This window comes from Anas acuta, chromosome 2 (assembly GCF_963932015.1).
Source record: "Anas acuta chromosome 2, bAnaAcu1.1, whole genome shotgun sequence".
NCBI lineage: Eukaryota > Metazoa > Chordata > Aves > Anseriformes > Anatidae > Anas > Anas acuta.
In genome coordinates this window covers 122386254-122525554 of record NC_088980.1, presented here as the reverse complement: position 1 = coordinate 122525554, position 139301 = coordinate 122386254, and the positions used below count along the sequence as shown (strand labels likewise).

Sequence of the window (139301 nt, the reverse complement as noted above, 5' to 3'; positions counted from 1 at the left end):
TTAATATTTAGTCCCAGATTCTCTGGCAAAAAAGAGAAATCCATTTTACATTTTACATCACATTTTGATAAATCTTTGACCAGATTTGCTCAAAAGTTTGAACGTTTGTTATTGCTTGAGTCTAGGCCTTCCCTATTGCATGATGCAGATTGTTTTCTGTAAGTAGTAATGAATGATTTATAATTTCTGAAAAAACAACAACATTGCATCTCATTTTTTTCTCTCAGTTTTGTTGCATTGGTGCATTTTTTTTCCTCTTTACTTGCACTAAAGCAAAGAAAATTGTGTACTGTGTCCATGCCATAAGTCTGTCACATAATAGAACTATATTGGACTATGGTCTTTATATTTAAAAGTTTCAGTCAAGATTTCTAAATATTCCTGAACACGACACTGTTAATGGGAATATCTGCCAGATGAAAATGATTATCTCTAAGTTTTGTACTTCTTCTATACATTTAGCAACCTCTTTGGGGTAGTTAATTGTCCTTTCCTATTGAAAAACTTCATTATTTGGTAAAAGTGCCAGTTTTTTTGAAGTACGGGACCAAAATTCATTTGATGTCTTTGCCTAAAAAAAAATCTTTAATTTCCTGGCTCTTCTGTGAGAACAAATGTAGTTAAAAACGGCTGATTGCTCTTTTCTAGTATTGCCATTGGAGTTACGTTTGGGGAGATGCAAGTCATCATTTCTTCTTCTCCTAAACTCTTCTAAAATGTCACTCTTCACTCATACTGTATGTACACTGCAAAGTGTGCCCAGATCCAAGATCCAGGCTCGGATCCAAACCTCTGGTCTGGCCAGGCTTTTGGTTTTTACCGCACACAATCCATGCACGTGTCTTTGCTTCCATTCTGTTGCATCAGTTCAAAGAGAGTTCAGTGCTAAGGAGTTACAGGACTGTGTCCCAGAGTCCTTAACACCTCCTTAAATAGAGCCACTTGAAGGACTAGGTCATGGGAGAACCTGTCTGCAAATCAGCCACCCCAGCCTGAGCCTGTGTCTGGTGTCCCCAGGGATGAACATGGGCAGAAACATTTCCCAGGGGAAGTGAGATGGGCTTTCCTTCACCTCAAGTTGCCTCCTGCTTGCTCAGGTGAGAAGGAGGCATCCTAGCTCTGTGTCACTGCAATGCCACCCAGCTTTGGTCCAGCCACGTGAGGGCAAAATGAACCATCTTGGCTTGTTACTGTACCAGGAAAGTGTTGCTCACAGGGCTGGTGCTGGTGGCACCCCTCTGCTGGGACCAAAGCCGGGCAGGCTGTACCCCAGTTTGCAGTGCAGGCACATCTGGGCAGGAAGCAGGGAGCTCCTGGGCTACAGACTGAGTCAAGAACAAATTCCTGGCTGACCAGCCTGGCTACCACAGGCTTTACAATTTTACAGAGGCAATATATTGAGACAAGAACAGTTAAATACCAAGCACAATGCATTCACTCATCTTCAGGGGCACATCGGCCTCCAAGAATAACACCCAAACCCTTGTTTCAGTTTATTCCCCAAGCCCTTGTTTCAGTTTATTCCCTTCTCCTATCTATATTCAGAAAAAAATGGAAGCTTTTTCCTTAAAATATTCATAATCCTCTTTGTGTAACTAGTCTAAATTCTAAATTTAACTTTCCTCCTAAAGCCACAAAACACTATTGGTAACAAATTCTCTCTCTCTCTTTTTCTTATTTGGGAAGGAAAATAAATTGTTTATTTTTAACAATTCAGTTTAGAGGAAAAAATTATAGCATAGTGAATAGCAAGTAAATTAGCAATTCCATCTATTATCCAAACCAGCAGGTCTTCTATTAGCAAGAGCAGTTTGTGGCCCCTAGATTATGAAATCAATCAGGCAGTTTATTTTTCTTTTATTTCAGGGAATAAAGTAATTGTAAATCGGTCAAAAGCCACATGTAGGACTTGTATTTACCTGTGTTGCATTGATTTAACTGATTTAATATCACTTTCTTACTCCTTTTGATTTATTTTCTGAAGCTGGGGCTGCTGATTGTGTGTAATTTATCCCAGATTGGGGGCAATTATTAGATACCCACTCCAGCACTTCTGATACAGACAACACCTTCACTCCTCTTTAAGAAATGTGCTTAAAAACCTGACATTCAGCCAAAGGGCTCGTAACTACGCATAGGCTGGGCAAGGGGAGCTATTCCACCTACTCTGTTTTGTTTGCAAATTTAATGGAAGATTATTATTATTATTTTTTAATCAGGCAGGTATGTTGGCACAGAGAGCAGCTCAGTTAGCTGTCTGAGGCAGCTCAAATAAAACTTAAATACACAGATTGTTTCATGTCCCTGCTCTGAGGCTGGGTTTTATTGAATTGTAGTAGATAACAGAAAGCTCTGAGTGATCTGCAGCAGAGACTACCACTGTGCACAAACTGGGGTTAGGGAGGAAATATCCATCTTCATATTCTGCCCTTCTTAAAAGGACAAGTGAGACCTAATTGAGTTCTTCTTTGCCTGTTGGTCTTCACTGTCTGCTTGCTATACCTAGGAAGCAGGAAACTTTGCATTTGGCTTATTTTAAATCTCTTGACTGTCCATAGACATTTGCCACTTGGCAGCCTCCAACTTTATGGTTCAAAGGCCATACACAACTTCACGTGCACATGCACCTCAAGTTCTTTTTCTGAGGTGTTGAGTTAGTGCCACGAAATGGAGCCAGAGCCATAGCTGTCGATGCTGGGAAGCATGCAGTCTAAGCCAGGGTGAAGAGGAGCATGGATAGATGATGCCACAGCCACTGGCCTCATCAGCTTCTGCAGCCCTGGAGGGACATTGAGCCCAGAAGAACTCAGAGCAGCTTCAAGACTGGCCTGAAATATGCCATGGTGTCAGTCAGTCCTTTGGAACCCGAAGCCCGCTGAAGCCATTCAGGTAAGCTCCAATGTAACTGGCAGTCTGTTTTATAACTTAGGTCCAGAACCAGAGATCTTCCTTGGAAATTCAAGCAGCAGTCAACTGCATTACTGGATTGCATCGTTTTGCCTTTGAAGATTAAAAGAATTCAATGGTTAAGATTAAAGTATACTTTCACTGTGTGAAGGCATACAATCCACCTACTCGGAGAATTAGATGAGTCATTCAAAAATTCAGTGCATCAATACATTATTTTTTAAACACAAACAAAATCTGAATTAACAATGGTTGCAGGTTTGAAAAGGATGTGAATGGGCACATACTTAGTTATGAGCCTTCATGAGAAAACATTTAAGGTAAAGAGTGTATCATTAAAAAAAAAAAAAAGAAGAAAAAATAAACTTTTTCTAGAAAGAAGAGTAGTAGTAGATGTATTTTGCAAGGTTGGTCTCTGCTTCTGGTTCTACATTATCAAGGACAAAGTAGGTATGAAGATGGATAGTATTTCAGGCCAGAGAGCATCTAGCCTTAAATCCTTTCTGCATCACATATATGCAGTTCAGCATCACCTCTAAGCTGAATTCAGTAACATCAGGGGCAGGCGTTGAACTCTGCTCTCTGGGGACAGTGACAGGACCTGAGGGAATGGCATGGAGCTGGGACAGGGGAGGGCCAGGCTGGGGGTTAGGCTAAGGTTCTGCACCCAGAGAGTGGTTGGGCACTGGGACAGGCTCCCCAGGGCAGTGGTCACAGCACCGAGCTGCCAGAGTTCAAAAAACATTTGGACAATGCTCTCAGGCATATGGTCTGGTTTTTGTGTGGTCCTGTGTGGAGCCAGGACTTGGACTCAATTATCTTTGTGGGTCCCTTCCAACTCAGGATATCCTGTGCTTCTATGATTCTATGTTTAATGAAAGATCTCCCAGAAAAGTACCTGGTCCTGTTCTGAAAACACTAAGAACTGGAGAGCCTATGCAGACTAGGCAGACCTTTATCCAGTTTCATGATAAAAATGGTCTGTCTTTTCTGTTTTGGATCTGTGCGGCACATTTCCCTCCAGCACTCACATCTTCTTATGCCTTTCCCCACCAGAACAGAGAGCTCAATGGAGCAGAGCAGCAGTCAGCCACTTTTCAGTCAGTCAGATGTCTTAATTACAATGTCAGCGATGCGAATGATCCAGGAAGGGAGCTTTGCAATTCCTCAGCCTCTCTGGAGCACCGAGAGTACTGCCTTGCGTGCAAGGGCTGCACTGTAGCCTAAGCTTAGTCTTCTGTTCCTGGAAGCCTGTATTAATTATCCTCCACAGCTGTAAAACCGAAGTTGTGCAAAGGTGATTCAGCTTTTTAGCATCCAGTACCTCAGGGAGAATAGTGTGCTCTCCACCCTGTCCATGGACTTCTACTGACTACTGACTGCTTCCCCACCCTCTGCCCTGCAACTAAGGGCAGGATTCAGCCACAGCTTAATGACAAGTGTAAAACGTGGCTAGGTCTGGGTTGTACAGTCAAAACACTTCTCTTCAGCAACATAAAGATTTTTCAGTGCTGCTGTGGCAAGGTAGAGGTGCCTTACAATATGTAATAGTTTTGTTTTACATTCACAGAATCAGAGAATCACAGAACTGTAGGGGTTGGAAGGCACCTCGAAAGATCATCGGGTCCAACCCCCCTGCCAAAGCAGGTTCCTCAGAGCAGGCTGCCCAGGTAGGCGTCCAGACAGGCCTTGAATATCTCCAGAGAAGGAAACTCCACAACCTCCCTAGGCAGCCTGTTCCAGTGCTCTGTCACCCTCACCGTGAAGAAATTCAATTGAAGGGATTATTTTATTGCCAAAGTAGCAAAAGGAGACCATATTAAGGTGCAAACTGAAATTTTTGGAGGCTACATCTACGCTATGAAAAGGAACAAAATGCAGAAATTCATGGCTCAAGTTTCCTGAAACAATTGTGTAGTAACCTCAACCATGTACAGGACAGTCCTATGAGGAGGTGCTATCCTGGGTCCCCTATAGGAGCCATGAAGTCCCATTTCTTAGCAAGGTTAGAAGTTGTGATGCATAACCCATGCAGCCAGATTGCTACTGGTTCCTAAATGAGCTCAGTAAACACTAACTCAGGGGTCTACATACCTTCAGCAAAGCATTTGAGTCAGTATGTCCAAGACCCAGTGCTCGCACTTTAGGACTTGTAAATATTAGCAGTCCGTAGTTTCTGTGCTGAGATCTGGATGTGTCAGTCTAGAGGCCATTACTACCTTGTTCTCTTTAAGTTGGTTTATACATGGACTGTGCTGACCAGGCTTCATCTGGAAGAGAAGAAATCCAGCTGCACATGTTCCACTGAGCCTTCAGCTCCACTGCCTCATCCTTGGGATGACACATGTCACAGGTGATATAATGTTTTCTTCCACAGCTCAGGAGCAGACTTGTTAGTCACTGAAGAACTCAGCACAACTCAATTAAATTTCTTCCACTACCTAATTGACATTTAGTCAGCCAGGAAGAAAACAACACCAACCAAAAACAGTCCTTGCTTTCAGTGAAGATGTTATGAAACTTCATGATCCCAACTGGCCAAATGTGAGGAAGAAATGAAGAAAATTTAATTAGACATTGCATGGCCTCTCCTCCAAGATTAAATGTAATATATTTCTGGTTACAACTTCCCTTGAGGATCCTCCTACTCATGTCAGGCACACAAAAGTGCTATAACATCTGTGACAGCATGATGCATAACATAATATGTAATCTGTGGTCACAACATCAGGATTAACTTCCAGCCAAAGAAGGTGATCAGGCTGCAGACATATATGTTAAAGGTCTGAGGCTCTGAGCATTTGTGATAAACTTAATCTCTGAAAGTGAGATGGACTCATACAGCCAGTACCATTGTAATGCAGAGCATGCTTGAGCTTTAAATGCTACAGGAGATTACTCTTCAGAGTGATACAAGACAGTGTTCCCATCTTTGGGAACAACGCCCTACAGTTTCCAGCATTTAACAATTTTTAACACCACTCCTTGAGCTATTTTGCTTTTTCCTAACAACTCCTGAAATCATACAAACATAAGAAAGCATACAGATGTCATGATCCCACTGCCTCTTAGCCGAAGTACTGTGATGCTGTGAAATAAAATGCATGAACTCTCTCTTTTCTCCAGAACCTGGGAGGGGGAGTTAATCACGAAGAAACAGATGAAACTTGACTCAGTACAATTCTGACACTATCTCGAGGGTATTCATCTTAAGCAGTCTAGGGGAACTTAGTCTAGATCAAGTTTCTTTCTGGTAGTCTGTGGACTTCCCTCTAGTTTTTCATAAGATACAAGAGGTGAGTTTCAAAGTAGTTACTAACAACAGTTAAATAGAAATGCATGCACACTTCTTTACAAGTTGGGAAGGCAAAACAAGGAGGGAGGGGAATTAAACTTTCATCTACTTTTCACCACACCTAGTTCTCATATGGTAACATTGCAAAAGGTGGTCTGTGGATTTTTTTTTCTCTCTCTCTCTCAATCTTTCTCTCTCTCTTTTTTTTTTTTTTTTTTTTTCAAAAGGATTTGAGTAGTTCTTGTTGAAGAAGAATGTTCTAGATGAAAATACAACAGAACTATTGTAAATCTGATTTAAAATAATTGTTCAGAGAGTAGTTATGATTATCTTTCCAGCTGAGAAGATGTGTCCAAGGAGTTATAATGTGGATTTAATATTCAGCATTTGATTAATGGTTTGGATGATAGAGTAGAGACTATACCTGTTAGACAGGCACATAACACTCAGCTGGGAGGGGCAGCATGAATGGAAAAGGAAAAGGAATGTTCTTGACAAACTGGGAAAAAAAATACAGCAAAACATCTGGCTGGGTTAAAAAGCTGCAGCTCAACAAGCAAAATTCTATTCTTAGGAAGGAAAATGCACAAACTTAAAATGGGGAGTTTCAGTAGACATATTTTCTGAAAAGTTTCTAGGGATTATAGCAGATCACAGCCTGAAATTACATCAACCATGTCACATTGTTTGGATGAAACAATGCAATGAGGTGTGTGAAGAGGAACACTAATTTACTCACTACTGATGAGGCTTCACTTTAACACTGTCCAGCTTCCGGCATTATCCTGCAAGAAGTGTGTTGCGTCCAGAGGAGACTACATGTAGGTGTGGGTGCTGCAGTCCTAGGAAACAAAGTGTGTGTGGGTTGAGGAAAGCAACTGGGAAGGGTTATTACAGAGAAGATTGAGTGAGACAGTTGCTGTCTTCAAACAATGTTGGGTTTCCTAGGATGAGAACTCATGGTCAATGCGGATATTGAGGTTAGATGTTAGGAAAACTTGCTAATGGTCAGGAAAGATTGATAGGAGAGGATGTGGAGTCTCTGTGATCCTACCTCGAGGCAAGACAATGGTTTGGTGCGTCTCAGACAGGACCATCAGACGAGTGAGGTTGTCTGGATGCACAGCTGCCAGCAGCATATGTGTCCTATCTGCCTTCTGCTCTGTCACAGCCAACCAGAAATAATTTGTGGTGTATTTCATATACTCTACCTCCTATTTTTACTTGTGTTGAGCTTCCCATATCCAAGGTGCTGGGTTTTCCATCTCACACTTTCACTGGTTGTCTCTATTTTAACTACTGATCATCTGGAAGAGAATGCTTTTCTGTACTAGTTCCTTCTGGCTTCACACCAAATGAGTTACTCAGTAGGAAACAAAATAATCCATATTTCTCTACATGTTTCAGCAGCCGCAGAAGCACTATTAGGGCACATAGTAAGAATTACTGTCAAAACCGAGTTTCACAATGTCTGCAAAGCAGGTAGGGGTCCTGAGTATGTAGGAAACAATAATGGAACTGAGTTGCACTATGTAGAAAGTAGAAGCTAAGAGTAATCCCTTAAAGTAAGTACAGTTGTGGTGGTGCAAACCAGGTCTAGCTGAGAGGAAAAACAGGCTCAAAGAAACTTGACTCATGTTACATTATCATAAGATCAGCTTCATCCTCAACAGACAAGCTTCCCACACTGATTTTGATTAAACTCTTGTCACATGTAATATTGATTTCTACTAAATTATTTCTATTCACACAATGTGAAGGAGGCGGACTGTCCCTAAGAGCATGGAAGGTCTGTGCGTCCTTCAGAAAATATATAGAATGTAGTCTGCCCTTCCAGCATTGATTATTGTTTCAATACATGCAGGAGCAGGAAAGCATTATGCATGTGCATTTCCCAATGGCTAGTTTCAGCACTGAAGGGAGAAGTAACATTTGCATTCCTTAAAGAACTGATTGAGATTCTAAAAACAGATTGGAAACTTAATGGTAAGAAAGGCACAGCTTGAAAGTCTTTACTTTTTGGCATGAAAGTGTGGACCAGATTGACACAATCTGTGACGTAGTTTCTAATGAAGCATTTGTAATGAGACATTTAAAGCAACTCAAGAGGCCTCTCTATCCTGTTGGGAAAGGAACACAAGGAGCACATATTTGAAATTCATTCAGCAATGAATACATAAGCTGATCTTGACATGAATTTAGAGTAGGATTCAATTGTAGATAGGTGCTTGGGGAAGAAGTTGCTTGTAGCAAAAAAAAGAAAGAGAGAGAGAGAGAGAGAGAAATTAAGAGCTAAAATAGTTGGAGGAAGCTCTTGGGAAAACTGCCAAGAGAGAGAGGTATCTGCTTATTGAACTGTTGAATCATGGAACTGATTTCAGTTGAAAAACTTTTTGCTGAGATTTCGTGCAGAGACAAATTTGGCTTTCTCAGTAGGCAGGTGGGAAGGGTGGGACTCTCAATTTACGTTTCTCTTTCACATCTTGCTTACACCAGGTGGGGGGGGGCGGGGGGTGCCTTTGGTGCTCATTAATACCCTTTAACAAGCCCATTTTAAAGCTCTGCTGTAGGTGAGGTCAGTGTAATTGAAACATTTTTTTTATCTTGTTTACATGTTTATTAGTTAGGCAACTCAAAGCTTCCCACTGGGCTTGATCTGGTCCCACTAACATCTGTCAAAATCATAGTTTACCTTATTTACTTATTAAAAAACACCTGTTTGCCTGCTGAAAGCCACAACAAATGAATGACTGTGCTCTAACTATCTGACCTCGCTTCTGTAGCTCCATTTTCTCATGTTAAAATTTTGTTTTTCTTGCTTCCTTTGCTAATTATTTAGGGATTAATTTTCTACCTAAGCTGCTTGTGAAGCTCTTTGAATATAAAGTGTTTTTAAGTGCCAAATATTGCTATTACTGCTGATTAGGTTATTAGGTAATAATCAGTAGCTGAAATCGGACTTCCCAGAATAAGAAAGAAGTCTGGCACTCTTCCATCCTCCTTCCCATCTGAGGAATGACTGACTGGCTCTGAGGTACGTGCATGGCATGCTTGTAAACACCCCTCTGAGGTGCATACCTCATGTTGTCATATACACAGGTGCGTTTCAACACTTGATCATGAAATTAACTTTTGGATGCCACGACAGCTGTCGCTTTTAGTGATATGAGCACTATATGCCACACTGCAGCCATCCTTTGGGACTATAATATAGGGATAGGAGAGCCCCAAAAGACTAATGCCTTGATTCACGTGGTCTGATTTTTACCCCAGTTTCTGTGTCTAATATTTCCTCTTGGCTAGATTCTGGCCTTCAGAAGCACGGATTGAAAACAATAGGCATAAAGAACCAGGTGGAAGTAAGGCTGAGTGAACCCAGGCAGAAGCTTCCTTCTGTCTCATGTGAACATCAGAGAAGTGGCAGATTACAAAAGCTGTCATCACCCTCAGTAGTCACGAGCTGAGGCCTATCTCAGGCACAAGGGAAATTCTTGTCCTTGAGACACTGTGATTGATTTCACCATTGGGATATAGGTCAGGAAGGCACACCAAGGCCTCCAAGGTTAGGTCTGCAGCATCTTCTAGGCCTGGGCGCGGATGGCACCCTGCTGAACCACATCACTGAAGGAGCTGGCTTTATGTTGTCAAGTGTAATAAACCCAAATGTTAGCATGAATTTGCTAACAAATGAAGGTAATTGGGTTCTTTAGAAGGGAATGAGATGACAGCTTTTACTGTACTTCAAATATCAGTCCCAATTACTGTAAATACGATCATGATGCAAAACATTAATTAGGAAAATCTGAACTGTTTGAAATGTAGAGTCCCATATGAATGATTAACTACATGCAAAATATTGTGCCTGATTAGAGGCATTCTACTGAGACATCCATCTGTGAGCTCTGAAATAAACCTGGTGGGAGCAGAGGAAAGATTGCAGCACAGAGGGGCTGGTTTGCTTGAGATGACCTAGGAAGCTGTTGGGCCATGCATATCTCCTGTAGGGTGATAGGGCTTTTGGGACTGTAACGTCTGTGTACCCTATATTCTCTGCCATAACAATCTCCAGAAAGACTATTTCAGGGGTAAGGAAGTCAGGCACTAAAACAGTATGGGACTTATTCAAAACCACCTAGGATGACAGAAGCAGAGAAAGGAACTGAGCATTGGTTGTCCACGTCTTAGCCTAACCCTAGCTCTCATGCAAGGGTGAAACTGGCTGTCCACAGCCAGGTGGGAAATAAAACTTCTCAGAAAAGATGATGATGAGCACACACTTCGGGAAAGATCAGGAACAACAGCCTTGTCTATAGATCACCCCAAGTGCTCTCTCTTTCTGGTGTAAATTCTTGTGATGCTGCTTTAGCATGCGTTCTTCAACTACTAACAGAATAACACACCTGGAAATACTGGCTTTAGGTATTTCCTATGGGACAAAGACATTTGCTGGTTACCTCCACATAGTCATGGGCAAACACTAAATGGAAAAAGACATTCTACTGAAGTAAATAATACCTGCCTCTAGGACATGGCTCAGTGACAGAACTGATGTAGGGAAAAAAATGGCAAAGAAATAATCTCTGATGTTGTGACTTTTATTGATTCACCTGTTCTTTCTCATGGAGATCGACCATGAGAAATCAAAACACTTTATCTGCTGGCTTGTGTCTTGTTTGAAATGCATTGGTCTTCTCAGTTCATTAAAAATACTAAATAACTACACTATTGCTGTTTTATTAGGAAACTTGGATATATGCTGCCAAATGGGCTATTTTAAGCAAAATATTCTGTTGTAGTCTAAATGTACTATTGTTCCCTATTTGGACATGTGTCTGTAGCCACTGAAACATAAAAGCTCACAAAATGGTGTTTCTTTGTCAAAACCTTGGTGAAAGAATCAAGCAACAAAGGATAATTGTTGCTAGTTTGGACTCCCTTTTTCAGTCAGTTCTTAGCCCAAGAGTCCCCTCTTTTTTTGTTGGTGGTGCCACATTCATTGCTGGTAGAGCAGCTCACCACCAGATCACCCACTGATCCAGCTGGAGCATGAATATACACTCCCATTCCTGTCAAATTACTCAGATCACGTGCTGTGGTATTTTTGCTGCCTCCATCTTCTGTGCCAGCTCTAGGGGGAACAGATGATATACCCAGAGCAGCACAAACCCCGCTGGTACAAAATTAACTTGCTTTTGAAGAATTCCTATCCAGCAGCTCTTTGCACCAGGTGGCTGCAGTACTTTTGATCCAATACTGGCAGGCGCCTGGTCAGATTTGCAGTGCTGAGTACTCAGAGCTGTGTGCCCAGAGCTTGCTCTGATCATGTCATGAGCTTTTCTGCTTTCCTTTCTCAGCAGCTTTAGTCTTCTCAGCCTCGTTCAGATGTATAGCCTTCCAAAAACAATGTCCAATAAACTTCCCCTGCTATTTATGCTGATGTGTGGCTTTATTGGTGACGTGTGTGCACTCTGGGGACAAAGAAGAGTATCAGTTATTGTCTGATTCCCTGGAGTACTATAATTGATACTTGCATCTATCCCAAAATGGAAGGTGACCGTTGCATTGACATGTTCCAAGGAAAATTGGTCTAGTCCATAACAATAAAATGTTATACAAATTATGTAAGAATATAATAATGATGAATTTAAAATAGGTAATATCCTAGCATTTGGATTTCTTATCTCAGTATGCTCATTTATATGATGAAGTAAAAATAGGTTCATTCCTGAGCAGCTTATGAAATTTCCCTTAAAGTGCTATATCAGCTAATTGTTTAGGAGCTCTTCAAGAAATTTCCTAACCGTTGGTCAAAATGCTACAATTTATTAGCTTTCTCTTGTTGATTATAAAGTTAAATCTTTAGTGGTCTTTTTTCATAGAATAAATGAAGTTAATGAAGAAGGCTTAAGTGTCCAAATTTTAAAGACAATAAACATAGAAAACACATTGGAAGCTGTAAGTGGAGGGTTCTTTTGGACGACTTTGAAATCAGTTGCTAAAGGATGGTGCAGGTAACAAGTGATAAATGCTGTTAGGTGATAAGAAAACTGGTTGTTCACTGCTCTCCTTGAGAGGCCACACGGAGGGCACAGTTGCCATGGGACTCATTTCCCAGTTCGGCCACACACCAGTAGGACAAGAAAAACCTCAGACACTGCAGATGCTCCTGCCAATGGTGCTGTAAGTGAGCATCTCCGGTGCTCTTCCTGCTTTCTTACCCAAGGCCCCTGGTCAATCAGAAATGTGATGTGAGTTCGCATCTGAAGTGTTTCGCTGCTGCTGAAAGAGCTTCTGGTAATTCATCCACAGTGCAGGGCGCTTGTCACTGACGAAAGGCCCGGTGTTAGTTTTAAGCATGATTTGACTCATGCGTATTTTGTAGTGTGTTGCTCTAGTGCTCAATTTAGGGACAATGAGACAAGATTAACTCATGAATATTTCCATCTGAGGTAGTTGTTCTCATTATATTGATAATGAGTGCTTCTGGCTGTAGCCGGGAGTGAACAGTTTCAAGAACTCTAGGAAGTGAGCAGTAAGAATTGAGGATGATTGCTTTTCCAGAACAGTTAATCCCCAAAACTAAAACCCAGGTTACAGTCCTTCTAACAGCACAGACAGCTGAGAGACTAAACGATGCGGATCAGAAACATTTTATACAAAGCACAGTGAGCGCAGCCATCTTTTGCATCTTTCCACCTCAAACCCAGCTGGAGCAGACTTTGCTAGGTGTGAGATAGCTGAGTTCTAGCACCACCTCTTGGCTCCCACCTGTAGGTATGGGACAATTCAAGCTAAATAAATGAATGCTGGGGACTCAGGAATCTTCACCTTTTTTGATAAAGATCACTCAATGCTTCTCTTCATGGAGAGATGTTATTTTCTCAGCTAGAGGCCCACAGCAAGCAACACACCAGTCTCACAGAGCACTGATATTTTCACGGGAAATCTGAGCTGTAATTGATCATCTGCCTTGTTTATATTGTGGAAGAATTGTATTTCTACAACAGTTTGAAAATAATTTCCTTCCTTTTCCAATGTAAGGGTAGTGATGTCAGACGCAAAGACATCTTTCTGGGGAAAAGAAGGATCTTGTCAGTTTTACACATGGGTTGTATGACTGAAGTTCTCTTTTTCTTATCACAGTCACATTATATCTTAGGATCTGTTATAAGGCTTGTTTATTTTTTTATTGCAGATGTCGTTTCCAGATAAAGCACTTCTCAAACAATCCTTGCTCAGACAGATTCCTGAAAGAAAATTCTATACTATTCTATTAAAATTCTATTCTGTCAAATATAAACCCTGTCACTGGATCACAACGTCCCTGAGCCGCAGATCACTTCCCACCAGAGCCCATGCAGACAGAGCTGCATGGTTGGGCCCCAGCACACAGCACAGGGGTAGGGAGCACCGTTTGACTGGATGCTCAGTCGAATGAATGACAGACACGCACCATATTCATGCAGTACAGTAAGCACCATAATTTTTGTTACTTCTTCAACCTTGAGCAGGATAGCACAGTTGAAGACACAGCTAGTTTTATGGCTCGTAAATGAGGCACCCATGAGTTTCTACATGAACTCAGGATGAGCGCAGGTGGGAGATGCAGCCTGGGACTAGTGTCTGGGTGGAGGTGTGATGCTGATGCTGTGCTTGGCAAATGGAGGAAAGACAGGTTATTTAGAATATACAACCTGCGTGTGGCCTAACCAAACTCTTGCTATCAAAATTAAAAAAAAAAAAACGTTTTCTTTCTCCAAAAGCACCAGGAGTTATACATGCCTTGAGTTCACCACAGCTCAGTTCAGTCACCCCCTGAAGAGGCAAGCCACTGGAAGATTTACTTCAGTTTACGTCCTTAAAAACAACTTAGTCTGTCTCAAGCTACATCCCAGCCATAACTGAAGGCTGAAGGAGAAGCATACTATTTGTACTTTGGTGATGAACAGGGCTTAGTTATCAGTAGGTGTCAATGAGCATGAAGAGATTCACCAGTGTTTTCTGTGACTTCTCTGCGATTGGCATGTTTCATGTCTGATTCTTAGAAGACAAAAATCAAACTGAATAAGACCTTTGTGATGCTGTGGTGGAGTTATACGTGGAAAACTCGTTCCTTGTGGCTCCAGTCGTGTTGACAGGTAGCATGTAGAGTTATTTAAGCTAAGGCAATCATTCTTTGGAGCATGAGGTGGCTCTGCCTCAAGCTCCATGTGGCAGCTCAAGCAGAACCATGCAGAGAGACACAGTTACACTTCAGGACAGTGCTCAAGATTTGAAATCTGGCCTTGATCCAAAACAGGGATTTTGTTTTAATTCTCTGCAAAGAAAGAGTCAAATAACATCTTCTGTCAGCAGATTTTGACTCTGCTTTGTGTTGACTTCTATGGATTTTATAAAGGGGTCATTGTGGAGCTCATTTTTGAAATGAAGAACTGTTCTGAGGGGCCCAAACTAGGATCTTTATCCCCCAGATAGTTATCTAGGGTGTGGAGTTTATTAGAAGTTTGTCCTCAGATGTAGGTAAGCAGATGAAGGAGTGAGGATAGCCCTGTGCCTTAGGCAGGAGACACAGTTCCCTACTACCACAAAAAATGTGTGCTGCAATTTATTTGCTCTCAGGATGGATTAATACCTCATTCCCTTGCTCCCTGCAGGGGCTACTCGAGCATTTCCTTGCTCTAAGCAGAGCTGTGCTGGAAGTGTTGGTTGGTTGTGAAATGTACAACATTGCTTCTTGCTCATCTCTTTAATTTGGGGTTTATTTCTTACCAGGAATAGTAAATAGACCCAGAGAACAAATCCACCTCGTGGGCACAATCCCCGTAGTAGTGAAATTGGACGGCATCTTGAGTCACCTTTATTTATCTGTTGTCATAGTTCTTGCTGACATAATAGAGACATTATTATGCCGTTCAATCACCTGTTGCCACGTGGAAGCCAATTCACTTACCACTGCCCTTCTTTTGCAGTTCACCAGTTGCCTGCTACTGACATCTCCTTTCCATTCCTGTTTTGCAACAGTCAGCCAGCCTCCATCACACAGCTCTGCCAAAAGCTGTGCCAAGACAAATAGGAGGAAAGTGTGCGTGCGCTTCAGTTTGGGGCCAAAACAAGTTTAATTGCAGTCAGTGTCAGAACCCTAGACTTCAGGATGCACATTTTTTAATTCCCACTGAGCTGAAAACCCTACATTCTCCTCCTCAGGAACATTAATACAGATAGGATAAGTGAGGGACTGGGGTGTACTTCCCACACTACACCCAGAGGCCTTTCTCCTTCTCCTACTTGCGGAGGAAGAGACAGTTTCAAAGCTCAGTTTCAAACTCAAGAGCAATTCTGACTAAGCTGTAAGTGCTTTTGTGTCAAAGCTTTTACTGGGTGTGTTTCCAGGTTCCTCTGAATCATTCTCTCATAGTAGAGGTCTTACTGAGCAGTCTGCCTGGGGTGGCATCCCTTGGATGTTCTGGGGAGCTGCCTGTTGAGCCAAGGATTTTTAAAATCTTCTCTGAGCCCAAGAGACTCAGAGAAAACCGAAGAGAGACAACCTCAGTGAGTGTGTTTGCCAGCACTTCACACTGTTGTCTTACAGCAACACCCAAAGGTCAGTGACACTCACTGTTAACACCTTAAATTTGGCTGCTCTAAAATTATTTTTCACACAGACTTCACTAAGGGAACTGGAAAAGCTTTATCAGGACATTCCCAACCTTTGTATGCCCAAAAATGTAGCTGCCTCGAAAGAGATGCTATCAACTCAAGTATTACTTGAGATTAGACTTATTAAAAAAGAGGCACTGAATACTTTTCTGACATTTTTTTTATATACTTTTTTTAAAAAAACAACAACTCTGGCCACTCTAGTAGCATCTGTCTTCTCCCATTTGAAAGCATCCTACGAGCTGTGAACACGGGGCTCCTAATGCCTGTGATGCCACCCTATGGCTTTTAGCTTTAGTTCTTGTCTCCTAAATTCTCAGCCTCTCCTTGTCATTTAGTAAAAACTTCATCCATACAAGCCAGGTTATGTCAGAGATGGGTGCTGACGAGCTCTTGGCATTTACCTAGATGTCTACAGCCAAGGTTTGGTTTAATTGTTGATCCAAGGGCACGGAAAGCAGAGCAAAGTGAGAGCATGCTGCGCTGCTGCTGCTCCAAACCCACGTGCCTGCTCTTGCACAGAAAAACAAGGAGCTGCGAGCTCTCAACAAGACTTTTATATGAGATGCAGCACTGCATTACCAGAGCATCACGCAATACAGGCGGGGGTAGTCCAAGCACCTCCATGCCCGTTACATGAGGTAGGCCTACATGTAACAGCCCCATCCTGCAGCCTTGCCTGGGTGCTGTATCCATGCATATTTCCTGGCATTAGCTCTAGCCCAGTTCGTGGGCCTTAATTGCGGGTGGAATTGGACCACCTCAGCCTTCTGGGGAATGGAGGAGGCTTGACAGTAGGCTGGGGAGTTGCAAAGCTGCTGTATTTCACTCAGTACAGAATGCACTTCACTGGTAAAGGACATTAATTCTCTACAGCTACTCATTAACCTCATTAATTTCAGAGGTAATATTTGCAAAGCAATTCAAGATCTGCTTTTTGCAGATCTGTTTGAGACCTCCAAGTGGCCTGATGTCAGGCCACTGACAGTGCTGCTTCCTGGTGAAGGAGAAATCAGAAATGTAGCGGCTAGAAATGCACACCATCCATCTTACTTGATGTGCATATCCACTAGCCTGAAACAGAGGGGTTTGTAATGATATCCCACCATTCAGGGACCCCATGCTGAAGACATATCTGCTTCTTAATTACCTGGAAGCTCCTAGTCATAGAGAAGCAGCTACAACACTTGATGCTTTCCTTTGCCCTCCCAGCGCCAGGAGTTAAGAATAAAGCCAGTATTTTCTTCCAGGCTAAAACCTTCCTCATTTGTTAAAATAGTAGTATATGGCAACATGTGCGGCTGTGCCATCAGTGGCCTCTTTGTTTACATCTGCAAGATGACAAAGCAGAAGAGGGATGAAAGAAGCCATCCAGTAAGTAAATTCGTTAAGTGTATACCTTGCAGTATCAGTAAACCATAGTGAGAATGAAATGGTTGAGGAATCTGGAGATTTTGTCCTGTGGAGACCGACCATTTCCTCCATTTATTAACTGGCATGATTTGTGGTTTTGTTCTGTACTTTGATTCCATCACCCGGTCTTTCATCTTGTCCATATCAAAACTCACTCCAGTGTTCTCAGACACTGCAGCTCTGAATTAGAAGAACCAGACAAAAAGTCCTGCCAAATTCCCAAGAGTAGACTGTGTTTTGGAATTAGCATTGTCTTCTCCTCATAAAAATAACGTGATGTCAAATAAAACTCCATTAACCACTGGCTTAGAGAAATGTTGTTTGATCCTGAGATGCTGATGAAAACTACCTTCATGTTCCCAGCTAATTTAATACTACTATTTACTATGATGTACCGCTTGAATTGCAGTAGCACTTAGGATTCCTAGTCACAGACTAGGGCGCCGCTGTGCTAGACACCAGGCAGGCATGGAACAAAAAAGAAAGTCCCTTCCCTTAAGAATTTGCAGTCTTTGGCATGGGCATGGTCATTATAAAGATAACAATCTTTTTTTCCAAGAAACGCCTCATCTTGTTCATTATCCTTCGCAATTAGTCTCATGGGGCTCCTCTTCCAGCAACACACACCTGTTGGTAAGTGCAGCCTAGTCGGAGCTAAGAGAGACTTTGATTCTTCCATTTTTTAATGAATAACAAATGGTGCATTAGAGATGTTTGCTCCTTCAAATATGCAGACATCTGAATTTCTAATTGTTTAGCATTAGTCATAACTTAAGTAGGACAGAGCAGATTCTATATATAGTCTGTTGCCCAGCCATTCAAGACAGATAGCGTTTGTATTTCTTCCCATACCTCCTCACTTGAAGGAAGTGAGAAGGCAGTTGCTGCATCTCTAGCCTCAAGTATTCCAAAAACTGTGCTGCTCCCATCTCTTCCTCCCCCAAATATTGAGATTGTGCTCAGAATCGTGAGATTTTTAAAGAAGATGACGTTTTGAGCTCTTCCTGTGCTTATTTGGGGTTTCTCAGCCTTGATGGTGTAGTTGGGTTGTGTTTTTAAGCTAGAAGGCTAAAATTTCCTTTTTTTTTCTTTTTTTTTTTTTTTTTTTTTTTTAGCAACAGTTGAGGGGTTGTAACAGGATTTGAGGAGCAGGAGTTGCTCTTAGTATCACAAACCTTCTCCAAATCACACTGATTATTTTCCCTCTGTACTCAGTTTCATTTCTCTGTCTTCTTCTCATGTAGTGTATGCTTTTAAATATAGAAGTATCATGTGTGCTTACATTATGAAGAAAACTCCAGTTCACAACAAATAAACACGGTGGAAGTGAGTGAGGGTTTCACTTTCTGCAAAGCCAAACTCTAACTTTTCTCCTGTTCTCTTCTCCTCTGGTGGGACAGCAGCAGGTTGGCCACTGAAAAATCAGAGGCAGCAGTTTGCTCAAATTCCTGCTGCCTGGGTGCTGGAAAATGTGACATCAGCACAGCCATGTTCAAATGTTTCTTTATTTTCAGAGTGACCCCCGGATCCATCACCCCAGCAGCATGGTTTCCCCATGGTTGTAGGACAGCTACAACCTCAGGGCTGAATGAACTGCGTGTTGCTGGTGACACTCATGGCTAATGGAGGCCTGGTGCTGCATGGGGCAGCAACAAGGCAAGGTCCCTGGTGTAGCTGATGGATGAAGCTGTCAGTGGCTCAGTGCCCCTTTCTGTTAGAGCATCTGAGCTGGACAGGCTCTCCTCTTCTCCTGGCCTTCAGTATGTGATTCCTCATAGACTCCCTGGAGAGAAACCACTGGTAACATGGTCTGAGCTGTGTGGGCTCCCCTCCGTGCCCCTCACCCAGTGTCAAGTAAGGGGACAGCTCTGTGCTCGAACCTCTCTGTGGCAGGGATGTGTCTGAGGAGAGGCAATGTAAGAATCCATGCCTGCCCTCCAGGTTGACACCAGCCCTGGCTCCTGCCCTCCTCTGCCCCAGCCTCTGCCCTCCCTTGCCCACCCCAGTCCATACGCTGCTCCCAGAGGGTCTGGGGGTGTCCTCGCCCGCCTCCCTGCCCACCAGGCTGAACCCAGAGTCAGTGGGTTGCTGGAGACATGTATGAGGTTCCCCTCAGCCTTGCCCCAGGCCCAGCAGCTGTGTTTGCCAAACAGGGGCAGACAGGCCAGGTGAGTGCACAGCAAAGTTTCTCTTACGGTGAAATGCACCCAGACACTGAGGCAACCGGGAATACAAATTGCTCGGCGCTTTCACAGGGTGATCGTTTGATGGATTTCCTTGTTGCTACCAATAATTGTGAGATTAGTTCCTGCAGAATTATCATTAACAGCATAGAGAGCTCGCATGCATAGCCGCCCAGCCTTCTCCATCCGTTATTTGAGTGCAAGAATAGCAACTGACAAGTCTTGTGAGGTAAATATAAAGGTCAGCTGTTGCCTCCCTAGATGAAGGCTGTCAGGAGGAGAAAGGCACAGCTCTTAGCATGCACACTCCTCCCAGCCTGTTTCTACAAGTCCCTTCACCAACTGCAATGAGAGAGCGTGGCTAAGAGCCATAAGTACTTTTTGGTGGCGCCCAAGGGGGTACATGCAGAGCTCCTGCCTGTGCCACTTGTATAAATTCTCCTGGGGGCACAAGGCATTAAGCACATTTTAGGAATAAATTCTTCTCTGAGGGCAGTGAGGCACTGGCACAGCTTTCCCAAAGGAGCTGTGGATGCCCCATCCCTGGAGGTGTTCAAGGCCAGGTTGGATGGGGCTTTGGGCAACCTGGTCTGGTGGGAGGTGTCCCTGCCCATGGCAGGGGGTTGGAACTAGGGGGTATTTAAGGGCCCTTCCAACCCAAGCTGCTCTATGATCCTATGAATCTGTGTTGGTGAGCCATACCACATAAAATCGCAGAATCATAGAATGGGTCAGGTTGGAAAATCCCCATGACATGAGCACATAACCCCCTTCCTGGAGTGAAATCATTTAAAAACTGTCTGAAAGAGAAATTAAAACTGAATGAGAAAGTTTTGAAGACTTTTGGGTTCAGAAGAAATGACAAATAGCTGAAGTCCTTATTAGTGTATTTTTTCTTATCCTGACCTAGAACATAGTTTTAAAAATTATTATTTTGTTGATTTATTTTTATTGAATTTCATAATTCACTTTAATTGTGGTTCTCTATGATTGGTCTAACAAATTCAGTCTGATGAGGAATAATAGGCATAATAGACGTAATAGGAATAATATTTTGTCCTTAAGATGACTTATTACCTTCAAGATACCTTGATTTTTTCTTTCTTTTCTCTAGATTGCCTTGGAATCCATAATATTTATGACCAGAGGATTTAGATTTCTTAGTGTCAGGAGTAGCAAAAGGTCAAATGAAAATGTAATGTATACAGGAGTCACTGTGTGACTGCTGGCACTGCAGAGTGGGCAAGATGTGCTGAAATAGTCACAGAATAAAAGATCATGTGTTGGAGACCTGGTCAGAGGCACCAAGTAATGATGGTGATCACATGAAGTGGTTAAGCGAGAGGATATGGAAATATTTGCTGAATGCAGCAAGACCAGAACACCTTACTGTCTTCTGACAAAATCTAGAATTATAATGAAATATTACACTATTGTAGAAAGCTGATCTACATCTGGTGTGTGTTCTTCCATGTTTGTAGATGGGCATCTTCAAAAATACCTGGGGTAAGAGCCATACCCTCCGTTTAACATCATCACTTCTATATTGTTATATTTAGAATCGCGTGAGCTCTCTGCTATGGTCAGTCAATGAGGATGGGATTCTTCTCTCCTAACATTAGCTATTTAAAAATTCAGTGACTAGACTAAGGTAGCTCTCTGTACTCCCTTTATAGACAAGGGAACGAGGTGAGCTTCTCCAGAAGCCTCAAGATATTATTTTGCGATGGGTTGTATCATGCACTGGGCACGCTCTTGCTTTCCATTAGCTACAGCAGAGTGGCTATAAATTGCCTTTCAGCAGGTGCCTGAGTTTGAGATTGCTAATGCTAAAGTGCAGGTGCTACCCAACCCATGTTAGTATAGAGGAGATGAACCTTGCTAACACTTTGTGTTTCGAGACATTGTTATTGTGCAAAAATTATGTTTGCACCTGATGTTTGCAGAATGAGTCAAATATGAGCACTTTTCTTATGAAGAGCCTGCCAATATCAAACTGTGTCACTAAATGTAAAACTCTACTCCAGATTTACCTGATATCCGCCTTGTTTCTCTTCATCACCACAGTGAGAATCGCTCTCCCGTGAGAACTCAGGATTTCTTCTGTTGTAATCTTCTTCAGGAGTAACAGCAGAAATTTTGCCTTGAAACTGGTTCCTAGTTGGAGAAATGAGTTCTGTGTTCACAGGAAGTCAGTTCTGCATTTGAAGTACTGAGGGAAGCACTTTTAGTTCAGGTATCTGTCTTGTTCTATATCCCTTGTTATTAAGACATACAAGTATCTCATAGTCTCCCTGCACTGAAATTGTTGTGAGCCCTCTAACATGTCATTCAGGGTCTATGGAGAAACCATGAGCTAATGTGCCCATGTTGGATTAGAAGTAAGTGTGCATGAGAAATACAGAGCCTGCTCAGGGCCAGGGGTTGGGAGAAAGGTAAGAAGAACCTGGCAGGTTACACAGCCCTTGTGAAAATTACAGGAGCTATCCTAGCCCACTCCTTTGCTGTATTTGCTGTCACTGTAATTCTTCAAGGGATGAAACTGTCTGCCTAAAGGGACCTAAATAATATTGAAAACGATGAAAAACATAAAATAATCTGAGCCAATTCTAACTGGCATCAATCTTTTGGAGAGACGCAGCTCTGTAACTTATTCAGATTTCACCCACAATACTAAGAAAAATGTGTTTGGATCAGAATGTTTCCTTCTTTGTGTTTATGATCTCATTATTTTAAGAGGTTTTCTGGTCTTTAAGGGTGTACTAAACCTATAAAGGGAGGCACTGTGATAAAACCCACCCTGGAGCACATCTGGAGGGTTTGAGTTTAATAAGTGCCTCTTACATTCAACTGATTGAACTTAGTTCCTGCTTCTTTGAACCCCTTGTTCTCACGGAAAGCTGTGCTGACATGCTTTAAAAGCATACAAATAGCGTCTGCTGTGACTATCTCCACGATATATTCTGCTCTGTTTTTGTTGAAATATGCTTTTCAGTTCATGAATGCCTGAGCTAACAGAGATAATGCAGAGACAAATCTCTGGTATTACTACTTGTTTTTCCATTTGTGTGTTTATGATGCACACGATCGGATTCTTTGGCACGACGTCTGAGGCTGGAGGTAGGTATAACAAAAATTAAAGTGTATAGCGTCCCTAAGGAGATGCTCAGAACTGGGCTGTGGCCAACCTCATATATTAAGTGGTTTGAACTTTGTTATTTTGTTAAGGAAATGGATTTCGGATTCGTCACTGATGTAGCGTCGATAACACAAGACCACCTTCTGCGGTCTGTTCAATCTCCTCGCCGTGGTGGGACACGCACAAGTGCATGGCCCCAGGCATTTGCAGTCTGTGCAGGGTGAAACCGGTAGGGTTTTCAGTGCAATTTTCCGATGTAAAGGGAAGGACATGACGAATGTTGCAAGTGAGGCGGTGGCGGAGCGGGACCGAGCTGCAGTGGCATAGCTGGTGGGATGCAAAGGCTGAAGAAGGCACGTTGGGCGTGGAACGGGCGCTGGGCAGAAGTTCTTGCCACAAGCAGTGCCACCTCCTGAAGAGAGGACCTTACGGTGAGCAACCTGGCTGGAGATACTGGTGGAATGGAGACCGAATGGTGACGGGGGAGCACTGCAAAGGGACCTCAAGGCGTGCAGTCACCCACGGAGGGGGGCAAGCAGGGAGACTGATGACCAGGAGGTCGATGAGGTGGGGAAGATCGGTGAGAGGGAAAACCCAAGGGTTTTCTCGCTCTCCACCTCAGCAAGAGGGGACGATGGAGGGGAAGAAGGGCCAGAAGCCAGGCGGGGAGGAGGCCGGGGGGGCACCTGCCCTGCCCGCCCCCTGGCAGCATCACGGCGGGCGCAGGGAAGTGCTTGGCACCGCCGGCTTCCTCGGCAGCCCCGCGGAGCCCCCGGCCGGGATGAAAAGGACCGGGGAGGGGGTGGTGGTCGTAAGGGGGAGGGGGGGGTCGTCGGAGGCTGCCCGGGGTGGCAGTCCCGGTGCGGGTGGGATCGGGCCGGCTTCCTCCCCGCAGCCGGCCGGCGAGTGGAAAGTTTTCCCGGAGTGACCTCGCATAGTAGGCGCCCGCTAGGAAATCTCATTCAAGTATTTTTGTCAATGGGGTTGGGGAGGGGGGGGGGGGAAAGAAAAGAGGGAGGGGGGCACCCCGCTCCCCGTCCCCCGGCCCGGCTGACGTCACCGCAGAGGCGATAAATATCTGTTGATATAATTGGCCGTGAGATTTGGGGTTGCGATAGCGAAACTCGGCCCATCGGCGCTCCGACGGGCCCCCATGATTTATTCAGCAGTGGATCGGGGCACGCAATCGGGCTGTCAGGAGAGCGTCAGCTTATTAGGCAAGTTCTGCGTGATTCCAGGAGAGGGTCTAAGCTATAAAAATCCCGCGCCCCGGCTCTGATTAGGACCAAATCTGATCCCAAGTTCGCCACGAGCCGGCTTCCGAGGGAGAGAGAGCGAGAGGAGAGGGACGCCGGGCACCGCCGAGCCCCGCCGCCTCCTGCCCTGCCGCCGCCGCCCCGGGTAGGTGCGGAGCGGTGCGGAGCGGTGCGGAGCGGTGCGGAGCCGCCTGCGCTGCGCTGCGAGGGGGCTGGGGCTGGGGCTGGGGCTGGGGCTGGGGCTGGGGTTGGGGCTGGGGCTGGGGCGGGCGCAGCCCCGGCCGCGCATCCCCGGGGCAGATGAGAGGATGCGCGGGGGAAGCGGGCGCAATTTTGAGCCCCCCGCGCATCCTCCGCGCCCCGACGGCAGCGGCCGGGACGGGCCGGGGTTGAGTGCGGGAGGGCTGCGGGGCTCGGAGGGGCTCGGAGGGGCTCGGGGAGGGCTCAAGGGGGATCAGAGGGGCTCGGAGGGGATCAGAGGGGTCGGGGGGGCGCGCAGGGGCGCGCATCAGCACCGGGACAGCGGCCGCGCTGCGCGCCCCCCGCCGGCCGCGTAACCCCTCGCCCCCATCCCGTCCCCGCTGCAGGTCCCCGACCATGAAGCTCCAGGTGCTGGTGTGCACGGGACTGCTGCTGCTGCTGGTCGCCCTCCTGCCCTGCCAGGAGTGCAGGGCGCTCAGCAAGAGCCCCGGAGCCGCCCACGGGGCTCTGCACCAGCCGGATTTCTTCCCGCAGCAGCAGCAGCAGCAGCAGCAGCAAACTCTGCCCGTCCTGCTCCGCATGGGAGAAGAGTATTTCCTGCGCCTGGGCAACCTCAACAAGAGACCCGCCGGCTCTTTCTCCGCCTCTTCCAGCAGCAGCAGCAGCAGCAGCAGCCACCCACAGCCCCAAGCCTCCGCCACCAACTTTTTCCGGGCGGCGGTGCAACAGCTGCAGCAGCTGCCCGAGCGCTCGCTGGGGAGCCCCGAGGAGGGCGAAGGCGAGGGGGAGGCCGTGGAGAGGGAGAAGCGGTCCGAGGAGCCCCCCATTTCTCTGGATCTGACTTTCCACCTCCTCCGAGAGGTCTTGGAGATGGCCCGAGCCGAGCAGTTGGCGCAGCAAGCCCACAGCAACAGGAAACTGATGGAGATCATCGGGAAGTGAAGCGGCCCCTCCCCGCCTTGCCAAAGAGATTCCGCGGTTAGCACAAGAATAATTCCACACTCCGATGTACCATAGTGCTGCTCTGATGTCATCTCTTTATTTTTATATAGCTTTAAACCTAGAAGGGTGTACTCCGAACAGCCTCTGTCCCTTGACTAGCATGCACGGCCGCCTACCAAGTGCAGAAACACGAGTGTCGTCCGTAACCTCCCCTACCTTTATTTATTTCTCCATTTCCCAGTCTTTCTAGTGGCATCGCTGCGTAGGGATGTGTGAGCATTGGAAGAAATGTCGCCGAGAAGCCAGATAACTTTCCTGGCGGGGGCAGGGAGGTGGGAGGGGGAATCTCTGTAAGCTACTTTAAATCCACTTTTTTTCCTGTAAACATTTTCACAATAAAACATCTTTTCAGCGCTCGGTCAATTTTGTTGTGTAAGAGAATGTTTAATATTTATATTTTTAATAAAAGCTGCAAATAACGATGGCTGGCTAGACTTTCTTGCCTAGGCACCCCGGGGCGAGCCCCAAAGCCGCCCCCGCCGTGCGGGGTGCGAGGGGAGCAGAGCGGAGCGTGGTCCCGCACGGGCTCTGCTTTAGCCCTAATTACGATTAATTGCAATTAGCACCCCCCAGCCGCTGCAAACGGCCCCCGACCTCGGCCCTCACGGGGCATTTTGGGGAGAAACGGCCACAAAGCAGGGCTGCGGTCCCAAAGAGGCAGGGACCGGGGGTGGCACCGCCAGGCTCCCCCCTGCCCCCCGGGGCCGCGCAGCCCCGTCCCCGACGGTTGCCTCCGTGCGGGGCGCTGCGTGCCCAGGGCTGTGCTCGGCTCCTTCAGCCCCTGCCCGGAGCCCGACGCCAGGTCCCTGCGGCACTCGGCCCCCCCGGCAGCCACCCGGTGTCCCTTAAGGGCTGCCGAGAGCTGGGGCCCCGTCCGAGGTGACAAAAGGCGCGGTGTCACCTTCAGCAGGTCTCCCGTGCGCGAAGCTGCTTTGCACGGCTCCTCTCCTGCCCTGCAGACCGGCATTCACCCTTCCCACGGTGTGCCGTGGGGCCTGCAGGTGAAAACCTGGTGGCACAGCTCTGTGCCACCTCACCGCACCTGAGGTGCTCCCTAACATCAGCCCCACACGCTCAGAGCTGTCCCGCATGGGTGCCTGGCACACGCATCCTCCTCATCCCTCCCCGCCCGAAATCTGTGCAGGTGAGCGTCACCCGCTGTGGCTCAGCAGGAAAAGTGAGTGCAGGGGGAGAAGGAAGGAGCAGCGGCTTCCCTCAGCCCTCCTGCGCTCAGCCTCTGCGGCACGGGATGTGCTGGTGGATCCTGGGGACCACAGGTGGTGCCCAAATGTAACCCAAATGTGACTTTGGGGTGCCGAGGGGGTGGCAGTGGCACCGAGGTCACCCCGCAGGCTGGACATGGGAGGGTACTGAGGGGAAATGCTGTGCAGGCACAGGATGCTCCTGGTGAATATCTCAGCAGCGTTTTAGCTAACATCAGTGAAGCACTTACACCTACACGGGGACGTGCCAAAAAGTGAGTGAATAACAAAACAGTAGCAGTGCTCATCCTGCAGCTGTAGCGATGCTGCTTTTCCCTTGGAAACCAGAAACTGGAAAACACTCTGATACACTGAAGTACAGCAATTTGTCCCCATGCTCCCACCCCTGTCGCGACTCTGTCGTCTCAAGGGCCGGGCACGACGTGGAGGTCAACTGAGTTCCCGGGAACGAAACCTGCTCGGATGTCCCTTTCCAGGCCAGCTTCTTTGTCGATTCCAGCCAGGCTGCCTGCGCTTGCCGTCCCTCGGAGGAGCACACCAGAAGCCAGCCGGAGTGAGTCATCATTCATTCAGTGAGTTCAACCAGGAGAAGGAGAAGACATGACGAGCCGGCTCGCCACCCCTCTCATTGCTCACGGGAGTTTCCTCCGCTTGTCCTTGAGGGGATGGTTCAGAGCCGGTCTGTAAAGGAAGGAGAGGTTGGCAAAGGGAAGATGAAAAGATGGGCTGCATTAAAATACATCTGATTTCACAACACGCAGAAAAAACGGAGTGAGGTGGGAAAGGGGGGAAAGGCAGGGAGCATGGAAATTTGGGGAGGCCAGCCAGACTTTGAACGCCAGAGAAGGCAGAGGGACTTTTGCCACAGACAGCGGTAGAGGAAGGATTGCACTGTGTGAGCGTCGCACTCGTGCAAAGGGCTGAGCCCTGGTTTGGACCTCTGGAATATTATCGCAATGAAGGTGATAACTGCCTGCTTAGAAGGGATCCCGAGCCAGCTTGGCTTGTGGAGCTGGGTCTCCAGATTGATGTGGACCTGAGCCAAAAGTTATTGTCAGTGCACTGCCACTCAAAGTGATCCTTGTTCTGCTGTCATGAAATCTGCCTTGGATGTGCTTTATTTTATTTTGTTTCTTTAAAGTCTTTTAATAATAATTTCACTTCAGTTTCACTCAGACCAAGAACAGAAAATAAATAAGAGAGTAATATAAGCTGCTGATTCTACTCCCCAGTGTAGAATAAAGAAAATCCGGGGGAAAAATCTGCCTTTTATTTGCACAGGTATCCTACACTTGCAGTAAAAAAAAAGAAATCTGGACTGGATGTGCTGTCTAGCTAAAATATAACAATAACTAATAATTGTTGTTATATTTTAAAACTAGATGGGCATCTAATAGGCCAATATAACATATTGAAATATTTTTACTAGTTCCAACGTTTTCAGATTCCTTTGGCAGAGAACGAACACCAGCTTGGTGAGGGTAACCTGATTTGGTAGCTAAGGGATGCCTTCTGTCTTCATCGTTGTAACCACAATTAAACAAGAAATACAGAGGATTTTTCCTCTATATTCCTATATATGTACATACATTATTGTACATTCTTAAAACTCAATTATTTTTATGAGCTTCAGGCCAATGCTGCCAGCCTTCTCTATGCAGGATTTCACCTTACTCCGGGAAGTTCAGCATGATCTCAGGAGAACCATTTGGTGTCAGGATATTACTCAGGAGAGGCAAAATGCCAGAGTAGCGCTCTCTGAATTTTAACTCATTGCAGACTTTTATACTACTCCCCTAAAACAGAAAGTTACCGAAGCGGTGATGCTAACATACATATCCAGGAACGAACAAGGAAGCAGGGATGCTTATGAGGAATGGAAGCACAGGATGATGTTTTTTCTTAGCATTTTTGTAAGTACTCAGTGTTAAAATGTACCATAGGAATTAGTGCGAAGTGGTGGCATGTTACGTATAGATATATAATATATCTATACGTATCTGTAGTATATATAGATATATACTGGGCTTCATTCCAGTTACTACCTGTTTGGGCATTGTGACACCAACAGACGAGACACAATGGGGGTATGAAAAAGTAGCTCCCTATTTCTTTACTCGTATCTGATTAGATTTCATGGCTCCTTTTTTAGACCTAGATCCTCAGGTGCTCTAAACTGGAATAGCCTTATTTGTTCCAGCGAAATAATATCTGAGAATCTACTTTAATGTTGGAAACATGCACTTAGCTTTGATTTAGACTCATATTTGCCAAGCAAGGCACCTCTGCTACTCACTGCAAAATAGAAAGGATTTTTATGGACAGGTATCCTTCAAAAGAGCAGTACTTTCCATGCTAACTTTTTAATGCACCCTAATGAGCACACAAGTGGGATGAAAGATCTGGGAGGAACAGCTGCCTACTCGAACACAAAAATCCCTTTTCAGCAGCGCTGGTGAGGAGGGTTGTTTCCCAGGCTTATGCGAAAGTATTGCGAAGAATCGGGCCCATGGGGCCAGATCCTCAGCTGGAAAAGCATGTAGCTGATTGAGCCCCGATTATAGAGATGTGACTCTCAGACCTGGAAAGTGCTGAATGCAAACCTTTCAGCTGAAATGTTCCAACACAGATTACAAAAGTCAGGTATCAGCAGTAAATACATGGCTAGACTTTCAGAGTCATAAGGGGTTGTGTGCTCTCCAGATCTCAGTAAATGTGGGAGCGTAGGTGGGTTATTAGTCCTCCGTGGTGTTGAAAATTTTGCCCTTTATTTTTGGAAGGACACCTGGAGTAGCTAAAAGTAGTTTTGAAATTGGTTGTGCAATTTTGTACACCAAGCCCTCAGCAGTGTGTGTGACCAGGCATGGGGCTGACCTGCAAAGGAATAGGATTGGCAGGAGGTTTAGAACATCATTTCCTGCAATTTCATACTTTTTTACTTAGAACCACAATTGTAGCTTGCCATTTGTCTTCTTATGCAAGATGGGCTTTCTATACCACCTCCACTTGCTATTCCAATAAGCCAATAGCCAGAAATATATATTAAACTAAGCTCAGCTCTGAAGGAAAGAACGATCTATGGGCTTAAATTTAAGCAGCTTTTTTCATAGACTTTGGACCTAGCACGTTACAAGAAAGAAAGCCTTGGTTGGGAAAGGTGACTGCATTCCCTTGTTAACCAGCATTGCTGGTGCTGCATTTCAAACAAAACAATCTTTGTCTACATCACTGACAAAACCGTGTTTCATAACGTGTTAACTCCTTCATACGCTGCTGAGATGGCATCTTCCTGTGTCAGCAAAACAGCGCCGGAGCTCCGGCACGTTCCCACTGGGTTTGGCTGGGTGAAGCATTCTCTCCCTGCACCTCGCTGGACTCAGCAGGCTGCCAGGCTGCAATACCTCGATGCGCCTTTCCAAGAGCAATAACCCACCATCACGCCCAGCCGGGAGTGAGGCAAGTGCAGAACTGACAACGGGGCTATTCCTTGGCTTTTAGGCTTGTGTTTTCACACCTGTGACACTTCAGGATTTGTGCTCTGAGTCACACATGCTATCCTCATGTGAAGCAAGAAACCATCAAAGGGTGCCAGGAGAGACTCTTTCCACGTTACTAAATCCATTTTCCCCTTCCAGTGGCAGCTCACACAACACAGAGTAATACAGTGTGTTGGATTTTTTTTTTTTCCCCAAAGGTTTTACAAATCTTTTACAAAGATTTCACCTTTGTAAATATTATTTATTTATTTTTTTAACTAGGAGGTGATTCTGCAAGGCAGAAAGCAGAAGCAGGTCCCCTCAGCATCAACAGGGTTTGGGCATCCGATCTTCCCATGAGTTCTTGCATCTCGTCCCGGATCAGCTCCCTTGCCCTGTTCCTGCAGTCCCTCTCCACTGCCAGGGAAGAGCTTTCTGCTGAGCGTGGCTCAAGCCCTTGCCACATGCCTTTCAGAGGTTTCAGATTCAACACTTCATCGTGTTTGTCCATTGCTGTTAGGTAACTGCTGCTAAGCTGCTACCTGAGCTTTATCTTAGTCTTGGAGATCTCATGGGTAGGGCTTGTTTTTCACTTTACCTAGAATAACAAGCCCCAGCCCTCTATTTGGGTCCCTAACAGCAATAAAGAATAACTGAAGTGTTTACCTCAGATTACATTAATCACATTAGGCCAATGCTGAGAGAGTGCTGAATACTTACACTTTGATTTATATTTTCCCTTGTGGTGTCGAGTGACATCAGATGATGCTTTTAATAAGCACCAGGAATTTTCACCAGGCCAGCTCATGAAGCGGGGAGGGAAGCACACCCTGCATGACTGATGGTTGGATTTGTTTTCCGCCTAAGCGAAGCCCAGGCTGGAGTTTACATGCCAGCTCTGTGGAGGTGCTGAGCAACCACAACTCCCACTGAAAAATCCATTTAGCACCCCTCAGCAGCTGGCACGCTGGAATTTGCGTGGATAAACAGTATAAGGATCTCGGGGTTTAGCAGATGAGTCGTAGCAAAGTTATAGGTGTTCAGCACTTTCAGCATTTGCTTCCTGAGGCACAAGCACTACTTAAATCTGTAAAGGGTTTGAGCAAAGGGTGTGGAGGGAGGAGAAGAGTGAGTAGACTGATTTTATCACAGACTTTTTATTGATTAGGGCCCAGCAGTTACCCTATTTATGGTGTAGGAATAACAGGCAGTCCAGGCCTTGTAGGCATTTGAAACATAATGACGTCCACACGCTGTTTTCTGTTCTGCCACTGCTAATCTCCATAGCCTTTAGGTACAAAGACTGGGACCCATATTACCAAGCTTTAGTCATCCAGAAGTGAGATATCTGGTCAGGCAAACTGCATTCATTCCCTCTAGTGGGAGTGATGAGAGAAAGGCACCACCAGAGGGTGATTTGTGCCCTCCTACAAGAAGTGTCTGTAGTGTGGGTTGCCTTCTGAAGGCGCCCGGTTCTCCCTGCTGACTCCAGAGTCACTGTTGGTGACCAGGTTAGACTAGGTCTGGCTTTTAAATAATTACACAAGAAAGGTTCCACCCAAACACCTCAGAATATCACAAAACTAATAGAAACGATGAACTTTGATGGCACCATTTCTCTTACAAGATCAGTGCCTCTTTAATTTATGAGGTAAGGATGAAAGGTGCAGGGTCTTTGTAGTCTTCTTCATATTTTCTTTTTTCTTTCTTTTTTCTTTCTTTCTTTCTTTCTTTCTTTCTTTCTTTCTTTCTTTCTTTCTTTCTTTCTTTCTTTCTTTCTTTCTTTCTTTCTTTCTTTCTTTCTTTCTTTTTTAACTTATTTTTGATGATTTCTGATAAAGCAGGATCTGGAGAAACCAATTTTTTAATGGACCTCTCAGAGGTTGTGTCACATCAGCTTGCAAGGAGATGTGAGAGCAATGATAGCTGAAATAGTTGTTTCCTATGGTGCTGTAGATCACCCAGCAGTATGTTTCATCTGGCTTGAACATGACTAAATGATCAGAATTTTGTCTAATTAGTCCAAAACTAAAAATGGTCACTGGCTTTATGCTGGTCATAGGAGAATATATTGTCCCTTTGCCAGCAAAGCAAAAAATTATACACATTTTCAAAAGTTCTCACGTTTTTTGAACAAATATGGTCCTTCACAGTGATTTTGAAGTTGAAGACTACTACTAGTCAAAGACTTTGTGCCACCTGAGTATGGTATTTCTGACTTAGTGCTGAATTCTCCCAAACTGTATTTGCCACCTTGTGGAACCCTGGTCTCAGTGTTGATGGTCACAATGCGAAAGGTCTACATTTACACTGAAATTCATGAGGAGAGAATGCATGCGGCTTATTATAATTCAATATGCCCTAGAAAAGGGGTTTATTTCTTAGAGCTATGTACATGGATACACTAATTGGTTACAAGCAGCCCTCTCGTACAGCTATATCAAAGCTTGCTGGAGCAACAGCTCCCCAAACCAAAAGAAGGTTCTGCCCTTTGGCTCCCCTCCACCCCCTCCTGCTTTCCCTCCATGTCCCACTGGCCATTTGCACTGCTGCAGCTGTTCGCAGGGCAGCACTAAGAATGGGAATGCCACTGGAATGACATCAATTTTTTGTTGTTGTTGTTTTTGAGTTGAAGAGTGATATTTTTAACCTGGACCATTTGAATGATTTGATTCCAACACAGCCCAACAAGCAGCTGCATCAGCACAACTGCCATGCCAGTGGTGGCATCTAGGCAGGAATAAGAAGCAGGGTCATTTGGCAAAATACTCCCATACTCCTAAACTACCTTTGAAGCCAAAAAAGAAAAAAGAAAAAAGAAAAAAAAAAAAAGGATCTATACCCTTAAAGGTATGTGAGCTATGCAATGCCTTCACTGCCTCCTTTTGATACAGCACAATTGCAAGAGTGAATTTGTAAGAAAATATGGGTCTTGGAAGGAGAAGCAGTGAAAATACAAACTTCTTAATTCTATGGTTTCTCTAGCCTCAAAAAAGGAGTAAGAAATTAAAGTTAATTCCCATATTTTTTTCTAGCTTGTTTAGAAACAACCCCTAGTGTTGACAAGAATAGGCAAGATTAAAAAATGCTAGCTGGTCGCAAAGCCATCACAGAATCTGTAGGCTATGTTTGTCTGCCTCAAATGTCAAGTGTTACACTTCTGGCACTCAACACTTCCAGGCAGCGGAAACAAAGGGAGCACAACAGGTTATTTTTAAATGGTTTAAACTTTAGTTCAAGCATTTTGTTTTCATATTTTTAATGCAGTCTAGCTCCTTCAGCAAAACACCTGGCAGCTGTCACATATATCACAACAATACTCTTTCAGGCTAAGAGGCTGCTTATTTTGCATGGATCTTTTCTTTTTATTAGTAGGAACCAACAGAATGTTCTCTAAATAATTGCTACGATTACCTGCTACAAAAACACATATGGTGGCAGACAAAATAATATGCAAAGACATATTGCATATTATCGATGGAGACAAACTCCATCAATCACAGTACTAGCTATGTCACTTTCTTAACAGTGGTTGACAATGAATTTTAAAAGTCTATTGGGAGAAAATGTTTTATTTCAGTAGATTTTCCTTATATTACAATTAACAGGATGTGGCTAATGTCTCTATTGCAATGACTCTTGCATAATGACCTGGTGATTTGGTGTCATTAAAGACACCAAATGTAGTTCAGAGGAAAATAGGCCAAATAACTTATTTGGTGTAGGATTTGCACATCTCCCATAGGATGCCAAGGTCCAGGCACTTGAACCAGTAGTGAAAACAGTTTTAGAGAATAGTGTAAGGGGGTGGCTTTCTTCTAGCTGGCAGTTGGGAAATATGAATTCCCTTCTCCATGTAACCAATCTTTCATGACTCAAAAAAAAAGCCAGAAATAAGACACATTTTCAATGTTTCACTCATTGCTGCACCTTTCTGGAATTACTTTTTCTTGAGAGTAATTAACAACTGACCTGCATAAAAAGTAGTCCCACTAGTGACCAGAAAAATGAAGGAACCTCAAGAGGGGAGTTTTACAGATGTGGATGTTAAGGCTCAGTCTTTCCTGGATTTATCCACACATCATTCTTTGTTGTTCTGATGGAGAAGTTTTTGAGGACCTCTTGATCAATGAGTCACCTATTCTAAACATAGCAATGAGCCACCTATTCTAAACACATAATTTCTGCTGTTTCCAGTCCTGCTGGGCAACTGTCTAGCAAAGGAAGAATCATCTTGAGAGGCTGCAGGAGTAAGTGGCAAGCACTGGCCACCAGTGCCAGAAAGCTACTCATGGCTACCAGCTCTCTCCTCTTCCTCCTACTCCTGCTTCATCAGATAAGTAGATATTACTTCACACCAACAAATTAAACATGAAGTAAAGACCTTCCAAGAATGTCTCTGTGGTACTAACCCATCTAAGCCATGTTAGAGAAACTTTGCTATTAACTTTCAGAGAAAAGGAGCAGGTCTAGTAATGGTTTAACGTCACGTTTGTCTCTTTCATATATTCTTTCCTTTGAGTAATGTGGATTGCTGTAAATTAAAGCTTTTTCTTCTTCTGCAAATGGTATTTTTGTAGAGCCAATGAATGAGACACAGTGCCAGTTCAGACTCTGACTCACACCAGAGCTCCATTCACTGGATCAGATAACACAGCCAGCATAGCGGCGAGGTGTGTAGACACATAGCATGCTTTAGAAGTTGGAGCACTGCTTATTCTCACATCACAAGTGACTGACTTAGTTGGGTTGGTGTGAATGAGTGTGGGGTGAGCTGTCCACAGCTCACATTCTCTGGGAGACAAAAATTACACTGATGTAGATGCAGGAAGAAAAGCTGCAACATCAGCTCAAGCAACTGGTGGCCATTCCATAAAGTCACTGTGTAGTAGAAACAGAAAGTCTTTGCCACAGATAAAACACGTCTCCTTCCTTGCCTGTTGCATCTGCCCCTTTTCCTATGTGTGCTTGCTTTTCCATGTGTTTGGTTGCCCAAATCTCCTTAATTCAACCACAGCAACTGTATCTGGTAGCCAAGAACTGTACTCCAGTCATGGTGCATTGCTCAGCTAGCAGCACAGTGACTGCCTGGGCAGATGTCTGCGGCATCACATCGCAGTCTGTGCTCACCCATTATTAGCAATGCTGGCCTGCTCGCACAGTGCTTGGCCAACTTGTGTGCGAGATATTAAATCAAGCTTCCTTCTGCTCATCTTGCACTGTTCCCAGGTGAAGTCTGCAGAAGCTGTGATAAATACTGCTCTTAAGGCCTCGGATTCAGTCACAGTTATTGACCTGGTTATTATTGGTGCAGGGCACACACCACAGGCAGCTGTCACCAGAGCCAAGCTTGGAACTGACCTGCACCTGGGTGGACACAAAGTCCATTAAAAGAAATCTGTTTATTTTATAAAATGAAATTACAAAATTGCACATAAATATAAAGATGAATGCATTTGGAAAAGTAAATCTGCTGCCGGTCATTGAAAAGCTCACCCTTACTGAGGGAGGAAACAACAGCCACCTTTCCTCAGTAAGGCATTTTGTAATAGAGCAAATCAAACAGCAAGTGTGTTTCATCATGAAAAATAGCCACTTCTTCTGTGAGCAGAAATGCTGAGCCAGGAGTGCTCTGAGAGACCAGGTCTGTTTATCAATCACCACCTCTGGTGGTTGAGATAGGCTCAGGCAGATTTTATAGGGTGCTCTCTAAATGAAAGAGAACAATAGGAAATTCAGATCACTTATTCTCCAGCACTGTGAGATCCTCGTTCTCTGTTCAGTGAAAGGAGAAGTAGGCGTGACATCTATGTGGGACATCTAAAGCCTGGTTTGGATATCATGGCACCAATCTATCTCCATTGGACAGAAATCCGGGATAACAGGCTGTCTGAATTAGTCATTAGTCTCTTACTTAATGACCTGAAGATTATCCTAAAGATGTCAGGAATAAAAACCACCTGAGAAGGGATCTAAGACAAAATCGGCTCTGTGTTTGATATGGCCCTCTCCTTTCTGTTTCTTTTTGGATGCACACCAGCCATCCACCCTGCCCCTCCATATCACTGTTGGGTGGGTGCCAGGAGGACTTTCATGACAGCTAGTCGGATAGGCTGGTGTTTAAATATTGATCCATCTGGGAGGGTTCAGAGACAGCAGGCACTGCTTTACGTGGCTGAGCTCACAGCTACACCGAAAGCCTGAGCTGTCTCCAGGTAGCGGGATGACAACCGACCAAATCTTTTACAAACAGGCGGCTTGTGTTGTTGTGACACAAATCGACCACAACATGATGTAAACCAGCAACTGCTCATCCATGATTAAGAAATACTTTTTGTTTACACTCCATTTTCCTTTCAAAATGCCCTAACAATGAACAGAGTGAGCAATGCTTTGAGGAAGAGGCTTAATGGAGGTTGAATTCGGTATTTAAATGAGCTAGTTGCTGAAAGACAGCATCTAGGTGAGCCCGGCTTTGTATTAATTTAAACAGCAGAAATAATTTTGCCCATGCTGTCATTGTTGAGCCCTATTGCTTGTAATGGACTGAAAAATGAAATATACATAAATCAGATGGTACCTATGACTCACCAGACAAATCGCAGACCAGACTATTCAAGGTAAAACTTCAGGTGAAATATTTGCCACTCATATTAATTATGAGAAACTGTTGTCTGAAAGCTGGCCCTAATACATTGCCCTTACGACTCATCACTGAATCACTCAGATAATTCTCAGAAGCCAGGGAAAGTGAGGTGTTAAAAGAGGAGCAATCAAGACTTTCCTGATTTTCTCTGCATGTGTTCACTAAATTAAGGAAAAAAAAAATCTCACCTTAAGCACAAAGTCAAGATGCAAAATGGAAATTTACAAGCAGAATCTGCTTCCAACTAAATACCAGCCTGAGTGGCCTCAGACCTGAACATTACACCCGAGTCCCAGCTCAGTTAGCCAACTTACGAAGAAGCAAAAGCAGAATTTTCAAAATGTTAACTGAGGGTTTTGCATACAAGGTCTGCCCTATATTTTAGCTACAGGTTGAACACTTTTTTTTTTTTTTTTTTTTTTTTTTTTTTTTTTTTTTCTCCACACAGTGAAATTTAAGAGATATTTAGGAAGAAGCTTCAAAGAGAATTCAGCTGGGGCTTGTAGGCTAGCTGGTTCATGGGTCTTCTGCAAAAGGTTCAGCTTTACTGACAGTAGATGACCCATTTTTCATTCAGTCAAACTGGGCAGATTTTTTTAAAGTGTACAAGCATAAACTCATCCAGTTTTTTACCTAAGATACAGTCCGAGTGTATCCAGAGGTAGATGTTAAACACCAAGCTGCATTTTGGTCTCTGAACACCCAGGCCTTCCACTAAGTACAGTTGTTCAAGGGAGCAGAGAGCTTTTGGAGCAGCAGCTGGCTTCCTGGGCTACCTCTGCTGCTGACACTCACTTCTTGTCCTGCTCTGGGGGCAAGCTGTGGGGAGGCTGTGTTGGGTGGGCCAGAGGGGAGAGAGAACCTTGCTTAGCATTGTTCCCCCAAAATCCAGCCTTGCAAGGCTGTTCTCTCAAGCAAGCCCCCCCTCTGTGGGAAATGTTGGATTTATGAGGGTGACTTAGCTTGCTTACCTGAGCAGAGTGGCAAGACTGAAAGAAAGGAAATGGATATTTGCACAGCCAGGCACTCATACCAGAGCAGCACTGCTCTAAAATGTAGACCCACACCTCTTAAAGAGTGATGGAGGAGCAGAGGCACACGAGCAGTGAACACAGCCTGATCTTAGGCTTATTTTCATTTTAAATTGTCTTATTTTGTCCATGTTGTCTGCATATTGACATGACAACCAATTGGCTAAAGCTTAGCTAAATACTGACCCCACTGGCATGTGATTTAAAGCTGTCTCGTGGAAAAAAAGTATGAAGGATCACCAGCTGAAACTGAAGTGTTCAGCAGCAGGGCAAAGACAGCTACGGTACATGAATACAGAGAGGACCGTCCCTATGGTAATTTTGGCAGATGGCATAAGGTTGCAGGCAAGTAATAGAAAATTTTAAAACTAATGAAACAAGATTAACATAGGCCACTCTATTAGTATTTCTCCTCCCAAACAGCTCAGTCCTGATTATATTTTATATCCTCATGGAATTAAAGCACTGTACTTACTGGCAGCAATGGGGAATTAGATCAGAATATTGTTTGTGTATGATTAACTTGCATTTCCTTTCAAACTGTGTGTGTGCGCCTGAGTCCTCCAGAACCACAAACAGACCCTTCTTGATGGGAGATCTGAGCAACAGCCTATGGGGTCCAGCACTTTCTCTGGGGTGAGATAAACTGGATAACCAGAGACCTAGGCGAATACAACACTCTTGCAAATGTACATGGTGTCACTGCGTGAGAGATGTTGTCTACAAAATTTGGAGTAGGAAAAAATGAACAGACTTTTCCTGATTTATGTATCCACTGCCTTCTATTTAATCAGACTTAAAAAATTTGAGCAGATATAAAGTCTTTGGGGATCTGCCCTCTGCCCCTAATAACAGAAGAAGGTTTTGCTATACAATGCCCATCTATTGATTTTGGAATTCCTCTATTACAAGCTGAGGGTCAGAGTGGTTCCAAATGTGAAGGTATATTTAATCATTACACATTCCTGGAAGGCTTTCTCCAGCTATCAGAGGTCTGCACAGGTGAACTAAAAGACAGAACTGAGAGTCGGCTTTTCAAGTTTGGTTTCCTGAAGCTGGGCAGCAATATGGGCTTGACAGCTGGGAGTATTGAGCATTTGTAGAAGAGACAGATATTCAGCAGTCCTGAAATCCTGTCTTACTGCTAAGGGTGACTCAATGTATATCTAAAAGTCAGATTTATGTGAGACTGAAGGTCCATGTCCCCTCCAGGTGCACAAGTCCAAGGGTTGGATGTCATGAGCATTTATAAAGCATACACACTATTCTTCACGTGTCTAACGCTTCACAACTATATGCCACTGGAAGCATCCTCCAGGTTAAACGAGCACAAGGACACATGCCTGAGTCCTGAAATGCCAAGCACTTGAGTGAGTTTCTTAAGCCTAATGCACAAAAGGTGCACTTTTCTTCCTATCCCATTTAGCCTGTCTTCTGAGACTGAACACACGAAGACAATTTCAGACTGGATAAAGGTTTGCTTCACCTCCCTCTGTAACTTGTCACACACACCACCTCTAATATTTCTTGTTGTTGTTTTGGACTCCAAGATCTGTTTCTCCTGTGCGCTGGGATGGGCTGCTTGTTAATGCCAGTGCCATCCTCTGCTAACACATGGCTCCCCACGGGGGCGAGGCAGCGCATGGATCTATTCCTGCTCCCGGTGTCCCAATCATTCACCCCTGGCTGTCAGCCGCAGAGGCTCAGATTCACTGCACAACATCTCCCTAACTTCAGATGCTGAGCAGAGGCACCTGGGTTTAGAGCGATGTCACCTCAAACTCAGCAGGTGGATGTGAAGAGGGTGCCAAGAGTGCAGCAGCTGCCGTTAGAGAGACGTCTCTCTTCTTCCATCAGCCACAGAAGCTGCTTGCAGTGACCATGCCACTGAATTCCTCACTCCCTGGAGTGGGATGTGTCTGTAGTGTGGAGGTCCCTTTGTGTGAATCACCTCACGCTGCCCCTTCTTAGACCAAGCAGGCTGTAAACCTGTGGGCTGCACCTCCTGCTGCCCGTCCTGACTGATAGACCCTTCTGTATGCCGGAGGGAATGACGCCGATACCATGGCTCACAGCGAAGTGAAGTGACCCTTCAGTAAAGTAATTTGGGGTATTAAGAGGGAGAACTGACTTTGTGCTGCTCAAACGCAAGGAATTCCCTATCAGTACATTCCACTGAAATAGCCTGAAAATAAATCATATGCTGCTTTTATGACAGTCATACAGATATATATTATTATTATTATTATTATTATTATCATTATTATTCTAAATTATTATCATCATTTTTATTTCCAGTAGTTTTGTTATTTGGCTTTCAAACAGAAAGAGAAAAGGGCAGTGACCTGATATTTCACATGACAGATAAAGACACATAAAGTGTCTAAACAGCCACCTCACCACACATGGGGAAGCAAATCATTTTTATGCAAATAGAGTCTGCGACCAAAATGTCTTTCTTCCTCACCTCCCTTCTATTTCATGATTAAATAAATCATAAAGCTGTCACTAGAGACCACACAAAAAGAGGTCTCAAATGGCTGAAATGAGAGCCTTCTGCATTGGTCTATTTTTAATTTCAAAAGGTATTTTGAATTAAAAAAGAAAGAGAGGGGAAAAAAAAGAGCATGATGCTATTCGCATGCCTGATTTCCCAGGAGTACAAGCAAGCTCTATGTCCTCTTGTAATAACATAACAAATTTTCAAAACCAAACACAAATAAATGAAAATTAAACGGTGCTCCGTAAATTTAATTGAGATTCACAGTGTCCGATGCTTTTCAAATTCAAATTACCACCAGACAGTGCAGCCTTTTGCATAACTTATGTAGATAAAGCACAGATGATAGCTTCTTTTTCCCTGTTTTTTTTTTTTTTTTATTATTTATTTTTTTTTTTTTAAGGAGAGACTTCAGTCCTAGTGCTGGAATTTTTGCACATAAAAGCTGAATAGTAATTAACCATTTTTCACAGAGGCACCATATCGTGTTGTGCAATGCTTGGTGTGCAGTACATAAAATAAGCAGGAAGAAACAAGCATTTTTGTGTTGAATAATAGACCAAAACTGTTTTTTTTTCCCCCTGTCATTAGAGTGAATGCTCAAAGGTAACTACTGTTACTCTCTGTCAGAGGTCTTTGGTCTTCAGTAAACAAGATTAAATGCTCCAGTGATAACATAATTCTCTGCAGATCAGCCATATCGCTTTGGAAATTGAATATAAATATATAGCTTACCTACAGAGGGTGTGAATTTGGACCTGGAGGAAATAAATCATGGACCTTGTCTACAAAAAAGGAGATACTCCAGAATAGAAGTTATGGAACAGATAAGGTCTAACTTACAGTTGTTCTGTTGTTTTCAGGACAACTTCACTGTGCAGTGAAGTTCCTAGTCCTTGATCTTGTAGATATTTCAGCTCTAATTAGTGTGATGTAAGGAAAAAAAGCCTTTGCCTACAGAAAAAACATGTACTAATCATGCTTTTTGCTGTGCCTCAGTATAGAATGGACCTTCCTAGTTTGGATCTACCTGGGGACAAAAAAAGGGAAGAAAAAAAGAAAAAGTATTCACAGCCTGCCCTGGGATCCACATTTTGGAAGCAGCCCCTCAATTTATGACGTGCCCGCTAAAAACCCGGGGGTGCAAAATCCAGCCCTAGCTTGCTCAGCTTTATTGCTATGAAAAGCCCATTTTCAAGACACTTTTTTTTTTAAGCGCAGATACTTAAAAGCACACGCACAGCCTTGGGTGGTATCTGTGCGATGGCAGTCCCATCTAGTGTGTCTGGTGAGATTTAGCAGTGCTGTCATCTTCCACCCCATGTCACCGCAGGCTTGGGGCACCTCCTTCCTTCTAGTGAGCCCTGCTGTGGGCACCACTAAGCTCATTTTTGGTGTTTTTTTTTTTTTTTTTTTTTTTTTTTCTGGGGGAGGGAGCTGCTATGTTGTGATTCACTGATGAAAGCACTGCTCATAAGCAGTGCCCTCGAGCCCATAACTATGTCGCTGCATCCTTTAGGGGTAGTTATAGGGAGTGTTTGTAACCAAACAACCCTGGATGCTTCGAGAGAGTTGGGCTCATCCCTCATAGCGTGGGGATGTGTTTCAGGGCCACGTTGCATGGCTTGGGCTCTGCTCCCCGGAGGGGACAGGCTGCCTCCCGGTGCAGGGTTATTTGGTGGAATTTTCTTCCTGATGTTTACCCCTCTGATGAAAACCATCACCCTCCAGATTTTACTCCACGATTTGTTGGATTTAACAAGCTCAGCTTGTCACACCTCACATCAAACCTCAGGGTCTCTATCCTGCTGGCCAACTGAACAGCAACTGAAATAAAAGCCCATGGACCTGCGGAAGTAAATTTCCCTGTCCATTTTGAACCAGGGGGATGCAATATTTAACCATGCAGGAGTAAGCCGAAGGGTGGAGTTCTGAAGGTGAGAGGAAGGAATGTTTTAGGCAGCTTGACTTGTGAACCAGCATGATGTTTTTGGATGGGGGGAAACAAAAAAGGGAAAACTTCCTTTAAGACCATATAGGAACATCACCAGAGACACTATTTGAACTGTTAGTTAATGGTAAAATGAAATATTTCCTACCCATGAAAGAACAAATGTATTGAATCAGATTCCAAAGATGATGTAGTATGATTAGAAATGCCAAAAGTGATATGCAGAATGCTAACTCCTGTGAGAAAATAAGAAGAATGCTTCACCAGCATTGTCATAACACGAACTCGTCACTACCACTACGCTCGGTGAAAAGCTCTGTTTCCACAACACTTTTCCACGACATTCTTTAAATGGAGCAAGGGAGTAAAAACAGTGTTGTAAGGAACATCAGCCAGGATTTTTGAAAAATCAGCCTGCTTGCCATTGGAGAGTGGGTTGTGTCAAAGTCACATGCAGGAAGGAAACAAAGTTCACATACTGAAAAATGACCAGTGGCACGCGGCAAGGCCATTTTGCTCACGATGCAGACTCATTTCAGCTCAGATCCATAGCTCTGGTGTGGCATCATTCCTCCACCCCGCCTACCTTGGTCTCTCCAGCTTTCCTGTTCTTCAGCACACTCTGCACCCTTCAGCTCCCCTTGCTTTCCCATTCCTCCCCTTGCCTCCAGCCCAGGGACAATCCCATTCCCAATTCTTTCTTCCCCCATCCCCAGAACCATGCACTACTCTTTTCAACCTCCTCCTCCTCCCAAAACGTCAGTGTCACTCCTGAGCCTATAAAATATCAAGACACAGCAACTACAGGTCCACACAACCCCAGGCACTGGCAACCTTCCCACTTGCCTGTTTTCGCTCCCTGTACCCAGCCATGAAGAGCTGGGTACAACAGAGCAGCTATGATGTGACTGGAAACCACATTTCAGAAATTTGGCCACACCAAACATTAATTTTGCTCCTCTATTTGTTGCTGGAAGGAAGCAGTCTGGAATCAGGTAAACCCAGTAAGGATTTTACCTGCCCATGGTGAGGCTTGGATGCCCATTCATTAGTGGAACTGATATACATGTAAAGAAACAGCAGCAAAAGATTTCGTTATGAATTTACCTGTTTTTGCCAGCTCATTTGGAATATCCTTAAGAAGACAAGGTCATAGAGGATTCTATAATTTTAATATATATATGTATATATATATATTCCATATTCATATCAAACCCTGACTTGAAAAATAACTGCTGGAGTGTGTGGGTCAAATTTTTCTCTTGTTATGACTGAAGTCATTGAGAATCCTCCCACCAAATTCAAGTGTCACTGCATGAAGCCTGCAGCCAACAGTTAAGTGTCCCTTTTATCACACCTGTATGAAGCCCTTCTTCTAAGTTTTTGCCCACCACGTGATGATTTATTATCGCAGAGCTGCTCATGTATGCTGAATGGTCAACTTATCTTTTGAGGAAACAGCACTGAAATATTTACTACCCACTTGTGCTTTTCCACATGCACGCACGTACTCTCCTCCTGTCACATATGTACAGGTAATATCTTTGTTAAATCAGACAGCTTGAGCCTGATGTCTGCAAATCAGGACAGTCTGATTTGGAGTGCTGCTAATGGGCTGGTTGTCACCCACTAGAGCAGGAGCAGGTGTGATGTGCAAATGCTTCACACACAGTCTCCTCAGCTCTGCTTCTTTAGTCTTTGACCCATGCAAAGTTCACACACATATGCAGAAGAAAGAATATTCAAATTCAGGTTATCCCAACTCTAACATTGTCATTTTAAGGGAAACAGCCTCTCATACCTTATGACATTAATCTCTGTAATCTCATCATGCTGCTGGTAGTCCAGCACAGAACTGGAATATGTTACCATCATGCTCTCCTTTAATCAAGTCACAAGGAGGAAACCCTCTGCAACACATCTGAACCCAGTAAATTGCACTGCTTACTGCTTGGCCACCAAGCACACTAGGAAGCACCAGGTATTTGCATGGTTTTGTGTACACAGGAAAAAGCTGTACACTCCAGTTGCAGCCACCAAGCTGCAAAAGGCAAAGCCAAGCTGCAGCTGCTTGGTGTACAAGTGATGTGCACAGGCTTTCAACAGGTGATGAGAATAATCTCATGCATGGGATCTGTCTGCTGCTAACACATGCAAACTTCTGATGGGCAGAGGCATCACAGCCTTTCTGACAGCTCCTGAGCGTGTGTGCAAGCAACTCAGGTTAGGTGCACTGGCAGCTAAGCACAAACAACTGCTGGCATGCTCCTCTGAAGCTGACAATCAGCCTGTCACATATTCCAATCATCCGTAAACCCAGGGGACCGGCCAAGACGACGATTTAGGCTGCTTCCATATTTCTCAGATTATTCTTTAGCATGCAGAGGAAAATTAAGTCAGGTTTTCCTCAACAACTGCTGCACGCCACAACCCTCTGGGGTGAGCGTGGTGGCACTGACCTTGGACGTCGCTGCAGTGGCATTACTTTCCTTACCGCTCCCCGGCGCGCTTTCCTCCACTGCTGCTGCTTCCGGGGCGTCTGCCTTCTTTGCACTTGTTTCCAGAGAAACGGGAGCCCCTACTTTCCCCAGCCCGCTCCCGGGGGTTGAGCTCGGGCTGCTTGCTTGCCGCGGCTGAGCCTTATACCAGCTAGGGTAAAACAAGGGGTCGACGGTTTCTGCCGCGGGTGGCACTGGACTGTCAGACTCTGCAGTCTGTTGAGAGCCACTTGGTGTCACAACCTCATCCTTAATCAGGACAGATAAAGAGAAGAAGAAGAAGCAGAGTGCACCGCGTTACCTTCCTGCCGTAGCCAACGTTTCTCTGCATGCCGTGTTTGTTATATCTCACTGCAAGGAATGTATTTGCCCTAATATGAGGTCCAAAAGAATCACAGTCAAAATGCACAGCAAAAGCAACTAACATTTGAATAACACAAAGAATATAAGTTACCAGAAGAATAAAACAGGAGGGCAGGATTAGCAGGGAAGGGGACCCTGACTGAGAAAGGAGTGGGCAAGCTGTTCCTTAGTCCATATTGTTGTATTTTTGGGGCCCATTTTAAAACCATTTCTAAGTCAGAAATAACTCTCTGGAAGTCATCTGAGGCACACAGTGTTAATAATGGGCATTGGAGGAGAAGGAGGCCCCGTGTTTCAAATATACTGTCCAGTGAAACTCCAGTAAAGGGACAGAGCTGCCTGCCAAATTACAGGTGTTTGATTAGTTACTGTATTTCATTCCATACACAGATAAAGACACAACCAGATCCCAAAACTATAAGAAATCCTGCATAAGAGCCTCATGAACTGTCACCAGCCATGAAGAACAGGTAAGATACCTTTGAATGGTGTTTTGGGTTGAGAGCAATGCATTTGCCAACAAAACTGTTGACATGAACAGTCAGATAAGGAGAATACAAAGACAGTGGACAGAAACGTTTGCCCACTAGCCTTGCTATCAATACACTGACCAATTTCAGTCACATTTTGCTGGGAAGAGGAGCAGTCGGATGAACTGCACCTCTCTACTTGCACCAAGCTCTCGGGCTCACTCGCATAATACCTGCTATCACAGCTGCATTTCTGCTTTGCCTTCCTCACACCAGAAGGCAAAAGGTGAGATACAGGTATCCCACACACTGCAACGCACATGCCACGGCGTAATGCACATCTGACCAAGTCATGATGGCATTTCACAGTTGCTGCAGCAGCATGCCATACCTTTTCCATTTTAGCCTTAGAAGTGAGGGACTTGACATTAGTGGTCAGGCTTTCTTAAGTCTAATTCTTGTTTGATTGTAAAAGTACATCTGTTATGCTACAGAAGTTTAGTTGAATCAGTGCAAATCTTCAGAAGACAAACTTTGGTTAAATCGATAAAACCTGACTTAAGAGCATCTTCACACAACTGGTGCAAACCCATGTATGCTCTTAAATCAAACCAAGAATCAATCTATAGTATTTATTTTCCCTCGTTTTATGTGGAAAGCTTGCAGTAGTCAACAATTCACCAGTTGCTCTCTTGTTTTCACACTGGCCTCTCCAAATACTACCAGAGCTGGTTTTAGCCACTCAGCAACTTCACTGGGCAAATTGCATAAGAGCAGAATCTGCTAAATTAGTTGTATCTATGGGCAGCTAAAGTAGCATATGATGTATATTTTTTTATATAGTCTTTTAGAATATAGCCTCATTCTAATCACATTCCTTAAAAAAAATGCTGGCCTAAATTATTCACACTCTGAATCTGCTTGCTGCCAGGTTGTAACGTTGATAGGCTAAAAGCAGTTCCCTTTTCTGCTTGGTGTGTGATATCCCTTCATCCACTTAGACGATAGCCCTAGGATGACCAGAGCAGAAGAAGGTAAGTGCCATTCCCGGTAAACAAGATTAGAGGTATGATCTAAAAACTGCTGGTGGAAAGCTCACTGAATCCACTGGGAATGCCAAATTCTCTTAGTATAAATATTTTAGCAACCATTTCATTTATAACAGTTAGTCTGAGTTAAAACACAGGACACAGCAAGCAGAACATCCATTATTATATGCTTAACTCCCAAATTGAATCTCTTTTATTTATATCTTATGTATCCCATATATATTCTGGTTTATAAAGCAAGGCAATTCTTTGCCCATCAAGCAATCTTTACGCAGGACCGGGTACAGTCATGTGCATCTGTGAAAGGGCAAGAAGCAGCTTTGCTCTCCAGTGCCTGGACTCTCTTAGCCTTGCTCCTGAGACACAGTGCCCACGGGCTGCAGGTGAGGGTTTTCTGGCTCTGCCAGACTGCTCAGCAGAGCTGGCAGTGCAGCGGGGCAGCGGGGGCAGTTACCTGGCCAGCTGGGGGGGCAGGCTGTGGTGCTGGGGCAGGTTCGGCTGGGGGCTCGCCTGCTGCACTCTGTGGTTCAGGGTCCTGCTGAGGTGGCTGTGATGCTCTCTCAGCCCCTTCCTCCTCTTCCTTCTCTTCTTCCTCCTCTTCCTCTCCCGATGACTCTGTGTGGACTTCGTCCAAATCTTCCCCATCCACCGTCTCCTCCTCTTCCTCTTCCACCTCCTCCTCTAAGGGGACAAGTATAAAAGGAGCACCAGGTGAAGATTACTACAGTCTTTGTGTAATGGAAAGGCCATTTACAGTTGCACAGCAAAGCTATTGATGATCCACCTCCCTGGCAGACGTGAGGAGCCTGCATGGGGCACAAGCAGGAGTATCAAAACAGGGAGGACACCAAACGCACATGCTTTAAAGTCTTAAGTTAGCCCTTCCCATGGGAGGGAGGGCAGAAAGGCCTGTTCTCCTCAGTTATCCTCATGAGGGATTTGCAGTACGGACCTGCATTCTTTCATGAGAGGATAACTGGTCTGGCACAATCTACCAGGCAAAAAGTATCTCTTGCAATTTTATTTGTTTTAAACACCACATAGGCCATACGGAATTTTACCAGGTCAGTGTTTTACCAGTTTACCAGTCCCTAAAACCAGACTGTCAGACTTGATCAAACCATAGGCTGTACATCCTACAACACATCCTGTTGTCAGTATTCGTGGTTGCTCCCTCATTTCCAGAAGGAACTCTCTAACAATGTGTTTTGTTTTGCATAATCATGGTATTCATCCAGACAAACATCGGATACTATTCAGAGCCATCCTGGTAGTTCAGAGAAATAAACCTAGATGGATGCATTAACCTACAAATTGACTGCACTTTTTGCACAGGCTGTGGTTCTGCCTGAGACTGTAGAAGGAATGCAGATCTGCAAATCAAATAACACTCTTGTAATGGAGAAATATGCCTGCAGGCAAACACTCTCCTACAAGCAGAGTGTTAAATCTCTGCTTCCACACCCCCTGCATGCAGAGGACCTCACTGACTGTAGCAGGACTGAAGTCCTGATTGCCAAGGCTTTACTAATGCCTTGTCCCCAGGAGGTGGGTGTCACATTCCCAGTCTCGTGGTAGGGTGCACGAGGTCATGGTCTTGGCAAGTGCATGCAGGTGGCAAGTGCACACAGCTGTGGCTGATCACAGGGACAAATCGGGCATGAGGCTGCGAGCAGGGACTGCCCCTCACAGCACAAATCCCTGCAAGTTCACGGCCCTGTGAGACAGCATCTGATCCTCTGCTGCTGACTGGTGCCATGGCTGGTGTCCCGCTATATGGACCCAAGTCCCAAGTAGAGCTAGTCCACGGGTCCCATCTTACAGACCAAGACCTGCAGCAGGCATGTAGGGTCTCTTGTAGGGACCAGCCACATGCTCTGAAGTTAGTGTGAGTTGTGGTGTGAGAGTAAGTGATAGGTGCCAGCAGAATGAGTCTCAGGCGTATGCATGAGACTTAACTGGGCTGACAGAGGTAAATGTGGATGTATTAGCAGAACCCTGAGCCAGCAAGAAAATCAGAGATATCCAGATGACCATTAGTAGAAGAGATGAGAACTCTCCTCTTTTAATAGGAGAGGCCTGCTTATTTGAAACATTCGCGTCCATTAATTTCTTGTGGCTTACCCTGTAAGGTAAAGCATAGATGAGCCTGGGTTTCAGGCTGCCTTGTCAAATGTAGGATTGCAACTTTGCTTAAGCACATAGACGTATTAAGCGTGTCATGATGTCACAACAAGTGACATCACAAAATGTTAAATATATGAAAGATGATGACAATTTTTGCTTACTTCTATAACTCTGTGATTTTGAATTTTGATCACATTTCTGATACATTTCTCTGTTAGTACAAAATAAAAGTGTATGTATTTTCTAAAGAAAGGAGTATTTTTAGTAGTAAATTTTCTGTTTCTTTAATGACTTCCTATAGCAGACAGGCCATACAATAACAGCATCTTTTAGGGGGAAAAAAGTACTTTATAGACTGAAATAAAAGCTTACTGTAGTGGTCCCTTCACATGAGGAAGCAGTAAAGATCATGCTCTTAGGAAAATCTTGAGGCAACATAATAGATAACATTAAGGATGTTGACAGGTTATGTGATTTTTAACTGATGGATATTTGGTTTTGATTATAATTGAAACAAAACGGTGTAATTAACCTTGGGATGGACAGAAATATCTGACTCAAGTTTTCCTGCTCTGTATCATCATGTAAATTACACACAATTGCTATGTAAGAAAGCAATTAAGGTGAAATAAATGACTTACCTCTGTCAAAATCAATTTCTCTTATTATCTTTTCTTCTCTACTGAGGTTCACAGTGAACTGGTTCATATTTTCATACCCATCCTCTATTTTTTCCATTTGAAATCCTTTAGATGCTTCAGTAATTCTAAAACAGAGAGATTGGTTGTTTGCATTTGCAGATAAATTTCCAATTTGTAATTCATTATAAAGATCAAATGTCATAAGTTTAAATACTTACTTTTGTAGCAATGTTTTGGCATTCTGTGAAAACAAAAAGGAAATAATGGACTTCTTAAATGGTTCCATTTTCTGAGAGACTTTATGCATTGAGATTTAGTTCTTACACTGGCTGCTTCTAAGTGCACTACTATGGATCTCATAAATGATAACCACAACATCTACAACTGAGATCAGATTTGAATAGTGATTAGTATACAGCTGAGTAATCCTCTTAGTTCACTGAAGATTTTTTAAATTAAAATCTGAATATGACAGCAAATACCAACAATTTATACAAAAATGAAACAGAGATATTTATACTCCTTTTCTTTTTGTATGTGTTTTTGGTGAAAAGCAATTGTTCTGTTACCACCTCTAGTCACAATAACTATATCCATGACAGTCCATGACAACATACTTCTGGAGTCACAAAATTTTATTTGTCTGGAAAGAACTCTTCAACAGCAATTCTTTGATGACTTTTTTTGTTTTGTTTTTGTTTTTGCTTTCTGTTTAAGAAAGATCTTTTCAATCTGTAATACAGAGAAACTGTAACATTGCAGGACAGAAATTCTACACCAGTAAGTTTAGTGAACAGGCTGCTAACGGTTTCTAATCAGCTATTCTAAGTTTATAGTATGAAAACAAAAAAAAGTTTTGAGGTAAAGGCATAAAAATGTGACTTAGAACATCCATATTTAATCCTGGAAAGTTAATCACCCTGTCAATATGCAAACGAAAATGCTGTAAATCACAGAAGTACACATATATGTATGTTTTAGTGGTGGGACAATAAGAATATGTAGGAAAATAATAACATTTATGCTTTCTCTTGGGGAAACTCAAAATCGTTCTCAGTTTTAATATTATTCACAATACGCCTAGTCATTTGCCTGTGTTGATGCAAGTTTTCAAAGAATGAGTTTGTCTGAATTCTGAATGCTCCTAAAATTGAAAAATGCTTAAATTGTATTTCAGCAAACCCACTGCTCTACTTCTGCTTCTACTTATAGACTTTGTACCTGCAAAAACACAGCCATTTCTGGTTCTTCCATGAACTGGATTCCTGATTCCACCAGCTTTGACACGGCTTCCAAATGATCCGCATACTTCTTCATCAAGGAGCGGACATGTTCCAGTTTCTCCTCTTGGGTTCTAGTGATTATTTGTGTCATCTCATTTTTTCTTTCTTCCAGTACAGAATAGAGATAATCAAATTTTTCACACAGCTGTTCTTTCTGTCGTCTGCAGCATTCCTGTGAATCATTTGGTTTATGTTAAACATGTTATGTTCTTAAAAGAGTTTCTATTTTTACAGTTACTTGGAAGCATTTTCATCAAAGAAATTCCTCTTTCTGAGCAGTGCAAAGGATTCTGAATGACCCCAGAGACTTTTATAATTTTCAAAGTTCAAGCTATTGGAACAAAAGTTTTAAAACTGTTCTCAAACTCTGGATTTCAAACCACTGAAAGCCCCCAAACAGGTTATTGTATAACTTGTCAGCCTTCTAAAAAAACTGTAAAAGGTATTTATGATGTCTGTAGTGATACTTCAAAGCCTGCAGAAAAAGTAAAAAACATCACCATAGTAGCAGCTGGGTTCATTTGCACGAACAGAACGTTTTTGAAAGGAGAGATCATCTCAAAGCAGTTCTGGAGAATTTTCTTTTTCTACCTGGAACTTTCTTGCTTAGGCTTGATTTTTACATAAGCCCTTTTAGACTCTGTTTTGACAGCAGGTGTCCATTATATTCCATTTACTGTGCACTGAATGAGGTAGAGGTACCACGGAGAAAATGGTGTGCGACAAAAGCACAAAGACAAGGAGGAGGAGCCAGGTCCCAACCCTACCTTCAAGCATTGATTTTCACATCATTTTCCAAGACACTTTTACTGTCCTTCTACCCAGACAACACAGCGTATTTCACCAAGTAAGGAAGGTGGGTTTGATGACTGCTTCATTGTACACTCTCTAAGAAGAACACACTGCACTTGCAAGGGAGGATTTACGGGGAGGAAAGTGGAGACAGGTTATCAGTAATGTCTGAGGCCTACCAAGAAGAAGCACTTGACTCATCTCAGTGCCCTGGGGCATGTAGATGGGCATATCCTTATTGTGGTTATATCTGGTTGTGGATGGGGGTGGTTGTTTTAATCTCTTTCTCGGGAACTGAGGCTGAATCAATTCCTCTTCTTCATCCCTCGAGGCATAAAGCTGAGGTCCTGGCAGCACAGGGTTATTAACAACCCCACAGTACTTTTGGAAGTGGTATTATTCACATATTTGACCACTTTTTTTTCTTGAGTTTCAGCCAGAGCTCTTTCCTAAGAGCTGGAGATGGTCTGCTCTGTATTGTTCAAAGGAGAAGGCCTTTCAAAGATGGATATATGGCCAAATATCACAGCCTGGGTTGCACGATGAGGAGCACATACAGATCTTGTATTGGCTCAAGTATCTACCTCTGCTTCCCAATGAGGAAGAGTAGGCAAAACAGGAACTCCTAATTTAAAACTCATGGTGGGTTCAGTCATGACCTGTCCTCCTAGCGGTCCTTGGCATTTTAGAGAAATTCCTCTCATGAGTGAATTATAGGGTGGGGATAAGGAATTTTTGAACCACGTGAGACACAATTTCTGGGTGTCATTCTATTGTTCAGACCTCAGATAACCTTCCTCTCCTCTTTCACTCCTTTCCTCACTTTATCCCTCTGTATCCTGCACTTTCTCTTGCTGCACACTCCATTTTAGTCTACAATGACCTCCTCTGAAATGTCACTCAGATCACTTTTTAAACAGCCTAAATTTCAGGACAGGTGTGTGCTATTTGCAACATTTGATATCGGACAAGTATTAGGGGAAGAAGAGACACAGAGTGATATCAGGGTGCCCTGAGAAGTTCTTCCCAATCTCTAACCTCTAATACATAATATCTCCTGCCAGCAGATATTACAGAGTTGTGAACTTCAAGTGGGAGAGTACAAAGCTGGTTCTTAACTGCAAATGCTGAAATATTTCTGAGTACTATCTTTTCTGTATAAAATGTACCCTTACTAAGCCTCTGTGTGATAGAATTATCCTAATCAGATTCTGAGTAATAAAAAAGGTTAATAAATACATGACTTTCCGTTCTAAAAAAAAACTTAGCTTTTTTTTTTTTTTTTTTTTTAAGCACAACTACAAGAGAAAGAAAGAACATGAGTTTCACTGCTTGTTCTGAAGTATCTGTGTTGCCTGTCTATGCTATTAGCATTTGAAAAAGACACTGTATTTTTTCCTTCATTATCTGACTCTTGTTTTTACAGAACTAAACTTTTTCAATATTTACTATTTTATGTTCTTCTGTTTTATCTTGTTTGTGTTCAGCATAATATGTGGACTTGGTAAAGCTTTCAAACAGCTAAAAAGCTATATTAGTATTAATCAGGTGTTTTTGTTTGTTTGTTTCTTCTCTTTTTTTAGTCTTGGATAGGAGCAATAGCTAAATATAGAACTGTAGGCTATTGCATACTCCAGCTAAAAGAAAAATGATCATGTATTTTCTGCTGGAGCAGACACTTATTGTTCTCCTCAAAGCATTAAGTAAAGAGAGAAGAGACAATCCTGGATTATGAGCATTACTTCCACGTGTGCACATTTCTCAGCTCCAGATGTAGCTTTTCATCTTCAAGGACAAACTGATGTCAATTCAGACAAAGCTGTTGTATGGTAGGAAATGTGATTTGCTTGAAACGTAACATGGAAGTGCCAAGGTAAGCTCTAAGATCTATTTTCTGCAATCTCTGACTTTAAAGGTGAAAAGCCTGTTAAACATCTGAAGGTAAAATGGCTGTACTTTCTCTGGGCTTCGAGTTTAAAGGTTAGGCTTTAAACTGAGTGGATGACTCTGAGGAAGCTAGTTTCAGAAGCTGTTGTATTTTTTAAGTATTTTTAGCACAGTGTTTTCTCCATACTTCAGATGATGTTTGAAGTTTTGTTTCTATATCAGCTAGTTCAACTTAAATGAGCATAAGCTCTTACTTTTGTATCATTTAAATTTCTGCAGTTAACCTACTTGAAAGGCTTGTTTCTGTCTGCAAAGTCCTGATAGCAGCCAATTTCATCCTTGCAATATGAAGGCTTCCTGACTACAAAGTTCTGACTCTGCTGCTAACACTCTCTCATTTATTTGGGCTAATGGTTTTATGTTCTTTGAACCAAACTCGGACATTTTCTGCTCTTTCTTGCTCTGAGGAAATAGGAACCTTCATTAATTGTGTACGTAGATAGTGGAATCAATTTTTGCTCCCATTTAGAATCTATACATCTTGGATTATCTTCTTTTTCACTGCAGTTTCCCTTTTCTGCTCCAGCTCTGAAGGGTCAATAGAATTCTAATTGGGCTGAGAGGGATGCGACTTCTTCACTAGATGCTTCATCAAACTCTGATCATAAAATCAATTCATATGAGCTGCTTTCAGCCTATTACTCTGTGATGCTCAAATTGGTCAGAACTGAAATTTATATTTGCTTTGTTGGTGCAAACCTCTTGGAGGAAATGAAAGCCACTTCTGCTATTGAATGACACAAAACCAATTCCAGCTTTGTCAGAGAAAGACCTTTACCTGAAAATCCAAACTCACAGTAAGAACCCAAACTTGACCCACACATGAGCAACACAACAGGATTCCTTAAAGGACAATATGAGTATATTAAAAAACTACTGCACAGGAGGCAAAGTAAACAATGAAAGAGTTAATTGACATACTTGGGAGCTAAGCTGAGGCTACCCTGTGTCTGAGACTGAGGTTCTCCTCAGAATCAGTCAAGACTAATACTGGTCTTCTACAGTTCTAGCACTTGAGCTGAGATGTTAAATGAACTAAGAGTTGATGGCATTTCTGCTTTTATCTTCAGTTACAACCTATGCAACTAAGAATGCTGAACAAGACATGTTGACATGGATTATTTTACTCTTTGTCATCAGTCAAAGTGGTCAGTAGTCAGTGGTCAGTGCCAGAGGCAGGGTGCTGAGCAGGATATACCCTTTGGATGAGGTACTACAGCTAGTCCTACAAAAACACACAGATTTGGCAGAACAATGTGGGAATCCATTTGGGTAAGGTGAGATGTAGTGTAGAATGATCATTACCACCAAAAGTTTAAAAGATGCAACTCCACTCTGACATAACTGCACAGGAAAGCGTGCTACTTACCTCAACCGTCTTGCAGGTCTCCTCCAGCTGTGTGACTATCCCTTGCACTCTGTCATTGCTCCCCACCAGCACTGCGATGCCGTCACTCAGCTCGGACTGGTCAGGAAAGGGAGAGGACGTGAGAGGGTGTCAGACACTTGGGGGGCACTGGCAGCCAGCCACCCACCATCCCACCTCTGAGTGGCCCATCTAACAGTGGGGAGCAGGGGGATGAATAAGCCATACCAGGGTATTAGCTGCTCTTTTCACCAGAACCATGGAAGATTGAAGCATTACCTGCTCACAAGTTGCCTGCTAGTATTTTGACATTTGTTTCCTCTCCCAAAACACTAAAAAGGGGGAGAAAAGGGTGGAGACAGAGTCATTGGCACACAGGAAACAGGTGAACACTCTCTCAGGGACCAGACCAGTGGGAACATGGAGGGCCCTTCTCTGTGATAGAAGGGAAAAAACATACAGGGAGGAAGGAGCTGGAGATGTTGAGGCAGGGACCTCTACATGGAGGAAAAATGAAACACCCTGACATGAATGGGAGATGTCCTTAGAAGAGGAAAGTCAGAGAAGATACTCCACAGGGAACTTGGTGAGGGTGCAGAGGAGGGCAAGGAGCCCTTAGCATACTGATGGAGTCATCTGTCCACAGAGACATCCGTGTCTGTGGCCTCTACAGCTTTGTAGAGGATCCTTTGAAGCATGCATCCCACAGGCTATGGGTTAGACATCCATTCTTGGGCATGAAAGCCCCTTTCCACAGGCACACTGGGGAGGAAACCACTGCTTGCAAGTCTACATGAAAAGGGAGTGATTGAGGGCATGGATTTAGTCCAAGAAACTTCTCCCTATTCTCTCTCCTTTTTTGATCAAAAAGGATGCTTGTAACTACTTTTATAAACTGACTTCTCATTTGTAGTTTTCACACACAAGCATCTGTGTGACAAAGTTGGAGGCTGGGATTGCAAACTTGTCCTGTCTGATTGCTAGGCCCACCGGGGCCCTCCAGAAAAATGAGCTGTTTATCTCATGAGGATAACCCAGTGAGTCAGGTTTTAAATTAATACTGTATTAAAAATAAACAAGTCTTTTACTGGTGACAGCAAGGGCAGAGGATGTTAGGTACATCCTGTGCTGCCAACTATTGAATATTCCTGCATTTACTTGCAGGAGGTTTTTCACTTAAAATTTCTTAAAAATGGGATGCTTAAAGGCAAAAGTGCCTGATAGATAACTTTTTGATTTGTAACGGCCTGTTCTCTTTTTATCATGTTCTGTTCTGTAAATCCTGCTTATTTTTGTGATCTAAAAGCACTGAAAAAATAGATTAGGAACCTCAAAAGGGAGATCCTCACCTTCACATCAAATCTTGGTCTAAAGTGTTTACTTATTATCCTAACAAAAACTGAGACACTGTAATATCTTTCTGTGTGATTTCTCATAAATTTATATCTCTGTGTTCCAAAACAGTTTCAACAGATTTGTGTGAGCCCTTCATTCCCATACAGAAATGGAGAATGTACTCCAAGAGCCCTTTGGAAACTCACAGGAAGCTCATGGGAATACTTTCCTGTTAATGGTCCTTCCAGTTGCTGGGAGGACTATGAGATACAAAAAAATATTTACCTTCTGTCTCTGGTAAACGTTTGTGAGAGGAGCAACCTGACAGTCTTTGTGGGCACCAAAGACTTTGCACAAGGAGCAGGTGGGCATTTCACAGTTCAAACAGTAGATATTAATTCTCTCATCTTCATGCTCTTCACACATTGGCTGGTCACATTTCCTTTCAGGCCTGCAAAAGAAAATAAGTTTAAAATAATCTTGGTCTCATAAATTTCTGATGACAGTACTCAGAGTATCAACATGAAACGGTACAATCATACGGCAGTGTCCGAGGTTGAGCTGAATACTCACTGTAGATTTAAACCTGTCACACAGGCTGACTAAATAGACAGAAGTACCATTTAATATTCTGACACGAAAGGATGTGATGAGAATATAGAAACATGATTTCATTCTGTGATTCCAACTGGGAGTGTGACTGAACCCTCACTCATGTTTAAAAATGTAAATAACCTCACCAAGATTGGTCTGAGACTACCTGTGTACTGTAATTAGCATGTTGTCCATCATCGGCCTGAAATAGGAGACATATGCAATTCCTTTAGGGTTCATCATGCAAAATGTTGGGTGATTGGCCTTGATGCAGCAAAGCTTCTATGTAAATTTGAAGTAAGAGTTGTAGGTATCAATGGGCCTTCATGCCTCTAACTCTGTGATCTCTGCTGATGTGCCAAGGTCCAGGTCAAGCCTGTTGATATCAAACTGGACCAAGTCCTTGTGGCCTTTACACCATGCCAGCAAACAAAATAAGGTCTCACACAAACTAATTTTAGCTGTGTGGCACGTGTCTAGCTGGTTGGACTTGGTGACCCTGAAGGTCTTTTCCAACCCAGATGATTCTGTGACTCTATAGCTTGTACAGTGTCAAGCTTTTAAAGAGCAGCTCATTTGATTTTACCAGCCGCCAAGGGTATGGCTACACAAGAAGTGTGTAACCTCACCTGTGCTAAGCCAGGATCTATCATTAGCCTCACTAGCCCAGTCCTGATTTCTTTTCACCAAAATGATTCACACATTAGTCAACCCCTGCCATTTGAGGAACCAATTTAGTTGTAAATTCCTTTAATGAGCCATCTAACTGACATGCCCAGTGTAGGTGAAAGCTCTGGTCCTGTCTGTATGGGCAGAATGATGATTTTCTGAGCCTGTGCTCCACGCTTAGCACCCTAAGAACATCTGTGACAAGCACATGAGCATGTGATATGGCACTAGAGCATAGGGGTAGTGGAGTGTGCCTGGGGGTTTCAGCCTCCAAAGGCTGCCACTCCTACTGTGGTGTGTGCAATCTTTCCAGTATAATTCATTATACACTTATGCTACCTTCTGGAGGGAGAACTATGACTTACCTGTAGCAAGTGAAATAACAACAACATAGAAATATGTTGTCGTCATTGGACAGAAAATATTTCCCCAAACTATAGAATTTAATGGCATTAAATGGAAACTTTTTTTTTTTTTTTAAACCATTCTATAGAGCTCCATAGCAAGGAGGCAATGAGTCATTCATTCTATCACAATTGTAAAACATTCTGTAAAGATCATTATTCTATATTGTACTACAGTAGAACTTTCCATACAGTTTGGCAGAGTGGAAATTTTTTAATGACAAAGTACGGGTTTTCTCTTCCGACCTTAAAAAAGAGGAATGGAATGTGATCAATTAAATGCATGTAAAAAAGATTGAGCAACAAAGAAAATGTTTCATGCCTTTTTTTTTTTTTTCCCAAATTCAAGAAGGCACTAGAATTAAAAGTGTTTATAAGGAAAACCTGTGATCTTCAATATAGCATGCTTTACAAAAATAAAACCAGAAGAACATTTCTGGAGGAAGCCTGTATTATTTGGGTCAGATCTCCAGCATACATTTACACAAGGCCCTCGATGTGTCAAACTGAGCACCATTTCAAGGCCAGCCAAAAGAGGTGTGTCCCCACTGTGAAGGATGCTTTATGTTGTTTGCAGCTGACTGCTAACAGCCCCTGCTATGTTATGGTGCACCAGTGGGTGGGCCCACCTGCCGGGGTAATAACAGACAATGAATATCAAAGTGATTAATTAAGCCTGAAATAGCTGCTCTTCCTGAAAATATTTACAAGACCAGAAACTACGAGAATGTTATTTGACACTGGAGCTGTGCCACTAACATGAAAGACACACAGCACAGGGCAAAAAGGCGATGGTGTCGAGCAAGTTCAGCCAGAAGTAGCCAACCTTCAAAGGTGCCGCAAGGAGCTGGAGGAAACCTGGCAGAACTCCCTGAACTAGCAGGGCCCTGAAGACAGTGACAGAAGACCAGAAGTAAACAGATTTACGGTCTCCTTCCTAGGCTTTGCTAAAGGAGAGATATTTTGCAGAACATTCCCCGACTTCAGAGAAGATCCTCTAGGTTTACATTGGTGTAGCAAATGCTGAAACACAGCTCCTACATGTAAAACAGTGGCTGCTCCTAAGTGGAAGATTAGAGAGTAGCCAGTAGGACAACAACAACATGGCTTTACTAGGAGAAAAGATTCATCACAGATGTGGTTGTGACCAAAGGATGGACAGGCAGCTGAAATACCCTAATAGTGATTCTGTGATTCTTTGTTTCTGCTCTTTGAGATACTCAGCCTGAACTTGACTACTACAGGCTTATTATTTTGCATTAAAATTGGATATGGACCTTAATGTGCAGTGTTGTGCATGCTTTATGGAGAGGAGGCCTCCTGGCACTGGTGAGGCCACATCTGGAGTGCTGTGCCAAGTGCTGGGATCCCCAGTACACGAGAGAGTCCAACAAAGGGTCATGAAGACAACCAAGGGACTGTAGCATCTCTCCTGTGAGGAAGGGCTGAGAGAGAGAACAAGGCATAGAGAATGGAGCCAGGCTCTGCTCAGTGGTGCCCAGGGGCAGGACAAGAGGCAGTGGGCACAAACCAGAACAGAGGAAAATCCACAGAAAAACCTTTTTTACTGTGGGGGTAACCAAATACAGGGAAAGGTTTCTTAGAGAGGTTGTGGTGCCTCTGTCCTTGGAGACCTTCAAAAGTCGTCTGGACATGGTCCTGGGCAACTTGCTCAGGGTGGCCCTGCTTGAGCAGGGCTTTGGACCAGATGGCCTCCAGAGGTCCCTTCCAGCCTCAATCATTCCACGATTCTGTAATTCAGTGAAGAATTTCAAAGCTGCTGGGTTCATGAAGGAACACATTTTATTTAAGGAAATAGGAGGACCTTAGCAAAATTGATATTAATATATTGATATGTAGAAGTGGATTTATGTAGATTCATATCAAATGAAATTTAGGACCTCATATTCCCATTGTTCTTTCACAAAAGAGTAAATTTGTCTAAGCTTGACAGGGAACTGCCTACCTTGTATACACCACACTATTATGTGTATTAACATATTGTGCCAGGTCTGACCTAAATGGCACAGATTTTTAACAATTCCACTCCTGTTGCTTACATCCTCTAATGTCCTTGGTTACGTGGGTAAAAGAGTTGCAGGAATGGGTTCTATGACACAAAACAGAGGGGTGAATTGTTCAATTAGCAGTCATGTTGTACACAGTATTTATACAAATACAAAAAGATCTCTGTTGAAATCCTGAACCCAACTTTGATAGTGATTTTACTGAGGAAACCTTTACCTGCATTTGACCCCACTCACAGTAAAAAAGGGTTTTCAGTGTTTTCTGTGGAATTTCCTGTGTTCCTGTTTGTGCCCATTGCCTCTTGTCCTGTCCCTGGGCACCACTGAGCAGAGCCTGGCTCCGTTCTCTTTGCACCCTCCCTTCAGGTACCCATACACATAGATGAGATCCTCCCTGAGCCTTCTCTTCTCCAGGCTGAACAGTCCCAGCTCTCTCAGCCTTTCCTCACAGGAGAGATGCTGCAGACCCTTAGTCATCTTCATGGCCCTTTGCTGGACTTATTCCGGTATCTCTCTTGAACTGGAAAACACTTGTCCCATCATCTGAGTCATTAATGAAGATAGTAAACTGCATTGTGCCCCAGTATCAACTTCTACCTACACCACTAATGACTGGCCACCACCTGACCTTGTGCTGCTCATCACAACCAGTTGAGTCTGGCAGTTCAGCCAGTTTTCAGTCCACCTCTCTGTCTGCCATCCCCTCTCAACATTACTTCATCAGTTTGTCAATGAGGATATTATGAGAGGCAGAGCTGACAGTCTAGTTAAACAACATCCACTGTTCTCCTTTTGTTCACCAAGTTAGTCATCTTGTTGTAAAAGGCCATCAGGGAGGTCAAGCACCATTTCCCCTTCATGCTGACTACTTCCAATCACCACCTTGTTTTTTATGTTTGGATATGAGTTCTAGGAGAGCTTGCTCCAATACTTTTCCAGGGATTGATATAAGGCTGACCAGCCTGTAGTTGTCACAGTGTGACATCTGCTTTCCTACAGTCCTTGGGAACCTATAACTATTACCATGACTTTTCAAAGATTACCGAGAGTGGTTTTGCAATTGTATTGGCCAGCTTGCACACCACTCATGTGTGCATCCCATCGGGATGTCAAATGTAAAAAAATGTTTCCCAACCTCATCCTCCCCCACTGAAGGTAAGTCTTTGTTGTAGACTCTCCCACTGGTCTCAGGGACCTGGGATTCCTGAAGGCCAATCTTACCATTAAGGACAGAGATGGAGAAGGCACTGAGTACCTTGGCCTCTCCTGTGTCCTATTTAGCAGTGGACCCACATTTTCCCCAGGCTTCCTCTTGCTGCTGATGTACTTGTAGAAGCTCTTCTTACCCTTCACATCTCTCACTACATTAAGCGCCAGGTGGGTTTTGGCTTTCCTAACTCCATCTCTACAAGCTTGGAAAATATCTCAAAATATTCCTGGGTCATCCACCTGTCTTTATTATTTTTTTTTTATTATTTTTTTAGTTTTATCAGGAGCTCTTTGTTAATCCATGCAGGTCTCCTGCCACCATTGCTTGAGTGCTTGCACATGGCAATGAACCACTGGAGGCTGGATGAAGATTGAAGGAGACTGTCCTTGAAAATCAACCACAGTGATGGACTCCCCCAAAAGAAGTAAACAGTTCATCAATACTCGAGGCAGAAGTGGGGCTTGAAAAATGAGAAAACCAAAAAAAAAAAGGCTTTGGGATTCCTGCAGTTCCATACATACATACCACCATTGTGAATGCCCGACCCAAGAAAACCTTTGGCATAGGTAAGGCCCATGGGGCCTTGGAGAAGGAGACTTCCTCCTCCATGGGGACTTGGAGAATATCCAGGTGATCTCTCTCCTCATTTCTCGTGCTGTGCAGTCTGTGGGGCTCCTCCTGCCGCACTGGTTTGTGACACAGACCCCTACCAGGGCCCACCACTCTGGTCTCCCTGGTCCAGCCATCTGAGAGCCCAGGCATCCCCGCAGCCCATCCTGGAGAGCCACAACCTCCCTTGGGAGCTCGGGATGCGACCACTGAGGTGTCAGGTCGTGGAGGTGCTGGGTACCCTGCCACCATGGTCGCAGAGCCCGCGCACACTGCTCTCAGCATGGAGCCTGGTCCCTGCTGCACGTGCTGCTCCATCCACGCACAGGGCTGCAGGGCCAGCCCTCACCTAGTAGGTGTAAGGGAGAAGGGGCACTCGACCCTCGCTGAGCAGGATTCAGCTGGAACAAAGCCCAGAAGCACCCTTTGATCAGGAATAGCTGGCTGAACTCGTTAGAGGCTGCCAGAGCGTGTGAGAAGTCCCAGCTTCCTGCAGCTACCCTTTTCTGGCAGCAGCAGGCCCCCTGATGCTCCTCAGAAAGTTTGGGTAATCAGTGGCCCACAGGCTTTCAAACATCGGTGTAATATTTTAGTCAACTCTATTTCTACCCGGTTCGGCACTTTGCCCTCCTTTAAAGCTTTGCAGGAGCCACATCCTGCTTGAATATTTTTTTTCCTTGTGTTGCTAATAGGTTCTAAATTGGGCAACAGGCTCCACTGTCATCGGCTGGAGTTTGATGAGCAATGTGATAGAAGATAAAAAAAATGATGTGATTGTTATTAATAAGAAGGGCTGCATGTGAGGGCTTGGGCAGAGCTTCCCAACCCCATGGCAGCTTCTGCCCCAGCTTTCATTTTTGAAAGAACAATGCCTTAATTCAAATAGAAACTCAAATTAGAAAACCATATTTCTGAAATAAATTATTTTTGTCTAAGCAGGAAACAAAGCTTGCTCCTTATCTGGATTTCCCTCACTCTCCTCAGCTCATGAAAAAAGCATCTGGGGGCTGGCATTGATCTGGCATTCATTTACGGTGAATTATATCCACAGGAAGACCTGAGGGGAAGAGGTTCCCCTCTGGAAGTCACAGGAGCTACTGTCTTGAAGGACTGTCTTGGGAACACTCAAGGATGCAAAGACGACATCTCACCCTTCCTATGTACCTCTGCCAAACCCAGCCCTCCATTTGAAGGAGACTGGTACAAAAAGGAAGGAGGGGAGACTTGATTTTCCTTGACTTTCTTGTTTCAGCAGGACAGCACAGGGTAAGGCAGTGGCAAATCTTGCTCACACACCATAGGAGCCCGAGGAACGTTAGGCAGAGGGAGATAAGCAGCTGAAGCCTACAAAGTGCCAAATAGTTTAGATAATGCTGTTATGCACTGCCGCTGCTACGTAACCCTGATAATTATTTTAAATCTAAGGACATGCATGAAGGTTAAATAAACACCTGAACAGATTAAACAAACGAACATTTTGGATAGATAGCTAAGCAAATATATGTTCATATTTATATTATTTCTATTCTCCCTTTTATTCTCCATGTCGCATAGTACTTTACTAGAATTAAAAAAATATATATACTAAATCTCTTATGTTTCTGTTTAACTGAATTTTGTTCAATTTGCCCATGAACTACATGACAAAAAGCAGCTGCATTTCCATATTTTTAAAGTTAAATACAACTATGAGTAGAAAAAAATAAAGAAAAAATAAAAAAGACATGAGGCCACACATGTCCAGCTAATTTGGTTGAGAGCAAAGTCTACCACCATAGCTCTGCTGATTCATTTCCTCCGAGACTTTCCTGACTCAAATAATATTTAGATATCAATGACACACACGAGGGTAGCTGACCTTCCCTGGACTCGGAGTGCTAAGGGCAGCAGAAAGGACAATTTTAAGCCAACTTCGTGCTCTCCAGTGTTTTGGAGCTCAAAGCTATGCCCAGCTACGACAGTCCCTGAAGGAATTCAAACAGCCAAGAATAGCCAAAGCCACTGCTGGGCTCCAAAATGTCCTGTCTGCTGGTAACTGACCTCCTCTGCTGGAGGAGGGTAGAAGTGTCCTGAGCTGGGGTTCAGTGGTTGTGTCCACCTGCTCCCCCAGTATCGCCTCTGTTACCCGTGCAAAGCCCAGCCTCTTGTGGGAGCAGGATGGGATGACTATCAGGGAGCATGGCTAGGATTACACCTTCCTTCAGGTGTACAAAACACCTTGCCATACAAAACTGCCCCAATGGATGCACGCTGGTGACAACAGGCTGCATCTCTGGGTCACAGCTGCTTGGTTGATGGCCTGGGACCAAGCTTAGCTTCCCTCTTACTACGTTCCCCAGGGTGGTAGCATATGTCCGACCCATCCCAGAGCAAGAGAGAGAGAAGAATGCAATATTGTTCTACTGCTGGATCTGTTACACACCCATTACAGGCAATTAACATTAGGAGCAATCTTACTTTTTAGGATTAACCCGTTCCTCTGCACTGGGATCCTGATTCTTGGACACAACCACATAGCACTCATATATATTGTTTGTTTTTTCCTTCACTTTTACAGAATCCTGAATAAGGCTTGATTTCATCCCAAGTGTTCACATTCCAAGCTGACAGGAGTGGAGATTTTTTACTGAGTTTTGATTTGATCTTATGATGCAGGGCATCCTCTCTGTGCAATTGACCTATCTCCTTGTTTGTTCTGTCTGTCCCTCAGGATTTTCTAACAAGATTTGAAATTCCTTTCCTTTCTTTAGCATGAGAACATACAGGATAAAGAGAAAGATGTTCTTTTGAACAGTTTATAAAATGAGCAACATGAACCTAGCTACTTTTCCCTTATCCATATGAATACCCACTTTGACTTCAAGGTCTTTGCTTGCGCAGGCAAGTGTTGCTCATGTGAATAAGTATGGCACATTCATCTTCTCTAAGTGGTAGTGAGGAAACTCAGCATTTATTTGGATACTGTTTTCTGAGCTCAATAAGTGAGAGCTGACATCACTGTATAGCAAGCAGGCAGGCATGCACAGCAGCACAATCCCTTCTGTATTTCCAAGAGAGAAAATAACTAAATAAACCTCACTTCTGACAAATAGAAAGGCCAGAAGGACACCAGAATCACCTAAGCAGTGTCTGCTTTTGTGACAGATCTTCTATGTAGGGTACAAATTCACTGCTTACCTTGTGGACTCCTGCTTGTATATGTCGATGATGTTCTCCACCAGCAGGTTCCTCTGCAGCCCGTACACCCCGTGCCGGTCGAGGACCACTTCATGCCTGCATGAGGGGCAGCGAAACCGGCCTCCCGAAGCCACAGTCGTGCCTCCCCTGGTAGGCAGGTAGGGGTTCGAGGCCTGTTCTTGCCAAGTAGCACAAGAAAAGGTGAGTAAGGCCATGCACACCTTCACCAAAATGTGTTTGGACAACGAGACATTGTTCTTGGAGCACACGGAGGCTGTTTCATGATGGACCAGAGCCCACTGAAATCAAGGCCATGTCCCTCTCTCCCCTCTTCTTCCCTACTAGCCCAAGGAGCTCTGGGTCAAGCCATTCAATACTTAAAAAATTACTGGGAGAAGCAGCTGAAGTTGTTCAGATCAGGACCATGGTGCTGCAGTGACCTGTGCTAGAGATAGCACAGCTCTTCCAAAAGTGCCAGGCGTAAACCCCGTGTGTAACAAACTATTTGTAAGTATGCCCGAGGTGAGGGCAGCTGCACAGAGGAGCCCGGGACAACACATAAAGACTGCAAGATGTGGGGCTGGCTCCTTGGCTCTTGAGTGCTGCCACCTCCCTGCAGCTCACAGGGAGCAATTCAGGCTGGTGCAAGCTCAGCCCTAGCCCCGAGGAAACTGAGTCCTGGGGACATTTCCCCAGCTCACCTTCTGCTTTAAAACATTCCCCCCCAGTCTTACCAACTACTAAAATCAACCAACTCGACCGTGTGATATTCGGCTTTCCCATTCATTCAGTGAGTGCTGCTTGTTCCTGCAGAAGCCAGAAAGCAGAAGCTTTCCACAGCCGTGAACCTACCTGGAAAATGTCGCTGGCACACTTCCTACACAGGTTGTGCTGGCAGGGCAGGATGACCACCGGCTTGGTGAACATCTCCAAACAGATGGGGCAAATCAGCTGCTTCTCCAGGTTATCCATGGTCTGCTGCTCTTTGGAGAAGGACTTGTAGTTCAGGGAGGTGCTCATCCCTAGCTTTTCCAGGGGCATACGCTCAGGATCAGGGCGTCGCAGCTCGGTTTCCGGGTTAATTTCCCTTGAAATAAATCCAAGGCTCCGCCGCGATCAGAGGCTCGCTGGGCTGTGTTCACTGGAGGACATTGTTTAAACGGGGGGCCGAGGGGAGCCGGGGCTGTTTTTAGCAGCGCGGCGTCACGAGATGCCATTCAGCCGTGCCCATATAAGCGCGTGAGAGGAGGACAGGCTGGGACAGGTGACGGCTCCCGGGGGGCCGGGGGGGCAGCCGCAAGGCCCTGGCTCTCCTCACTCACACATGGCAGCCTTCACCCCCCCCCGGGAGGAGGCCGAGCGATAAGCAAGCGCCATCTGCTCCCCGCTTATCGCAGGCACTCAGTCCAGCGATAGGATGAACACTGAGGAGGCCATGTGGAAGCTGCAGTTTGGGCCTCAGGTTTCGGCAGGCTCCAGGAGCTGGCCTGCCCAAGGTGTGGAGCACATGAAGTCCCCTGAGAAGGCAATAAAAGCAATGGCTGCTCTCGGACTCGGTTAATTCGGGGTGTAAACCTGTCACCACCTTGAAAACCAGCTTAAAAAAATTGCCTGCCTATATCTGCACTTAACGTCCAGCACGATTTTTTTTAGGAGCTCTAACATCAGAATCTAACAGGACTGTTCAACACATTAATTCCACAGCAGCTTTGACATGCCCCAAAAAACATTATTTGAACTTCCCGATGGGAACGAGTCAGAAGAAATACAGTATGAAAAGCGTTAATTTGCACTGCTAGAGAATATGTACTAATTGTACAGTCTCTCTCTCTCTCTCTGCACAGTTTAATTCAAATACATTTTAGTTTTGGGCACTGCTGTGTTTGTGTCTGTTTATTAGACACTGATATCCCTCTCAGCTTGGCACTTGCTCTGGAGTTATTTTTAAAATGACAATTTCCCAGATAATCTGTGGCATGTGATGCCTGATCTTAAGGGAAAGCCATCTGTGCTTCTACTTGCCAATAATTTATCACACAACTGTACAAGTAATAAATATCTTGTCCTCAATTTAAGCCAAAGTCCCCACATGTACTGTATAAAATCACTTTGCAACTGTACTGTATGTGGAATCAGTATATTGTCTGCTCTTTTAATCAATAACTTTAATACTTTGTCCACTGAGTGTCTTGTGGAAAACTCTCATGTTTATGTTGACTCCTAACCCTGTAGTGCTTGGATATGACACATGTTATATACAGCAGCTGAATGAATCTCCTGCATGTCCTGGGGCAGACCCCAACTCCCTTGATCTGTATGCCACACCAGTCTGCAACCTGGGCAGTTCAGGAACACAGAAAAGTGAGGGTTTTCATTGATTTCCACATGAAAATGATTCGTATTCTCTACATGCAATGACAATGAATCACATTAAATTCAGTGTATTACTGATTAGTTTTTATTTTCAAGGCCTTGCATAATTTCTAAGCATTTGGGTGAAACCCTGTACCCATTTGCAGCCCACCAAGCCAGAATTTCACCTACGTAAAAATACAAATTTGCCAGCAGTCACTTAAAAACAAGTAGCTTTTGCTGAAATCTTGGTTCGATGAGAAATGTGTAGCAGTTTAGTTGAACTGGTTTGAAGTCACACCTTTGGTTCAGCTCCCTGATGTAGACAAGCCCTTGGGAGCTGCATGGGGAAAGCTGCGCTGGCAGCTGAGCGGCGGACAGCTGGGGCTTTTGGCAGGGGTGGAGGGGAGTCATTCCTGGCAGCAGCAAGGCGATATTTCTCTTCTCTCCCTCCCCACTGCGGCCAGGTCAGAGGTGACTTTGGTGTCTGGAGGAATCTGAAGGCCTCATGCTGCCCCTGCCTCAGCTGCCCCTTGCACATCAAAACCTGCGTGAATAAGGAGCTTTGTGCTGGGTGAGGAAGGCTTTCCTCGCACGGCGAGGCAGATGCTTCCACCCGCCAGTACAGTGAAATTCTGTGAGGAAAAGCTGAAGGTTAGAAATGCCACTGTGTAGAAACATCTGCATACAGCAATGTGTGTAGCAGGGGGCATTGAAAACACAGAAAAACCCAGGGGCACTTAGGTCAATGAACTAAGGCACCTCTGAAGGTGCAATGTGTACCTGGGACGTAATTCTAGGAAAACTATACTTACCTGTGATGACCCACAAAAGTCTTCATTTAACCGGCTAGAAGTGGCATCTGAAGCATCTGCAGAGGACATCTGATGGCCTCTGCACCCACCAGCCCTGATGGCTCTCTCCCTTGAAGGAGCCACCAAACCAAGCCATCTCTCAACGGAGCAACATGGGGCAAGGGGATCTGCCTTAGCTCTGCACCTGCACAGGCTCTGGATATCCAGAAACTCTGGATACCTGCCAGCCATCACAAAGGTTGCAAGGGTGTTTTTTTTTATTGCATCTTTTTTACAGCATAGCTTGCCTGGGAGTGTCACCTGGCTTTGCTGACACAACCAGAAAACTAGCTCCTAGAGCTATGCTGCTTTCTAGACATCACTTCTAACTCCCCTATTTTTGCAGTGCATCACAGCTTGCGGTCTGTGGACTGAGGGCCAGGAGAGCCTGGAAGGCTGGCTGCAAAGCAGTGGGTTTAGGAAAGGGATTTGAAGGCGGAAGGAGAGGTTGAGTGATGTCCAGGTTCAGGTTTCAATACCATAATGACATCCCTGGGCTTTGCATTCAGAGAATTCCCCTTTGCAACCTCTTATCTTGTACCAGCGGCGTGAAGCTCTCATCTGTCAGTCACAGGAAATCTGCCCTATTGCTCTCTTGCCTGACTGGAAAACAAAGGGAAAAGTGTGTTTTCACTGCAGGGTAACTCCCACGTGCCTTACCTTGCCATAAAACTCTGCAAGCACCAGGCTCCCTGCCTGGGTGAGGATGAGGCTGGTGAGGATGAGGGGTGCTCTCCACCCATCTCACCTCCATCTGTGCCCATTTACCCCACAGTCAGCAACCCCTTAGCAGTGGATGGTGAACACCAGCATTCCCACCTACAGCAGGCACATTGCAGAAACTCAAATTTCACTTATATTTGCAACAAGGTATTAAGCATGTGAGCTAGCTATAAGATGAAGCCCTCCTACCTATGTAAATGCAAACTGAAAACAGTATCTTGTATTTCACGATTTTATTGTCATCACTAAACATCCCTCAATAAATACTAAACCCACCCTTTGATGTACAGGACTCAATGCTGCAATAGAGAGCCTTTGCAACAGGGACAGGAGCTTTCAAAAACAGCTGCCTCTTGAGATGGACATTTTTCAATTCAACATATACATTCATCTTTGTGTACATTATACATAATGATAGGCAATATGCCTATATGCAATATGACCTTCTAGACACAATCTGGGAGATGGTTTCAGGTGTCCAGGGAAAGACGGGCCTGCACAGGAGGTAATGACATCTTCCAAAAGTTCTCTTTGTATATTTGACATCACAGCAGCAGAGGCAAGCTCAAAGCATTTTTACGGGTGATTCACTTGAAGCACATGAAATGTGCAGGGGCACAGGATTTCAGGCACAAGCTAGGAAAAAAAAAAAAAAAAAGTAGCCAGAGTGTTGATTTCTGTCCTTTTCTTTTGATTAGGACATCCAACTGAACGTAATTGTGCCAGAAAGAAGCCTTTTCCTCTGGGTTTATCCATGCTCAAGAAGCTTCCATGGTTTGCAGCAAACAGACAGAAACATGGGATAAAAGGGTAGGTGAAATAAATCATCATTTTCATTCCAGATTCATAAGCAGTACCAACATAAACACCAGCAGGCAATTTTCAGAGACTTGGATTAAGACCCTGAAATGGGGAGAGTCCGTGGATGAGCTCCAAGGGGAAGTCACCTCCACGTGCCATGGCTCTGCTGCCGGCAGGATGCCAAGCCGTGGTGTTGCTGCCCCTGGATGTCTGCAGGCTTCCAGAAAGAAGGTCCCACAGTTTCCTGCTGCCACCCAGCAACACCAGCAGGCCAGCATGAACCCAAACGTCACCTGGCCTTAGGGGACACAAACTCTGCCTCCTGCAGAAAGTCCCAGTTTACTCAAACTCCGTCAGATCAGGATTAGAAAAGGTGGTCAGGCTGTGCTCGACAGTGAGGCAGGGCAAACCTGAACTGTGATCAAGACAAGGCATTAAGCATCTCTGTAATTATCTGTATTCTCAAAAATCTCAAAACGAGTGAGCCCGAAAAGGCAGGCTGCCCAAGCAGTGGAATAACAAACAGAAGATTACAGATTCAGCTTCTCCCTCAGCCACACACAACTTTACAAGCCCAAAGGTTCCCAAGCCCTCATTCCCTTTTGTGTACTTTGGACTCTTGAGACGTTACTGATAGAAAGAGATCTACACTTCACATGCAAGGCATAAAAGTATGTCCAAACTGCTGCATGGGGAAGAAACTGGCCCACATGACTGACCACCTAAAAATAGGTCCTCTCCAGGGCTAAGGACGCGTTTCAGAGATAACAGGCTTGATTTTCCACACACTGAAATATGTGCTGCGGAAATACGCCCTGAGAATGAGACACAAAAGGAAAGGTTATAAATAAAACAAAACCAGGCAGAAAATGGAAGAATACAAGCAGGAATCCTTCATCCTCTCAGAGAGTAAGCGACCAAATGCTTCACTCTTTTAGCACATCTAGCCCTGACCCTTTCCCCTCCACTTTGCTATGCTAAGAGCACAGCATCCCCTGGGAGCCTGTGGATCATGACTAAATGCCTCCCCTGTTACCAGAGGGGAAGGCACGACTGTTTTTTCCCTGAATTGTTCTTGTATTTCATAGAAAACACAGCTACTTAGCGCTGGATTAAGGGAGGATGAGTTGGTGATGTGGGGCTGGATGCAGGTAGCCCAGACGGCAGTGGTAGGGGGACCTCCCAGGCCAACCAAAATTTAATGAAAAAATGATAGCAGAGTTTTGGCAGTAGAAATTTTGACCAGGGAACAGATCTCATTTCTGCCTTGTCCTTGACAACCCATAGTGTTCCCCTCCAACCCCCCAGTTCTATCATCAGGAGACGACAGCGATGTTCAGCGGAGAAGTGATTTGTGTTTGGCAGCACAGATCCAGCTCAGGCGTCCCAGCTGGTGTCAGCTCATCGCTTCGCAGAGATGCAGCCTTGGCCTGGGGTCACGTTTCTCCCCAGCCCTGGTCCGCTCAACGTCAGCCACTCGTGATGCTATTTCAGTCGGTAGCCTCCATGGTTCAGTTGGCAGAGCAGAGGAGTGCGGGGATTTTTTCTCCAGGACAATGCTTAGGTCTGTAATTCAAAGGAGAAGCTGTTTTAAAGTTATACTCAGCACACAACTTTGCAGTCACAGGCCCCTAGACTTGTTTACTCTGTGTTTTCATCCCTCCTCTTACTGAGGGTCATTCCTTCAGGACAGAGTAAAGATTGAGGGCTGGAAGACAAAGGATCGAGCTTTGTGCTATTACAGTTAAACAAAAATTTGGGGTGTAGGGGCAGGGAGGTGTTCAGACAGCAAGGCATCACCAGGCCTGGTAAAGCACTTGTTTGGCATGTGCCCAGTGACAGGGGTGGTGCCTCTGTCTGTTAGCCTTATTTTCCAATGTATTTCAAATTTATCTCTGCTTTCCTTTCATGTCTTCTTTGTCCAGCAAATGCTCTTTAGGTGTATAGCAAAACCAGCATGACTATTCACATCTGAGTGCCTATGCCTTTTTTTCTTTTGAAAGTCAGCTCAGAAGAGCAAGCTCCTCTGTTAGACATTTGCAGGCCAAGTTCTTTCCCCCTCTCCCTCACGTGGGGCTCACACGAGCACAGAGGAGTGCAGCGCATGAGAGAGGGATAGAGGTGTTTGCAAAGACAACAGCAGCTGGAAGAAGTGCATTCAAACCAGTCAGGAACTGAACAAGCACGATTCAAGCTCTGCTCAGGGATGCGATCGATTGTAACATCGTGATCACTGTACCAGGCAGCAGTATATTAGATTAACATTATTTTGAACTATCACTGCAGGAACCACCTCAGGCACATCAGCCTGCATCCACACGTGTGGTGTTGGGTCCCCCTCTGCCACCACCCTGCAGATTTCTGACCTTGTCATGGAAGGGGCAGCTCTGAAGAGCTGTGGTGCTTTCAGAGCAATCCGTCGTCACTGTTTCAATCCCAGCTCCCACGAGAGGGAGTTTTGTGGTGGGAGGAGGCCCCTTGCTCATCACTAGTCTTTTTATCTGGCTCCCTGGACCAACACCTTGAGGAACCTCAGGAATTGAGCCCAGGGGCCGATCTCCTGAAGAGCATCCCCAGTCATCTCTGTCAGCAGAAGATGCCTCTGCCACTTCTGACTCCAGGTACCTGCCAAACTCTTTGGTCTTACAGCCGAAATGGGGCAGGCATGGCTATCGCTGTCCTTTGAATACTCTGGAGAACATTCCAGGAGCCTGACAGGCGTTAGGTGGCCACAGGGTAGCAGTTCACCTTAACCTTCAGCAAGCAATGCCTGTGGGCAACCAGTAACACTGAAATCCCACTCGGATCAGGTCAGAGAAAGCAAAAATGTAAATAAAATCATTTATCCGTGACATTCAGGATAGATGATATTTTGTTGGATACTTAAAGAAAACAACAAACAAACAAAACAATCTCCAACCTTTACCCATCTAATGGATATCTCTGCCTGGTCTCTGTGAGGCCACTTTGTAAAACTGGGGGAAGAAAGCTTACAGAGGCAAATGGAGGGTGTGCAGGGGAAAAGCCAGAAAGTCAGGGTAAGAAAGGAGAGAGCAAGTGGGCACAGCTGTAAGTCCCAGGATGCCCTAGACGCTGAATAAGCACTGTTCCCTTTGAATTGATACCCTAAAGCCCTGCACAACTCCTCTGCCTCCTCTTCTACTTCGCAGCATCTCAGCCACCCACTTTTCATCCTTCCCACAGCACCTGTCAGCTCCCCTTATCCTCCTCCATGAACACAGCAGGCCATCTCACCCTCCCCCTGAAAATGCAAGTCCCATGAAGAAAAGAGCAGTCTCTGCTCAGGCAGAAACAGCTCCCCTCGATCCCAACCCCAGAACTAGCTTGGATCGAGACATCCCCTGCAGAACAAGGCTGATGAGGCACACACACTTTGCCATATGCCCATAGGAGTAGTGATGGCAGGCAGGGCAAAGGAGGGATGTTTATGTTGTTACAGAAAAATGATAATGATAAAAAAAGAACATAGAAAACGGTGGCTTTCAGGCTTCCCTTGCCCCTCCCGTGACAGGCATCCGATGCCTTTCCCGTGACAGCACTCTCACTTGGCATTTGGGCCAAGGGATTGTTTTGCTGGCTGGCCAGGTAATGCTAAAGGAATGAAATCATGTTTATTTTTGCTGAGAAGGGTCAGTGTGCCTTCTGGATAAGGAAGGAGTCAGAGGAGCTCCATGTTAAATCAGGGAACTTCCCTGGATGGGATTTTTTTTTATTTTTTTTTTTTTAAGGAGGAAATTAGAGATGAGAGGCGCTTTGTTCTCCCATGAGGAAATACTTCTTGGTCAACACAGCCTGAGGTATAAGGTGTGGAGGAAGATAGCATGCTACTCACTGTGTCAGGACTGCCCGCGGCAAAATGCCTGGATATGAGGGAATGGCCTTGCTGATCTAATCTTCAAAGCAACTAACTGAATCCTGGTTTTCCCTCATTTCTCCACCTACCTCTTTTATGAGTTTATCTATCTTGGCAGCTGCGAGTAAGTGTTTTTATTTGCATTTTGTCTTAACCTGTCTTGAATTAAGTATGATTTCAGCGTAATTGGATACTAATGACTCGTTCCTTGCCAAAGGATGTGGTAAATCTCCACGTAGAGCTTGGGGCACCTCACAAGCTCTCTAGGTTGCCAGCCTGTTCTCCACAGTACCCAAAGAATTACTGCATGCGCCTTCGTCAGCTGCAGAACCCCTCTGGAGAGGCTAGGAGGGGAGAAGGGTATTTTGGAAACGGGAGCAACAAGGAAGGCCGTCTGGCACGAAGAACTGGTGCAGACCTGAAGGCTTCTGCAGGGTTGTTGGAGGTTTTATGGGTTGATGGAAGAACACGTTCTTGCTTCATGGGCTGAGAAAGAAGAAAGCAGAGAAACTCTCCTTCAGACAGAATTGAACCAGAAGCTTAAAAAGCGTAAAAATTGTGTTTTTACAGTCTGCCTTGCTGCCAGGTGAGCCAACGGAGCACATTAGGAGAAGCCACCAAAATGTAGGCTTGGCAGCATACTGTCAGGCACGTGTCCTTCCCTACCTGCACGCTCTTTTGTAGCACTCCTTCTCATCTCTAGCTCTTGCCTGCACTCATTCCCTCCCCAGGCCACTAGCCTGAGTTCCCAGATCTGAGTCCAGCTTCCTCCAGGCATGAGGATTGTTCTCTGCTTGACCAAGCTTTTGCCTGAAACCATTATTTTTGGCTGTGGCCCTGCCCAAATCCATGGGACCCTGATGTCCTGCCTGTCCTGGGCATGCGGTGGAGGATGTCTGACTGCCAACTGGAGGAGTAAGCACCAGTCCCAGCTGCCCAACTGGGAAAAGGCACTACTCCAACCCCTGCAATCTTCTGTTTGCAATTACAGTTTTCCTGTTATTAAATGCCCACCAGCCATTTGGACATGCTCACACTCTTTCATTCATTTTGTGGTTCTTCACCATTAATCCAGAAGAGAATAATAAAACCCCTTTGCAGAAGAGGAGCTATTTGCAAGTCTCTGCTTATGAAGGGGCTGCTCCCCTCAATGCTCACCTCCCTGCACTGGCCTGAGGCAAATCAAGAGGAATCTGGCCTCATCTTCACCACCCACCTTACAACCCCCGGAAAAAAAATAAGGAGAGATAGAAGGGAATCAAAAAGAGGATGGAAATAACAGATCAAAAGTGAGGTGTCCATGGAAGCAGACAGCAACTCTACCTCTCACCTACTGGATTCCTTCTCCACTTTTTCCACTGATTTGCCAGGCTGTCCCACTGCCTTATTCCTACTCCATATTTTCTGCTTTGTCATCTCAGGATGACTCTCCTCCTTCACAAGGCACTGAAAGTGGCTGAGCTGCTCTAGCAAACAGGATGGGGCAGCCTCTGCCTCTCCTTTCTGCACTGGCAGCAGAGGCAGCAAGGTCTTATCCCGCTGTTTGCACTGACGGCGCTGGTTCACCTCTCTGACCTACAGGAAATGAAACATTTTCCTGGATTACCAAACTGAGTGTCCACAGACTACCAGAGCGGGGACAAGTTGAGTTGTGTGGCTTAGTGCAGGGGAGGTGAAGCAAGATCTCCTTATTTTGAATCAAGGAGCAGCTAGAGTGGCTCATCCTCTTCCAACTTCACTCTCAATGTCCTCTTTGTTATCCAGAACATAATTCCTGTGGTACCCCACAAGATGGTCCATGACTTGAAGGAGCATTGACAACCAAGTCAGGCTGTCTGTGCAGAGGAGCTACAGCTGCTCACCCTCATCCCATCTGCTTGTCCATCCATGAGGAGAGGACCTCTGGCTGAGCAAAGGAGGCTGTGCAGAAGGCCTTCATCTTTGTTCACTCACAGTGGCCAGAGCAATGTTTGTCTGTCAGGCCTCATCAGATTCACAGGAAGCATGAACTGTGAAGGAACGAGGTCTGAGTGATAGGACCTGGCCTCACAGAGCAATAGTTACACGGTGGGTTTAGCTGGATGCATTCCTGATGGCAGATATGCCTCTGTTGTCACACTGTCACACCTCTGGCTTGAGACCAGCCAGCCAGCAGATGTACGGCTGCTTGTGCAGGAAGAGCAGATCACTGCCAGGGTGACAATGCAGCCAGTGCCCCAAAACACCTCCCAGCACTGGAGCCTGTTGAGGAATTACCCAAAGTAAGAACAAAAGATTTAAAAAAAAAGACCTAGAAGATCAACATGTCAGACTGGTTTGGGGAAAAGAACAATAACAAATGAACAAACTTCTTGTGAAGGATGAATCTAAATCAACTTTTCCTTATGAACAGGGACAGGTCCTTGCTTTGTCTAACCTCGATGTGGCACCATGCAAAGCACAGAAATGCAATGCTCAGGGCTCTCTGCCCTGTTAATACCCAGTAGTCAGGCAAAACCATCATTGCCAAGGGAGGTTGTGGTGACTAATGTCTGTCTCCAGCAGCTCCTGACATATTTTCTGGCAGCAAATGTGAATCTCGTCCTGCTCCCATGGAGTGGGATGAAGAGCCATTCCTGTTTTCCCATGTTCCAAAAGGTACAAAGCTTGCTAATTCTTTTGTTGTTTGTCTAATTAAGCCACGGCTAAGTATCATGCAGTTTGTTTTTGGTAGCTGGGCTCTGTTCAGTACAGACCTGTTTATGACAGCGTGATTGGACAACCGTCAAGGCAGAAATCAAAGAACAACCAAAGACTATCACAGGAGGGAAGCCAGCAGCCCAGTGACACCTGGGTTGTTATCAGTACTGGCTTAACACGTGTGGCTGTGATAAGATTAGCAAAGGGCTCATAAAAACAGGCAGCAAGCACTGCCAAGAAGTTCTGAGGCTGAAGTCCAGATATCATTAAACTGTGAGGTTTTCCCCAGCCCTCTCTGGAGAAGCAAAACACACTTTGGATTGACGGACAAGGAAAACAAGTTCTGGGCATGCTGTTGCCTATGTGGAGCATGCCAAGTGACCAAGACCACAGAAGAACATTTTGGGGTATGGACCAAGAGCAACTCAGAGCTTGGGGCAGGAACTAACGTGCAGACGTGACTCCGGCGTGTCGCAACGGGAGAGGTGTCGGTATGATGGTAGAGCTGGGGTTATCTAGAAGACAAGGTGCCCAGGCTGTCCTGTCCCCAGTTGTGGTGCAGGACCAAGCATGGGCTGACCACCCCAAGGCTCCTCTGCTGCCACAGTGCTGGGGACATGGAGCCAGATCCCACATCCCCTGCCCAGCAGGAGGGATCCCTGCCCAGAGCAGGCTGGGGAGCTGAGTTTGTGAGCGAGGAGGCATGACACAACTCCCTGAATTTGCGGACTGAACGACATTTTGCCTCATTTTGGTCATACAGGTGATGTGAGGGGACTTGTTCCCAGCTCACGGCTGCAGAGCTCTTTGTCATGACATGGCAACATTGGACATGGCTCTGGGACACGGCTCCCTGGGGAAACAGGGAGTCCCACTGCTCAGCCAGCACCTGTGTCTGCAAAACTCTGCTTTCTCCTCAGGAACAGGAGCTGGGGGTGATGAGGACTGGCACCATGGGCCTGCAGCCCCCCGGCCCCCCCCCTCTGCCGCCCAACACGGCCCGCGCCACCATCACCACCCAGGGCCAGTGGCGCAATGGATAACGCGTCTGACTACGGATCAGAAGATTGTAGGTTCGACTCCTGCCTGGCTCGCTGGTTATTTTATTATTTTTCCCCCTCCCGAGCCGAGCAGCCCTCTGCTCGGCTGCTGTCCAGCCGCTGGAAGTGCTGGGAAACTTCCTGGGACACTAAAAGTCGTGCCTACCTGCCCAGGGCCTCAGGAGAGGTCACTTACCCAAGTCAAGAAAAAGTAATATTAAAGTTTAATGTAGTAACTCATTCAGCAAGGATACACTCCGGTGGTGATAGATACTTGCAGTGGTGATGCACCAGGTTTCCCAGCTGGTGATCAGCAGGATGTCTTGTCCATGCACATGCCACAAATCTTAAAGTGCAGCCAGCATCTCCCCATGAAGGGATATTTTCACCATCTCTCCTGTGAGCTCCTCCAGGCAGCCTGGGGACTTTTAACCTCATACTCTTTAACTTCCCTGAGATTTGTTCTATTTCCCCTTCCTCCAGCAGGAGAGAGCCTTTGCTTGAAACACAGACAAACCTTTTCATACAGCACTGGAGCTGAAGACCCTTTCTGTTAGAGCAGCTGTTCCCTCTTGTCCCTCAGCAGCACCTCACCCCTCTGCCAGCCCACCTCACACTTTGGAGAACCAACGTATCAGAGTGAAAATGCCTAATCTCTGGCATATTTCTGTCATTGAGAAATCTGACACAAATGATTAAATAGGATACAAGCACACAGCTTTTTATTGGCCCTAACTGGAGTCCAGGTACAGAAATAATTAAGCACTCGCAGACAGCTAGTCACTGACAGTTGGCACCTAAATGAAGTACTCAGCAACCTACTCTACCATCCAAGCACCGCATACACTCTTATTGCAATAAAAAGCACTTAATATATTTATACACCTGAACATGTCCTAGACAAGTGGAAAGCTGAGCCAAACAATTACATTGATGCATTAATGTAATGTAATAAGGACATAGCTCCAGAGGCAAAGTAGTTGCTTAGCACACAGTAAGTCCTGAGATCATTGCCTGCATTTTTTTTCTTTTCACCTTTACTTTCCCATTCTCTTCTCTTCTCTCTCTCACTTTTGTCTTTCCTGTTGTTTTTTTTTTTTTTTTTTTTTTTTTTTTTTTTTTTTCTTCCTCTGACTTCCTTTTCATTACAGGTAACATGCATTTATGCAGAATGGCGCACGTCTCACCTTTTGGGTGAGAGAGGAAAAATGTCTTTTCTCAAGCTGGCCAAGAAGTCAGGTTGCCAGGTGGAGAAGGAAAGAAGATAGTCCCTTCTCCGTAAGAGGGAAGAGGAAAAAGGGGATCCATTAAATAAGTAAAAGGGAATGCATGAGTTTCCATGAACTTCTGCAAAAAGTAGGAACAAAGGCATTTATGCACAAATAAGTGAAACTTGACTAAGAAAAATTAGTCTTCTGGCCCTGGATGGAATTGGTACCCTCTTCTACACCAGAGAGTATTAAAAGGGTGTTTCTGGACTGTGAATTCAGATTTGACTGCTAGTGTGTGAACATTTAAGGTAATGGACACCGAAGGAAATCGATGTCTTTACTCATTCTCTGCTTTCCAGGGTGCCCCTGTTCCCTGGATTTCCTCTTACATACTTCCTAAAAGGGTTTCACTGCATCACGGTTGAAGAAAAACAAGAAAAGGTGGCACAAGTGTACATAAGCATACATTAAAATGTACTAAATAATAGAAAGCTTAGTTGGGGCCAGTGATTCAATGCATAAACTGTGTAACTACACACCAGAAGCCTGTAGGTTTGACTGTACCTGATAAATCTTCTTGCCCAGTGACTGACAATTTTCTTACCTTTCTTATTCACACAGACAGTGGGCCTTCCTTGCACTTATATCTGAAAAGCACACTCTCACACAGAGAACACTCATTCTAGGCTCTTTTGAAGGAGAAAACCTTTCTCCCCCTACAATGCTGACAGACTTTGCTGCCTTGAGACATGTTTACTTTTTCCAAGCCAGGAGTCATCGCCAAGTGTGTTTCTTCCGCACACCATGTAGCACCTGTAATGAAAAAGATGACATGAAGGAAAAAGGAAAGAGGATAGCAATACAATAGAATATACGACAGGAAAAAAAAAAAAAAGCAGAATATGAGTTCTGGCTTCATTATTTACCACATGCCAAGCAAGCCTGTGATCATGTGTGTTAAATCCCTTCTGTGTAAAGGACACCTGTGCCCTCTCCTACTGCTCTACCTTGTTGCAGATCATCCTGTGCCTCCCATTACAACATGACTGGAGGCCAGAGCCGAACCTCAGGTTTGTTACCACCGGTTGGGAGATCGTGGGGCACTTTTATGCCCTGTCACCAGGAAGATGCCCTGAGCAGAGCTGTGTCAGTGGGGATTACCTGGCACCTGTGGGGGGAGCTGAACTGCCTGAAGGCCACTGTGGGGAGGCCCACGGCCCTACCGTGCCACCAGGTGACCTAATAAAATCAGACAAAAGTGAGCTAAACAGACCTATTTGGGGGCTTCACATAGAATAATGTCAAATTTATGCACTATTACTGCTGGAAACAACCACACACTGCCACCAGTGCAGCTGCAGCACAGCGCTCAGTGCGTACCACACAGCTGGCACCTGGACGCGGTGGCTTTATTTTCTTTTTTATTTTCTCTCCCTCGGCTGTCCCTTTGAGAGGGATGTGCTCCCACACGAACTGCGGCAGCTCGCTGAAACCGATTTGCAGGAGAGAAAGAAAAAAATAATAATAATAAAAAAAAAAATTGGCGTCTCCTTCGAGCCGGAATCGAACCAGCGACCTAAGGATTCCCGCGGGCGGCGCCTCTACAGTCCTCCGCTCTACCAGCTGAGCTATCGAAGGGACCTGCCCGCCGCCGCGCCGCGGCCGCCCAAGGTCCCGCCCCACCCCGCGCGTCGCTCTGCGCATGCGCCCTCCGCGGGCAGCCGGCGGCGGCGGGGGCGGCGCATGCGCAGAGCGGGCCCGCCGCCGCCTTCGCATCCCCGCCGCGCGGCCCCGCCCCCCCGCGAGGGGCTCGCTGAGGGGGCGTCGGCCCGCGCGCTGCTTGTGTGCGGGGCCAGTGGCGCAATGGATAACGCGTCTGACTACGGATCAGAAGATTGTAGGTTCGACTCCTGCCTGGCTCGCGTGGCTCTTTTGGCTGCGCCAGGTGGCGGCCGGCCTAACCCAGCTGAGACTTATTGCATGAACTTTTGTGTAAAAAAAAAGACACACTTTTTTATTTTTTTTTTAATTTTTTTCCTGTTAAACACAGATGTCCCACGTTACGTCCTCACCAGCCGTGTTTGGCTGCAACAAAGGAGCACGCACAACATGGCGGCGCGCCGCCTCCACCTGTGGCATCGTGTCCTGCTGGGAGGACAGCAGTCCCACAGGAGCCCCGCTAGCTCCTAATGGCAGTGCTTGCTCCACATCAACCAGTTTCATCCCTACCTTGTGTTACAGAATCACAGAATTTCTAGGTTGGAAGAGACCACAAGATCATCGAGTCCAACCTCTGACCTAACGCTAACAGTCCCCACTAAACCATATCCCTAAGCTCTACATCTAAACGTCTTTTAAAGACCTCCAGGGATGGTGACTCCACCGCCTCCCTGGGCAGCCCGTTCCAGTGCCTAACAATTTGTTGAATCCACGCTGGTGTATGCATGGGCTGCTCCCAGGTCTGGTTACTGGGGAGTACGGGTTTGCCTCTATCGCTAATGCATACTCCCTGTGGTGATACTGCCCATCGCAGCGGTGTTGCTGGTTCCTCTGCTCCTTGTCACAGCGCTGTCTGCCATGCTAACCACACTGTACCAGGCCAGCACTGTCCCTCGGCTGGTGCCTAAGGAGGGGCAGGCGCTGAGCTCTGCTCCCTGGGGACAGCGACAGGACCCGAGGGCACGGCATGGAGCTGGGACAGGGGAGGGTCAGGCTGGGGGTTAGGGAAAGGGTCTGCACACAGAGGGGGGTCGGGCACTGGGACAGGCTCCCCAGGGCAGTGGTCACAGCACTGAGCCTGCTGGAGTTCAAGAAGTGTTTGGACTGTGTGCTTGGAGACATGGTCTGAATTTTTGGGTCGATCTGTGTGGTGCCAGGAGCTGGACTCCATGATCCTAGTGGGTCCCTTCCAACTCGGGATATTATATGCTTCTGTGGTTCTGCCAGTGCAACTTCATTGGCGTGTTAATTGTGTTATTTGTTGCCGCGGGGAATGTGTTTGACTGGATGTGTAAGTGGTCTGAAAAGCTTAAGTGTAGACGGTGGTTTTTATATTTTATGTGTTAAGGTGTGTTTCTTTTGTTGTTTTGGGAGACGTGAGAATCTAATGATGTGCCAGGCGTGCAAGTGGCACGAAATCACGAGTGCAGGCTTAAGAAAACAGAGCTAAACATAAACCAAACAGAGCCGTACAGCTGCATATTTGTGTGTCAAAACGTGCAGGAGATGGAGCGCGGCGAGAATAAAAAGAGCGAGCCAGGCAGGAGTCGAACCTACAATCTTCTGATCCGTAGTCAGACGCGTTATCCATTGCGCCACTGGCCCCACGTAAATCAAGGGTTCCCTCGCCCTCCCTTAGCAGCTACCGCCGCCCCCCGCCGCGCCCCCCCCGCCCCGCGCCCCCCCCCCTCCCCTCAGCTCCCACCCCACAGCGAGCCCCGGGCCCGGCCACTCCCCGCCTGGGAGCCCTGCGCGGTGCGCGCATGCGCCGTGTGGCGCGCGGTGCGCTCTTGAGGCGTGTCGGCGGGCTGTGGGGCAGGTCCCTTCGATAGCTCAGCTGGTAGAGCGGAGGACTGTAGGGGCGCACCTCGCGGGAATCCTTAGGTCGCTGGTTCGATTCCGGCTCGAAGGAGACGACAAACGTTTTTTTCGCCACTGGGTGCTCGCAGCCGCTATCGCCTCACAGATCACCCAGCGAGCTCCCACACCGCTGTTACAGTTCCCCATCTCGATAAAATGTCCTCCCACATCATTTCTCCTCACACATCTTCAGCCACTTTTCTTTCCGTGTTTTCTCCCTGAGGCAGCCCCAGCCTCTGAAGCACCCCAAGGCTTTGCTGCCACTCGCCCACGGTCAGCAGGAGCCGTGCCGCCGTCACGGGAGACACAGAGCCTGCTGCACGAGTGCCAAGACCTGTTTATGTTGTGACAGAAAGCAACACAACACACACCTTCCTCCTGCTCTGGGCCACCACAAGCCCTCACAAAGCAAGTCGCTGCAGGAGCATGCCGGCTGGCATCGTCCTGGCTCATCAGGGGGTTGAAACGCCGAGGGCTTTTTCCAGAACCACCTCTCCTCTCCCCAAATGTTTACACACAATTTTCCGGGCTCCCCGCTAACCACCAGCATCCTTCTGGCCCTGGCACGAAGGTCCGAGCCCTCTGCTGCCACGCTCCCGCACTCACCGCTTCTCCTCCAGCAACACGAACGCGTGGCGTTGGTGGAAGTTTTGTTCTAAAAAAGGGCAAAAAATTTTTTTTTTTTTTTTTTTTTTTTGACTGAAATCATACCCATACTCTGAGTATTAATTCTTAGGGAAGGTAAGCAATGAAACTAAACAGCGTATTACTCCATTTGATGTGTCTTGGAGTAAGTTACGCTGTTTATTGTATAACCTTATTGTGGCAGAAAAGTGCACCAGCCACCTAAGTAGCTAGTAACTACCATACCAATGGTAGTCCTAAATCTTCTAAGATGTTTCTTCCATTCTGTATTTTGAGTGAAGCTGGGTGTGTATTCATACTCAAGCACTCAAAAGGACAGATCTTAGAGATGACATACATCCAGCCAAAACTGGTGCCCCATACCCATTTTTTGAATGCTTGGGCTGCTGAGGTCACAGAGGCTGGATACCATCATAGTGAGAAATACCCCTCTCTTGTAGCAGCCCAGATTATCTGGCACTCTGCACTGGCTCTCGGACAGATGCAAAATCCCTGAGTGAGATCCTGGCCCAAGGGAAGCTCATGTGAGGTCTGCTGATTGTTCCTGTGCTAGGGGAAATTGTTCCATACAGGTATCTAGGCCAGTAAAACTACCGTGTTGCATCACTTCAACCCACTGCTGAATTTTCCTACGTAGACAAGCGTCGTGCTGTATGTAAAGGACGCGTTTGCAATGTGTGGCTGTACCCCTGGCTGCTTTGCATAGACAGGTTCATCTGCCGCAATCCAGGAGTGAGTTCCTCTTCGGGGAAATCCTGAGCTGCTGCTTGCTGCTCGTCAGGATGCAAAGCCATCATCCTGGACAGCTGTTGAGACAGCTTTTGTGGTTGTTACTGCAATGAAGTTGTTGATGGTATGGAAAAATGAAGGGAGTGCTATGATTCGTACATGCAGGCTTTATTAGTCAGAGTGCTTGATGGTAAAGGTAGCTTGGAATGTGTGGTAATTTACATCTTAAACAAATGCAGCAAAATAGAACAGAAGTTTGAGCAACTGTACATTATGAGGAGATTAATGGGTGTGTGACTGAACCTTACATAAAAACAGGTCATATAAGCACAGCTGTGTTCACTTTAGCAACATTTTGGAAAAGCAAAACAAACAGTAAAATCCCATGGAAGAACTAAGTCCTGCAGTCCTTATTCATCCTTTCTCAATTCAGCTGATCCTGATGATGGCGAGAGAGGCAAATGTTCTGGTACCCTGAAAACCAAGGTGCCTCTTTGGAATCAAACCATGGGTTCAGACACACAGATTTTTAAGCAGTAAATCCTGGAGAACCCACTCAAAGGCTTGGTCATTGGTTTGTTTTGGGGTTTTTGGCTGACTGAGATAATACATGGTGGTTTCTCTGTAGAGATCCCCATGTCAGTAAAAGGGCTTTACAAGCATGTGGCAGCTTGTCCTTATTTGCATCACCCCGCAAGATCGAGTCATGAATCTTTCCCAAGAAAAATCTCTCATTTAGAAAGAGTGAATAGGAACCGCATGACTTACGGTACATCTCCGGCCTGTGGAAATCATTTCCTTGATTTCAGTAAACCTTGGATCTGGCTCATACTCTGGGGTCCTGAGGGACATCAAAGGTGAATAAAATTACCAAAATGCTTTTACTGATCTAGGATTTAGCTCTTTCCCTAGTTTCAGGCCTGATCTGCTCATCCCCCTAATGCTGTCTGGACAAGTAGGGCAGTGGTCCGGATTTGTGCACATATGAGTGACCCCTCCAATTTATCTGAAGCATGGGGACCTTATCTGCAGCCCATGGGTAAGAGGGGCTAACAGCCCTGGTTGTGCTGGGACTTCCCCTCCTCTCTGCAGCAAAAACCAGGACTGTTTCTGAGGACAACATGAGTGTTAGCTGTCCCCAGTGCCTGCACTTGGAGAGCAGGTAGATAATCTGAACTAGAATAAATGGCTTTTAAAATATCCATGTGTTGTGGGAACTTTAAAGAAATGTTAAAAGTAGTGTTTCTTGACTTTGGAGTGATAGCTGGTGCTATGAAACACACTCTTTTCCCATATATTTAGCTGCCACTAAATGACATTTGAAGTGAAAGGTGAGAATGGAAGGAAGACAATAATGTTTCACAACCACAGAATCCAATTTTAAAGAAGAGAATAAGACTTTTGACTAGCTATATGTTCACCGGTCTCTGTAATTCAGTGGTACATTACTTCCCCCTTTGGACTGCAGCACTGTGATTAGAGGAACAAAAATAGCAAGTGTACAGAACTGACAGTGATTGATGTAACATGATCAATAAAGTGAAATTCATCTGTCTAAGGCTTAAACTACTCTGTCAAATGAGACAAGTGCTAAGTTTAAGATCCCAGAGTTACTTCTTTGTCTCTTACAAATTCGGGGCCTAATTTCTTTATGCTTGCTTTAGCTGTACCCACACATAATTCCACCAATTTATGTAGCCTTACACCTGGTTCACTTTTCAGAAATACATAAGCACTGTGGTTTTGCTCAAAACTGAACATGTTGTGTGTTTGAGGGTATAACTATCAGCGTGTTTCTCATCCCTACCTCTTTATTTAAAGCCATGCAACGTGCTCTTAAAGCCCAGGGCCGAGGGGAGGACCCAGGCTCACCTGAGGACGAGGACCATGGGGAGGATGCTCACTCCTCTGCTGCCTCCCTGCCCTGCCAAGTCCTTGCTGCCCCGCGAGGCTGTTTGGGAGTGATGGATGCTGTCCCCGTGCCAGCGGGGTGGTGGGGACGGCGGCCAGGGGCACCGGGGAGTAAGAGAGCTGGCAGAAAGCTGTTGGCTGGGGATCAACTCCCAGCACACTGTGGCTGCAGATGGAAAAGTCGGGGCTGCCCAGCATGGACAGAAAACCCGTCCATGGAGAAACGGGGGCCACCACCACAATGACCCCGGAGCACCTTCCCCTGACTGAGATTCACAATTTCTGGGGCTGGGCACCAGCAAGGTGCTAGCTCCTTTCCTCCTTGGGAAGGACAGCCCCAGCTGCCTTGCCACAGACCTTTTTGAGGGAAATCTTCTCTGGGGCATAGAGAAAAGGAGCGGGTGTGTCCAGTGTGTTTAGGACCATATCTGGGAGGTGAAACCCCAGCTGAGGACAGGGGAGAAGAGCAATTGCACCAAAGAGAGTATTGCAGAGGAAAGCCCATGCCAAGCAGGGCAGCTTGAAGCAGCGAGAGCTCCGTACTGGCTGTAGGCATCTCCTTGCAGAGGGCAGATGTGAACCCACTCGAAGTGACCTAAAGGGAGATTCCGCCTCAACAGGAAATTACTCTCAGGTTACTCTTGATTAGCTTAGAGACAGCTACGAATACAGGCTGCAGGGCTTTTCACGTGTTCCTCCTTGCCGTGACACCCCCCGGGAGGCACCCTCATTGCCCGCTTTAGGAGTCCGTGCGGTAGCTCCGGTGGCTGTCCCCGATGAGCTGCGTCTTCTCGGTTGCGTTCGTGGGCTGAAGCACAATAGGAGTCTCTCCATCTAAATCGGGGAGGGAGACAAAAATACTTTTAAGAATCCTTCCCTTGCTGCCAAAGCCAGGCTTCTCGCTGGCACCACCGCGTGTCATCTGCTGCCCTGGCTTGCGCCTTGATCTCGGTTTCGGAGACAGCTGTGTGCCTGCTGAAGAGGCAGCGATGTTCACGCCGAGTCTACAAATGCTCTTACACCTCGTCCGTGCGTAAGGACAGATTTCGGGGTGACTACTGCTATTGTAATTGAACCGGACAATAGCTTTACCTGGTGCCCCGTGGGGATTGCAAGGCAGCGGTCCCTGCCTGCTCCAGTCGCAAGCGCTTGCTCCTGCAAACATGGGTACACAACGAGTGCCGCTGTGACTCAGCAAGCACTGACCTTGGCAGCATTTGAGTGGGCCAGAAATGAGTCTTGGAGAAGGCAAAGTTAGCAGGAAAGAAAGAAGAGAGTTAAAAGGAAAGCAATGTGTGAGCGGTAATGTCTCTGACAGTGAAGAAAGCACAGACATCCTGAAAGCCAGCAAGCGGTATAAAAATGCCAAATTGCATTCCGAAGCCCTATGTAATTTATTTTAAATGGAGTTTTGAGGACCATTGTTTTGACGAGCTTGGAAGTGCCCAAACCCCATACAGTCACTATATAACCGCTCATGACTTCTTACTTTCTCATTCCATTCAGTTGTGCACTTGGTTTCCCAATATATCTGTAAAAAAATACATTTGATGTCGAGCAGAGAAAAGTTGAGTCCTTACGGAGCTCCCCACTGGCTGTTGTGTTCGCTCTGATAATGAACAGGGCTTGGCTGCCCTTCTCCCGGGCCTCCTTCCAACCCACCATTTTTTTGGGGGGAGGAGGGCACTCAAGTCCAAGAAAGTGAATTTTAAAGGTTCAGCAATCTTGGTGAAGGTGCTTTCGTATGAAAATCTTTCAACTATCTGTCTTGAAAATAACAGTTTTCAGAGTAATTGAATACAAATTGCATTTTTTTTTTCCAAATGACAGAATGTTTAGAAAAAAAAAAACACAGCTGACATTTCCTCCTGTTTACATGCCAGTTGATGGGATGAATCACGGGCAAAAGATGTAACGTATAGGAGTAACTTAACCCAGAGCAGGAATCTAACTGCGTGCCATACGGCTTCCCCTCGGTGGGGGCAGAACCGCTTCGACTCTGTCAAGGTGAAAGGCAAGGATGATAAATGCTGAGCAGCTTCTCTGTATGGGCAATTCCTAATTTAGACGCAAGGTCAAAGACAGACATGTTTCATAACTTCTAAAAGTATATGAGTAATTAATGCCTTCAGCTTGGTGTGGTTTCACATTATTTTGGCAGTTTCAATCCATTTTTAAGTTGCTATGTGTTTTCCAGATCTCTGAGCAGCATTCCCTCCCACCCTCTGCTGCCTCCAAGTTGTTCATTTTTTGGAAGCTCGTTTGTGGAGGGCAGAGCCTAGCAGCTAATTTTGCCGTGGTACCCAGATGTGCAACAAGAGGACCCACTGAAAATCTGTCACCTTGCTCCCAGCTGATCTGCGCACAGCGCTGAGCTGACACCTTCCCCTGGTCCTTGTTGCCTGCACCCTTCTGAGGTGTACGATGCTTTTTATCAAAGCAGGGACCTCTGGTATAATAAACTGTACAAATATAGACTGTTAATGGAGAGCTGCAGAATGGAGGTGCGGCAGGATTCACAGCTTAAACTGCTTTCTATAGATAGCTCCTGCTCACTGTTCGCCTACATCGATATCATATGGAGTGTGGAGGAGACAATGAAGTGCTAAAAGCTTACTGCTTCAGAGTTAGGAAAGTACTTTGTTATTCTGGTTCTTTTTTCTTTTACTTTTTTTGTTTGTTTATTTTTCTTTTATCTTATTCTTTCTCTCTCCTTTTTTTTTTTTCTTTCTTTCTTTTTTTTTTTTTTTTTTCTTCTTTTTCTCCCATATTTCATTTTCTGTAAAATGAAAGTTGGTCTAGAAATGTTTTGCTTTGTTCTTGTGAGGATAACCAAACAGGAGAGGAGAGCAAACCAGACAAACTGTTTGAGTGCGTCATCGAGGGCAATCCAAACTCAAACATCATCTCACCTGGGACCACAGAAGTCAATGGAAGGTTTTCCATGGACCTCAATGAAAGTAAAATCTGTCAGCCTGCACTGTGTGCAAGTGAAAACAATGAACGACTGCACGTCTGTGCTGCAGAGAGGTGTGTGATGCTCACCTCTGTTAGGGTATTTTCTCAGGTCATCTGTGGCATTATGGTGTGATATTACAGGTTACTGGACTTTATGCATTTATAATGTCACTTTTTTTTTTTCTTTTTTTCTTTTTCTTTTTTTTCCTGAAATGCTAAAAACTGTCACATTTAAAATGTAATCATCCGAATATAAGATTTATTTTGGAAATTGATCTTCTTTTGTGCATTGTGTGACAGCCAGAGTCCTCTTGTGATTCGAATCAATAATCATGGGAAGAAATCACTGTAACCTAAGCACAGGACAGATCTTATGAATCCCTAATCTTAGTTCTTGTTGGTGATACTACCCATGGAAGTAAAAGCTGTAAAACAAGTCTCCCACAGCAGACACTCAGCTAGCCAAGCACTTGAACTAGTCAAATATTTATTTGAATAAAACTTTTTTTCTAGAGGAATATGATTTTTTTTTTCAGAATTGAGGGTTTTGAAATGATTGTGTTGATTTCAGTGACAACTCGCATTGCTTTTCCATTTTAAAGAATGAATCACAGAATTTTTGGCCTCACGTATCTTTGTTTACTAATAAATGTGTTTTATGGTATGTTAAATTGGGGAATCAAACTATATAGCACCTTGAATTTTGTTAAGGAGAAATGTGAGGGATTTCAAAAATGACTACTGTTGTGCCCTTTCAGGAAAGGAAAGTCCCTGCTCCCACAACAGGCATGCTGCCTTTTCTGCACAGTATGACTGGCTGCAAGCAGCTCCCAGGGAGTGCAGCAAGAACTGGTGGAGACTTGCTCTCAGAGATTTTTAGCGTCAGGGACTGTGATGTTTTATCACCGTTGCATTCCTCAGAAAAGCAAGGGCTGATTATAAAATATTTGGGTAAATAAAAGTATGGCCTTAGTTTGGGAATCTACATTTTGACCTCAGTAAAAGAAATTCTGGCTAGCAACAATATATAAACTTGGGACAGCAGGAAGCAAAGAAATTAATTACCAACTAGAATGCTCAGTCTGTGGGCAGAGGGCATGTAAAGAATTTGGATCCTGATATGATTTTCTCTTCCAAAACGTAGTCTGCTGCAGGACTGATTACAGTGTGTTTCTGAATTACCTACAAGAGCATTTCTATTATTTACACAAAGGAAGGCATGAGTATTCATTTCTCTGGCCCAACATTTGAAAATGTCTGGTGGAAAAGCCCAATCTTTTCTATTCTAGGTCATTTGATTCTTTTTTACCAGTATCCCTAAAATCTGGTGAGGAGAAGAGGGAAAGTAACTGCAGTTTGAGCTGGTTACCATTCATTTCTCTAAATGAAGTGCCTATTTTCCTCTCAGTTGCAGAAAAGATGCTCCCTCCATCTTCTGTCATGAAGTTTTTACTTTTATTTTATTATTATTATCATTATTTTCGTTTGCTTTTAAGATGTAGAGAGTTCTACTCTGCTTAAGCAAGCTGGTTTTGATTGGCAAGGAATTGTAGCAAGATGGAAGAGAAGGCTAGGAAAGGTAGAAATAGCTAGCTTTCTTCAAGACCTACCCGATCACTCAATATTGTCTTCAGAGTATCTAAAACATAGTGGTACTTTGCTGAACATGCAATTTATTTATTTGTTTACTAATTTATAGGATATTTAGGTGAGATTTGGTGGGAGTAAAGGGATGGGAAGATGGCCTAACGTTACTGAACTCATGTCAAGAAGCACCACTAGTGCTGGAAGGAGGGAGAACCTTTTTTTCCTTCCTCTGCAGAAATTTGTCCTGGATTTTGAGAGGCAGCAAAATGCCTGCCAAATTACAAAAAGAGACAGGGAAATGCTAAATTAAACATTTTTCCAAGTTACACCTTTGTATTTCTGACTTTGGTGTCATAGACCCATAAGCATCAAAACCCATTTTATATTTGCACTTTTCGGGTGCTTAATGTCTTACTGTATATTACATTTATTTCAAATAATGCACTGTGGTTACAAAGCTTTCACTAACATTTTTTTTTTTGTTACCTTTGAACCAACTGACCAAATATGATCGATTTCTAAGCTGACTGTATTTACCTTGATATGCTTCTAGGCAAAAACAATTTAAAAACAACACTCATTGGCATATCAGTTATATGAATAGCATTTGTTTCAACTACTACAGGTGTTTTGTTACATATTTATGAAAGGGTTTATTTGTGTGTAAAGAGGGGAGAAAACTCTTCCTGCTACGGGAATGTGACATTTGCAATTTGGCACTGCTAGTTTAAGTACAATAAGCCAAGCCAAGAGGGCAACCTGCTGTGCAGGGGTCCTGCTGTCCCCAGCCTGTGATCCCTTCCTTGAGCTGGATTAGCACTTGCCCTGTCCTGCTGCGAGGCACACCAGGGAGTTAAACTGGCAGGGAACTGCTTGCTCTTTTGGGGAGATAACTTTTCATCTGAGTCCTATCCAAGGTTTGGCTCCTGGTGAGGCAGCACAATTGCTGTGTCCAGTGCAGTAGAGAGGGAGCAGCTTGCAGGTAGAAGAGAGAGGGGCAGCTCCCACTCTGAATGTCTTAGGTTACTGCGCAACCCTACAGCTGGAAGCTCTGCATCTTTTCTTAAAGCCTTTCTTTAATGGGCATGGCCAGCCTGTTACAAAAAGTGATGAATTTTACCTGAGTAAAAACTGAATGTACTTTTTCAGGCAGGTGAGATGTGGCAAGCTCCAGTCCAGCTGGAGCCAGCTATGCATGTACAGGATCTGGGATATGAAGCAACAGGGGTATGGGGGGCTAGAAGGCGAGCATCTTCTCTTCAGATGAGCCCTGAGACTTCTGATGTTTGTGTCTAATAAAGAGATGGAGGAGATATTTTGTTATTAGTTCCATAAGTTCAATTTTTCATTATCATGCTACTTGGGAGGTTCACTAGGTCACGGTGTTAGCTGGAGAGAATTGGCACATCTCCACGGCCGTCTGGAATCAGCCTCAGCACCACGAGCACAACATCTGGCCTACAGGCTCCAGGGGCTGCTTTGAACAGCTTTGCTCCCCAGTAAGCCCCTATAATACACACCTCTTTCCATGTCGTTCTTAATTTGCTCTTCCAAATCTTCCGGAGACACACAGAACTCATACTCTTCCCCTTCAGGTGCTTTGGGTTTGCACTTTCCACAGCAGCAGTTGAAACAGCAGCAGAGGCAGCAGCAGAGGTAGCAGCCCGTCAGGAGGCCGCAGACTGCAAACAAGCCCTGGGTTGAAGAGAGCAAGAGGAAAACCCCATGAGCAGTGACCTTCCCGAAACCCACAGCAGCCTCTTCAAAGAGACTCTTCAAAGGGACTCGGGCTCCCACATGCGTGGTTCTCAGAGGAGTCCGACCACCAGACGAGTGCCTAAATCAGGACCAGACCTTCCAGGGTCCTCCTCACCCACCAGCTCCTGCTTGACACTCGGGACCACAGCCACAAAGAAGCCACCAACCAACAGGCCCCCGCATGCCCAGCTCCTGAACGCCTGTCTTCAGCTGACGGCCCTCAGAAAAAACCTCCAGGCAGTATGCAAAACCCCACCCACCTTAAAATGACTCATTTCCATCTTAAAAATGACTCATTTGCCCAAGAACTTTTTTTTTTTTTTTTTTTTTTTTTTTTTTTTTTTTTTTGCAAACACTTATTTACTGGCAGGTTCTTGTTAATAACAAAGCCAAGAGAAAAAGAAGTGAAGACTCAGATGCATCCACACAACTTCAGACACTGAACTAAGGCAGCTAAATTAGACCCACAGTTTCTGTGGGCTCCCCAGATAGGTGATGGGAAGCTAAAAGACCTTCCAGAGGGTGAATCAGCCCCAGGAGAATTTGCATTGCCCTTTGGAGGTGTCTCCTTCTCTTCTTTAGCCTGTGCAGAAGCAGAGAGGTGACAACTCCTAGGTTAGACTCCTTGGGCTGTGGTTTCTATGTCTGGGGAGTTAGGCATCAAGAAGCTCCCACCAGCATTGCCCCTGCTTGCTCCTGTCCCTGTCACACCAAGTGCAGAGGCCTCAGCAGAGCCAGGCTCTAGTATTACAGGTATCCAGGCTGCCCTTTACTAAATGCAGTTTCACTTATGTGCTCTTGCAGTTAGTTCTTAGGTTCATAAGTAAACATGCTGGTGAAGAAGAAAGGAAGCATAAATGCCAGGATATTGTCAAATTTGACAATGAAGCTATGTAAATAACACTCAGTTATGTATGCATGTCTCAGGCAATGTTAGCACGAGCTTTGAAGGTAATATGATATTTACATGTGTAATATTTACCGTTTATGTGTTCGCAGGCTCGAGGCCAATGATAATCTATTCTACCCACAGATATATCAAGAGTGAACAGGATGCTTTTTTAAAAGACAAGGAGGACTCAGACATTTCTTTTTAAAATGTTTTCCTTCCAACTGACATCTGAAACTGTTAGAAATCTCAGAACCTCTAAAATAAGTTATCCGTCTGTTTATCGTTTATGCCATAATGGGGAAAAAACAGCACAATGGATAGAAGGAAAAGAAGTATAAAAGTTTATCAAGTGAAATATATACGTGAATCTATTAATGATAAATTAATGATTCACGATTCTTGTATTTAAAATATTGCAGGTGATAAATCAGGAATCAGAAGAACACTGATGTGATAATTAAACTGTCTTCATGGGAGAGGGAGAATTGCTTTTTGCAATAATAGATGAATGAACAACTCCTATGTCTGCCAGTGGATACGCAGTTCAAGTACCCACTACCCATGTTAACATGTTCCAAGTTTAATATGCCTGCTAAGAAGTCTGGCAGTTCCAAAAAAGTAATTTTCACTTTGCATTTCTCCTTTCATTTGACTTTCTTTACTTCTAATGATACACCTCCTCATGATTGTCAGATTTTTTGAGTATGAGTGTGTTAGGGAAGAGGATTTACCAGGAATTTTGGTAGCTGAAGAAGAAGATAATAAGCAAAAGCTGTGGTCCCTACCTTCTGCAGACCAGAGTGGAGAAAATTAGGGGTCCTAAGATCATCTGCAGTCAGACTTAAATAGTATTATGATGGATACTATAAAAATCTGAAGCTGACCTGCCATTTGTGTGTGAGAAAAAAAGAGATGAGGATTAGTGACCTCAGCTTGAAAAAAACATTTGGTGACCTGTTTGTGCTTTGGAGGTGGCAAGGTGTGGGATTAGGGGAGAGATAGAGAGAGACCACTTGTGACAATCCTCAGGTGCTAACCATTTGCATATTTTGGATTTTTCCTGGCTATTGTGTACAGAATTCTTAAAACTCAGGAAACAGTGATTAATTTTGCTGGGACATTCAGCACCTCTCTTCTCACCTCCAGGATACATCTCTCTTGAAACAATCCACACGTTCCTCCTTTCTGTGTTAGGGACTTACTAGCTTCTCTCTGTACTCTCCGCTGCTCTCCTTATGAGTCAAAGCCACAGCAGTTATTTCCGTTCCTGATTTTCTGACCACAGATGATTTTATACTTCATAAAGTCTCCATTAACAATCAGCAAGCAGAAGAGGAAATAAAAGCTAAATGTGATGAAAACTTTAATTATCAAGACTGTTAGAGGAGCCAGTACAGTTGCTCTCTCAGCTCTAAGGGAATGCTTCCAGGCACCTGAGCCATGACAAAGAGGCCGAAGAAGAGGGTGAAAGGACAGCAAAGAGAACAGGGATGGACCCAGCAGGAACAGAAAGCAGCTGTGGCCAGGAGCCCAGCCGCAGGCAGACAGCCTCCAGGCTGCTTCTGAGGATGCCACCCCAACCGTGCAGGTGTCATTTCAACACTGGTGCTTTTTGTTCATTAGTTTCATTTGCAGTTTGGCATTTGAGCAGCTTCCATCTCATACTGATTCAGCTTCCTAAACCCACAAATCTGCGGTGAGGGGGCTGTGAGGGCAGTGAAGCACTGCCCTGATCTGTCACGAACGCAAGAATGCACGTTCCATCGTTCTGAGATCAAAGCTGTCACAGCAGGTTTGTTTCACCATTTCCCACTTGTTCCAGCAGAGACCTTTCTTTCCTGCTTTTTATTGTTGGAAACAGGTGGGGAGAGCATTGGTTTTGCATATTTGCAGTTCTGTTGGTTTGTTACATTTCTGTAACATTTCAATATCTGCTGAAACACCAGAATTTGACATATAGAAACATCAGAGGATAACAGTGACATAAGCAAGCACATGAACACAACTCTTTTATCACAAGAGCACTCCATGAGGTGTTTTTCCTTGAGCAATATGCCAGTTTTTGATGCATCATTCTCTTCCTTTCCTGATCTCTTCCCCCACTCCCCAGTTCTCACCTTTTCTTCCACTTCCCTTCCCTCACCCCCTCACCAAGAACTGACAGGGCACGTATATGACACCATAATCCCACAGTGTTATGTATTATTATTGCTTACTTATGCTGTGTGCTATATATAGCAAAGAACACAGCTAAATTTGTACTGTAATAACTTATTAACTGGTTGTCACATAAGTGGGACTTCTCATTTTTGAACAATGAGTCACTTTTATTTAGTCACTACTGAAAAGAAAGTCAAAATTAACCTGGAGCACCAGATTCAAATCTAATTAATGTCTGGAAGTGTTACAAAACATGTGCTTTATTTACCAAGTTAGAAAGAAAAAGAAAACATTCTATAATAGCCCTCTTCTGAGCTGATGCTACATCTGCCACTGTTGATTTTCCCAGATACTTTATTGTTTAATTAAGCTTTTAGTAGTGTTTTACATCCTGATCCTACTCTTTGTTAAGCCAGTATGAACACCTTGTTTTTCAGGGGGTTCCCGGTGTATATAAGTATTTTTGTGCATTATCATGCCTGCTTTTCAACAGAAAATGACAGCTTACCTTTGCCCACCAGCTTGAGAGCATGAAGTATGTGTTAACATTTTCCTCACCAAACTGCTCCGCCACATAGAGCCCTAAGGATCCATACTTGTCATAAATGTTTCGCTTGGACAGATCAGTCAGCGTTGCATGAGCATTGTTTATCTCTTTAAATTTTTCTGCAGCCTCTGGATTGTCAGGGTTCTTGTCAGGATGATATTTCAGAGCCAATTTTCTTCAACATAAAAATTAAAAAAAGGAAAATAAACATGGGTAGTGTGTGCATATAACGAGTGTATATGGACACATATAAAACATTACAAAATACTCTAGCAGAGGCATAATTATTCTGAACAGTACGTTCAGCCTGGACCTTCTTATTTCCAGTTCTAACACACACAGAACATTCAGTAAAAGGAAGGTGACACAAAGTAAGTGAAAATGAAAGTTTTTGTGAAAGAGATGTGCTGGTTACACTAGGCATGAACATTGTGCCTTGATACCTCATCAGCTATCAAATTAAGGGAGAAAGCGATACATGCTGGAAGCACAGATTTTAGCCTGGTAATAAATCACAAACATTTGTTGCATTATGTTTGGCAGCTGATTTGCATCATTTAGCAGGTTTCAACAAAGATGAAGATTTTGTAAAGGTTGTTTAAAAACATGTTTATCCCATCAAAATGATCTTTATTGCAAAGGAAATTCAGCCCTTGATTGTCTATCAATAGTAGCTATATTAAAATATAGTAAACAGTGTCTGTGTTTGCAGAAGCCCAGACAGTGATGATGAAAAACAAATTTAGGACTTGCAAGAGAAAGGAAGCATACTTCTGAAGCACAAGATGGAAAAGCATAATGAGTTAGCCCCAATTTCCAATGCCTGTCTGAGTCTACTTCATCACTGCCACACTTAATGCCTGTCCCTAAGGTAGTGGAAGCTGATTGTTGGCCGTTTGGAGCTGTTTATGCTGGTGGAAAGCCTTTGCCAGGACAGGTCTTGGTACTGTCTCTTTTCTCTGACTGTGCTCGTTGCTACAGAATTAGAGTACAGATACAGCTGGAAAACAACCATGTGGGACTGTTGGCTCACAGACAGCACTGGGGAATCAGATTTGGGGAAAAAAGGGTTTGCTTCCAACCACGTTGGAGCAGTGTAAGCTCACATGTACCTGCAAAGCAAGCATAGACGTAAGTGTATCTTTTCGAAAATCTCCACTCCCTTTGTAGAAGTGGCAATAAAATTTTCCGAGGACATTTATTTAATGACTAGTGCTGACCTCTAGTGGCATCAAAAGTGATTTAATAGAGTATTTAATTCTGTCATCCTCACCTAAGTCAAGCTATGTTGTATTTTTAAATGTTCTCTCTGAGTGTTTCAGGAGCTAGTCATGACCATTATGCCAAAATAAGTAAGTAAACAAATAAATTAATTGTGGTGTGAAGGCAGCGTGCCCACACTTGCTCTAACAAATTTATCCTCTGAGTGGGATACTGATTGACTTTCTACTGAAGTCCCAGCACTGGTTATCCTCCCAGCAAAATCTAAGTGCTTTGCTCTTGATGATGGTTCCTGTCTTGGAGACATTCTGCCAGTGTCAAGACTGATATGAGCCTGAGAATAGCCTCTGACAACAATATCTTCAATTCTATACACTGAACTCAAATCATCTTCTCATAGATCATAGCTGACTCCTTAAAAATGTCTCTAATAGCATCAGTAGCTTCATGTTCAGTCATAGCTAGTATATTGTGCATATGGTACCTTAAATATAATAAAAGATGAAATAGAAGAACTGGAAAAACAAGCTCATTCTTGCATGACTAATGACATAATGTGCCAACCAAGTATTTAAGTAGCTTATGCAATCTATTCCTTTTCTTAGCTGAAAACAAAACCTAGCAATTAGAATGAAAAATGGGAGAGGCATTTCTTTCAAAACTCATGCTTGGCTGGAGGCATCAGACAATCAATCTCTGGCCCTTCTTCCTTTTCCCACAACTAACAGCCCCAAAGACCTCTTCTGCCCTCTTCTCTTTCCCAAAAATCTCATAAGAATTTGAATGCAATGTCATTTCAAAGAGGTGAAAAAATATTAGTTATATTAGTTACATACTTACTTTAGCTTAGTATTGAGAAAATTCAATAAAAATATCATGCTAACTACTCCCTGCACAAGATGTCATATACTAATTGGTGATGATTTAGTGGTGGGTCAGAGATCTATATACTGCCAGTGTGATTCATATGAGTGAGAGAAAGGACTCCATTAGGTTCAGCCCAAGAAACAGTAAAAGTAAGGACAAGAACAAAAATAAGGAAAAGAACATGACATGACAGCCTTCTGTGATAGGGTTACAGCACTGGTGGATAAGAGAAGAGAAAGTAACATCATATACCTGGACTTGAGCAAAGAATATGACACTGTCCTGCATAATATCCTTGTCTCCAAGTTGGAAAGACATGGATTTGATAGACAGACCACTCAGTGGGTAAGGAATTAGCTGGATGGTTGCACTCAAAGACTTGCGGTCAATGGCTTAATATTCACAGAATCACAGAATAATCTAGGTTAGAAGAGACCTCCAAGATCACCTAGCCCAACCTCTGACCTAACACTAACAAGTCCTCCACTAAACCATATCGCTAAGCTCTAAATCTAAACGTCTTTTAAAGAACTCAAAGGTGGAGATCAATGATGAGTGGTGTTTGTCAGGAATCTTATTTAACTATTTAACATCCTTGTTGGTGGCAGGGACAGTGGGATTGAATGCATCCTCAGCAAGTTTGCAGATGACACCAAGACAAATGGTGCAGCAGACATGCTAGATGGAAGGGTTGCCATCCAAAGGGACTTTGACAGGCATGAGAGGGGGTCCTGTGTGATCAACAGGCAGTTCAACAAGGCCAAGTGTAAGTCCAACAACTGGGTTGGGGCAATCCCAAAGAAGAACACAGGCTGGGCAATGAGTGGATAAAGAGCAGCCTTGAGGAGAAGGACATCAAATATACCAGTGGATTAAAAGCTTAATGTGAGCCAATTTGCAACCCAGAAAGACAACTGTATCCTGGGCTGCATCAAAAGAAGTGTATCTAGTAGGTCATGTGACTCTCCCCCCTTTGCTCCCCCAAAACATTCTATGATTTTGTGAAATAAGAGAACGTGTCAGCTATACAGAAGTTTCCCCGTGAGTCTCTTGGAAGTGAAATGTCTAGGTAAGTAGTAATAGCTGTTCATTTTGAATACAAAAGGGAAGAAGGCCAAAACAAACAAAAAAAAAAAGTAAAATGAATTCTGGCCTCCTTCTTATACCAAACACACAACTTCAAGTCAATTCAGATTTTTCTCATGATGAATGGTCTCTTCTCCACTGACCACTGCAGCCCTTGATAGCAGAAAGCAATGTGACACTTTTGGGAGAGATAAGTGAGAAAAAGGAAAGACACAACTATTCCACAAGAAGACTGGGGCATTCAGGGAAAGGAATTTGGAAGAACACCCTTGGCACTTCTGTTAGTGGTAGGCTTAGAGTGCGAGCTGAGATCAGGCCCAGATTGTGCTACACACACAGTCTGCTGGAGGTATATCTGGGTGGAGAGAGTGCATATTGGAGGCAGGAAAGTGGGTGTAAAAACAGTGCAATGGAAAATGGAGTGCTGTAACTCATACTCCAGCCACTCCATCAATACACAGCTGGTAAAGGAGGAGATTATAGGTACTCTTGCATGGCTATCCTTAACTTGTTTGTTCAACTCCATTGTGAAGAAGTACCTTTTTGGCTCTTGCGCAGATAACGTGACACCTTTGCCACCTTTGAAACATCCACACCTCCTCAGCAATTGTGAGGTCAGAATACGGAGACTGAGGTAAGAGTGCTGCTCATGGTCAAGAGTGAGAACGGGACAAGCTTCAGACACAGATCTACAAAGACAGCTCAGTGGTGGTGTGCATGCAGAATATATGAGGCAGGCTACTTGAGTAAAAAGGGCCAGGCCCAGATTCATGACAAAGAGGGAAAGTAGAAATGCAATTACAAGGGAGAAAACATGCTCCAACACAGCTCACACAAAGCAGAAAGAGCAAGACACTGAGTTTTAAAGGTTATCCATTGCAGAAGAAAGCAGGAAATAGAAAAGCTGCACAAGGACCTTACTATAAAGGGCATGTATTTTAAAAAAATCAAAGTAGACTAAGATATCAAGAGAGATAAATGCTTAGAAAGCTAAAAGAAATTCAGAGAAAAAAATGAAAAGGTATGAACAGTACACTTGTTAGGTAGATTATCCATCACAACAGAGGGTGGGAGAGTGGCTTAGAATGGTGTTTGAGGATCTATTCAACATCACTGGTATTGCTAGGGAGTTTATATACTAGAGGGGTTCTTGATAAGTGCGGATACTCTGCTCAGTAAGAAGCATAAGAGTTTGAGAGATATACAAACGGTATATATTACACAAGATGTCTGTGATTCCTTCGATAGCTCAGCTGGTAGAGCGGAGGACTGTAGGCTCCCATGCACGGCCATCCTTAGGTCGCTGGTTCAACTCCGGCTCGAAGGAGTGCCCTTTTGGCTCTTGTCCAGGCCACGGGCTGGGTGACTGCGAGCAGACGGCTGCCCAGGGGCCGGCCGTGGGCTGGGGAATTAGCTCAAGTGGTAGAGCGCTCGCTTAGCATGTGAGAGGCAGCGGGATCGATGCCCGCATTCTCCAATGCTTTTCCATCCCCTTGCCTGATCATCGGGCCTGCGGCAGCAGGGACGCGTGTTGTCTGTACTGGGGGGCTCTGGAGAACCTGCGCAGCGTCTGGGCTGCTGCGCACGAGGACAGCACCCAGTCAGCCTGTGGGCCAAGGGCAGCACGGGCAGGAGCAGGAGGGAAGGGATTCTCCTGCACCACTAATGGGCACGCGATCGACGGCATCAAGAGAAGCTGACCTTGTGTAGGCCTCAGTGTGTGAGGAAGACGTTGAGCAAGTGCTGCAGGCTGAGGAGAAGGCCACCGTAGGGACTGCGGGACTTGGGAACACGTGCTCGCCGAGGACGCTTCGATGAACGGGGGCCTACCCAGAGCCTGGAGAAGAGTGGGCTTTGTGGGGAGGAAAGAAGCCCCCTTTCTCGGCGTCACTTCTTGGGTCGTTGTCGATGCAGTAGGGCTCGTCCTTTTTGTCCGGCCATTGGCAGAAGAGCGCGGAAGAAGGAAGCCCTGTTGAAGCAGGAGGGGTGTCCCAGGGTGAAAGGGGGAAAGTGGCTTTTGCACTGAGGAGAGTCAGACAGCGGGTGAGGGTGGGCAGGGGCTCTGTGCGCTCCGCGTGCGTGAGTGGTCGTGAGGCGGAGGTGCTAAAGCCCTGCCACAGGCGGTATTACCGGCCGAAGGTGGGAGCTGTTGGAGGTAGCGGTTGCACTCTGCGCATGCTGAGGACAGAGTGTGTGTTGCCCTTGTGCGCAAGGCGAAGCCGTGAGGGGTTGTTTGGGGTGTTGCGGAAGTGTGGAGGAGGTTAGTGAGAAGATGGGTGATGGGTGTTGTTTTGTGAGCGTGTTGATGGGAGGTGAAGTGAGAGGAGGGCAGAAGGTTCAGGCGAGTGGTTTGAGGCGGTAGCATTCTGTTTGTCTGTGTGTGTGAGGAGAGGGCAAGGAAAGGGTTTCTGTGTTTCTGTGTTTCTGTGTTTCTGTGTACGTGCCTGTAGTGAGGCAAGCGCCTGAGGCGTGCGTAGAGGTGTGTTGGTGTTGTAGGGTAGCGTGTATGGAGGAGGAGTTGTGGCAGAGTGGTGCTGCTTAGTTGTGGAGGCGGGAGAGGTGTGTGAGGGGCGTGTGAAGGGCGTGTTGCCAGGCAGGTGTCTGTGATTCCTTCGATAGCTCAGCTGGTAGAGCGGAGGACTGTAGGCTCCCATGCACGGCCATCCTTAGGTCGCTGGTTCAACTCCGGCTCGAAGGAGTGCCCTTTTGGCTCTTGTCCAGGCAACGGGCTGGGTGACTGCGAGCAGACGGCTGCCCAGGGGCCGGCCGTGGGCTGGGGAATTAGCTCAAGTGGTAGAGCGCTCGCTTAGCATGTGAGAGGCAGCGGGATCGATGCCCGCATTCTCCAATGCTTTTCCGTCCCCTTGCCTGATCATCAGGCCTGCGGCAGGAGGGACGCGTGTTGTCTGTACTGGGGGGCTCTGGAGAACCTGCGCAGCGTCTGGGCTGCTGCGCACGAGGACGGCACCCAGTCAGCCTGTGGGCCAAGGGCAGCACGGGCAGGAGCAGGAGGGAAGGGATTCTCCTGCGCCACTAATGGGCACGCGATCGACGGCATCAAGAGAAGCTGACCTTGTGTAGGCCTCAGTGTGTGAGGAAGACGTTGAGCAAGTGCTGCAGGCTGAGGAGAAGGCCACCGTAGGGACTGCGGGACTTGGGAACACGTGCTCGCCGAGGACGCTTCGATGAACGGGGGCCTACCCAGAGCCTGGAGAAGAGTGGGCTTTGTGGGGAGGAAAGAAGCCCCCTTTCTCGGCGTCACTTCTTGGGTCGTTGTCGATGCAGTAGGGCTCGTCCTTTTTGTCCGGCCATTGGCAGAAGAGCGCGGAAGAAGGAAGCCCTGTTGAAGCAGGAGGGGTGTCCCAGGGTGAAAGGGGGAAAGTGGCTTTTGCACTGAGGAGAGTCAGACAGCGGGTGAGGGTGGGCAGGGGCTCTGTGCGCTCCGCGTGCGTGAGTGGTCGTGAGGCGGAGGTGCTAAAGCCCTGCCACAGGCGGTATTACCGGCCGAAGGTGGGAGCTGTTGGAGGTAGCGGTTGCACTCTGCGCATGCTGAGGACAGAGTGTGTGTTGCCCTTGTGCGCAAGGCGAAGCCGTGAGGGGTTGTTTGGGGTGTTGCGGAAGTGTGGAGGAGGTTAGTGAGAAGATGGGTGATGGGTGTTGTTTTGTGAGCGTGTTGATGGGAGGTGAAGTGAGAGGAGGGCAGAAGGTTCAGGCGAGTGGTTTGAGGCGGTAGCATTCTGTTTGTCTGTGTGTGTGAGGAGAGGGCAAGGAAAGGGTTTCTGTGTTTCTGTGTTTCTGTGTTTCTGTGTACGTGCCTGTAGTGAGGCAAGCGCCTGAGGCGTGTGTAGAGGTGTGTTGGTGTTGTAGGGTAGTGTGTATGGAGGAGGAGTTGTGGCAGAGTGGTGCTGCTTAGTTGTGGAGGCGGGAGAGGTGTGTGAGGGGCGTGTGAAGGGCGTGTTGCCGGGCAGGTGTCTGTGATTCCTTCGATAGCTCAGCTGGTAGAGCGGAGGACTGTAGGCTCCCATGCACGGCCATCCTTAGGTCGCTGGTTCAACTCCGGCTCGAAGGAGTGCCCTTTTGGCTCTTGTCCAGGCCACGGGCTGGGTGACTGCGAGCAGACGGCTGCCCAGGGGCCGGCCGTGGGCTGGGGAATTAGCTCAAGTGGTAGAGCGCTCGCTTAGCATGTGAGAGGCAGCGGGATCGATGCCCGCATTCTCCAATGCTTTTCCGTCCCCTTGCCTGATCATCAGGCCTGCGGCAGGAGGGACGCGTGTTGTCTGTACTGGGGGGCTCTGGAGAACCTGCGCAGCGTCTGGGCTGCTGCGCACGAGGACGGCACCCAGTCAGCCTGTGGGCCAAGGGCAGCACGGGCAGGAGCAGGAGGGAAGGGATTCTCCTGCGCCACTAATGGGCACGCGATCAACGGCATCAAGAGAAGCACGACCTTGTGTAGGCCTCAGTGTGCGAGGAAGACGTTGAGCAAGTGCTGCAGGCTGAGGAGAAGGCCACCGTAGGGACTGCGGGACTTGGGAACACGTGCTCGCCGAGGACGCTTCGACGAACGGGGGCCTACCCAGAGCCTGGAGAAGAGTGGGCTTTGTGGGGAGGAAAGAAGCCCCCTTTCTCGGCGTCACTTCTTGGGTCGTTGTCGATGCAGTAGGGCTCGTCCTTTTTGTCCGGCCATTGGCAGAAGAGCGCGGAAGAAGGAAGCCCTGTTGAAGCAGGAGGGGTGTCCCAGGGTGAAAGGGGGAAAGTGGCTTTTGCACTGAGGAGAGTCAGACAGCGGGTGAGGGTGGGCAGGGGCTCTGTGCGCTCCGCGTGCGTGAGTGGTCGTGAGGCGGAGGTGCTAAAGCCCTGCCACAGGCGGTATTACCGGCCGAAGGTGGGAGCTGTTGGAGGTAGCGGTTGCACTCTGCGCATGCTGAGGACAGAGTGTGTGTTGCCCTTGTGCGCAAGGCGAAGCCGTGAGGGGTTGTTTGGGGTGTTGCGGAAGTGTGGAGGAGGTTAGTGAGAAGATGGGTGATGGGTGTTGTTTTGTGAGCGTGTTGATGGGAGGTGAAGTGAGAGGAGGGCAGAAGGTTCAGGCGAGTGGTTTGAGGCGGTAGCATTCTGTTTGTCTGTGTGTGTGAGGAGAGGGCAAGGAAAGGGTTTCTGTGTTTCTGTGTTTCTGTGTTTCTGTGTACGTGCCTGTAGTGAGGCAAGCGCCTGAGGCGTGCGTAGAGGTGTGTTGGTGTTGTAGGGTAGCGTGTATGGAGTAGGAGTTGTGGCAGAGTGGTGCTGCTTAGTTGTGGAGGCGGGAGAGGTGTGTGAGGGGCGTGTGAAGGGCGTGTTGCCGGGCAGGTGTCTGTGATTCCTTCGATAGCTCAGCTGGTAGAGCGGAGGACTGTAGGCTCCCATGCACGGCCATCCTTAGGTCGCTGGTTCAACTCCGGCTCGAAGGAGTGCCCTTTTGGCTCTTGTCCAGGCCACGGGCTGGGTGACTGCGAGCAGACGGCTGCCCAGGGGCCGGCCGTGGGCTGGGGAATTAGCTCAAGTGGTAGAGCGCTCGCTTAGCATGTGAGAGGCAGCGGGATCGATGCCCGCATTCTCCAATGCTTTTCCGTCCCCTTGCCTGATCATCAGGCCTGCGGCAGGAGGGACGCGTGTTGTCTGTACTGGGGGGCTCTGGAGAACCTGCGCAGCGTCTGGGCTGCTGCGCACGAGGACAGCACCCAGTCAGCCTGTGGGCCAAGGGCAGCACGGGCAGGAGCAGGAGGGAAGGGATTCTCCTGCGCCACTAATGGGCACGCGATCAACGGCATCAAGAGAAGCACGACCTTGTGTAGGCCTCAGTGTGCGAGGAAGACGTTGAGCAAGTGCTGCAGGCTGAGGAGAAGGCCACCGTAGGGACTGCGGGACTTGGGAACACGTGCTCGCCGAGGACGCTTCGACGAACGGGGGCCTACCCAGAGCCTGGAGAAGAGTGGGCTTTGTGGGGAGGAAAGAAGCCCCCTTTCTCGGCGTCACTTCTTGGGTCGTTGTCGATGCAGTAGGGCTCGTCCTTTTTGTCCGGCCATTGGCAGAAGAGCGCGGAAGAAGGAAGCCCTGTTGAAGCAGGAGGGGTGTCCCAGGGTGAAAGGGGGAAAGTGGCTTTTGCACTGAGGAGAGTCAGACAGCGGGTGAGGGTGGGCAGGGGCTCTGTGCGCTCCGCGTGCGTGAGTGGTCGTGAGGCGGAGGTGCTAAAGCCCTGCCACAGGCGGTATTACCGGCCGAAGGTGGGAGCTGTTGGAGGTAGCGGTTGCACTCTGCGCATGCTGAGGACAGAGTGTGTGTTGCCCTTGTGCGCAAGGCGAAGCCGTGAGGGGTTGTTTGGGGTGTTGCGGAAGTGTGGAGGAGGTTAGTGAGAAGATGGGTGATGGGTGTTGTTTTGTGAGCGTGTTGATGGGAGGTGAAGTGAGAGGAGGGCAGAAGGTTCAGGCGAGTGGTTTGAGGCGGTAGCATTCTGTTTGTCTGTGTGTGTGAGGAGAGGGCAAGGAAAGGGTTTCTGTGTTTCTGTGTTTCTGTGTTTCTGTGTACGTGCCTGTAGTGAGGCAAGCGCCTGAGGCGTGCGTAGAGGTGTGTTGGTGTTGTAGGGTAGTGTGTATGGAGGAGGAGTTGTGGCAGAGTGGTGCTGCTTAGTTGTGGAGGCGGGAGAGGTGTGTGAGGGGCGTGTGAAGGGCGTGTTGCCGGGCAGGTGTCTGTGATTCCTTCGATAGCTCAGCTGGTAGAGCGGAGGACTGTAGGCTCCCATGCACGGCCATCCTTAGGTCGCTGGTTCAACTCCGGCTCGAAGGAGTGCCCTTTTGGCTCTTGTCCAGGCCACGGGCTGGGTGACTGCGAGCAGACGGCTGCCCAGGGGCCGGCCGTGGGCTGGGGAATTAGCTCAAGTGGTAGAGCGCTCGCTTAGCATGTGAGAGGCAGCGGGATCGATGCCCGCATTCTCCAATGCTTTTCCGTCCCCTTGCCTGATCATCAGGCCTGCGGCAGGAGGGACGCGTGTTGTCTGTACTGGGGGGCTCTGGAGAACCTGCGCAGCGTCAGGGCTGCTTGGCATGAGGATGGCATCCAGTCAGCCTGTGGGCCAAGGGCAGCACGGGCAGGAGCAGGAGGGAAGGGATTCTCCTGCACCACTAATGGGCACGCGATCGACGGCATCAAGAGAAGCACGACCTTGTGTAGTCCTCAGTGTGCGAGGAAGACGTTGAGCAAGTGCTGCAGGCTGAGGAGAAGGCCACCGTAGGGACTGCGGGACTTGGGAACACGTGCTCGCCGAGGACGCTTCGATGAACGGGGGCCTACCCAGAGCCTGGAGAAGAGTGGGCTTTGTGGGGAGGAAAGAAGCCCCCTTTCTCGGCGTCACTTCTTGGGTCGTTGTCGATGCAGTAGGGCTCGTCCTTTTTGTCCGGCCATTGGCAGAAGAGCGCGGAAGAAGGAAGCCCTGTTGAAGCAGGAGGGGTGTCCCAGGGTGAAAGGGGGAAAGTGGCTTTTGCACTGAGGAGAGTCAGACAGCGGGTGAGGGTGGGCAGGGGCTCTGTGCGCTCCGCGTGCGTGAGTGGTCGTGAGGCGGAGGTGCTAAAGCCCTGCCACAGGCGGTATTACCGGCCGAAGGTGGGAGCTGTTGGAGGTAGCGGTTGCACTCTGCGCATGCTGAGGACAGAGTGTGTGTTGCCCTTGTGCGCAAGGCGAAGCCGTGAGGGGTTGTTTGGGGTGTTGCGGAAGTGTGGAGGAGGTTAGTGAGAAGATGGGTGATGGGTGTTGTTTTGTGAGCGTGTTGATGGGAGGTGAAGTGAGAGGAGGGCAGAAGGTTCAGGCGAGTGGTTTGAGGCGGTAGCATTCTGTTTGTCTGTGTGTGTGAGGAGAGGGCAAGGAAAGGGTTTCTGTGTTTCTGTGTTTCTGTGTTTCTGTGTACGTGCCTGTAGTGAGGCAAGCGCCTGAGGCGTGCGTAGAGGTGTGTTGGTGTTGTAGGGTAGTGTGTATGGAGGAGGAGTTGTGGCAGAGTGGTGCTGCTTAGTTGTGGAGGCGGGAGAGGTGTGTGAGGGGCGTGTGAAGGGCGTGTTGCCGGGCAGGTGTCTGTGATTCCTTCGATAGCTCAGCTGGTAGAGCGGAGGACTGTAGGCTCCCATGCACGGCCATCCTTAGGTCGCTGGTTCAACTCCGGCTCGAAGGAGTGCCCTTTTGGCTCTTGTCCAGGCCACGGGCTGGGTGACTGCGAGCAGACGGCTGCCCAGGGGCCGGCCGTGGGCTGGGGAATTAGCTCAAGTGGTAGAGCGCTCGCTTAGCATGTGAGAGGCAGCGGGATCGATGCCCGCATTCTCCAATGCTTTTCCGTCCCCTTGCCTGATCATCAGGCCTGCGGCAGGAGGGACGCGTGTTGTCTGTACTGGGGGGCTCTGGAGAACCTGCGCAGCGTCAGGGCTGCTTGGCATGAGGATGGCATCCAGTCAGCCTGTGGGCCAAGGGCAGCACGGGCAGGAGCAGGAGGGAAGGGATTCTCCTGCACCACTAATGGGCACGCGATCGACGGCATCAAGAGAAGCACGACCTTGTGTAGTCCTCAGTGTGCGAGGAAGACGTTGAGCAAGTGCTGCAGGCTGAGGAGAAGGCCACCGCAGGGACTGCGGGACTTGGGAACACGTGCTCGCCGAGGACGCTTCGATGAACGGGGGCCTACCCAGAGCCTGGAGAAGAGTGGGCTTTGTGGGGAGGAAAGAAGCCCCCTTTCTCGGCGTCACTTCTTGGGTCGTTGTCGATGCAGTAGGGCTCGTCCTTTTTGTCCGGCCATTGGCAGAAGAGCGCGGAAGAAGGAAGCCCTGTTGAAGCAGGAGGGGTGTCCCAGGGTGAAAGGGGGAAAGTGGCTTTTGCACTGAGGAGAGTCAGACAGCGGGTGAGGGTGGGCAGGGGCTCTGTGCGCTCCGCGTGCGTGAGTGGTCGTGAGGCGGAGGTGCTAAAGCCCTGCCACAGGCGGTATTACCGGCCGAAGGTGGGAGCTGTTGGAGGTAGCGGTTGCACTCTGCGCATGCTGAGGACAGAGTGTGTGTTGCCCTTGTGCGCAAGGCGAAGCCGTGAGGGGTTGTTTGGGGTGTTGCGGAAGTGTGGAGGAGGTTAGTGAGAAGATGGGTGATGGGTGTTGTTTTGTGAGCGTGTTGATGGGAGGTGAAGTGAGAGGAGGGCAGAAGGTTCAGGCGAGTGGTTTGAGGCGGTAGCATTCTGTTTGTCTGTGTGTGTGAGGAGAGGGCAAGGAAAGGGTTTCTGTGTTTCTGTGTTTCTGTGTTTCTGTGTACGTGCCTGTAGTGAGGCAAGCGCCTGAGGCGTGCGTAGAGGTGTGTTGGTGTTGTAGGGTAGTGTGTATGGAGGAGGAGTTGTGGCAGAGTGGTGCTGCTTAGTTGTGGAGGCGGGAGAGGTGTGTGAGGGGCGTGTGAAGGGCGTGTTGCCGGGCAGGTGTCTGTGATTCCTTCGATAGCTCAGCTGGTAGAGCGGAGGACTGTAGGCTCCCATGCACGGCCATCCTTAGGTCGCTGGTTCAACTCCGGCTCGAAGGAGTGCCCTTTTGGCTCTTGTCCAGGCCACGGGCTGGGTGACTGCGAGCAGACGGCTGCCCAGGGGCCGGCCGTGGGCTGGGGAATTAGCTCAAGTGGTAGAGCGCTCGCTTAGCATGTGAGAGGCAGCGGGATCGATGCCCGCATTCTCCAATGCTTTTCCGTCCCCTTGCCTGATCATCGGGCCTGCGGCAGGAGGGACGCGTGTTGTCTGTACTGGGGGGCTCTGGAGAACCTGCGCAGCGTCTGGGCTGCTGCGCACGAGGACGGCACCCAGTCAGCCTGTGGGCCAAGGGCAGCACGGGCAGGAGCAGGAGGGAAGGGATTCTCCTGCGCCACTAATGGGCACGCGATCGACGGCATCAAGAGAAGCTGACCTTGTGTAGGCCTCAGTGTGTGAGGAAGACGTTGAGCAAGTGCTGCAGGCTGAGGAGAAGGCCACCGTAGGGACTGCGGGACTTGGGAACACGTGCTCGCCGAGGACGCTTCGATGAACGGGGGCCTACCCAGAGCCTGGAGAAGAGTGGGCTTTGTGGGGAGGAAAGAAGCCCCCTTTCTCGGCGTCACTTCTTGGGTCGTTGTCGATGCAGTAGGGCTCGTCCTTTTTGTCCGGCCATTGGCAGAAGAGCGCGGAAGAAGGAAGCCCTGTTGAAGCAGGAGGGGTGTCCCAGGGTGAAAGGGGGAAAGTGGCTTTTGCACTGAGGAGAGTCAGACAGCGGGTGAGGGTGGGCAGGGGCTCTGTGCGCTCCGCGTGCGTGAGTGGTCGTGAGGCGGAGGTGCTAAAGCCCTGCCACAGGCGGTATTACCGGCCGAAGGTGGGAGCTGTTGGAGGTAGCGGTTGCACTCTGCGCATGCTGAGGACAGAGTGTGTGTTGCCCTTGTGCGCAAGGCGAAGCCGTGAGGGGTTGTTTGGGGTGTTGCGGAAGTGTGGAGGAGGTTAGTGAGAAGATGGGTGATGGGTGTTGTTTTGTGAGCGTGTTGATGGGAGGTGAAGTGAGAGGAGGGCAGAAGGTTCAGGCGAGTGGTTTGAGGCGGTAGCATTCTGTTTGTCTGTGTGTGTGAGGAGAGGGCAAGGAAAGGGTTTCTGTGTTTCTGTGTTTCTGTGTTTCTGTGTACGTGCCTGTAGTGAGGCAAGCGCCTGAGGCGTGCGTAGAGGTGTGTTGGTGTTGTAGGGTAGTGTGTATGGAGGAGGAGTTGTGGCAGAGTGGTGCTGCTTAGTTGTGGAGGCGGGAGAGGTGTGTGAGGGGCGTGTGAAGGGCGTGTTGCCGGGCAGGTGTCTGTGATTCCTTCGATAGCTCAGCTGGTAGAGCGGAGGACTGTAGGCTCCCATGCACGGCCATCCTTAGGTCGCTGGTTCAACTCCGGCTCGAAGGAGTGCCCTTTTGGCTCTTGTCCAGGCCACGGGCTGGGTGACTGCGAGCAGACGGCTGCCCAGGGGCCGGCCGTGGGCTGGGGAATTAGCTCAAGTGGTAGAGCGCTCGCTTAGCATGTGAGAGGCAGCGGGATCGATGCCCGCATTCTCCAATGCTTTTCCGTCCCCTTGCCTGATCATCAGGCCTGCGGCAGGAGGGACGCGTGTTGTCTGTACTGGGGGGCTCTGGAGAACCTGCGCAGCGTCAGGGCTGCTTGGCATGAGGATGGCATCCAGTCAGCCTGTGGGCCAAGGGCAGCACGGGCAGGAGCAGGAGGGAAGGGATTCTCCTGCACCACTAATGGGCACGCGATCGACGGCATCAAGAGAAGCACGACCTTGTGTAGTCCTCAGTGTGCGAGGAAGACGTTGAGCAAGTGCTGCAGGCTGAGGAGAAGGCCACCGCAGGGACTGCGGGACTTGGGAACACGTGCTCGCCGAGGACGCTTCGATGAACGGGGGCCTACCCAGAGCCTGGAGAAGAGTGGGCTTTGTGGGGAGGAAAGAAGCCCCCTTTCTCGGCGTCACTTCTTGGGTCGTTGTCGATGCAGTAGGGCTCGTCCTTTTTGTCCGGCCATTGGCAGAAGAGCGCGGAAGAAGGAAGCCCTGTTGAAGCAGGAGGGGTGTCCCAGGGTGAAAGGGGGAAAGTGGCTTTTGCACTGAGGAGAGTCAGACAGCGGGTGAGGGTGGGCAGGGGCTCTGTGCGCTCCGCGTGCGTGAGTGGTCGTGAGGCGGAGGTGCTAAAGCCCTGCCACAGGCGGTATTACCGGCCGAAGGTGGGAGCTGTTGGAGGTAGCGGTTGCACTCTGCGCATGCTGAGGACAGAGTGTGTGTTGCCCTTGTGCGCAAGGCGAAGCCGTGAGGGGTTGTTTGGGGTGTTGCGGAAGTGTGGAGGAGGTTAGTGAGAAGATGGGTGATGGGTGTTGTTTTGTGAGCGTGTTGATGGGAGGTGAAGTGAGAGGAGGGCAGAAGGTTCAGGCGAGTGGTTTGAGGCGGTAGCATTCTGTTTGTCTGTGTGTGTGAGGAGAGGGCAAGGAAAGGGTTTCTGTGTTTCTGTGTTTCTGTGTTTCTGTGTACGTGCCTGTAGTGAGGCAAGCGCCTGAGGCGTGCGTAGAGGTGTGTTGGTGTTGTAGGGTAGTGTGTATGGAGGAGGAGTTGTGGCAGAGTGGTGCTGCTTAGTTGTGGAGGCGGGAGAGGTGTGTGAGGGGCGTGTGAAGGGCGTGTTGCCGGGCAGGTGTCTGTGATTCCTTCGATAGCTCAGCTGGTAGAGCGGAGGACTGTAGGCTCCCATGCACGGCCATCCTTAGGTCGCTGGTTCAACTCCGGCTCGAAGGAGTGCCCTTTTGGCTCTTGTCCAGGCCACGGGCTGGGTGACTGCGAGCAGACGGCTGCCCAGGGGCCGGCCGTGGGCTGGGGAATTAGCTCAAGTGGTAGAGCGCTCGCTTAGCATGTGAGAGGCAGCGGGATCGATGCCCGCATTCTCCAATGCTTTTCCGTCCCCTTGCCTGATCATCGGGCCTGCGGCAGGAGGGACGCGTGTTGTCTGTACTGGGGGGCTCTGGAGAACCTGCGCAGCGTCTGGGCTGCTGCGCACGAGGACGGCACCCAGTCAGCCTGTGGGCCAAGGGCAGCACGGGCAGGAGCAGGAGGGAAGGGATTCTCCTGCGCCACTAATGGGCACGCGATCGACGGCATCAAGAGAAGCTGACCTTGTGTAGGCCTCAGTGTGTGAGGAAGACGTTGAGCAAGTGCTGCAGGCTGAGGAGAAGGCCACCGTAGGGACTGCGGGACTTGGGAACACGTGCTCGCCGAGGACGCTTCGATGAACGGGGGCCTACCCAGAGCCTGGAGAAGAGTGGGCTTTGTGGGGAGGAAAGAAGCCCCCTTTCTCGGCGTCACTTCTTGGGTCGTTGTCGATGCAGTAGGGCTCGTCCTTTTTGTCCGGCCATTGGCAGAAGAGCGCGGAAGAAGGAAGCCCTGTTGAAGCAGGAGGGGTGTCCCAGGGTGAAAGGGGGAAAGTGGCTTTTGCACTGAGGAGAGTCAGACAGCGGGTGAGGGTGGGCAGGGGCTCTGTGCGCTCCGCGTGCGTGAGTGGTCGTGAGGCGGAGGTGCTAAAGCCCTGCCACAGGCGGTATTACCGGCCGAAGGTGGGAGCTGTTGGAGGTAGCGGTTGCACTCTGCGCATGCTGAGGACAGAGTGTGTGTTGCCCTTGTGCGCAAGGCGAAGCCGTGAGGGGTTGTTTGGGGTGTTGCGGAAGTGTGGAGGAGGTTAGTGAGAAGATGGGTGATGGGTGTTGTTTTGTGAGCGTGTTGATGGGAGGTGAAGTGAGAGGAGGGCAGAAGGTTCAGGCGAGTGGTTTGAGGCGGTAGCATTCTGTTTGTCTGTGTGTGTGAGGAGAGGGCAAGGAAAGGGTTTCTGTGTTTCTGTGTTTCTGTGTTTCTGTGTACGTGCCTGTAGTGAGGCAAGCGCCTGAGGCATGCGTAGAGGTGTGTTGGTGTTGTAGGGTAGTGTGTATGGAGGAGGAGTTGTGGCAGAGTGGTGCTGCTTAGTTGTGGAGGCGGGAGAGGTGTGTGAGGGGCGTGTGAAGGGCGTGTTGCCGGGCAGGTGTCTGTGATTCCTTCGATAGCTCAGCTGGTAGAGCGGAGGACTGTAGGCTCCCATGCACGGCCATCCTTAGGTCGCTGGTTCAACTCCGGCTCGAAGGAGTGCCCTTTTGGCTCTTGTCCAGGCCACGGGCTGGGTGACTGCGAGCAGACGGCTGCCCAGGGGCCGGCCGTGGGCTGGGGAATTAGCTCAAGTGGTAGAGCGCTCGCTTAGCATGTGAGAGGCAGCGGGATCGATGCCCGCATTCTCCAATGCTTTTCCGTCCCCTTGCCTGATCATCAGGCCTGCGGCAGGAGGGACGCGTGTTGTCTGTACTGGGGGGCTCTGGAGAACCTGCGCAGCGTCTGGGCTGCTGCGCACGAGGACGGCACCCAGTCAGCCTGTGGGCCAAGGGCAGCACGGGCAGGAGCAGGAGGGAAGGGATTCTCCTGCGCCACTAATGGGCACGCGATCGACGGCATCAAGAGAAGCTGACCTTGTGTAGGCCTCAGTGTGTGAGGAAGACGTTGAGCAAGTGCTGCAGGCTGAGGAGAAGGCCACCGTAGGGACTGCGGGACTTGGGAACACGTGCTCGCCGAGGACGCTTCGATGAACGGGGGCCTACCCAGAGCCTGGAGAAGAGTGGGCTTTGTGGGGAGGAAAGAAGCCCCCTTTCTCGGCGTCACTTCTTGGGTCGTTGTCGATGCAGTAGGGCTCGTCCTTTTTGTCCGGCCATTGGCAGAAGAGCGCGGAAGAAGGAAGCCCTGTTGAAGCAGGAGGGGTGTCCCAGGGTGAAAGGGGGAAAGTGGCTTTTGCACTGAGGAGAGTCAGACAGCGGGTGAGGGTGGGCAGGGGCTCTGTGCGCTCCGCGTGCGTGAGTGGTCGTGAGGCGGAGGTGCTAAAGCCCTGCCACAGGCGGTATTACCGGCCGAAGGTGGGAGCTGTTGGAGGTAGCGGTTGCACTCTGCGCATGCTGAGGACAGAGTGTGTGTTGCCCTTGTGCGCAAGGCGAAGCCGTGAGGGGTTGTTTGGGGTGTTGCGGAAGTGTGGAGGAGGTTAGTGAGAAGATGGGTGATGGGTGTTGTTTTGTGAGCGTGTTGATGGGAGGTGAAGTGAGAGGAGGGCAGAAGGTTCAGGCGAGTGGTTTGAGGCGGTAGCATTCTGTTTGTCTGTGTGTGTGAGGAGAGGGCAAGGAAAGGGTTTCTGTGTTTCTGTGTTTCTGTGTTTCTGTGTACGTGCCTGTAGTGAGGCAAGCGCCTGAGGCGTGCGTAGAGGTGTGTTGGTGTTGTAGGGTAGCGTGTATGGAGTAGGAGTTGTGGCAGAGTGGTGCTGCTTAGTTGTGGAGGCGGGAGAGGTGTGTGAGGGGCGTGTGAAGGGCGTGTTGCCGGGCAGGTGTCTGTGATTCCTTCGATAGCTCAGCTGGTAGAGCGGAGGACTGTAGGCTCCCATGCACGGCCATCCTTAGGTCGCTGGTTCAACTCCGGCTCGAAGGAGTGCCCTTTTGGCTCTTGTCCAGGCCACGGGCTGGGTGACTGCGAGCAGACGGCTGCCCAGGGGCCGGCCGTGGGCTGGGGAATTAGCTCAAGTGGTAGAGCGCTCGCTTAGCATGTGAGAGGCAGCGGGATCGATGCCCGCATTCTCCAATGCTTTTCCGTCCCCTTGCCTGATCATCGGGCCTGCGGCAGCAGGGACGCGTGTTGTCTGTACTGGGGGGCTCTGGAGAACCTGCGCAGCGTCTGGGCTGCTGCGCACGAGGACGGCATCCAGTCTGCTTGTGGGCCAAGGGCAGCACGGGCAGGAGCAGGAGGGAAGGGATTCTCCTGCACCACTAATGGGCACGCGATCGACGGCATCAAGAGAAGCATGACCTTGTGTAGGCCTCAGTGTGTGAGGAAGACGTTGAGCAAGTGCTGCAGGCTGAGGAGAAGGCCACCGTAGGGACTGCGGGACTTGGGAACACGTGCTCGCCGAGGACGCTTCGACGAACGGGGGCCTACCCAGAGCCTGGAGAAGAGTGGGCTTTGTGGGGAGGAAAGAAGCCCCCTTTCTCGGCGTCACTTCTTGGGTCATTGTCGATGCAGTAGGGCTCGTCCTTTTTGTCCGGCCATTGGCAGAAGAGCGCGGAAGAAGGAAGCCCTGTTGAAGCAGGAGGGGTGTCCCAGGGTGAAAGGGGGAAAGTGGCTTTTGCACTGAGGAGAGTCAGACAGCGGGTGAGGGTGGGCAGGGGCTCTGTGCGCTCCGCATGCGTGAGTGGTCGTGAGGCGGAGGTGCTAAAGCCCTGCCACAGGCGGTATTACCGGCCGAAGGTGGGAGCTGTTGGAGGTAGCGGTTGCACTCTGCGCATGCTGAGGACAGAGTGTGTGTTGCCCTTGTGCACAAGGCGAAGCCGTGAGGGGTTGTTTGGGGTGTTGCGGAAGTGTGGAGGAGGTTAGTGAGAAGATGGGTGATGGGTGTTGTTTTGTGAGTGTGTTGATGGGCGGTGAAGTGAGAGGAGGGCAGAAGGTTCAGGCGAGTGGTTTGAGGCGGTAGCATTCTGTTTGTCTGTGTGTGTGAGGAGAGGGCAAGGAAAGGGTTTCTGTGTTTCTGTGTTTCTGTGTACGTGCCTGTAGTGAGGCAAGCGCCTGAGGCGTGCGTAGAGGTGTGTTGGTGTTGTAGGGTAGTGTGTATGGAGGAGGAGTTGTGGCAGAGTGGTGCTGCTTAGTTGTGGAGGCGGGAGAGGTGTGTGAGGGGCGTGTGAAGGGCGTGTTGCCGGGCAGGTGTCTGTGATTCCTTCGATAGCTCAGCTGGTAGAGCGGAGGACTGTAGGCTCCCATGCACGGCCATCCTTAGGTCGCTGGTTCAACTCCGGCTCGAAGGAGTGCCCTTTTGGCTCTTGTCCAGGCCACGGGCTGGGTGACTGCGAGCAGACGGCTGCCCAGGGGCCAGCCGTGGGCTGGGGAATTAGCTCAAGTGGTAGAGCGCTCGCTTAGCATGTGAGAGGCAGCGGGATCGATGCCCGCATTCTCCAATGCTTTTCCGTCCCCTTGCCTGATCATCAGGCCTGCGGCAGGAGGGACGCGTGTTGTCTGTACTGGGGGGCTCTGGAGAACCTGCGCAGCGTCAGGGCTGCTTGGCATGAGGATGGCATCCAGTCAGCCTGTGGGCCAAGGGCAGCACGGGCAGGAGCAGGAGGGAAGGGATTCTCCTGCGCCACTAATGGGCACGCGATCGACGGCATCAAGAGAAGCTGACCTTGTGTAGGCCTCAGTGTGTGAGGAAGACGTTGAGCAAGTGCTGCAGGCTGAGGAGAAGGCCACCGTAGGGACTGCGGGACTTGGGAACACGTGCTCGCCGAGGACGCTTCGATGAACGGGGGCCTACCCAGAGCCTGGAGAAGAGTGGGCTTTGTGGGGAGGAAAGAAGCCCCCTTTCTCGGCGTCACTTCTTGGGTCATTGTCGATGCAGTAGGGCTCGTCCTTTTTGTCCGGCCATTGGCAGAAGAGCGCGGAAGAAGGAAGCCCTGTTGAAGCAGGAGGGGTGTCCCAGGGTGAAAGGGGGAAAGTGGCTTTTGCACTGAGGAGAGTCAGACAGCGGGTGAGGGTGGGCAGGGGCTCTGTGCGCTCCGCGTGCGTGAGTGGTCGTGAGGCGGAGGTGCTAAAGCCCTGCCACAGGCGGTATTACCGGCCGAAGGTGGGAGCTGTTGGAGGTAGCGGTTGCACTCTGCGCATGCTGAGGACAGAGTGTGTGTTGCCCTTGTGCGCAAGGCGAAGCCGTGAGGGGTTGTTTGGGGTGTTGCGGAAGTGTGGAGGAGGTTAGTGAGAAGATGGGTGATGGGTGTTGTTTTGTGAGCGTGTTGATGGGAGGTGAAGTGAGAGGAGGGCAGAAGGTTCAGGCGAGTGGTTTGAGGCGGTAGCATTCTGTTTGTCTGTGTGTGTGAGGAGAGGGCAAGGAAAGGGTTTCTGTGTTTCTGTGTTTCTGTGTACGTGCCTGTAGTGAGGCAAGCGCCTGAGGCGTGCGTAGAGGTGTGTTGGTGTTGTAGGGTAGCGTGTATGGAGGAGGAGTTGTGGCAGAGTGGTGCTGCTTAGTTGTGGAGGCGGAAGAGGTGTGTGAGGGGCGTGTGAAGGGCGTGTTGCCGGGCAGGTGTCTGTGATTCCTTCGATAGCTCAGCTGGTAGAGCGGAGGACTGTAGGCTCCCATGCACGGCCATCCTTAGGTCGCTGGTTCAACTCCGGCTCGAAGGAGTGCCCTTTTGGCTCTTGTCCAGGCCACGGGCTGGGTGACTGCGAGCAGACGGCTGCCCAGGGGCCGGCCGTGGGCTGGGGAATTAGCTCAAGTGGTAGAGCGCTCGCTTAGCATGTGAGAGGCAGCGGGATCGATGCCCGCATTCTCCAATGCTTTTCCGTCCCCTTGCCTGATCATCAGGCCTGCGGCAGGAGGGACGCGTGTTGTCTGTACTGGGGGGCTCTGGAGAACCTGCGCAGCGTCAGGGCTGCTTGGCATGAGGATGGCATCCAGTCAGCCTGTGGGCCAAGGGCAGCACGGGCAGGAGCAGGAGGGAAGGGATTCTCCTGCGCCACTAATGGGCACGCGATCGACGGCATCAAGAGAAGCTGACCTTGTGTAGGCCTCAGTGTGTGAGGAAGACGTTGAGCAAGTGCTGCAGGCTGAGGAGAAGGCCACCGTAGGGACTGCGGGACTTGGGAACACGTGCTCGCCGAGGACGCTTCGATGAACGGGGGCCTACCCAGAGCCTGGAGAAGAGTGGGCTTTGTGGGGAGGAAAGAAGCCCCCTTTCTCGGCGTCACTTCTTGGGTCATTGTCGATGCAGTAGGGCTCGTCCTTTTTGTCCGGCCATTGGCAGAAGAGCGCGGAAGAAGGAAGCCCTGTTGAAGCAGGAGGGGTGTCCCAGGGTGAAAGGGGGAAAGTGGCTTTTGCACTGAGGAGAGTCAGACAGCGGGTGAGGGTGGGCAGGGGCTCTGTGCGCTCCGCGTGCGTGAGTGGTCGTGAGGCGGAGGTGCTAAAGCCCTGCCACAGGCGGTATTACCGGCCGAAGGTGGGAGCTGTTGGAGGTAGCGGTTGCACTCTGCGCATGCTGAGGACAGAGTGTGTGTTGCCCTTGTGCGCAAGGCGAAGCCGTGAGGGGTTGTTTGGGGTGTTGCGGAAGTGTGGAGGAGGTTAGTGAGAAGATGGGTGATGGGTGTTGTTTTGTGAGCGTGTTGATGGGAGGTGAAGTGAGAGGAGGGCAGAAGGTTCAGGCGAGTGGTTTGAGGCGGTAGCATTCTGTTTGTCTGTGTGTGTGAGGAGAGGGCAAGGAAAGGGTTTCTGTGTTTCTGTGTTTCTGTGTACGTGCCTGTAGTGAGGCAAGCGCCTGAGGCGTGCGTAGAGGTGTGTTGGTGTTGTAGGGTAGCGTGTATGGAGGAGGAGTTGTGGCAGAGTGGTGCTGCTTAGTTGTGGAGGCGGAAGAGGTGTGTGAGGGGCGTGTGAAGGGCGTGTTGCCGGGCAGGTGTCTGTGATTCCTTCGATAGCTCAGCTGGTAGAGCGGAGGACTGTAGGCTCCCATGCACGGCCATCCTTAGGTCGCTGGTTCAACTCCGGCTCGAAGGAGTGCCCTTTTGGCTCTTGTCCAGGCCACGGGCTGGGTGACTGCGAGCAGACGGCTGCCCAGGGGCCGGCCGTGGGCTGGGGAATTAGCTCAAGTGGTAGAGCGCTCGCTTAGCATGTGAGAGGCAGCGGGATCGATGCCCGCATTCTCCAATGCTTTTCCGTCCCCTTGCCTGATCATCGGGCCTGCGGCAGCAGGGACGCGTGTTGTCTGTACTGGGGGGCTCTGGAGAACCTGCGCAGCGTCTGGGCTGCTGCGCACGAGGACGGCATCCAGTCAGCCTGTGGGCCAAGGGCAGCACGGGCAGGAGCAGGAGGGAAGGGATTCTCCTGCACCACTAATGGGCACGCGATCGACGGCATCAAGAGAAGCATGACCTTGTGTAGGCCTCAGTGTGTGAGGAAGATGTTGAGCAAGTGTTGCAGGTTGAGATGTTGATCAAGCGTAGCACGGGGTTTCGCTGAAGGGAACGTATTTTATATCTTTGAATGGAATTTTATTAATCCATTTGTTTGTGACCTTGAATTTTTTTCTCTGTGTTCAATATGTGGTTGAGAAATTATAGCCAGGTGAGTAAAAGGCTACTACCAGGACTGTGGTCCTTAACAAGCTGATCAGTTATTATATGGAGTTGAGATGTTTTTGTTGTCTTCCATGTCTGTTGGGTGATTGTTTAATAATATTATATTATACGTAGGTTAATGAGGAGTAGTATAGGCCTTAGCATTCATTAACAGATATGCCAGGAAGGCATTATTTTTTATATCTTTATTTAAATATTTTTAGATGCTTTGCATTTCTGCTTTATATACCCTGCACTATGATGGTTTCAATGAGATGAAATTATTTGAGAGGAGAGTCAGTATAAGAGATCAGTTTGTTTACTTTATTTAGAATTTTTCTTACTTTTGAAGTTAATATGTAGAGATCCCCCTTAAAGATTACGTTTTGTAGGGTTGTATGATTTTAACAAAATTCTGTTTCTAATGTGCAGTCTCATACAGGTATTGTCTCCATTCATTGAAGGAAAATTTTTCAGGTACTTATAATTTTTTTCTATCCAAAATGTGTGTTTTCAAACTCCTGAGGAAGACAGGAAATATGCTTTCTCTCTGCATGCTACTTCACTGTCAGTCTGGAAAGCAGAAGTCAATATGCAGTTTAAGTTATTATGACAAAAATTGTTCTAAGGAGTATTTTTGTAGGGAATTGAAGGTAAACAGATCTCCTTTGAAATCCTGCTGATTAAAAGCCTGTTAGCTCTATCTCCTTGAAAATTTGATTGTGCCAAACTCCAAATAAAAACACAGAGAGGTACCTCTGTCATGTTTATTAAAAAGTAAATTTTGCCCTGGGCTGTGGTAGTATGATTAATACTGACTTAATTAATAATGGCATGAAACTCAGAATCAGGTATTGCTGGTTTTATACCTTGTTCTAAAGATTACCCATTCAGCAGCAGATTTGTGGATTAGCATAAATTAAATGATAATTAAAGCAAATCTATGAGACTGACTCATCATTTTATCTTGCAAATATTTACAGCTATTCCATTAAAAGTGAATCCCTTTGACATTTCCACTTTAGTTAGAAGCAGTCTTTTTTTTACTATAATTACTAATAAAGATGGATAAAGCACCACTGTCAGTTTTACCATAGATTGTTGTGTAAATCATCTGTATTCATGTTCAGCATTAAATAAAGTTAATTTCATTTTACATTCTTCCATGACAACTCTCTCCTTTGGGGACTAAAGAAAGCTTCCTTTCCAGAAACTTAAATGTAAAAGCAACAAGAAAACATGAGTTTTGATACAGAAGATGGTTTCCTCAGCCAGGCTATACTACAGGGACACAGAAGGTGCAAGTCATGAGTGAATGTGATACTGTAGTAAATTTATCCTCTAGTGCTGTAGTTATGCAAGACAGAACTGTGCAATATCAATAGTTTTGTTTCTGTTGTGTTAATAGTTTGACTGTTCATTACTGCTACTGCCTCCATTGATCATATGCCTTTTGGGATCAGAAAGATGGAGAGATGCAATTTGTTCAAAAACACAGAGTCCCATCAAAAATCAAGCCAAACAGTATATGAATAGATTTATTTCCTAACATTTCTTTCAGTTCAAATATATTTTTACATTTGATAGCAAGGTGTGTTGAAGAGAAAGTGCTAATACAGGGCAACCAACAGTGTCCATAATGATGCTGTAATAAAAGTTTTACTATACTTATTAAACCTGTAAATACATGCCTGGCATGTTTTGCTGTCAAGAACATCTATTTCACTCATGACATTTAATGTTCTTTCTCTTTTTAATAACAGCAGTACAGATTTAAGAGCAAAAAGACCAATAAAGTCTTCTAGCCTTACTTCTAGGTCTCGTTACATGTCATCATGTTGATAAGTTGTGTTTGAGTAAAACTTGTTTAAAGTCTTCCTACCTTCTTTTTCAAAAGAGAATCTGCCAATTCCTTTGTCAGTATGTTTCAACTGTTTATTACACTCACCATTAGAACCAACTACCTTATTTTAAGCTTGAATTGATTTTAGAGTCCATCCACTGGTTTTGGTTATGCCTCTCTTCATAAACCGAAGACCCCTCTCGCACCTAACATTATTCCATTTAAAGGACATTACACATTGTAATCAAATAATCTGTTTTTATTTATTTTATGATAAGATAAACTAATTGAAGTCCTGTCTCTCACTCTTATCCTTGAATCATCCCCTTTGTGCATAGGCTATAATTTTTAATATCAGTAAAAGATGTTAACACAGAAACTGGATGTAGTATTCTAATACTGCACTTTGCAAGTGTGGTCTGCATTCTTTATCATAACACTCTGACCTCTTGTTTGGCTGAATTAAAACATTTTAGATTAAGTGCTCAAATTATTTGTGGGATTAAATTAATGAATTCACACAATCATCAGTATCATATCAGAATCTTTTCAGTCTCACAGACCAAAAAGAAATTGTAATAACAAATTCCTTACTCAAAAGGTTTTACTATTGTGTGGATGCCAGGCCCATAAACAATTTTTGCTAAGAGTTGTGGCAACAGGAGAAAAAAAGTAAATAGTTATGCTGATATTAAGTACCTACTGTCAGAATATTTTGTGTTGCTTCAATAAATTAAACTCATCTGTGGTAAACACTTGTGTAAAAATAAATACTGTGGAGTAAGTATTTTAACTTAAGAAGCAATTTTTCTGTGGGGATAATTTCTGGTTTTGCAGTTTGAGGCAATGACTCATAGACGCAAACTCCTCTGTTCACCATTGATTTAACTGGTTGGTAACTTCAGGTTCAACTTAATGATGACATAATATCAATATATCAACTTCTGACTATTTTAGTATTTTGAAGGATGGCAGAGCACTGAATCTCACAAAGGCAGAAGCTAAATTAAACACAAAAAAAAAAAACAAAAAAAAAAACAAAACAAAACAAAAAAACACACCACCAACCAACCAACCAACCAACCAACTACAACAAAACACAAGAAAATTCAGATAGAATTTGTGAAGAAAATTGTGAAAGAATTGTGAAGAAAAAATCAGAAAGAGAGTAAAATAAGCAAAAAGAAATAAGGAGCAATCTTAAGAATAAATATGTTTTGCCACTGCAAGGTGGTGAATATAGCAATGTTAGCAAACACCTTCAGTGTCAGAGTTTTGTATGTTCTATGGAAGGTTGCTTCTTGAACCACACATGCTGGCTGCTGTATACAGCACAAGCTCTGTGGAGAATTCATACAGTGTCTTTGCACAACACTATGGATCTGTAACTATCTATTGTGATGAGATTTTTAAAAAGTTGCCTGTGATTTAGACACATTGCAAATCACATCTTACATACCTGTAGGACTTCTTAATCTCGTCATGTGTTGCTCCCTTCTGTAGGGCCAGGATTCCATATAATGCTTCCCCTGATGTTGACAAAGCACGTTGCCTTTGTTCAGCCATGTTTGCAGTGCATTACCAAAGCTGCTAATGTAGAACAGAATTTAAAATAGTACAGGCTACATGTATATATGGATATGTATAATATTTCTTAGTAGAGGTTAAAATTACTTATATGATTTACATTAAAGTAAAACTAAAATAAAATCTCCTTTAAATTGTTCTCCATTCCTTAAGAGATTTTAAAGGGGTGTTAAAAAGTGGAAAAGCAAAAAAACCCACCACCACTAACAACAACAACAACAAAAACGAGAAGCTCTTGCACTATATGTATCACTGCTCATAATAAAAATTTGGTGTTTTTCACACTGAATTCAGTGGCTAAATTTTCCACAGCACTAATGTCTGCATGTAGTATTTCCACCTAATTTTATTTGTGTTTATTTTTCTTAAAGTCAGATTCAGTTTAACCAATTATAGGTGCCTAATTTGAGTGATTAAATTTGAAGCTTAGTCAAGCAAGGCTCCCTGTACGGTCAACAGACAGAGATACATGTTTGGAGGACAATTTACCAAGCACTTTATCCCTATTACTCCTGCAGGGTGCTTAGGATGGCTGCAATCCCAAATCATGTGCCTAAAGATAGATGGAATGAATCTGGATCTAGGCAAGTGGGAGAATGACCTCTGTTTTACAGAGTATGGTGTATTATTTATTGTAATCTTATGTATAGAAAATACTTATATCCATCAGTATTTGGAGTGTGGTTTATAGTACAATAATTCGGACAGTTCATGAGCTGCTGATATATTTACCATTGTGACGTTACTTTATAATGTAAGTAAAGGCTAAAGACAGGTTAAAGATTTAGTTCCCTTAGATCTATCATTCATTCCTTCATGTATCTCAGAGGTAAAGAAAACAAACAAGCTACTCACAACTGAATGGCTCTACTACCTACTCATTGTTCATAGTTCATACTTCTAAATTTGAAGTTCCAAACATTTTAAAGCAAACCTTGATAATGCTAGGTAATGACATGAAGAAACTCATATAGACTGTAATCTAAAACACCCAGTATAGATACCTAAAATTCATAAAGAGAAAAGTGCAGCTCTTTGATGGCAGACTTGCTACAACAAAACTCTCACCACAACCTCTTAATTTATTTGAATGTTGCACCTTTCTCTAAATGTTGACAAGTGATTACAGAAAAAGCCTAAAAATAAGTTGTAACCCCAGTCATAAGAATAATTTCTAAGAACCTGCTTTGTGAGGTAAGACTACCCACTCTGCTCTTTCACCCTTCTCACTGCTGAGCTAGAAACACTATCTTGATGTTATTTATATATTATTTACTAGGCCACATTTTGGTTCAGAAACAGCCGTGTAACACTTTTAAGCTCTTTAGCTATGTTCAGTACTGAAAAAGAAATCAAATACCGGGTAAGTGCACGCAGACATATAATAAACCGAGTAATTCAGGTAACGAGTAAGCGATTTACTGAGCAACTTAAATTTATTCATATTTACTTTGATGTTTTCTTTTTCTAATAAGCTAACACACAATTTAGGATCTCAAGATCAGCTGAAGAAAAAAATATTTTCTACTTTTAAGTGTCATACACAAACTATCAAATAATGGACTGAACTTTTGTTTTTAAATTCATAATTAAGAATGAAATTATGCTCAAGCTTATAGGTACAATTTTTAATAAAGGCATGCCCAAAACATATTTAACATAATCCTGAGATCTATCCTGATCACACTGGAACTGTACAAGGCACATTAAGCCTGATAATGCACAAGATAATGTTAGGTAACCATGTGAAGCCACAGCTATACAGGATTATTTTAAAATTCCATTACATAACGATGATTAGCTACATGGCAACCCCGAAGCATAAAACAAAATCAAAGTTATGATAAATTTTATTCCAAAGAACAAAAAAGTTGTGTAATTTGTACTTTCTCATAAAGTAATTTTAATAACCAGTCAGCTACAGAAATTTAAACTCACTAGCCTACTCAGTCTTTTAGTGATTAATCCCCTTGAAGGTCTAGTTACTCAAAGTTATTGCTTACTTATTTAAAGCAGTCCTATAAAATACTAAAAGAAGAAGGAGATGACACTTTTCTAGAAAAAAATATGGTCTCTGAATTAAGGAAGATAAAGCAGTTACAATTTTAGTACTACATTTCTGATGACTAAAATTATTTTAGAATCCTATTTTCAAGCTATGTATTTTTGTTCCAGTAGAACACAGACAAGAGCACCTTGTTTATTTCCTTGAATGAAAGTAAGATATATTAAAATTCTGATAATAATTCCACATCCTAAGAGGATGGAAGCCCAGCTAACTTCAACTTTTTCTATGCAAATCTTATACCATCCAGGACTAACTGTCTTACACAGGGATCCTAATAACATGACTTTTTTTTCTACCGCACCCATAATTCATTTGGATTTGTGCTGAAAAATAAGTCAAGGTGATTCAAGTAACATACCTGCTTCCAAAAGTGACGGAACAGCCTGGCATGTGGAAAGTCACAACATTATCAATTCACTATTTTGATATCTTTATGCCAATGCAATCCAAAGAGAAGGAAGTGCCACCAGAAGCCCTGTTCCACTTAAAACGGCTGCTGCTTTTCATCCTTCACACGCAGGGTTAAACAGGTCAGTGGAGTCTGATTACTCTGTTTGTTTGTTTGCTCAGTATCCAATTGGTTCTCTCTCAGGAAGACTATGAAAGAATAAATAAAACATTCATGAACTGACAGGCTGATATATCTGAGACCAAAAATATAGCATGTCCATATATTTAGTTAGCTGTTCTCTTTACTCTTGATGTGGTCTTGAATTTGTCCTCTTTTTTTTTTTTTTTTCTGATGCAAATATATTAAATTTGTTTAACAATACAATAAATTTGCCCTAAATTTCACTTCTGAAACTAGTTTATTCAGTTTATTATGTAGTCTCTTTCAGAACAAAATTAACTGAAAACCCTTCAGGTCACCCGAGTTCTTGCAATATTTTATATTAGAGCAGAATTGAGGTTGTGGAGTCTGCTTCTCTGAAGATATTTAAGGCCCGTCTGGATGCCTACCTGGGCAGCCTGCTCTAAGGAACCTGATTTGGCAGGGTGGTTGGACCCGATGATCTTTTCCTTAAACTTATATCATTAAAAAGCCTGGAGAAGATTGTAAATACCACTATGGTGTCCTCCATAGGCTGCAGGGCAATACCTGCAATACCTGCCCTGCAGGTATATAGTACCGCCTCCACCTCCTTCTCTGAACTTGGTGGTTGCAGGGATGTTTTTCACATTTTTTTTCTTCCTCAGTCCTCCCTGACTTGCAGCATTTTCTTCTTTGTTAAATATGTTTTCCCACATGTGCTACCATCTTGGCTAATGGGCTGTGTCCTGTGGCAGGTCCATTGCAGAGTTCTCTTCCCAGAGGGGCTTCCCTGCAGCCACCCACTACCAAAACCTTTCCACAGACACCCAGTACAATTTTGTATAGACTAAAATTCTGAAAGTGGATTCAGGGAGCTCTATAGCCCAGTAAAGTCTGCTTTGGCAAGATTCAGTTAGTGAGTTTGTGCTTGGATTCTACTGGAAGACTTGAACTATCAATCAATAGATTTTTGAAAAACAAGCATAACTAATTATGAACATATGAAAAGACTATTTTTGAACGGAGAAGCAACAATGGAACAGTTGATCAAAAAAAAAGTATGATTTTTAATGTGAAGCATGAGATTTTAACATTTCTTTTGTTCTTAGCTTGTACTTTCTCATAAAGTAATTTTAATAACCAGTCAGCTACAGAAGCCCCATTCTCAATTGCTAAGAGTGTCTATTCCTCAAATTTCAGCTTTGGACAAGGAAAAAGCAAGGCACATTTCAATCTGAAATATGTTTTTCACAGTTATGAGAAATAAAAATAGCATATATTTTCTAGGACATTAAAAACAGAGTAGGTACAACTAATCCTATTGTGTTGAAAGAACACAATACAAGATTACAATCATACTTGATCTCAAACTTTGAAATAACTGTCATTATTCCAAAACAAAACAGAACAAAAAGACTTTATAATGGTAAGACAAAATTGAAAGGAAAAATTATAAAAGGAAGAAAATAAAATCACTTTGAGGTTATCCAGATTCTCCGTACCTATATATATCCTATTATCAAAAGAAACCAGCACCATTCTGCAGTCTTTTCTCATGTGCTATTCTGCGTGAATACAGCTCCCTCTGGTGTGTTAATATTGCTTTGTAACCTGTGCCATTTTTCTCATAAGCATTCTTGTTTTGTTTGAAGGAATTGAAAACTATATCTGCAAATCTATTTTTTCCCCTTGTGGATCATAGGTACATATCCTACATGCATTCTAAACATTTTTTTAAAAAAATCAAACCCTAATGAATTGCCGTAACTCTTTCTTCAGATCAGCTATATAATTTAGAAGAATAAAACATAACATTTAATACCTATTCACTTCTCTCATTCGTTATTACTTTTTGTATCATAACACCTGGTTATCTAATAGCCTACCATGACACCACTATGGCAGGCAATGAAAAACTGAGACAGTCCTTGTCCCAAAAGACCTGTATCTAAGTAAGTCTTACTTACATTTTTCATTTCATTTATATGCTGTGTGCATTTCAAAACAGACAAATCATAACACGTCTGGAAATGCAAAGCTGCATATCAGCCTATAAAAAATTTGAAACTTGGCCCAGACTGAGCAGGAGGTCCAGGGTTGCTTCAGAAGCCTACAGCTGCACAGAACTAGGGGTTGAAGAACTCTGAGTCACTCCAGTCCTTCCACCCACTGCTCCCTCCTTTTCCTGGCTCACAGCAAGTTCAGAAGTAAGAGCCTGGAGCTGAAAGACTGGTAGGTACACATACATGCATGAAAGGACTGGCACCATTGCTCAACAATGGTATGAATTTTTAGCTTCCAAGACAAGGAAAGGCAATTTTTAAAACCTGAACTGTTTTGTCAGTTTGCTGAATCTGGTGTTGATAATATTGACATCAAAGCACGTAGTAGACATAAGTGGTCAGATAGGCCACTCCTAATCTCCATGAAGAACCTACAGCTTCTGACTCTTTCTTCTAACAGAGGCAGGGAAAGAAAATCTTTGATTTTAGAGGAATTTGGGGAGTGAAATAAATTAACTTGATGACATGCTTTAGTAAAGTCAGCAGGTGAAGGGAAGTGATCCTTCCCCTGTACTTCAGCACTGGTGAGGCCACACCTGGAGTACTGTGTCCAGTTCTGGGCTCCCCAGTACAAGAAACATATGGAGCTCCAGGAAAGAGTCCAGCAAAGGGCCACAAAGATTACAAAGGCACTGGTGCACCTCTCCTATCTGAAAAGGTTGAGAGAGATGGGAGCCTTCAGCCTAGAGGAGAGAAGGCTCAGTGGGGAGATCATCAATGTCTATACATACACGAAGCAGGGGTGGAATGGGGTGGGTGCAAAGGGGTTGGAGCCAGGCTCTTTACCAGGCTGTGCCCAGTGCCAGGACAAGAAGCAACAGGCATAAACCGGAACACAGGAGGTTGCCTCTGAACATCAAGAAGCACTTCTTTACTGTGAGGGTGACAGAGCACTGGCACAAATTGCCCAGAGAGGATGGGAGTGTTCCTCACTGGAGACCTTCAAAAATGACCTGGACATGGTCCTGGGCAGGCAGCTCTGGGTGGCCATTTGAGAAAGGGAGTTGGACCAGATGGCCTCTAGAGGTCCCTTCCTAAACGATTCTGTGAATTCAGGTTGTATTTTATTACGTTCCATGTCCTGTTTTATATTACTGTTTGGTAATTTCTAGAATGTCATATAATCATAGAATATACCGAGTTGGAAGGGACCCGTAAGGATCATTGATTCCAACTCCTGGCATCACAGAGGTCTACCCAAAAGTTTAGACCATGTGACTAAGTGCACAGTCCAATTACTTCTTAAATTCAGACAGGCTTGGTGCCTGGGGAGACAGGCTATGTCCCTGGGGAGCCTGTTCCAGTGTGCAACCACCCCCTCAGCGAAGAACCTCTTCCTGATGTCCAACCCGACCCTCCCCTGCCTCCACTTGACACCATTCTTATCGGTCCTATCACTGGTGATTACGGAGAATAGGTCAGCACCTGCCTCTCCACTCCCCCTCGTGAGGAAGTTGTAGGCCACAATGAGGTGCCCCCTCAGCCTTCTCTTTTCCAGGCTGAACAGGCCCAGTGACCTCAGCTACTCCTCATGCGACTTCCCCTCTAGGCCCTTCACCATCTTCATCGCCCTCCTCTGGACGCTCTCCAAAAGTTTTATGTCCTTCTTGTACTGTGGTGCCCAGAACTGCACACAGTACTCGAGGTGAGGCCGCACCAGTGCAGAGTAGAGCGGCACAATCACTTCCCTTGACTAACTAGCGATGCTGTGCTTGATGCATCCCAGGATATGGTTGGCCCTCCTGGCTGCCATAGCACACTGCTGGCTCATATTCAACTTGCTGTCAACCACAACCCCCAGAGCCCTCCCTGCAGGGCTGCCCTCCAGCGTCTCATCGCCCAGTCTGTATGTACAGCCAGGGTTTCCCTATCCCAGGTGCAGGACCCAGCACTTGATCTTATTATACTTCATGCGGTTGGTGATCGCCCAGCTCTCAGTCTGTCCAGATCTCTCTGCAAGGCCTTTTCACCCTCATCCAAGTCTACAACTCCTCCAAGTTTGGTGTCATCAGCAAATTTGCTCAAAACACTTTCTAGTCCTACATCAAAATTGTTTATAAAAACATTGAAGAGGACTGGCCCTAAAATAGGGCCTTGAGGAAACCCAGTAGTGACAATCCGCCAGCCTGATGTGTCCCCATTTACCACAAGTCTTTGAGCCCTATCCGTCAGCCAATTGCTCACCCATCATATGATGTTTTTGTTTAGCTGTATGCTGGACATTTTGTCCAGCAGGATCTTATGGGAAACTGTGTCAAAAGCTTTGCTGAAGTCCAAAAAGATCACATCTGCTGGTTTCTCTTGATCGACTAGATAGATGATCTTATCATAAATGGAAATCAAATTTGTTAGGCAGGACCTACCCCATGTTGGCTGGGAGGATTTTTTTTTGTTTGTTTGTTTTGTTTGTTTGTTTGTTTGTTTTTCCTAAATATCCCTCTATTAAGGGAATTCCAAGCACTTAAAATCTAGAAGGCTACCAAGTCTAAAGACTACAGACAGCAAAATGGCAGAAAAAGGCTCCATCAATGTAAGTAAATAACTTAAAGTATTTCAACTGGAATTAGCTCAAACCCTTCTTCACACTTTCTTTACGCTCATGGTGGATGAAGACATCTCTATATTAATTGTCTTAGATTTATAGCTGCTGTTAGTAACGTTAACCGTACTTACCTTTTGAATCTGAACAGCCTTGTATAGCAGTAAAAGGATGGCTTAATGTTGGCTGCCCATATTTTTCTTTTGGTGGCCTTTAGGTTATCATTTATTGTTTTTAGAAAACTTTCATGCAGATAAAGACCAGGCAAGATTATGATTGCTCTTAATGAAATTAAGTACTATGAAAACTGGGAAAAATTACTGGGAAAACTTACTGAGAAAGTTTAATGCCAGCAAGCCAATGCAAATGGTAAAAAATGTTTTAAATACATTCACTTTTAGTGGAATTTGTGGAATAAAGGGAAAGATATAGGGATAAGAAAATGAAACTTCCCTTAACATGGAGAACGTTGATTTTTCCAGCTGTGTAAAATAGCATCAGCATAAACTTCTCACTTCCCCTTGGCCTTTTTGATTTTTAATCAGGCTGTTTTAACTTTGACTGTTTTATACAACATGTGAAACTGAGCATATTTTCTCATTTTCTTTCTACCTCTGATATAAACATGTAAGTACTTCCTTTCCCCAAAAGTTTCCTAATGTGATTACTTTTATCACTTATTTCTGTGCCTTGTTCTGCCTAAAAGGTGGAACACTGGCAAGGATGTTGGGATTTATATTGGTAACTGACCAGAAGCGACAAGATAAAGAACAAAGATGAGCCTGAAACAAAAGCTCTTGCTAGTAGATCACTTTTATCAGGTGGCAGTCTGAAAAAAAAAAAAAAAAAGACCTAAAACAAGTGAAGCATAAAGATGCTTTACTTTACTTCAAGTATGGTAGGTTAGTAAGATGAGAGAATGTGTATCCTGAGAAAGGGTGCATACAGTGATAAGGTGCAATTTTTTCACTCTTTTCGCAGGATGTACCTTTTATTCTATATTTGAATATTGTGCTGTGGTGATATTAGCTCTAATAACACCCAACTGAACAACCTAATCAAAAGGCAAGTGACTAAGTGGAAAAGGATGCTTCTGACAAGATGTGCTGGGTCTCTGGCTCAGGCATGGGGACTGATTTTTGTTAACAAGGGAAGAATACTTCTGAGGCAGCTACATCCCCAAATGTTCTTGTCATTTCTTTTCAGCCAGTTCCGTTTCATATGCCCTACCTGAATTGTTCTGCATGCTACCTGTTAGATATTCAGTCTCCTAAAAAAGAGAGAATCATTTTAAGCACCTTTCTGAGGAATGAGCCTCTTAAGGTCTTAGACAAGCCCAACAACTCTACAGCAAGAAATTACATTCTTCTTACCACATTTCTTTGTTACTGAATAGTTACTGTCATTACAGCTTCAAAAGAAATAACAGAACTGATTTAAATAATATGATTGCATTACATCCATTTTTAAATATATATAGCTATCTATATTGGAAGTAAGGTATTCCATCTGGTAAACCATCTGCAACTCCATCTATTCAAGAAGTAAGCATTCATAAGAGAACATCCATATATTTGAATTCTCTGAACATATTGTGACCTTCTGTTACTATTCACATAGAATATCTCACTTTAAATGTATTTTGGGTTTTAATATCTTTCAACAACTGCACTATTTGAAAAAGTAGCAAATTCAAGAAATCCTCAAATGAACAGTCTGTTGCATATGCACATTACTCGTGCCCTTACCTGGTCAGTTTGACACAGAGAAGTAATCCAGAGATGAAACTTCCTAGCTCATGCAAGTAAAACCTGTTGAAAGGTTTGGTGGACTGCCTAAGTGATATGTGTGTAAACACTTTTTTTTCCCCTATAAATAAAGGCTTAAAAATGAAGTTTTAAGTAATAGTAATATACTTAAGTTTTTCAACAAGATACTCAGTGGAGTGCTGGGAATTTTGTTTTCATCTGAAGTTTAGGAGAAAGTTCTGTCTACCCTCCCTAATTTAAAATGGAGATAGCCATAACCAACAAAGTTATTGTGGTTTATTGCTAAAGAAGACAAGCAGCTAAGACATGAATCATACCAACTTGTCTGATGTTAAGTCGAATTTCTTTCTGAAAATCAAAGAATAGGATGTCCCTAGTTTATATAACTTTGACAACTCAGAGATAAGTTATCTGGAACTTCAAGTAAAAGTGAAGTAAGAGAGTCTTCTAATGCCTTACTTAGAAAGAGTTTCTAGTTTTCTTTGCAAGCTGCTATAGCACACTAAGGCATTATTCTGCTACTGTTTATTGTAAGTTAACAATCCCACAGTTTTGGTAGCAAGGAAAATTAATACATTTTAGCTACAGCTAGGGATCAGGAAGATTAGCTTGAAGAGCGTAAGTGAGTGCTTTGACCTACTTTTCAGATCATTTTACCAGGATCAAATGCAGAAGCTGCAGTACCACATCTCAGTACCTGCTCCTTAGGAATTCACAGCTGCTTTCAGTCCTCCCCACCAGGCACCACCTTTCTTCAGCACCTGACTGTTCTCTCCACTTGTTCCTGCTTCACGCAATTCTCTTAAACAGCCTCCCTTGCAACACCTCCCATAGTTTTTGTCTACACAAACTCATTCCTGAAATCCCCAGCATAGTCCTCGGTTCTCTCCTGGTACCTGTTTTCTAACTATTCTCTCCCAGTTCCTTCAAGCTGGCTCCTCATGTAAATAATTCCCAGGAGGAGGGAATGCTGTGGGGGAGATGGCAGTCAGTAGTCATCTCTTTTTGAAGCTTCATTAATCCACACGCAGGATTTATTACCCTGTCATGAAAATGCTCACTTAACTGATGGCTGACAAAGGTAAATTCTTTTTAAAGTGCTGATGAGTAACTGTCTTAATCCTCCTATCTGGATCCAGAAAGGAATGTCTGTTGAGTGGCTGAGTTAAAAATCAAGATTTAAAGCAATATGCAGTCCCAGGACTAGCGGAATTACAGACTAAGGGATGAGAAGATCAAGTCTTGGACTTTTTTTCCCTTTTCAATTTTTTGGTGAAAGTAAATGTTTCCTAAAAACTAATTTAGTTAGCATAAATATTTCACCAATAAAGTAAATAAGCAAAAACACAAATATGAATGCTGTTCTCAGCATAGTAAGTGTAGAAAAAGAACAACTGGAAATATTTCCTAGTAACTCAGCAGACTAATATTTCAGGAAATTAGTAGTTTAATTGTTAACCACCTATCACAAATGTTCTTAGGGATTTTTTCCCCCTTATTATGACAATATTTTTCATCTGGAAAATACTCAGAGCTGAAGCTTAGAGTATGAAGCTGTATGCTTACAGTTGGCTTAACTGGCTACCAACAAAGAAGTGGTCCAAACTTGCACTGAATATATATATCTTTTCTCTTTCAGTATTCAGTTAAATCAGCTTGCTGGTCTGACTCATTGCATGGCTGGCATCGTTGCTAGAGCTGATGCAATGGAAGTGGTGACCTCACACCTTTTCGACAGCATTGTGTCTCCAGGTCACCACAAAAACGCCCCGTAAAAATGATATACAGGTCTGAATGCCACAAAAGTGTGAAGCACAAGTAAGTGCTGTTTAATTAAATCGCAAGAGTTGTGAGAATGGGTACTCCTCCCAGCTAGCCTGCGGCTACACTATAGGCCGTTATTTCCAGGGCTTCTGCTGGCAAATTTACAGTGCCACGGGAGCGTGACGCCAAGTGCTGCTCCAGCTACAATGCTCTCTGCCTGTTCAGTTTGCTCAGACAAAACTTGGGCACCAGCGGGGTGACTCCTAGGCCAGGCCTCGCTCGCCCACTTGGCCCTAACCCCTCGTGGCTCAGGCGCTGCGTCTTCCTCCGCAGCCGGCGCGAAAGCACACAGGCAACCAAAAATCCTCACGGAGCACTGCGCTAATTTGACAAAAACGTAATCGCGTGCCCACACCCGATCCAGATCAAATTTGTACTGCTGGGTGATGTGGCATGGCACCGCTCCAGCGGTAATGATGGCGGAACCACAGCGCCCGTCTGGGGCCGCTCCGGCAGGAGAATTGCCGGCGCGGGAGGCGGCTGCGGCCTATTGCCGTGCACACAGCTCGTGGAGGATCTCCAGGACCTGCCCTGATCCGCACGGCAGCAGCGCACCCGAGCACGCTGCCAAACCACCTTTCTTTCTGCCCTCGGAGGAGCTGCTGGGTTAGGCTCTGACTGAGAGAGAGTTAGGCAGGGGAAAAAAAAAAAAAAGAAAAGGAAATTACATGTCTGAGGTTTTTCTTTCAGGCAAGTCTCTTATGAAAATAAAGGAGTGTACAAGTGTCTTTGTTTGCCTGCCAACTTTTATAAGAACTAATTAAGACCAAGGAGAGCTTCATTTTCCTATTTATTTCATACCGAGAAAAGCTAATGAATTTCGCCTATTGATTATTTTGCAGATGCCTGTTTTAATTGGATTATGATTGAGAAACAAAACGCGAGGGTAGCAGGGGTAAGTGGCCAGCGCTGCGGGGCGTCTGCCGGAGCATGGCCACGCCGTGCCAGCAGCCGGTGGCTGATCAGGCCGCGCCGTCTCTCTGTGCAGTACGAAGCCAGCTCCAGAGCCACGGCTGCTGCTCCATGGCTGCTTTTTTCTGAGTCTGATGACTTACCCGTAATGAGGTCGGCACCTTTGCACAGGTACAGAGTGCCAGCATTTCTTCCCTTGCTCAAGAACACCGCACTCTGTTCAACTTCGTGACTTGCCCGTTGATGGCAATCGAAAATTCAGGCTTCAGGTCTCATTGATAATGGCTATCAATAAATGAAGAACTACGCGTTACCAGAAAGCAAACTTTGGCCGTAAATATTCACAGCCCTTAGCATAACTCATATTTCTTAGTTCAGGCAAAGGAATTTATTATATCAAAAAGTCCCATGGACTTCATGGAAGAATCATACAGAATTCAACAAAGACCTTTATGGATGATATGACACCTACAAAATAACTTTGTTTCAGAATATATATATATATATATATATATATATATATATATATATATATTTTTCATTTACCTTTGATTCAAAAGAATCCTTTTTGCATATTTTGGTGAGAACCCAGCCCTGTGTAAAGCAGTGGCACAGCTCCCAACTGAGATAGACAGAAAATAAGCACCCAACCATTTGCAGCCCTTATTTATATATTTTTTTTCTATAAATTACTATACGTGACTGGGGAGCCTAATGGGTTTTACTCACAAATTCTACATTTTTTTTTTCAGAAGTGGGGGAGGATGATTCACTCTAAGGGAGGCAAGGTTCTTTTTTTTTTCTTTCATTAGGAAAAAAAAATAATAAAACAGCTCTGCAAACTTTTGCATGCTATTTCAAACCATTATTTCAAAAGACTTCACAAATAGTGGGAATTCCCAAAGGTGATGTGTAGCACTTGAGCAGGTAAGCTACTTTGGAAAGCGTCTTTGGGAACTAGTGCAGCCCTGCTGCCCTTCACATAGCACCCGTCCCCAGCCAAGGTGAGCCAGCTCAGGCATGAAGCTTCGTAAAAACCTCTCAGATGAAAATGAGATGATCTCTGTACTGAGAATGACAGCTCTCTCTCCAACTTTGCACTGTTACATGCTTATTCTAAAATAGCAAGCCTTCCTGGGTAGCTAAGCAGAAGCCTTCTCCTTACAGTCGATGTTAGCCACCAGCACCCTCTGGCTCCCAGCACATGCACAGTCTCTGGCACAGAACTGGGAAATGCTTTGCTGCAGAATGCACGTTGTATCTGAGCTGGACAGAATCCATGTTATGTATTATGTATTATAGGACTGTTGCTAATAGTCTTAATGTTCAGTGTATGCTGTTAATGTTTGTTCATATCGCAACCTCCTCTGCTGGTGCAAGGCACCCGACTTTGTCATCTTGCATCACAAAACATGGTTGTCACAATTCCAAATACACAATGTGCAAATAACAGATTTCAACAATTCTTCCTTTTCCTATTAGCAGTGTTTAAAAGTAATATTTAGATTAAATTAAGATTTTTAATTAATTTAATGTTACAATTGTATATAAAGCAATGTTTATTCCCATTAAATAAGTTTGCACAACAAACACTGTTTCTTTTTTTCCAAGTTGTTTTTAGAATGATCTGCTTCATGAAATATTTCTGCAGATGGACATTCATGCATATAGACATGATGAAGTGACAAGAAAATGAAAATATATCTGAAAATTGAATGACAAAGCAAGTATTTGCATTCATACAGCTGTCATGTTCAGGAGCATGACTCCAGGCTGTGCATTTTTTCCCATATCTTGCAATAAAGCTTTCACTTGTAATGCAAATTATATTGACTTGCAATGTATTCGTGTTACTTATGACTTCCAACAAATGAAATACAATTCTCCCATTATCTGGGAATTGATTATCTTGGCTACAGACACAATGACATATAGTTTGCCCACAGATCATCCTGTTCAAGGTCAGCTGCAATGGAACAAATATTTCAACAAATTAAGCTATTTGGACCTTTTGGTTCTTGAATCTTTGTGCTTTTCAATAAAGTATCAGGATTGTTCTTTAGGGATATTATGCTATTTTTGTCCTTTTAGAAAAATTACAGGTATTTTAGGATTTTTTTTTCCTACTGACTTCTGCTACTACTACTACTACTACTACTACTACTATTATTATTATTATTATTATTATTATTATTATTATTATTATTATTATCAACAATTCACCATATAAGTAAAACCTCCTTAGGTTTTACTCATACATTTGAGCAGATGTCACAGTCTCCCCCATTTTAGTTATTCTATAAAACATGCGGGTTTGCCACATTTTGAACAATTTGAGTACGAGTATAATTACTCTGTTTATATGTTTTAGGCTGAAAATGTTTAATAAAGAATTATATTAAATATTCAGAGTCTGAGGTGAGATTAAATATTATAAAAGTTGCTTATTTGGTTAGGCCTATACTTGAAAAGAGTAGTCTACAGACTTCTAGTCATGTAATTTAACCTAGAAAAACGCTGACGTGGTATTGATTTATGTAGATTCAAATGATGTTCTGACACATGACTAGAGGGTGTTCTCCATAACTCCAACTCAGCAAAGCATGTAAGAACATGCATAACATCAAGTATACACTTTGTACCACTAGTACTTTATTCCAGTTAACCCATATTTTCACTGCAAATTCTGCTAGGCCTGCCTTGTATCATACGTCTCATATACGCAGTCCAAAGAGTACCTCTAACTATGTGAGGTTTTAAAGCTAGGTTTTCTAAAGTGAACTACTTTTTGAATTATACAGTAGCCCAGAAATCCCTTACAGAATCCTGGCTTACACCACCTATGTGGATTTTTATGATACAGACAATGTGGTTGTGGAACTGTGGGCTCACTCCCAAAGTTGCACTCCATCCCTACTTTTATTTTACCAGCTGTGCTCTTGTCTGGTCCCACTCTTTGTTTATCTACTTATTTATTTTTGGGATGGCCCACTTTCTACCACTGTAACGCCCCAAACACTTTGGGCTCGCCACAGAGATGAGCATCAGCAGCAGGAGCAAGCAGCCAGGAGGAGTGGGAAGGAGCAGCACAACCCCTCTGCACAGCAGCATGTACCTCAGCACTGATGTATCTTAAAATCACGCTTCTAATGCACTCCACAGTAATGTGAGGCCCAGCCCCTGTGGCTTAGCACTCTGACCCCCTCACTCAGCTTTTAAACAAGGCACGCTAATTAAATGCAAAGCTGCTTTCAAGAAATTGATTGAAAAATGTTCGCCTAGAACTCAGGGCATCTTTGTCTGAAGATAAAAGTCAGTTTATCAAGAGTTAATCCTTTTAGTATGCACTTGTCTTACAAGAACAAATTTCTTTCATTTGGTCAAGACAAAGGAATTCAGGAATTTCTGTAAACTAACCCTCCCCTCTCTTTGTTGCACTTTTGTTGACATATTGGCAACATTCCTTCCAGTTTTAATTGGATTAAGCACATCGGTATTTAGTGAGTTGTAAATCAGACAGGATTCCAGACACTTTTTTTGCTATTGTTAAGCACAAAAGGTCTAGCAAAGAATAAAACTAAATAAAACCCGAGGTAGTCTCATGAAATTAATGAAATCTGCTCGCGGCATTTGTTCAGGTGGTTAATGGGGGGACGGGCAGAATGACACATGTTTTTCCAGACTTTCAGGGAGAAGTCATGCTAATGCTAACCCTGACACATCCTTTCCTTCATAGGGAAATAAATGTCAGGATGCTACATGGTAGAAAAACATGAGTTATTGAAAATATTTAATCCTCTCATTTCTATTCATGTGACTAGGTTTACCTTCTGTTTCTGTGTGTTTTGATAGAAAATGGTACCGCCAATGAGCTGAAAAGGAAGCATAAAATGATTAAATGCCTGTTTTTTGGCATTTAAGAAATGCCTATAAGAAAGCTATTCTAACTATTCTAAATTCTCATACGAATAAGCTTCTGCAACAAGGGAGTGCACTCATCTTTAATATAATCAGAAATAAAATGAGTTAAACTCTTCTTTGAAAAAATCTGGTGTTACTAAGCAATGGCTCACATTTGAGATTTAAATGACAACAAACTGCATGCCTTTAGTTTTTGACAATGCAGCATTAATGCAGATTAATCTTATTAATGCAGATTAATAAGACTGGTGTTTCGGTAAGGCTGGTATGTAGGAACTTCAGCTCATTATTTCACTTCTAGCAGTATTTGATATTATCAGTTTTAATATTACAAGATGTGTCTTTGCTAACTGCCAATAGGCTAATGAAGAATGAGATGGAACACCAGGAATCTTTTGAACCTAAATGCAACTTCCAAATCCAAAATTAACAAGCAGTGCCTAGTTATGGGGGACTGTCCCCTAAGCAGTCCCTTACGGGACTGCTTAACTTTTTTTTTTTTTCACAAGTCAAAATGTCTTTAAAAAATCTTTTGCTGAGACTGCTGAAAAGACTAATTCCACCATCATGTATAGAAATTGAGGAAGGACATGCACTTTTAATGAGTTCTTGGAACAGCATAAAGCAAAAACAAACAAACAAAAGGTTACAAAACAAAACCCAAACAAACCACTAAATTTTCTGCAGACAAAATGGGCAATTGAAGCATTCATGCTTATCGCGGAAGCAAACAGAGGGTCCTCAGAAATGCCTCAGTTGTTTGGCTTGTCAAACGTGCAATGCATTCATTCTGTCCACTGATAGGGGTCCAAAACCCCTTCCATTACCAACAGCAAAAGTGATGAATTTTCAGCTTGTAATCACACCGGTAAGCTTGCAAGCTGCACCTCTGAAACTGCACCTGGGCTTCTCATATCCTCCCACTCTGATATTAAAAATGTACCTCACATCAGCTGTTACGCATGTACAAGTGACACAAAGAGAGAAGCTTTCTCCACAGGCTTCTGTTGACACCAACGCTTGCAGTCATTTTAACATGATTGTTATATGAAGATTTTTGTCCAGACAGCCATAATTACTGAGAAAACCATAACTTTGGTGGCTGAGACCATTTAAGCTGTGTGCACTCTAGCAAGTTTTCTAGAAATGCATTTAAGGAGTAGTAACTGTAGAAAAGAATCACTTTCTCACACTGTTATTGCCAACAATATCGGCACTGGAGTTACAAAAATATGTCTTTGAAACTATATTAAATTTTTGACAGTCCGCAGCTGTGTTCATAACTGACTTTTCTTACCCCGTTTCAGCAGTCAGCCCCTGTTTCTGGAGGCTATAACTTGTCATTAAAACTCCACTCTTAAACTAACCATAGGGTGTGATTCTCGAGGCTCTGAGCAAAGGAAAAATGGAAGTCCTCTGGGATCAGTCTTTTTCAATTTCTGCTGCAGCTTGCTGCTGTTAGCGCAGAAGTGGTATGTGGCCGGTAGGCAAGTTCAGCTCAGTGAAACTGAGGTTGTTAAAAATGTTGAAAAGATTCTAAATACTTTTCAATGTAATATTGAAAATACTGGAAGCAGGGGCAAAAGCAAACAAGCGGAGTGCCAAGGCAATGTCAAAAGGACTTTGCCTCTCCAGCAGAGGGACAAAACCCGCAGCTAATGGTAGCATGACACACCTGACAGAGCGTATCTTCACCGACACTGCCCTTCCACACTGCCTACCTACCATCACGGACAAAGCCGTGTACCCCAGTTCATCTGGTTAACTCTGTGGAAGCAAAGCGAAGTGTCTCAGTGAGGAGAAAGGCAGCACTGTGTTCCTTCCTTCCAGGGAAAGGAAAGGCTCCTTCGAACACAACCTGAATGGCCTGCTGTCTTTCTCTTAATTATTGACTCCGAAAGTAGCCTTAGGCAATTACTCTCTGGGTTAAGTGTCTAAAGTCAGGAAAGATAAACCTTGGCCACACCATACACAAAGCTGCTATAATGTGGGTGCAGAAGTGATTGGAAAACATCCTCAGAGTCGTTAGCAGTGGTTGACAGATTAGATTAAACAGCATTCCTCAGGAGGTCTCTTCCAGATACTGGATTTAATCATTCACAGGAATTTCACTGTTGACCTGGCTGTCTTTGAGAGTATGTTCACTAAATTTGCAGGTGAGAGAGATCTAGGAAGGACAGGACTAGCATTCAGAATGATCTTGACCAGCCCCCAGAGTGGTTTGTCCAGTAAAGGCCAGTGCAAATTACCACAGTCAAGACGATCCACCAGACTAACAGGATGGCTATTAGCTCTGCAGAAGATCTGGGGGCTGCAAAGGACAGCAAACTGAACAGGAGCCATGGACATGGCATCACCACAACATTCAAATGTGCCTGATGCAGACCCAGGGCACAGCAGGAGCAAGATGACAGGAGATGAAGAAAGGGATGCACCAAGCAGGGACAGGGGTGTCCTCCAGCTGGGCTGCCACATGTTTGGAAGTCCCATGGAAATGTATAGCATTCACTCAGACAATAACTGGGTAGAAACAAAGGACGTATCTGAGCATGTGTCAGAGAAACGGCACAAGCCAAAACCAAAGCGTAACAATGCAGCCACTGAGAACACAACTTGAAAAGACATTTCTTCCTTTC

The 139301-nt window shown here is 45.7% G+C and overlaps 3 protein-coding genes and 29 non-coding genes across 37 annotated transcripts; 28 read left to right on the top strand and 4 right to left on the bottom strand.

Annotated features, from left to right (window-relative positions):
• Positions 1-23598: 23598 nt before the first annotated feature.
• On the top strand, positions 23599-25474 carry CRH (corticotropin releasing hormone). The gene is made up of 2 exons (XM_068671997.1): positions 23599-23995; positions 24438-25474. Exon 2 carries the CDS (start codon positions 24448-24450, stop codon positions 24991-24993), a length of 546 nt encoding a protein of 181 aa, XP_068528098.1. The 5' UTR covers positions 23599-23995; positions 24438-24447; the 3' UTR covers positions 24994-25474.
• Positions 25061-65642, bottom strand: TRIM55 (tripartite motif containing 55). Of its 5 annotated transcripts, none has more exons than XM_068671994.1 (11): positions 65294-65642; positions 64442-64614; positions 56037-56202; positions 54420-54515; positions 50250-50483; positions 49247-49269; positions 49029-49153; positions 46715-46941; positions 44340-44627; positions 42029-42116; positions 25061-26957 (listed from the first exon to the last, which is right to left on the bottom strand). In XM_068671994.1, exons 1-11 carry the CDS (start codon positions 65480-65482, stop codon positions 26947-26949), a joined length of 1620 nt encoding a protein of 539 aa, XP_068528095.1. In that variant the 5' UTR covers positions 65483-65642; the 3' UTR covers positions 25061-26946. The 5 variants fall into 5 exon arrangements, with proteins under 5 accessions (XP_068528095.1, XP_068528094.1, XP_068528096.1 ...); XM_068671993.1 differs by having other exon boundaries at positions 44375-44627; XM_068671995.1 differs by lacking the exon at positions 42029-42116 and having other exon boundaries at positions 44375-44627; positions 65294-65639.
• An 11103-nt stretch (positions 65643-76745) lies between these two features.
• On the top strand, positions 76746-76818 carry TRNAR-ACG (transfer RNA arginine (anticodon ACG)). Its single transcript has one exon. It is a non-coding gene; the product is annotated as a tRNA-Arg (tRNA).
• Positions 76819-79523: 2705 nt separating this feature from the next.
• On the bottom strand, positions 79524-79613 carry TRNAY-GUA (transfer RNA tyrosine (anticodon GUA)). The gene is given in 2 exon segments: positions 79524-79559; positions 79577-79613. It is a non-coding gene; the product is annotated as a tRNA-Tyr (tRNA).
• A 211-nt stretch (positions 79614-79824) lies between these two features.
• Positions 79825-79897, top strand: TRNAR-ACG (transfer RNA arginine (anticodon ACG)). The gene has a single exon. It is a non-coding gene; the product is annotated as a tRNA-Arg (tRNA).
• Positions 79898-81226: 1329 nt separating this feature from the next.
• Positions 81227-81299, bottom strand: TRNAR-ACG (transfer RNA arginine (anticodon ACG)). Its single transcript has one exon. It is a non-coding gene; the product is annotated as a tRNA-Arg (tRNA).
• Positions 81300-81516: 217 nt separating this feature from the next.
• On the top strand, positions 81517-81606 carry TRNAY-GUA (transfer RNA tyrosine (anticodon GUA)). Its single transcript is given in 2 exon segments — positions 81517-81553; positions 81571-81606. It is a non-coding gene; the product is annotated as a tRNA-Tyr (tRNA).
• A 1474-nt stretch (positions 81607-83080) lies between these two features.
• Positions 83081-121016, bottom strand: DNAJC5B (DnaJ heat shock protein family (Hsp40) member C5 beta). Of its 2 annotated transcripts, XM_068671990.1 has the most exons (4): positions 120910-121016; positions 94703-94916; positions 90905-91079; positions 83081-85673 (listed from the first exon to the last, which is right to left on the bottom strand). In XM_068671990.1, exons 1-4 carry the CDS (start codon positions 121014-121016, stop codon positions 85579-85581), a joined length of 591 nt encoding a protein of 196 aa, XP_068528091.1. In that variant the 3' UTR covers positions 83081-85578. The 2 variants fall into 2 exon arrangements, 1 of the variants encoding a protein (XP_068528091.1); XR_011093029.1 differs by lacking the exons at positions 83081-85673; positions 94703-94916; positions 120910-121016 and adding an exon at positions 91262-91386 and having other exon boundaries at positions 90942-91079.
• On the top strand, positions 99154-99242 carry TRNAY-GUA (transfer RNA tyrosine (anticodon GUA)). Its single transcript is given in 2 exon segments — positions 99154-99190; positions 99207-99242. It is a non-coding gene; the product is annotated as a tRNA-Tyr (tRNA).
• On the top strand, positions 100525-100613 carry TRNAY-GUA (transfer RNA tyrosine (anticodon GUA)). The gene is given in 2 exon segments: positions 100525-100561; positions 100578-100613. It is a non-coding gene; the product is annotated as a tRNA-Tyr (tRNA).
• Positions 101896-101984, top strand: TRNAY-GUA (transfer RNA tyrosine (anticodon GUA)). Its single transcript is given in 2 exon segments — positions 101896-101932; positions 101949-101984. It is a non-coding gene; the product is annotated as a tRNA-Tyr (tRNA).
• Positions 103268-103356, top strand: TRNAY-GUA (transfer RNA tyrosine (anticodon GUA)). Its single transcript is given in 2 exon segments — positions 103268-103304; positions 103321-103356. It is a non-coding gene; the product is annotated as a tRNA-Tyr (tRNA).
• On the top strand, positions 104640-104728 carry TRNAY-GUA (transfer RNA tyrosine (anticodon GUA)). The gene is given in 2 exon segments: positions 104640-104676; positions 104693-104728. It is a non-coding gene; the product is annotated as a tRNA-Tyr (tRNA).
• Positions 104806-104878, top strand: TRNAA-AGC (transfer RNA alanine (anticodon AGC)). The gene has a single exon. It is a non-coding gene; the product is annotated as a tRNA-Ala (tRNA).
• TRNAY-GUA (transfer RNA tyrosine (anticodon GUA)) lies at positions 106012-106100 on the top strand. The gene is given in 2 exon segments: positions 106012-106048; positions 106065-106100. It is a non-coding gene; the product is annotated as a tRNA-Tyr (tRNA).
• On the top strand, positions 106178-106250 carry TRNAA-AGC (transfer RNA alanine (anticodon AGC)). The gene has a single exon. It is a non-coding gene; the product is annotated as a tRNA-Ala (tRNA).
• Positions 107384-107472, top strand: TRNAY-GUA (transfer RNA tyrosine (anticodon GUA)). The gene is given in 2 exon segments: positions 107384-107420; positions 107437-107472. It is a non-coding gene; the product is annotated as a tRNA-Tyr (tRNA).
• TRNAA-AGC (transfer RNA alanine (anticodon AGC)) lies at positions 107550-107622 on the top strand. Its single transcript has one exon. It is a non-coding gene; the product is annotated as a tRNA-Ala (tRNA).
• Positions 108755-108843, top strand: TRNAY-GUA (transfer RNA tyrosine (anticodon GUA)). Its single transcript is given in 2 exon segments — positions 108755-108791; positions 108808-108843. It is a non-coding gene; the product is annotated as a tRNA-Tyr (tRNA).
• On the top strand, positions 108921-108993 carry TRNAA-AGC (transfer RNA alanine (anticodon AGC)). Its single transcript has one exon. It is a non-coding gene; the product is annotated as a tRNA-Ala (tRNA).
• TRNAY-GUA (transfer RNA tyrosine (anticodon GUA)) lies at positions 110127-110215 on the top strand. Its single transcript is given in 2 exon segments — positions 110127-110163; positions 110180-110215. It is a non-coding gene; the product is annotated as a tRNA-Tyr (tRNA).
• Positions 110293-110365, top strand: TRNAA-AGC (transfer RNA alanine (anticodon AGC)). The gene has a single exon. It is a non-coding gene; the product is annotated as a tRNA-Ala (tRNA).
• TRNAY-GUA (transfer RNA tyrosine (anticodon GUA)) lies at positions 111498-111586 on the top strand. The gene is given in 2 exon segments: positions 111498-111534; positions 111551-111586. It is a non-coding gene; the product is annotated as a tRNA-Tyr (tRNA).
• On the top strand, positions 111664-111736 carry TRNAA-AGC (transfer RNA alanine (anticodon AGC)). Its single transcript has one exon. It is a non-coding gene; the product is annotated as a tRNA-Ala (tRNA).
• On the top strand, positions 112869-112957 carry TRNAY-GUA (transfer RNA tyrosine (anticodon GUA)). Its single transcript is given in 2 exon segments — positions 112869-112905; positions 112922-112957. It is a non-coding gene; the product is annotated as a tRNA-Tyr (tRNA).
• TRNAA-AGC (transfer RNA alanine (anticodon AGC)) lies at positions 113035-113107 on the top strand. The gene has a single exon. It is a non-coding gene; the product is annotated as a tRNA-Ala (tRNA).
• TRNAY-GUA (transfer RNA tyrosine (anticodon GUA)) lies at positions 114233-114321 on the top strand. The gene is given in 2 exon segments: positions 114233-114269; positions 114286-114321. It is a non-coding gene; the product is annotated as a tRNA-Tyr (tRNA).
• On the top strand, positions 114399-114471 carry TRNAA-AGC (transfer RNA alanine (anticodon AGC)). Its single transcript has one exon. It is a non-coding gene; the product is annotated as a tRNA-Ala (tRNA).
• On the top strand, positions 115596-115684 carry TRNAY-GUA (transfer RNA tyrosine (anticodon GUA)). Its single transcript is given in 2 exon segments — positions 115596-115632; positions 115649-115684. It is a non-coding gene; the product is annotated as a tRNA-Tyr (tRNA).
• Positions 115762-115834, top strand: TRNAA-AGC (transfer RNA alanine (anticodon AGC)). Its single transcript has one exon. It is a non-coding gene; the product is annotated as a tRNA-Ala (tRNA).
• On the top strand, positions 116959-117047 carry TRNAY-GUA (transfer RNA tyrosine (anticodon GUA)). The gene is given in 2 exon segments: positions 116959-116995; positions 117012-117047. It is a non-coding gene; the product is annotated as a tRNA-Tyr (tRNA).
• TRNAA-AGC (transfer RNA alanine (anticodon AGC)) lies at positions 117125-117197 on the top strand. Its single transcript has one exon. It is a non-coding gene; the product is annotated as a tRNA-Ala (tRNA).
• Positions 121017-139301: the final 18285 nt, after the last annotated feature.

Bases quoted from the DNA above. Each gene is read 5' to 3' on its own strand.
- CRH (XM_068671997.1), top strand. From the start codon at position 24,448: ATGAAGCTCCAGGTGCTGGTGTGCACGGGACTGCTGCTGCTGCTGGTC.
- DNAJC5B (XM_068671990.1), bottom strand. From the start codon at position 121,016: ATGGCTGAACAAAGGCAACGTGCTTTGTCAACATCAGGGGAAGCATTA. The intron at 91,080-94,702 runs GTAAGCTGTCAT...TCTTCAACCCAG, and splicing joins TCTCAAGCTGGTGGGCAAAG to GGCTTGTTTGCAGTCTGCGG. The intron at 85,674-90,904 runs GTGTGTATTATA...TCCCCGATTTAG, and splicing joins TAAGAACGACATGGAAAGAG to ATGGAGAGACTCCTATTGTG.
- TRIM55 (XM_068671992.1), bottom strand. From the start codon at position 65,482: ATGCCCCTGGAAAAGCTAGGGATGAGCACCTCCCTGAACTACAAGTCC. The intron at 64,615-65,293 runs GTAGGTTCACGG...TGGCAAGAACAG, and splicing joins GTGCCAGCGACATTTTCCAG to GCCTCGAACCCCTACCTGCC. The intron at 49,154-49,246 runs GTAAGTATTTAA...TCTCTGTTTTAG, and splicing joins GCCAAAACATTGCTACAAAA to AATTACTGAAGCATCTAAAG.